Source organism: Zootoca vivipara, chromosome 1, assembly GCF_965207765.1.
Source record: "Zootoca vivipara chromosome 1, rZooViv2.hap1.1, whole genome shotgun sequence".
In the NCBI taxonomy this organism is placed as follows: Eukaryota; Metazoa; Chordata; class Lepidosauria; order Squamata; family Lacertidae; genus Zootoca; species Zootoca vivipara.
Genome location: NC_142582.1, coordinates 130,164,227 through 130,295,251, shown reverse-complemented (window position 1 = coordinate 130,295,251; position 131,025 = coordinate 130,164,227). Strand labels below are relative to the sequence as shown.

The window sequence follows — 131,025 nt, the reverse complement described above, 5'->3', positions numbered from 1 at the left end:
CACCAAGGCCTTAACTGGACCCTGCCTTGTGTTTTGGAAGTGAAATAAACTCGGAGCCGAGAGTGAATTTCATGCTCTTTATTCAGCTCTTAGTCATCAAGAGGAAGAAGAGAAGAATGCCCTTTCCCCAAAACCATCTGCTTATCTACATTATTTACACAATGGGCTTTGCGTGATTGGCTACTTCAGGGCTACACCTGTGGGCCAATCAGGTTGCGGATTCACTTCTGCCAGCCGCCTGATTGGCTGCTCCTGCAGGCCAATCAAGTTGCGGATTCACTTCGACCTGGAGTTGGATTGGGTGGCTTCTGCGGACCAATCAGACTGCTGGTTCTGGATCCTATTGTTCTATGATTCAGCTCAGTACATAACAGGAAGGTTGAATGGGAAGGCCTTGGAAGCAATGGCGTAGCTAGGCGCTCGGGTGAAGGCGGAGCAAGCCAGGGCAGGGCGCACTGTGCACAGCCTCTCCGTTGCCTCCCCCTCAGCTGTAGGGCGGCCGAGGAAGAGGCTGTGGGCAGATGCAAGTCCCACACTGCCGTTTCAGGCAATGCAGAGCCTGCAGGTGCCCAAGACACCGCGTCACTCCCAGGAGAGTTGCGTGGCTCGGGCACGCTGCAGGCCCCGCGGTAAATGCCACCCTCTGCGGTGTGCCACCCCTATGCCAGCCGCGTTTTGTTTTGTTTGTTGACTGAACTAAAAAGTTCTGTGAGGGCCCTGTCTCAGATATCAAACTTGATTATGGACTTATATGAATTCTTTCTCAAGACTAAAATTTTCAATATTGCTGTGTATTATTGAGTTTGTAACCTTTATTTGAGTTGTTATATCTGTCAGAATATATGCAATTGAATGGATTATTGTTTGCTATAATTTCCTACGGTATTGATTTACGAGTAGGGATTATCCCCACAATTGAAACGCTCATCGACCAGAGTTCTTGAGTTCTTTTCCTTTTGGGTTACTAATTACAAGAACTCCTAATTATTTTCAAAATAAAAATAAAAAATCCTTCCAGTAGCACCTTAGAGACCAACTAAGTTTGTCGTAGGTATGAGGTTCGTAAATGGGATAAATGGACATAAATCTGACATCAGGAATCACAAGACAGAGAAACCAGTAGGAGAACACTTCAATCTCCCAGGACATTCTATACAAGATCTCAAAGTAGCTGTTTTATTACAGAAAAAAATTCAGAAACAGACTGGAAAGAGAAGTTGCTGAATTGGAACTCATTACCAAGCTTAAAACCATGGAGACACCTGGTATGAACAGAGACATAGGATTCTTATCTCATTATACATGCTCAAGCTTTCTTTAACACCTCAGCCCTTGCTTTTTCCTGCAAGACCAATTGCAGTCATTAACAGTCGCTAACAGTCATCAACAGGTTTACCATTCCTATCAGCCCATCACCCATTCCCATCACCCCCACCCCCTCTGACTATACATAAGGGTCTGGTGACTTCTGTTTCAGTGCGTCAGACCAACAAGGCTACCTACCTGTTCCTAATTATTTAACACTAGCCCTCTGCAGTGTGGCACCCAGTGCCACCCGCATTTTGTTGTGTTTGTTGACTGAACCAAAAGGTTCCATGAGCCCCCCCCAAACATTTTAAACCCCCACATTTTTGTCATCCCCCTCAGTGATAACACCCAGGGGAGTCCGCACCCACTGCACCCCCCTTCCTACACCACTGCTTGGCAGAAGGGGTTGGTTCCATGCCCTGCAAAATTTCTGTGATGAAAATAATAATAATACCCCACCCATCGTAGCCGAGTAAGATGGTCTTCCATGAACACAGTCTCAACAGTGAGTCTGTAGGTGAATGTTGAGGCCAATTCTGGATCCACACGTCCTTCCACAGTGGGCACATTGGTTTCCAGGCGGGAGTTGATCACGGTGTGGATTTGCCAAGCATGCTTTCCTCTTAGCATGTTTCTCCCTTGCGTCCTGAGATCGAGTTTCTTCAAAGCCCATGACACCTTTGGGAAAGGCTGTTCTCCAACTGGAGCGCTCGCAGGCCAGTGTTTCCCAGTTGTCATTGTTTATACTACATTTTTAAAGATTTGCCTTGAGAGAGTCTTTAAACCTCTTTTGTTGACCACCAACATTACACTTTCCATGTTTAAGTTCGGAATAGAGTAGTTGCTTTGGAAGACAATCATCAGGCATCTGCACAACATGACCAGTCCAACGAAGTTGATGTTGAAGAATCTTTGCTTCAACACTGGTGATCTTTGCTTCTTCCAGTACACTGACATTAGTTCGCCTGTCTTCCCAAGTGATGTGTAATTTTTTTGGGAGACATCTCACTTTCAGACATGAAAGGTGACCGGACCGTAGAATCTGACTGGGCCTGAGATTTGAGATTTTTGGGGAAGACCTTTTGGACAGTCCCTAGTCCTGCCTTACTGTAGCGCCAGCCCTGAGCATGGTGGGCTTTGAGCCAAGGACTTTGGTGAGGGGACCGAGATACCCAATGCCCTGTGCTTCCGTTGCAGCTCGCCAGTGGAGAGAGCCGATCCCCGTTCGGCTTCAGCGCTGCCACTGTACACTGGCATTAGTTCGCCTCTCTTCCCAAGGGATGTGTAAAATTTTTCGGAGGCACCATGGATGGAATCTTTCAAGGAGTTGGAGATGGCGTTCATAAGAGTAAACAGTCATTCTCCCAGAGCTACAATTCCCAGCATGCTTAATAGATGGGGTCTTAATTCACCACTGTTGATGGGATGGGACAAGACAGGTGGAATCTACATACATATAAAAAAATTCTGTGAAAATGCTTTTAATTTTTTTTGTGAAAAATACGTTGAATTTCCCATAGCTCACTCTCGCCATCTAGTATCACATTTGTATATTGCACTTTAAAACACACTGTATAGCTGAGTCCAGAGTGTCCTCCACTGCACCTAGAGGCTGTAAGCTAATTTAGGGGGTGAAGGGGAGGTTGCAGGGAAAACACACAGCTCCCAGACCTCCCCGTTGCTGCCCATCTCCCCATCACCCACCGCCTGAGGCAGCTGACTTACTCTGTCCTGCAGTGGAGCCAGCCCAGGCGTGCAAAGAGGACATTTTTTTGCTCTGTCCTTTGAAACAAGAGCCAGTCGCTTGCAACCCAGGCACATATGCAATGCATCTTGCGCTCAGTAATTCAAACCATTTGGTTTCAGGCCAAGGCCAAGGAGGTTGAGCCAAAACACACACGGCTTCAAGACAACTACAGTTTTATGTTGCACAGAGAGAGTTGTGGATACTTTTCTCGGTTTGGCTGACACAGGCCGTTCCCATGGTTTGGGGGGGGGGTTAAATTATGGCAAGGAGGAGGAGGAACTTACGCAACAGCCTCTGGAACACAAAGCCTGGCCGTGCATGAAGCCTGGAGATGCAGGGGAAAGGCAGTGTGAAGTAATGGGTGGAGCGCTGGGCTTTGATTTGGGAGAACTGCAGCTCCTGGCGCAAGGAACCCGATGTGCAATTGAGCAAGTTGGCATCTTTGGCCTCAGCTTCCCCGTCTCCGAAATGGGAACATCTAAGCCCGTCTGCAAAACGTTTTTTTCATTTTTGCAAAATGGTCAGTTTATTACCGAGCTGCTGTGCACAGTGGTGAAAGGTTGTTTTCTGCTGCTCCAGAGAAGCGGACACGGAGCAATGGATTCAAACTACAAGAAAGAAGATTCCACCTAAACATTGGGAAGAACTTCCTGACAGTAAGAGCTGTTCGGCAGTGGAATTTGCTGCCAAGGAGTGTGGTGGAGTCTCCTTCTTTGGAGGTCTTTAAGCGGAGGCTTGGCAGGCATATGTCAAGAATGCTTTGATGGTGTTTCCTGCTTGGCAGGGGGTTGGACTGGATGGCCCTTGTGGTCTCTTCCAACTCTATGATTCTATGATTCTAAGCCCAGGTGGTACCTGGTGCGGAAAATTAATTGTCACCCCCCCTCCCACATTGAACCCCCCCCCGCAACAATGGTTTGACTTTATTTCACTTTTTTTGGGGGGGGGAGCCAAAGTTGTTGAGCTAAGGGAGAGCCGGTGGGTGGAGCATTTCGGCAGTGGGAAGCCTGTGCGCTCGCCAAAGCAACAGCATCTCTCACACCACATCCACTGCACCCACCTTGCGTCGCCTCTGGCTGTGCAGAGCCCAGATACCAGTGTGGTGTCCTTGTGGTTGAGTGTCATACTTAGTCCTGGGAGACCAGGGTTCAAAGTAAAAGACTTCTGGGAAAAGATTTATAACGAACTGAAAAAGGTGTTGGGAGACACATTTGTTAAAAAGCCAGAAGCCTTTCTGAAGATTTACCTACAGTAGACGACTGGCAGATGAAGCTGATAGAATCCATGGAACTGTCTGTGTTGACTGGGAGACTGGGGAGAAGAATCAGTGGAAGAAGATTGGAAGAAATTCAAAGTTTATTTAGAGAAGAGTTATAAGATTGGAAGTATTCAATAAAGGATTTGGGAGAAAAAGGAGGTTGCAGAAGTAAGATTGATTAATGTATTATGTGTGAAGATTTAGATCTATGATAGGAGGTTATTATGCTCTTAAGATTAAAATTATATTATGAGGTTTGGGAATTTTTGATTGAAAAGGAATTAAGAGTGATATTTAGATTGGATAATTATGAAATAGAATGTTATTAAGATTTAGAAAGTGCTAAGTAAGTGATATATAGAAACGTAGACGGGAGGGAAAGAAGGAAGTCGATAAAGATAGGGAAAATAAGATTGAGTGAATTGTGGTTTTTTTGTATTTTTATTTTTTACTTGGAATAGTAGGGGGAGAAATCCCCCCCCCAAAGATAGAACATTCTTTTTGTATGCCACAACAGCTGCTAGGGTACTGCTGGGCAGGAACTGGAAGACACAAGAGTTACCTACAATGAAGATGATGGAATATATGGAGCTTGCAGAACTGACGGCGAGACTACGTGACCAGGAAGAAGATGCGGTGGAGGAAGATTGGAAGAAGTTTAAAGTCTATTTGAAAAAAAATATTGTAATATATAGAAATGTGAAATTCTAAGAGGAGGAGAATAGGCTTTCAGCATAAATGTAGAAGGTAGTTTAGAAATTAGTTTTATTTTTTGTCTTTTATTTGGGTAAAGCATAAGAAAAATTGTATATTTTACATGAAGGATGAAGGAAATATGAGAAATCAAATTGCTGAAGATGAGTTAAAGTGAAACTCAGAAGGAAGGGACCGAGGGAAGTTGTGTAACATTGTGAAAGAAAGTTAGAAGAAAAATAAGAATATTTTTAATGCTTTTGTTTCTTTTGTGTTTTTATATATTTTTATGTGTGTATGTATGTATTTTTATCTGTCTAAAAAGGAATAAAAATCAATTAAAAAAAACAAACAAATTCCCACTCAGTAGTAGAATCATAGACTTGCAGAGTTGGAAGGGACCCTGAAGATCATCTAGCCCAACCCCGGCCCAATTGAGGACAGCACAGTACCATTACACTGGAGATGGACCTTCAACCACAGCAGAATCTTTTGCGGCTGAAGTCAGTCAGGGCCCCAGGACCTTCCTTGGCCAGGTGGAAGCAAGCCAGCAAAGCAGCGAGCAGGTCTTGCAAGACTCTCAGCAAAGATGATCTCCCCCAGCAGCCTTTGTAGCTAGAGCCAAGGTAAATGCGGCTCTCGGCTTCATCTTTTGCCGTTGCCTTTAAGAGAACCTGCTGGGCGCTGCTCATTATGTATCAAGTTTTGTTTCTGAGACATTTCCCCCAGTCCCGTTTTGTGCAATTTCCCCTTGAGCTGTTATATTTCCATCCCCAGTTCTGCGGCGTCATTAGCAAATATGACACAGTAATTGGCAAGAAGTGAACAAATTAGCTGTTGGGCGATTCCATTGTCCCAACTGAAGTTTGTTGCCGGAACGGCTGGGATCAGCTTTGGAGAAACTGGGAGGCCTCGTCACTTTTGCAATCACGGACACAACTTGTAGCATTGAACAGTGGAACCGCTTTAGTGAGGATACAAAGATGGATTTAAAAGAGAATTGGACAAATTCAGGGAGGGAACGGCTATTGATGGGTACTAGTCGTGATGGCTAAATTCTGCCTCCATGGTCAGAGGCAGCAATGCTTCTGAATGCCAGTTGCTGGAAGCCACAGGAAGGGGGAGGGCTCTTTTGGTCAAATCCTGCTTGTGGGTTTCCCACAGGCATCTGGCTGGCCCCTGTGAGAAAAGGATGCTGGACTCGATGGGTCACTGGCCCGATCCAGCAAGCTCATCTTACGCTGTGTTGATCTATTTGAGCAGTTCAATAAATATTTGGACAATTCAACCATTCCTCATAAGGCTTGATCTCCAGACCCTTGATCATCTTGGTCACCCTCCTCTGCACATGTTCTAGCTTTTCAAACTCCTTAATTGTGGCACCCAGAACTGGACACACTGTTCTAGGTGTGGTCTGACCAAGGTAGAATGTTGTTGTTGTTGTTGTTCAGTTGTTTAGTCGTGTCCGACTCTTCATGACCCCATGGACCATAGCACGCCAGGCACACCTGTCTTTCACTGCCTCCCGCAGTTTGGTCAAACTCATGTTCGTAGCTTCGAGAACACTGTCCAACCATCTCGTCCTCTGTCATCCCCTTCTCCTTGTGCCCTCCATCTTTCCCAGCATCAGGGTCTTTTCCAGGGAGTCTTCTCTTCTCATTAGGTGGCCAAAGTCTTGGAGCCTCTGCTTCAGGATCTGTCCTTCCAGTGAGCACTCAGGGCTGATTTCCTTCAGAATGGATAGGTTTGATCTTCTTGCAGTCCATGGGACTCTCAAGAGTCTCCTCACCATAATTCAAAAGCAGAGTGGGGCTACAACTTCCCTTGACCTGGACTCTGTACTTCTGTTGATGCTGCCTAGAATAGCATTTGCCTTTTTGGCTGCTGCATCACATTGTGGACACATGTCAAGTTGGTGGTCCACTAAGACCCCCTAGATCCTTTTCACATATACTACTGTCAAGCCCAGGGCCGGATTTAGGTTTGATGAGGCCCTAAGCTACTGAAGGTAATGGAGCCCTTTACTGTATATGTGATATTTTAGGGAGCAGGCTAGCAGGCGGGGCCCATGACTTACATCATAGGAGCCTACACAACACCAAACACTATTGCTGTATGTAAGTTTTATTTTATTTGTTTTTTATCTTCTATTTTGGAAATGTACATCCAGTTTTTTTCCTTTAATTTTTTGGGGGGGCCCAAGAGAGTGGGGCCCTAAGCTACAGCTTGTTTAGGTTATACATAAATCCGGCACTGGTCAAGCCAGGTGTCCCCTGTTTTGACACAACATCCCCCATCTTATATTTGTGCATCTGGTTCTTCCTGCCTAAGGGCAGAACCTTGCATTCGTCCCTATTGAAATACATTTTGTTACCTTGTGCCCAGTTCTCCAATCTGTTAAGGTCGTCTTGAATCACAATTCTCTCTTCCGCTGCATTAGCTACCCCTCCCAGTATGGTGTCATCCTCAAATTTGATGAGCATCCCCTCAATTCCTTCATCCAAGTCATTTATAAACAACAACGGGCCCAGGACAGAACCCCACGGCACTCCACTTGCCACTAGGGCTTGCCGATCAGAAGGTCGGCCGTTCGAATCCCCGTGACGTGGTGAGCACCCGTTGCTCGGTCCCTGCTCCTGCCCACCTGCTCCGGTGGGAAGGTAAATGGCATTTCCGTGCACTGCTCTGGTTTGCCAGAAGCGGCTTAGTCATGCTGGCCACATGACCCGGAAGCTGTACGCCGGCTCTCAATCAATAACCTTTATTAGGCATGACAAGTTCAGAAGCTTCAGAACAAAATTATGAATAAAACATTCGCATTATAAACTTCATGAAATAAAATGCATATTAATTGAATTAGTATTTTAGAACAATATATCAATTTTCAATTAGCATCCCCTGGTCCTCTCCACAGTGGCCCAATCTCTCTGCGTAAACCGAGCACAAAAACTCAGCCACCACTAAAGTAACTCCATCATTGTTATCTGACAATAACCCCTGAATAGTTGGCATTGCTGCGATCGATGCATCCACCTGCAAAGCATCCAGCAATCGTCTTCTCGCATTAATACCGTAATTACAGGAAAAGAAAATGTGGTCCAATGTATCTGGTTCATTCTTCCTGCATTTACATAAACGTTCGGCTTTTGGGAGAGCTAGATATCTTCCTTCTGTCTCCATAGAGGGGAACACGTTGAATCTAGCCAACATGAAGAGCCTGCACCCTTCCTGACTCTTCAGGTTTGCCATATATCCCCCTTTAAAGTCTCTACACATAGGGAGGTTCAGGTATAAAGGGGAGCAGGTGCTGCGCCCTGCCACCCCAAGTAAGTAGAGAGTGTTTTTCCCTATAAGAGTCTTTCTAATAATTTCCCCTCGGCCTATTGAGTGAGATGAGTGCCGCAACCCCAGAGTTGTCTGCGACTGGACCTAATGGTCAGGGGTACCTTTACCTTTAATGTGAAGTAGCTTTAGAATGCCCCAGATGTGGGGCAACCGTTTTCTAGTCTCCCCAGCCCAAACATCTCCTTGCTTGATCAGCACCTGATTGTGCTGTTTGCGTAGGATTTGTGTAGCTCTTCCAGACTCTGTATAATGAGCCTCTTTCAATCTGATCCACAAACCAGTTAAACCTGAGAGCTGGATGGAAGCCAACAACTATTAGGCTTTTAAGTAACAATCACACTGCAGACCCAGGTCAAGTTGGTGGCTTGGCCACTTACCGGTAATTTTATTTTGATTTTACTGTGATTTTGAGCTGTGTTTTAATCAGTTGTTTGATTTTGTGTTTTTAATGTATTATATATTTGGTGTTAGCTGCCCTGTGACCGGCCTTGTCTGGGGAGGGTGGGGTATAAATAATTTTTTTAAATTCTTATTATTATTGTTGTTGCTGTTTAGTCTTTTAGTCGTGTCCGACTCTTCGTGACCCCATGGACCAGAGCACGCCAGGCACTCCTGTCTTCCACTGCCTCCCGCAGTTTGGTCAAACTCATGTTCGTAGCTTCGAGAACACTGTCCAGCCATCGCGTCCTCTGTTGTCCCCTTCTCCTAGTGCCCTCAATCTTTCCCAACATCAGGGTCTTTTCCAAGGATTCTTCTCTTCTTATGAGGTGGCCAAAGTATTGGAGCCTCAGCTTCAGGATCTGTCCTTCCAGTGAGCACTCAGGGCTGATTTCCTTCAGAATGGATAGGTTTGATCTTCTTGCAGTCCATTGGACTCTCAAGAGTCTCCTCCAGCACCATAATTCAAAAGCACAAATTCTTTGGCGATCGGCCTTCTTTATGGTAGTACAAGAATACTTGGCTAGTTTAGATGTATTCAAGTCTCCAGGGCCAGATGAACTACATCCAAGAGTATTAAAAGAACTGGCAGAGGTGATTTCAGAACCACTGGCAATAATCTTTGAAAATTCCTGGAGAACAGGCGAAGTTCCAGCAGACTGGAGGAGGGCAAATGTTGTCCCTATTTTCAAAAAGGGGAAAAGAGAGGACCCAAACAATTACCGCCCAGTCAGCCTGACATCAATACCAGGAAAGATTCTAGAGCAGATCATTAAGCAAACAGTCTGTGAGCACCTAGAAAGAAACTCTGTGATCACTAAAAGTCAGCATGGGTTCCTGAAAAATAAGTCATGTCAGACTAATCTGATCTCATTTTTTGACAGAATTACAAGCCTGGTAGATGAAGGTAACGCTGTGGATGTAGCCTATCTTGATTTCAGCAAGGCCTTTGACAAGGTGCCCCATGATATTCTTGTAAAGAAGCTGGTAAAATGTGGGCTAGACAATGCTACCATTCAGTGGATTTGTAGCTGGATTACTGACCGAACCCAAAGGGTGCTCATCAATGGCTCCTCCTCATCCTGGAGAGTAGTGACTAGTGGGGTGCCACAGGGTTCTGTCTTGGGCCCAGTCTTGTTCAACATCTTTATCAATGACTTGGATGATGGGCTTGAGGGAATCCTGAGCAAGTTTGCAGATGACACCAAATTGGGAGGGGTGGCTAACACCCCAGAGGACAGGATCACACTTCAGAATGACCTTAACAGATTAGACAACTGGGCCAAAGCAAACAAGATGAATTTTAACAAGGAGAAATGTAAAGTACTACACTTGGGCAAAAAAAATGAAAGGCACAAATACAGGATGGGAGACACCTGGCTTGAGAGCAGTACATGTGAAAAGGATCTAGGAGTTTTGGTTGACCACAAACTTGACATGAGTCAGCAGTGTGATGCAGCAGCTAAAAAAGCCAATGCAATTCTGGGCTGCATCAATAGGAGTATAGCATCTAGATCAAGGGAAGTAATAGTACCACTGTATTCTGCTCTGGTCAGACCTCACCTGGAGTATTGTGTCCAGTTCTGGGCACCACAGTTCAAGAAGGATACTGATAAGCTGGAACGTGTCCAGAAGAGGGCAACCAAAATGGTCAAAGGCCTGGAAACGATGCCTTATGAGGAACGGCTTAGGGAGCTGGGTATGTTTAGCCTGGAGAAGAGAAGGTTAAGGGGTGATATGATAACCATGTTCAAATATATAAAAGGATGTCATATAAAGGAGGGAGAAAGGTTGTTTTCTGCTGCTCCAGAGAAGCGGACACGGAGCAACGGATTCAAACTACAAGAAAGAAAATTCCACCTAAACATTAGGAAGAACTTCCTGACAGTGAGAGCTGTTCGGCAGTGGAATTTGCTGCCAAGGAGTGTGGTGGAGTCTCCTTCTTTGGAGGTCTTTAAGCAGAGGCTTGACAGCCATCTGTCAGGAATGCTTTGATGGTGTTTCCTGCTTGGCAGGGGGTTGGACTGGATGGCCCTTGTGGTCTCTTCCAACTCTATGATTCTATGATTCTATGATTCTATGATTCTATGGTCCAGCTCTCACTTCCATACATCACTACTGGGAAAACCATAGCTTTAACTATATGGACCTTTGTCGGCAAGGTGATGTCTCTGCTTTTTAAGATGCTGTCTAGGTTTGTCATTGCTTTTCTCCCAAGAAGTAGGCGTCTTTTAATTTCGTGACTGCTGTCATCATCTGCAGTGATCAAGGAGCCCAAGAAAGTAAAATCTCTCACTGCCTCCACTTCTTCACTTCTTCACTCCACTTATTATTATTATTATTATTATTATTATTATTATTATTATTATTATTATTATTAACAATACCTGGGTTCCCCCCCCCTATGTTATTTATTGAGGCTGCTGCTGGTGGTAGACCACATCATGCTGCTTCTGAACACCCCTTACTTGCAAAATGATGCTTGCTTAGAAACGATGACTGGTACCTGCGGAGGCGTAGCAAGCCCAAGTGGTACCCGGTGCAGATTTTTTTTTGTCACCTCCTCGCACACCGCTTTGCTGGGGTGCTGGCAAAGCTGCGTCCTCTTGGGAGCCATGGCTCCCATCTGCCCCCCTCCCTGGCTCGCTGTAAAGCGGCAAAGCGGGAGCCGCTTACGGCGAGGCAGGGAGGGAGGCTGGGAGGGGCGGGATCCTCTGCTCGCGGCTGCAGCCGCAAATGGAAGATCCTTTACTGTACACGCGGCTGCAGCAGCACGATGGCTGCTCGTGTCGCTGTGGCAGGGTGTCACCTTGTCACCCCAGAGACGTGGCACCGGGAGCGCACCATCCCCACTGCTCCCTCCCCCCCATTGTGACGCCACTGGGTACCTGTGAGCAGCTGCAGAAAAGCACCACAAAATATCAAGGGGCTGGACCGACTCCTCTATGAGGAAATGTTGCAGCATTTGAAACTTTAGTTAAGAGAAAAGGTAAGTTAGAGGCAATAGAAGTTCATAACATTATGCACGGAGAGAGAAAAGTTTTCTCCATCTCTCTGAACACTTAGACTTCTTGGAAATCCCATGAAGCTGATGAAAAGCAAGAACAACCTCGTGCAGCTCACAGTTGAACTATGGAACTCCCTCCCACATGAGGCAAGGATGGCCACCAGCTTGGATTGCTGTAAAAGAGGACCAGATAAATTCATGGGAGCGAGTTCTATTGTTTTAACTATGCAGAGTGAAGAAGGACTTCCTTCTGTCTGTCCCGACTCTTCCAACATTCAGCTTTGGTCCGTCCCCCCCCCAAAAAAAAATTGTTTACTGTATTTGATTTTCCATACTGTATTAAAGTTTACATTCACACCACAATGTATTGTATAAAAACAAGATTCCCAAGAATCTCCTGGACTTCCCTCCTCCCCTTTTGTGAGTCTTATTGTTAAACCTTTCCTTCTGCATCTTTTGTCATAATCCAAATTTTTATATCACCGTTATAACCATAGTTCTTCGTTACATTACAAGTGTTATTGCAATCCCACGCACCAACCATTTTAACTATTTACAGTGGTTTTTAAGAGAAATTATCAATTCCCCCCATTCCTTATTAAAGGAACGAAACAACATTCAGCTGCGTTGGGTGGCCAAACTGAGTTCTAGTTATAGGGCGGTTTTGTGATGCAGTTTTCTTCGCTCCAAAACCCTGTACCAAAATGCATATAAAATATGCATATTTTTACAGCGGTAATATATTTAGAAAGCTGTACTTTGAGGCGGGGAAATACATTTCGAAATACAGTGGTACCTCGCAAGACGAATGCCTCGCGCAATGAAAAACTCTAGTCTAGCGATTCTTTGTTGCCTTGCAAGACGAAGCTTTCTATGGCCGCGTCTCGCAAGACGAATTTTTTTTGCCGCTTTTTTTTTAGTCGCCTGCCGTTTGTTTCCGCAAGACGAAAATTTCGCAAGACAGCACGACCCGCGGAACGAATTATTTTAGTCTTTGCGAGGTACCACTGTACATGGTGATAAAGCAGGTTCAAAATACATATTAAAATATGCATTTTCATTTGGATTTTTTTTAAAAAAAAATCATAGATCCATATGGAAATGGGACAGAATGGACTCATGAACTAAGATGTGGGGGAATGAAGTGGTGTTGCCCTGATGGGGGATTCCTTGCCACGTGTCTGCCTAAGTGTAAACATAGACACTTGAACCTTTTGGCTTTGACCACCTCCCAGAGATCATGCAGTCAGATGTCATTACCACATGAATAATAGAGAGCAGAAGGGAGGGAGGCTTCCATCTGGCTCTTCCATTATGAATGAGTCCCTTTCATTTTTAAAGTGGTCCGGCTACTCTCCGCGGTCCCTCCAGGGAAGCTTCCATTAAAGCAGGCTCTCCGGCCTGTCATTAGGCTCAGCGCTGAGCCACAAGAAGGCTCGGCAGCCAGATAAAGTTCCCCCCGGTACGGAGGAGAGAGGAAAAGGATGCGCAAAGGAGCATCCAAACTCAGGACAAGCAGAGAACTTTTTTTAAGAGTGTAAGAACATAAGACGAGCTATTCTGACTATAAAAAGGTAAAGGTACCCCTGACCATTAGGTCCAGTTGTGGACAAATCTGGGGTTGCGGTGCTCATCTCGCTTTACTGGCCGAGGGAGCCGGCGTACAGTTTCCAGGTCATGCAGCCAGCACGACTAAGCTGCTTCTGGCAAAACCAGAGCAGCGCATGGAAACACCATTTACCTCCCCACCGGAGCAGTACCTATTTATCTACTTGCACTTGACATGCTTTCGAACTGCTAGGTTGGGCAGGAGCTGGGACTGAGCAACGGGAACTCACCCCGTTGCGGGGATTCGAACCGCTGACCTTCTGATTGGGAAGCCCTAGGCTCAGTGCTTTAGACCACAGTGCCACCCGCGTCCATTCTGACTATAGTCCAACACAATTCCTATCATCCATGCTAGACAGGAGGGCCAGTGGTCAGGAATGACGGGGGTTGTAGTCCAACAACATCTGGGACCCCCAGGGTTGGGGGGGGAAATGGATCTCTGTGATGCCCTTTGAGGAGGCATAGGAAAACTCAGCCCGCCAGATGTTTTGGGACTACAACTCCCATGATCCCTAGCTAACAGGACCAGTGGTCAGGGATGATGGGAATTGTAGTCTCAAAACATCTGGAGGGCCGAGTTTGCCTATGCCTGCCTTTGAGCATTCGAAACATTGCACACACATTCCAAGGCTCATAATTGTGCGATAATTATGTGACAATTGGCAACATTACAGCACCCATGAATGCTAGGCTGGTATTCTTATAGTGTTGTGTGCGTGCGTCTACATGCATCAAACAAAACAGAGATATTAAAGTCTCGATGCAAAATGTCAGCTTCCAGCTTCTTCCGCTGCTCCACTGTGAACCAAAGTGCGCATTTTGCACTGAGACTTTAATATCTCTGCCTTGTTACTCCCTGCAATAAATACATGTCTTCGGAATTAACTGCTTCCTTCCTGGATGCAAGGTAAAACACCGGACACTTTGAAAAGCATCTTCAGAAGGTGGTCGTGTGTGCTATTTTACAAAGGCCAGCCCTCTATTTCAAGGGCTGCCCTCCAGGTAAGGCTGGGAAGCACTTTCTGCTTGAGACCCAGAGAGCTGCTGCCAGTCAGTGTAGACAATACTGAGCTAAATGGAACAATGGTTGGACTTGGTATAAGGCATCTTTCCTGTGTTCCTTGATTGTAAGATGCTTGGGGCATCTTTTTTGTTTGTTTCTTTTGCTCTGTAAGGCTGTATTTATTTTCTTGCATTTGTTCCCAAGGTGCCACCTGTGGTTCTCCTCCCCCCCCACGACAACCCTGCGAGGCAGGTTAGGCTGAGAGGCAGTGCCTGGCCTAAAGCCACACCCAGCGGGCTTCATGGCCAAGTGGGGATTCGGACCCTGGTCTCTTGGTTCCTTGTCCGACACTCTAACCACTAGACCATCCTGGCCGTTGGTGCCGCACAGACGAAGAAATAACTGGAGCTGTGCTGAATAACACTCTCCAAGTTCAAACTAGTTGCCTTTCCAGCATAGTAAAAGAAAAAGCATTTTGTAATGTGGAATTAATTATGGTAATTATGGATATATTAGCTGGCCCTGCACGCATTGCTGTGCGTTAGTCTGTCAAATGGAAGGTAATAGGCACCCTTCAGATCCCCCTGAGCCTCAAAGTCCCCCTGTTTTACAGGATCTCATGGTGGAGGCGGGGTTTGTGGGTGTGGCGGATTGTTGTGGCTAATCCCTGTGACTGCCCCCACGTGTCCCGATCCATGATGTATTCTGTTTGTTCCCCCCCTCTCTCTGTGACTGGCGTATCTCATGACGTTTTGAAGGATGGTCTTTATTGTTGTCTTGTGGTTATTTGGTGGGGGATTTTGGGGGGTAGTGGTGCTAAATTGTAAAGTAAAAACCCCTTGCCGTGCCCCCAAGTGCGTTGCTGTGGGTTATCCCCCCCGAACCTAGTGGGGGCCTGGCAGGGGCCAACATAAAACAAAGGCCGTGCTGCGACCTGCGATCTGGGCGCTCACCCTCTCCCCCGGGCCTAGTGGGGGCCTAGCAGCCTGGCAGGGGCCTAGGGGTCTGATAATGGCCACCTTGGTGGTTTCAGTTGCTTGGTTGATGATGTCATTATTTGGGTGTGGTGTAGATTTCACAGGGAGGGAGGGGGTGTACTGTGGGAGGAATTCCACTTGAGGGCGCTGTTTTACTTTGTGGAAAAGCAGGTTTCTACCTGCCCAGGTGTGAAATTTGAGGGGTTGTTGTTTCTAACAACACTTGGGGAGTGGCCAGGATCGTTGTGTCAAAATTTCAGGACGACTGGTCAAGCAGTTACGGAGAAAAGTGGAACACGCACTTTCACGATTTTTACATTTATATATATATATAGATAACAGATGGGTAATGGACCCAGGTGGCTCTGTGGGTTAAACCGCAGAGTCTAGGGCTTGCTGATCAGAAGGTCGGCGGTTCGAATCCCTGCAACGGGGTGAGCTCCCGTTGCTCGGTCCCAGCTCCTGCCAACCTAGCAGTTCGAAAGCATCTCAAAGTGCAAGTAGATAAATAGGGACCGCTCCGGCGGGAAGGTAAACGGCGTTTCCGTGCGCTGCTCTGGTTCGCCAGAAGCAGCTTTGTCATGCTGGCCACATGACCCGGAAGCTGTCTGCGCACAAAACGCCGGCTCCCTCGGCCTATAGAGCGAGATGAGCGCCGCAACCCCAGAGTCGGACACGACTGGACCTGATGGTCAGGGGCCCCTTTACCTTTTTAATGGTAAAAGATGTAGAAAACCTTATCTTAAATATAGAACCCATGGAGGAAGGGGAGGAGGTCCGAAGGGTCCAAAAAAAAAAAACACCTTGTATTTTAATGTTTGAAATGGTTAAAGTTAAAATGTATAAAATTATGTATAACCAATAAAAAACTATTTATTAAAAAATAGCATTTTGTGATCCATCCAAATTGCTTTATTGCCTCGTGGTCAAAAAGCAGTCATGGCTGGTGTCGCCGCTCACGTTCTGGGAATAGCAGGCACATGAAATAAATGGCACTTCCACGTTTAACCCAAAGTGCATTTGAGGCTCAGAACAGGCATTGGCTGCCCTGACGCACAGAGCTGGGGAAGAGGCTTCCTCGCGGCTCCCGGGAGACTTGGCTTGATGGCACAGGCTCCCAACGGGCTCCCCGGCGAGGCCAAGAGAGAGAGATGTCAGCTCACACACAAGCGCAGCCTGCAGTGTTGCTGTTATAAATAGAAAAGTGGTATTTCAAGGACCGGCAGCATCCGAGTCCAACCCTCTCCCTTTCTGCCTTTGTTTGGTTTTGGAAAAACAATGTATCTGACAGCTCAGGTAGGGCATAGACAGTGGATAGTAGCCGTCCATTAGCCCCATCCTTCATCATCTCCAAGTTCTCATTTTATCTCCCCCAAGGTCAGGGCCGGATACAGGTTTGATGAGGCCCTGAGCTACTGAAGGTAATGGGGCTCCAGCTGTTCTTTGTCAACAACAAATTGTCACTGTTTTTTGTGTTGAATATATGCTATGTGGTAATTTATGGACCTAAAATTATGGTAATTTATGGACCTAAAATTATGCTACCAGTCCATGCAGAATGTTGTTGTTGTTGTTTAGTCGTGTCCGACTCTTCGTGACCCCATGGACCAGAGCACGCCAGGCACTCCTGTCTTGCACTGCCTCCCGCGGTTTGGTCAAACTCATGTTCGTAGCTTCGAGAACACTGTCCAACCATCTCGTCCTCTGTCGTCCCCTTCTCCTTGTGCCCTCAATCTTTCCCAACATCAGGGTCTTTTCCAGGGAGTCTTCTCTTCTCATGAGGTGGCCAAAGTATTGGAGCCTCAGCTTCACGATCTGTCCTTCTAGTGAGCACTCAGGGCTGATTTCCTTCAGAATGGATAGGTTTGATCTTCTTGCAGTCCATGGGACTCTCAAGAGTCTCCTCCAGCACCATAATTCAAAAGCAGGAGGGAAGAGAGCCAGGGCCAGATTTAAGTTTGATGAGGCCCTCAGCTCCTGAAGGTAATGGGGCCCTTTCTATGTCCAGCTGTCAACAACAAATTGTCGCTGTTCTCTGTGTTGAATATATGCTATGTGGTAATTGATGGACCTAATAGGCATTTCAAGCCATTTGCACATGTTGCCCTGCAACCAGTCCATGCAGAATAATTCATCGTTTTGAATGAATTTGCTGTTGTTTGCTTTATTTATGCACCGTTGTGTTTGATAGTTGTAGCGATTGCACTGTCTGTTCTTTTTTTTAATGCTACTGCGATTGTTGTGAGCCACTTTGAGTTTGGCATTTGCCATTGGAAAAGTGGGATGCAAACATTCAATCAAATCAAATCTATTTCCACTGAATCCATTTCCATTGAACTGCCTCAATGGTCTGTCATGGATCACATACGTAGAACCTGGGCAGCGCCGGATTTACATAAAAGCTAAACAAGCTAGAGCTCAGGGCCCCACTCTCTTGGGGGCCCCCAAAAATTTAAAGGGTAAAAAACTGGATGTACATTTCCAAAATATAAGATAAAAAACAAATAAAATAAAACCTACATTCAGCAACAGTGTTTGGTGTTGTGTAGAATCCTATGATGTAAGTCATGGGCCCCTCCTGCTAGCCTGCTCCCTCAAATATCACTGGTTTATTCATCAGGATTCAATACAGTCATCAGAATTCAGAATATAAGGGGAAACGTCATAAAATATCAGAAGTCATTCATAAAAATGATCAATGTTTCAGTCAGCAGACCATGAGACTCTCTATCTCAAGGTTGTGGGTTCGAGTCCCACATTGGTCAAAAAACATCCCTACATCTCAGGGGGTTGGACTAGATGGCCCTTGTGGTCGCTTCCACTCGCGCAATTCTTCGATTCTATGAAATTCAACAAAGTCACAGCATAGAAATGTTATATTTTAAGAGAAAAACAATGACTGGGCACACCACCGAGTGCTCCTGCGGATTTTGGGGAAAGTTCAAAAGGTTAGGAAACTGTAAAGCGGTCTCTGTGTTTCTTATTAATGTTTAAACCTTCCATGCCGATAAGAAGCTTTCCACATTTGCAAACACAAATGGCTTTTGAAAAGGGGAATCGTCCAAGGGAGGAAAGTTTCCACATTGTGCTTCTCCTTTTTCCACACTTAAACCAGATCTGTAAATTCTTTATAAAAGCATGTTGCATTTCATTTCCCCTTCGTGCAACTTGTCCCTTCTTGTTTGCAAATGTTTCTCAACGTGACCAGAGCAAAAAAACAAAACAAAACAAAAAAAACCAAAAAGAGGGAAAAAAGGAAAGGAAAGGGGAAAAAGCTCTGTTGGAGATAAAAACAAACACCTACCCCACTGTCAAGCAGCATGTGGATAACACTATCAACATAGTTTAGCCACTAGGGGGCTCTGGATTTAATTTTAGTCAGCTCCAACTTTGCAAATACAGTATGGGGCTTCCTGTGAAGGTTGACCCACACATCCTGGTGCCCTAATGGTATGAACTTTCCCATAGTGTAAGCAGGTGGGCTGTACTTTTTGATGTCTTGTTTATTGTTTTGACATGGGTAGGCAAACTAAGGCCCGGGGGCCAGATCCGGCCCAATCGCCTTCTAAATCCGGCCCGCAGACGGTCTGTAGAAAGTGTCCTTTTATTTAAAATGCATCTCTGGGTTATTTGTGGGGCATAGGATTCATTCTTTTTTTTCTTTCTTCCAAAATATAGTCCGTCCCCCACAAGGTCTGAGGGACAATGGACCGGCCCCTTGCTGAAAAAGATTTGCTGACCCCTGGTTTATGACTGCTTTTTCTGGGATGTAACCCATTGGAGCAGTCAAATTCGACATTCCTTGTTTCCCTAGAGTGGACACAGGCAGGGGAATGTTACTCCAGCCAGTATAACTTCCTTTTCCACTGACCTGAGGCGTCCTCCCCCTGCAGGGGACCAGGCAGATGCGCGTGACCCTGGATGACTCCATAATAGAGCCATCATTCTCTTGATGCCATTTTCTTTTCTTGATGCTATTCTCTTAATGTATTTTGCTGTCTGCTGGCTCTCAGCCAGCAGCACATGAGCTCTATCCCCATATGAATACTTTGTTCTCACACTTTGTTCTGTAACTACTAGCTAAAGCCTGCCTTCAGGGATCAAACTTTGAACTGAATGTGAGTAAACTTCTTGTTACTTTTAAGGAAAGAGTCTTGTAACAACAACAACAGCCACAACAGCAGCAGCAGCAAAAGCAGCAGCAACAACAACTATTTTATTATTTATACCCCGCCCATCTGGCTTTATTCTTTTAAGATGGATCAAAGGGGACTTACTGGGAATAATCCAATTTGGGCAAGCCAGACTGGATCGCTTAACTAAAGAGATTCAAACGAATCTGCAAACTATCATCTACAGTGGTACCTCGACTTACGAACAACTCGACAACCGATTTTTTTTACTTATGAGTGGGGCAAATGGCCGCACGCTTACGAATTTCTCGTCATCAGAACGGAAACCGCGGAACGGAAATTCGACTTACGAATTTTTAGATGGGGTTGCTTCAACTCACGAATTTTTCCATTACCAATGCATTCCTATGGGAAATCGCGTTTCCAATGGCGCTTTTAGACTTACGAATTTTTCGACCTACGAAGGTGCCTTCGGAACGAGGCACCACTGTAGCTGTATTGAGGGGAATCTGCTGTGCTACAGTGCTACAGTGAATGAAGTGCTGTGCGTGTGTGAAGGAAGGATAATATTTAATCAATATATCCTCTCCTACTATCATTAACATTCCCCACTTTTGTCAGGTTTGTAGTTCTGCATTTTTTAAATATATTGTAAGTTGCCTTGAGCATAGTTTTAACTTTGGAAAGGTAACACACAAATAAAATCTTCTTCTTTGGTGATCACTCGTAGCCGAGTAAGATTGTCTTCCTTAAACACAGTTTTATCAATGAGTCCGTAAGTGACTGTGGAGGCCAATTCTGGATCCACATGTCCTTCCACAGTGGGGACATTGGTTCCTGGGCGGTGTGGATTTGCCAAGCGTGCCTTCCTCTAAGCACGTTTATTCCTTGTGTCCTGAGTTTGAGTGTCTTCAAAGCCCATGACACCTTGGGGAAAGGCTGTTCTCCAACTGGAGCTCTCGCAAGGTCAAATTAAAGAGCTTTCCATCTGTTCGATATATGATTTCTACTCCAGTGGGGCGTTTCCCTTTGACAAAGTTTAGGATCATGGCAATGAAAATAATGAATAGAGTTGGGGCAATAACACAACCCTGTTTAATATCTGATCCCACTGTGGATGGTTCACTTTGAGAGCCATTGTTATCTGCGATTGTTGCTGTCATATTATCATGGAGGAGCCAAATGATGTTTACAAATTTATCTGGGCAGCCAATTTTCAGAAGGACAGTCCAAAATGCTTCTTTACAAAGCCTTACCTTCCAAGTTCTGGACTGCAGAATCCGGGACCGGCAGCCATTTTACACGGAAGTTGCGTCGATGTAACTTCCGGTGTCGCTTTGCCCTTCTATGGGCACCCAAAATGGCCGCCGCCGCCTTCGAAAGTCACTTGTACGCATGTCAGGAAGTGCGCCGACGCAACTTCCGGTGTCGCTCCGCCCATCTATGGGCACCAAAAATGGCCGCCGCCAACACCGGAAGTCACGTCTATGCACTTCTGGACATGCGTAGATGCGACTTTTGAAGCTGGCCCATAGAAGGGCAAATCGGAAAGGAAAAAAAATGGCCGTCGGCAGGAGAAAATAACAGAGAAAAATGGGAGCCGAAGTGATACTGTGGACCACCGGTAAAAGGTAAGTAAAAAAGGGGTTTTCCCGGGGGAGACGGGAGACTTGGCAGCTATGACAAAGCTATTGTACTACCAACCTTACTGTATGCTTGTGAAACGGGGACCGCTTATAAACACAAATAAAATGATTGATTGATGTTCCATGGAGACGAATCCCTGGATCAGTTTCAGTTTGCCAGGTCGCCCCTTGCCACCTTCAAAGCACCGGCAGTCTCCCCGCCCCCTCCTTTAGAAAAGATGTGAGCGAAGTGAACCGTCCCAAGAATTTGCTCTCGAGTTGTTTTTGGCACACCTGCAGGAAGCAAGGAGCTTTCTGCCAATCAGCCCCCAGGCTCCTCTTCTGAGGGTGCTTTGTCCCGGCTTGCTCCAAGAGGTTTCTTCCCCCCCGGGTTAAGAGAAAGTGTGCTTCATGGAGAAAAATGGATCCACCGTTCCCCCAGTAAGAATGGACATGGGGAGGTGGTGGTCCAAGACATTTTGCTGCGTCAGGCAGCCAAGATGGCAATGTCAAGTATAGAAGTGTATAAGACAGCAACCTTTTAATGAGGGTGAAAGAGGAGAGCGCAAAATATGGTCTGAAGCTCAACATCAAAAAAACCAAGATCATGGCCACTGGTCCCATCACCTCCTGGCAAATAGAAGGGTCAGAAATGGAGGCAGTGAGAGATTTTACTTTCTTGGGCTCCTTGATCACTGCAGATGGTGACAGCAGTCACGAAATTAAAAGACGCCTGCTTCTTGGGAGAAAAGCAATGACAAACCTAGACAGCATCTTAAAAAGCAGAGACATCACCTTGCCGACAAAGGTCCGTATAGTTAAAGCTATGGTTTTCCCAGTAGTGATGTATGGAAGTGAGAGCTGGACCATAAAGAAGGCTGATCGCCGAAGAATTGATGCTTTTGAATTATGGTGCTGGAGGAGACTCTTGAGAGTCCCATGGACTGCTAGAAGATCAAACCTATCCATTCTTAAGGAAATCAGCCCTGAGTGCTCCCTGGAAGGACAGATCATGAAGCTGAGGCTCCAATACTTTGGCCACCTCATGAGAAGAGAAGAATCCTTGGAAAAGACCCTGATGTTGGGAAAGATTGAGGGCACTAGGAGAAAGGGACGACAGAGGACAAGATGGTTGGACAGTGTTCTCGAAGCTACGAACATGAGTTTGACAAAACTGCGGGAGGCAGTGCAAGACAGGAGTGCCTGGCGTGCTCTGGTCCATGGGGTCACGAAGAGTCGGACACGACTAAACGACTAAACAACAACAAGACAGCACTGTTCCCATTCCACTGCAATCCATCTTCCATTTTTTTTAAAAAAAACAACTTTATTCATCTAGATGTCTGCTGTAGTGAAACTACATAGCACCCCTAATTAACACAAAGTTCATAATCACATTGTTGTTATGTTGCCACAGTCATGTCTTCTTTGAATGTCCAGGAATCCCAGTGTCTAGTTCAAGGACACATTCCAGACTGGGAACACAATGCAAGGAGGGAATCTGGTGAGGGGAATCTGGTGAGATCTCTGGCTGATAGATCTGACCAGGCTGGCCTCCCCCTTGCCTTGATATTCATTCTGGAAGGCAGAGGGGCTTTCAGCCTCAGGGCAACCTCTGTCCTCCACCTGGTGGATAGCAGGAGTCCCAGAGGGGGCTTCTATCCTGCTCTGCAGTCCCAAAGCAGCTGCAGACAGGATCATTTGAGTTGGGAAGCATCTGCCTGATAAGAACTTGCATGCCCGACTGCTGCTAAGTCCAGACACAGCAGGCAAGTGTGAATAACCTTTTAGTATGTGTGATGCAGAACCTGAATCATCACTCTGGGTGATAAGCTCTGGAGCACTGATATTTTGACCTCCAAAGGGTGCCCAGATACATTAAGCTAGTTTGGCTATTTCAGGAGAGCAGTTCTGAAGTGCCCTCTTCTTCGTCGGAAGAGAGTTGACAGAACATTTCCTCTCCGATAAAACACCTGCATCTCACAGGCACCTTCTTCTGGAAGTGATCCCCGGCTGGGAGCCCCATTTCTATGGTGTTGTCTTGTATTTGTGGCTGTGGAGCCTCTGACACCAATAGCAGGAGTGTCAATTACAGAACACTCACAAACGTCGAGCAGCTTGTTCAACATTCCCCTGCTGAACAACTCACCCTGTCGGATATTTGAAGATGGCTCTCATCTCACCTCTCAGCCTTCTCTACTCCAGGTTAAACATACCCAGCTCCTTCAACCATTCCTCATAAGGTTTGGTTTCCAGAACACTGATCACCTTGGTCGCCCTCCTCTGCAGATGTTCCAGCTTGTCAATATCCTTCCTAAATTGAGGCGCGCAGAGCCAGGCACAGGACTCCAGGTGAGTTCTGGCCAAGGCAGAATAGACCACTGTGAGAACAGGATCCTGGACTAGATGGGCCATTGGCCTCATCCAGCAGGCAGTGATGAACGGTGCCGCTTGGCTGCCCAGGGTGGCACCCCCTGGGAACGGGGCATGTGTCCTGATGCATGCATTGTGACATCACGACGCGCGCGCCAGGATGAGCCAGAACGGACTGCGCATGTCCACACATGCATTGTCCATCCGGGTTGGCGCTGCTGCTCTGTTATGGAGCAGGTTGCCGGGCTGCGGTGGCACCGGCAAACCGCGAGCAAGCCGCAGAGAAGCTTGCTCGCAGTTTGCCAGCGCCGCCGCTGCCCGGCAACCCACTCTGTAGCGTGCTCTGCTTCTTCCTGCTTGGCGGAAGAGGTGAGGGGCGGGCCAGGGGCCGGATGTGCTGCCCCCGCGCGCTGCCCCCGCCAGAGTGGAGCTAGGGGCGGCCCGCCCCCTTTGCCCCTCCCTTGCTACGCGCCTGCCAGCAGGCGTTTCTTATATGTTCTTCCCTGGGAATGTCTGCCTGTGAAAGAATCATAGAATCATAGAGCTGGAAGAGACCACAAGGGTCATCCAGTCCAACCCCCTGCCAAGCAGGAAACACCATCAAAGCATTCCGGACAGATGGCTGTCAAGCCTCTGCTTAAAGACCTCTAAAGAAGGAGACTTCACCACACCCCTTGGTAGCAAATTCCACTGCCGAACAGCTCTTACTGTCGGGAAGTTCTTTCTAATGTTTAGGTGGAATCTTCTTCTTGTACTGTAGTTTGAATCCATTGCTCCGTGTCCGCTTCTCTGGGGCAGCAGAAAACAATCTTTCTCCCTCCTCCATATGACATCCTTTCATATATTTGAACATGGCTATCATATCACCCATGGATGGATAGAGCAACTTTCGTACTGTTCCCCAAGAACCTCTACACTGGGTATTTGGGTAGTTTGTATGGTTTGAGGGTTGGTGGATGTTATATATTTGTCATTACGTACCAGAAATCCAATCCTTTTAAAAGAAAGAAAGAAATGGTTTGGAGTGGAAAGGTAGTGAAGACATGCCCAGAAAGAGAACTGAGATGGTTTGTCAAAGACCTTTTCAAAGGGGGAGAAGAAGCCTTCATTCCCTACCCCCATTGAAGAGCTCGTGTCCTAAAGTAAACACCCAGCAGGGCATCCTTATCACAACATTGAGGGTGGGGTGGGTGCGACCCACAATGGCATCATTGTGGTGAAATCGGTAAGCACAGCTGGTTTGTTGACAGCCGAAAACTCTCTACCAGAGCATAATTTTGAGAAATACAACCATTCATTCAGAGCCCAATGATAGATATGTGGTATGACTAGCAGTTCCTTGCGAGATTACATGGTTTGTCTGGAAATTGATGCAAGGCCCGAAAGCTTTTCTGTTTACTTGTGGATGTTGCAAGGCCAGATTCTTTTTTGCCGTGGCTGTTTATCTTGAAGAGGAGCAATGAGTGAGGAGGTGATTTGAGAACTTAAGAAACCCTGGCTGCTGCTGAATCAGGCCAGGGGCCTGCCTAGTTCAGCATCCCAATTTCACAGTGGCCAACCAGATGGGAATCCTGGAAGCAGGACATGAGCACAAGAACAGTCCCTTCACTTGCAATTCTTGGCAGCTGGGGTTTGGAAGCATACAGCCTCGAATATAAAGGTAAAGGGTAAAGGGTAAAGGGACCCCTGACCATTAGGTCCAGTCGTGACCGACTCTGGGGTTGCGCGCTCATCTCGCATTATTGGCCGAGGGAGCCGGCGTAGAGCTTCCAGGTCATGTGGCCAGCATGACAAAGCTGCTTCTGGCAAACCAGAGCAGCACATGGAAACGCCGTTTACCTTCCCGCTGTAGCGGTTCCTATTTATCTACTTGCATTTTGACGTGCTTTCGAACTGCTAGGTTGGCAGGAGCTGGGACCAAGCAACGGGAGCTCACCCCATCACAGGGATTCGAACCGCTGACCTTCTGATCAGCAAGCCCTAGGCTCAGTGGTTTAACCCACAGTGCCACCTGGGTCCCTTTTACAGCCTCGAATATAGTCATTGTAGTTACAAGGGGAGCCTAAGAACATAAGACAAGCCTGCTGGATCAGTATCCTGTTCTCACAGTGGCCAGCTGGATACCTCCGGGAAGCATGCGTGCAGAATTTGAGCACATGAACCCTCTCCCCTCCTGCGGTTTCCGGCAACTGGTATTCGGAAGCATTGCTTCCTCCAACTGTGGAGGCACAGCGGGGGTGCCAACTTGAATAAAACATTGGGGGGGCAGGTAATCCCCACCCCACACAATCAATCACAAGATGCAGCACACACACACCCCCCCCCATTTGAATGGCAATGGTCGTCAACCTTGCGGGCCCCCAGCCCCCCAACCTCGGCCCCTAGGAGTTGGCACAGCATAGACATCATGGTAAATAGCCATTGAGAGCCTTAATGGCCACCAATTTGTCTAATTCTCCTTCAAGTTGATAGTCATCACACAATCCAATATGGCTTGGAGCTCTGCAAAGATCCTTGCGTGGCTTGGTGTCCGGCTTCTGGGATATCAGATCCCTCCCTCGGTGGCAGTAAATAAGCAGATCAAACAAAAGGAGCCTTCTTCGCAGTGAGAAACAAAGGAATGCATCTCTCTCTAAAAATGGCATTGCTCCTAGTAAAGGTTTACCCCCTTCGTCCCCATCAATCTATATCACTCCTAATTAGGGTAATCTAAACTTGTTGCCGTTGCACTTTCTGTTCTATCACTTTCCAAGCCTGTCTAGTCGTAGGCAAAAGGGGGGGGGGTTAAGGAATGCTGTCCAAGGACACTGAATCTGCCAGCTGTCTCTCTACTGCCGCTTCCTCTTGTAGCTTTCCCTCACCCAGTATTTTCCAGCTTTCCCCCTCTGGACTATGCCCTTCTGCAAACCACTGTTCTAAATCAATACCCTTGGGAAGGTTCAGAAAAGGGGGCAGAGCTCCCACCATTCCTCCTCAGTCCAGTCCAGTCCAGTCCCTGACACTTGGTCCTACTTGCAGGCTTCCCAGGGGCACCTGCTTGGCCACTGTGAGAACAGGATGCTGGGCTAGATGTCATCTTGATGAAAGCCATGTGTATGGCTGTCACCGGAGGCATCTGCTGATAGCAACTAGGACTTGACTGCATGGGTTGGGTTCCATTGCAAGAGAGCCAAGCCAGTTTACTACCAAGGACAATAAAACCACCCTGCATGTTGTCAGTTTTGTCTGCTAGAGAGCAGGTTCTGTCTTGCCTTAGTGATCCTAAAAAAGAAGCTTTCATTCACCCGGTTAGAAGATGACACAAGATGACTCAGGCACTCTTGCGAAGTCCAAACCTGTCTGTCTTGACCCAGTCACCTGGCAAACCCAAAGGATGAGCTCTGGAGGTGGTTACCCAAGACATTCCCTGCCATCTGCCAACAAAGCAAATGAGCAGGAGTATAGCATCTAGATCAAGGGAAGTAATAGTACCACTGTATTCTGCTCTGGTCAGACCTCACCTGGAGTACCTGGAGTATTGTGTCCAGTTCTGGGCACCACAGTTCAAAAAGGATACTGACGAACTGGAACGTGTCTAGAAGAGGGCAACCAAAATGGTCAAAGGCCTGGAAACAATGCCTTATGACAGGGGTGTCAAACTCAAATTCATCGGGGGCCGCATCAGCAGTTTGGTCACCCTCAAAGGGCCGGTTGTATCTGTAGGACTATGTGTCCACTCTTTATTATCATAAATTATTGTCTCCATTAATCACAAACATGTATTCACTTTCCCATCTCTCCTGAAATTGCCTTCCCTCTGCATCAACTTTTCTTTTCTTGGGCATTTTTGAGTTATTTGATTGTAGTTTATGGTCCTTATACCACTGTAAAGTGACACGGATATATCCAAAGTCTACCGCTCAGACTTTTAAGCAGAATAATAAGCAGACCCCCCCCCTATCATAGAATCATAGAGTTGGAAGAGACCACAAGGGCCATCCAGTCCAACTCCCTGCCAAGCAGGAAACACCATCAAAGCATTCTTGACATATGCCTGTCAAGCCTCTGCTTAAAGACCTCCAAAGAAGGAGACTCCACCACACTCCTTGGTAGTAAATTCCACTGCCAAACAGCTCTTACTGTCAGGAGTTTGATGAAATAGCAATTTGCTGAGTTTTGTTTTAATTTTAGTAGAGCACTGGTTTCCAAGGGATAAACAAAATGATGAGTTTGGTCACGTCTAAGGTTTGAACTCATAATTCAATAAAAGGAGACCGATAAATTATCACATGCGAAGCTACAACAGAAACCGTAAGCACAGATAATTCTGTGTCAGCACATAGTCAAACATACGTTGGGTTTTTTTCACTGCCAAAGCAAAGAGACACACCAGCTTTGCATGCCTATGTTAAATTCCATCCCTGCTGCTGCAAAAAAACTCAATTCCAAGACCCCATGGCCCTGCCTGGATGTGTATCCTACTTTACAGTAAATAGTTCTCTGTTGGAAGGAGTCCTCTATTTGAAATGCTGTCCTGCCCATACCTAGTTTAAACATAAAGAACCATAAGAAGGGAGAGCAGAGATTCTGAAGATTAACAATCAGCACTTGACCAGGCAGACTGAGCATATATACCTGGTCACAGCTTTGCCCGCTATGGTGACATTTATTGTTTTTCTATTTAAATTAGTAATTGTTTCTGAATTAACATTTATACATACGTAAATTTAAGGCAAATCTGTGTTCTCTTTTTGTGAGTGTACCAATGGTCTCTGTGTGTATCAATGGTCTTTTTTCTCCCCTCATGGTTCCTCATTCACCTGGAACTTTAGGATCAGGTGCATATTCTGACCACCTTCCATACATTTAGGTGACCTTGCTCTTGAGGGGGAGGTGGTATTCCTTCCGAAAGAACAGTGGCTTTCAAAGTGTATTCTGAGGGATGCTGGGGCTTCTTTGAAATTTACCAGAGGTTTGTAGTGATGGACAAGATTCCCTGAAAGACAAGGGGGGGAAGAAGGGGGGAATATTTGGATGCAGCCTTATAATCTGTTACACTACTTGCGTGACCTCATCGATTTTGTCATTCACATGTGTTGCTTAGGGGAGTTTGGATTTTAAATCGCATGATGGAGTCACAAGCAAAAATCATCCTTGTGACCTTATTCAAAATGACATTTGAGCATGGAATTAAGTTGCTATAAAGTTGGCAAAGAGATTGGTGCTGTTTCAGAATAAATTGCATGTACTTAGTTGGCGTCTAGGGTTATTAGCAGAATGGCTGCATGCCCTGAATTTGGCTGAGGAATTTGCCATCATTACAACCCTTTTTCAAGACATGTTTATTTTGCTGTAATTAGGAGACTGGCTGCACAGATGCACCTGCTTTTTAACAGCACATTTATATAGGATTCTTCCTTATGCCTGATGGGACCTCAACAGCACAAGTACAGGCTAAGAAATATGCACAGGGAGCATATTGCTTTGCATTTAGCACTGCGAAGGGGGTGGATTCTGCCTGCAGTGCAGAAGAATGGGAACCTGTCAGGTGAACACGCTTAAACTATAGGGATTTTTGAAAGTAAATTTCATATTTACAGCAGCTAAAACAAACAAAAATCCCGGCCTCCGGCCCGCCCGCTACTCTGAGGCACTTGGGAGAAGTGTGAATTCTGAAATACAATTAATTTTTGGTTTGTGTATTGCTTCCAGAAGCACAAATTAGGTAGGTTCACATTGCAATGTAAACTGAACAGTATTTCTCCTCCACCTCTACCGGGTATTTCCACTACTTTCCCTCTTACTCCCTATCCTAGGGTGACCTTGGGCTAGTTCTCAGCCTAACCTACCTCACAGGGTTGTTGTGGGAATAAAATGGGGAGGAAGAATACAACACCTTCAGCAACTTGGAGAGAAAGTGGGATATAAAGGCAATAAAGAAAATTGAAGGGGGCATGTCTAGAGACTGCTCCCCTGAATGACCTGCCCCTGCAAGGAAGAAATACACACACAGGACTCCTTCACTTCACAAGATACTGTACACTTCAGACTGATGCCAACTGTGCCAAGGGGTGTGGACAATGCACAAGATAAGAATGCAAACAAAAAGGAGCCCCAGCCAATTGCAACTGACTGCACAATGCATGTTCTTGTTACACTCCTCCTTCGAGTGCACCCAAGATGTATAAAACATGGACCTCCAGCACACGGCTGTTTTCAAACAAACAAAGAAACACACACACACACATCCCGACATGCTTCGCTGGCAACTGGGGCGCCTGTCCAAAAAACACACACCCTGAGGCTCCGCTGCCCACGTAGGCAGAAACACGAGCAGCCAACGTCAACGTGCATTTCCTTCTCTCTCTCTCTCTCTCTCTCTCTCTCTCTCTCTCTCTCTCTCTCTCTCTCTCTCTCTCTCTCTCTCACACACACACACACACACACACAACCCATTCACATGATACGTGTCGCGCACGGGCGGTCGCCGAACCTCGCTCTGCCTGGGTGGGCGGTGGCGGGGGAGGAGGCGGAGTCTCCCCTTCCGAGGGGGTCCGAACCGGCTGCGAGGAGAAGCTGCCGAGGCAGCTGCGGCAAAACGGGCGGCCAGGGCCCTGAGGCGGGCAGCGCCGCGGCCCGCAGGCGCACCGGGGCCCTCCGCCCTCCGCCGCCTCTTTCTCCTCAGGCCCGCCCTGGCGCCGCCTCCTCCGGCCCCGTCGCAGGAGCGGAGGCGGCGGCGGAGACCCCGCGGCCCGGACGCCGAGCGCCGCCGCCGATGCTGTTGCTGCCGCCGCCGCCACCATTTTCTCACGGCGTGAGGGGAGGAAAACGAGCCCCCGCGTCGGCCACGCCCACCTCCTCCATATTCATGAGCCCATCCACCGCCAGCCTCCTCCTCCTCCGCTGCTGCTGCTGCTTGTTGTGACGGTCCATTAATGCGCGCGCCGCGGACGACAGTTAGGAAAAGGCCCGCGCCGCCGCTGGAGCCCCGCCCACTTCCCCCCCACATCCAATAGCCAAGCGAGGGTGGGTCGGCCACACCCAGTCAGAGGAGCGGGCCGTGAAGGAGGCTCCTGCTGTTGCTGCTGCTGCTGCTGTATATAAGTGACGCCGCAGCCGCTGCCCTTTCCCCCCACCCCCACCCCAGCCTTCACAAGCGACGTTCACTTTTTGCGCTGGGTTTTCCCGTTTCCCTCATGTTACACGGCTGCTGCTGTTGGGGGCACAGGCGCGCCTAAGTGAACGCGCCGGGCCTGGGCGAGCGGCCGGTGGGCAGGCGGGCGGGCCACATCGCGAGGTCTGGCGGCGGGCGGGCGGCGGGCCACATCACAAGGTCTGGCGGGCCGGATTTGGCCCGCGGGCCTTGTGTCTGACACCCGTGCCTTATGAGGAACGGCTTAGGGAGCTGGGTATGTTTAGCCTGGAGAAGAGAAGGTTAAGGGGTGATATGATAGCCATGTTCAAATATATGAAAGGATGTCATATGGAGGAGGGAGAAAGGTTGTTTTCTGCTGCTCCAGAGAAGCGGACACGGAGCAATGGATTCAAGCTACAAGAAAGAAGATTCCACCTAAACATTAGGAAGAACTTCCTGACAGTAAGAGCTGTTTGGCAGTGGAATTTGCTACCAAGGAGTGTGGTGGAGTCTCCTTCTTTGGAGGTCTTTAAGCAGAGGCTTGACAGGCATATGTCAAGAATGCTTTGATGGTGTTTCCTGCTTGGCAGGGGGTTGGACTGGATGGCCCTTGTGGTCTCTTCCAACTCTTTGATTCTATGATTCTAGGAGCATCACCCGTTCTTGATGCAGATGAGCATCCAGGGCTGGATTAAGCCACACAAAGCATTCTATAGAGGTAGCCCCTTGATATAGTAGCTTTACTTGACTATATCCCAACATATGAATGCATGCAGAGGAAGGCGGCCAAGATAGTAAATGGTCTGGAGACCAAGCCTTATGAGGAACGGTTGATGGAGTCGGGGATGAGCCTGGAGAAGACTGAGAGATGCTATGACGGTCATCTTCAAATATCCAAAGGACTGTCTCATGGATGGTGGGTGCAGGCGTGTTTTCAGCTGCTCTGGACGGTCAGATCCCATGGACTCAAATGACAAGAAAGGAGAGTCCAGCTAAATGTTAGGAAGAACTTTCTGATGGTAAAAGCTGTTTGATAGTGGAATGGGCCTCCTTGGAAGGTGGTGGACTCTCCTTCAGTGGAGGTTTTTAAAACAAAGATTCATTAGATTGCAAAGGGTTGGAGTAAATAACACTTCCAGCTCTACAATTCGATGATTCTATGAAGAACCCCTAGAAGTAATAAAAAATAACTCTGGGCGGCTTCCAACAGAAAAATAAAACACAATAATCTATTAAATATTAAAAGCCTCCCTAAACAGGGCTGCCTTCAGATGTCTTCTAAAAGTCTGGTAGTTGTTTTCCTCTTTGACATCTGTTGGGAGGGTGTTCCACAGGGCGGGCGCCACCACCGAGAAGGCCCTCTGCCTGGTTCCCTGTAGCTTTGCTTCTCGCAATGAGGGAACCCCCAGAAGGCCCTCGATACTGGACCTCAGAATGATGGGCAGAATGATGGAGGTGGAGACGCTCCTTCAGGTATACTGGACCGAGGCCATTTAGGGCTTTAAAGGTCAGCACCAACACTTTGAATTGTGCTCGGAAACATACTAGGAACCAATGTAGATCTTTCAAGACCGGTGTTATGTGGTCTTGGCGGCCGCTCCCAGTCACCAGTCTAGCTGCCGCATTCTGGATTAGTTGTAGTTTCCGAGTCACCTTCAAGGGTAGCCCCACGTGGAGCGCATTGCAGTAATCCAAGCGGGAGATAACTAGAGCATGCACCACTCTTGCTAGACAGTCTGCAGGCAGGTAGGGTCTCAGCCTGAGTACCAGATGGAGCTGATAGACAGCTGCCATGGACACAGAATTGACCTGCCCTCCATGGACAGCTGTGAGTCCAAAATGACTCCCAGGCTGCGCAGGGGCACAGTTACCCCATTCAGAACCAGGGAATCCTCCACACCTGCCCGCCTCCTGTCCCCCACGAACAGTACTTCTGCCTTGTCAGGATTCAACCTCAAGTGTGTGGTGTAATTCAAAATGCTAAATGTTCCATATTCTGATCTGAAGATTACTTGGTCCTTCAGTTAAGAGGTCCGCTTCTGCACTGTGTTCCTAAAAGATCTGTGGCATCCTTGACTGCAGACAGTTTATTTCCCTTCCAGTTTCTGCATGGTGCAGGACGTGCGAAGCCTCCCAGTCTCTCACCATTGCACACCTGACCTTGGCCACGTCCTCTGAGGATGCGCAAGTCATAAAGGGAGACAGGAATGGGAAAGTGCAGCGTTTTCTGCTACACCGAGCAAATTACCATGCCAATTCATCAAGGCAAACATATGGGGACCTGCTCTCTTCCTGCCTTTGCAACAAAGGCGTTCTTGACTGCAGGGGATGAACTGCAAACCTCTCCAGAAGTTGAAACCACTGTTTCCGATGGGAGCGGCTCCTCTCACCCCTTTGGATACAACACCGGAGAACCTAAGAGCTCGCTGAAGCAGGCCAGTGGCCCACATAGTCCAGCATGTGTATATGCTTTTTATTGTTTTTCTATATTTTCAAGAACAGAAAGAAGAAAAAGAGATCCATCGTGTAAACAAATATTTTCCCATATACAGTGGAACCTTGGTTTATGAACACCTCGGTTTATGAATTTTCGGTTTATGAACGCCGCGGACCCATCTGGAACGGATTAATTCACTTTCCATTACTTTTAATGGGAAAGTTCGCTTCAGTTTATGAACGCTTCAGTTTATGAACAGACTTCCGGAACCAATTACACCCATGTTTCAGTTTATGAACGCTTCAGTTTAAGTACTCCGCGGACCCGTCTGGAACGGATTAATCCACTTTCCATTACTTTCAATGGGAAAGTTCGCTTCAGTTTATGAACGGTTACTCCGCGGACCGTCTGGAACGGATTAATCCACTTTCCATTACTTTCAATGGGAAAGTTCGCTTCAGTTTATGAACGCTTCAGTTTATGAACAGACTTCCGGAACCAATTGTGTTCATAAACCGAGGTACCACTGTATCAGATTGATACATACAGTTCTCAAATACAGTAAGAATATTTTGCAATTATCAACCTGTTTTTGTGTCTTATTTACTTCTCTTCTCTTTCCCATTTAGTATTCCTTTCTTACACTTGTTCTTTCGAACTCGACTTCCTCCTCCCTCTCTCTTAGTTTTATTCTTCCAACTTTCCAGTTCCGGTGCCTTGTTCTTTCTTACCTGTCCAGTTTCACATTACATTTCATAGATAACTTTATAACCATGGTTAAATAAATTCTTGTTGGATTTTATAATATAAGCCTACTGGTGTTTTTTAAATCTTACAATATTCTTTCAGGTATTCTGCGAATTTTCCCCACTCTTTTTGAAACCTTTGATCTTTTTGGTCTCTTATTCTTCCCATTAGCCTTGCCAACTCTGAGTATTCTAGCATTTTCTCTCTCCAATCCTCTACAGTTGGGATTTCTGCTGTTCTCCACCATTGGGCCAGAATAACTCTTGCGGCAGTGGTGGCATACATGAAAAGTTTATGATCCTCCTTTTTTATATCTCTGCTCAATATTCCCAATAGCATTTCTTCGGGTTTTTTTGGGAAGGTATACCGTAATAACCTTTTCAATTCGTTATATATTAATTCCCAGTAAACCTTTACCTTGTCACACAGCCACCACATGTTGTAGAAATAGTCCAGCATGCTGTTGTCACAGTTGCCAACTAGATGCCTGTTGGAAGCCTGCAAGGAGCACTTGAGCCCAAGAGCCCTGTCTCCTTCTGTGGTTTCCAGAAACTGGCATTCAGAAGTGCCACTGCTTCTAACTGTGGAAGAGCAGAACCATTCTGGCTAGTAAAGCTAAAGGTAAAGGGACCTCTGACCCAGGGCCGTCTCAAGCGTGTCGCGTGCCCAGGCGCCGTGGTGCCGAGATCGCTCCGGCGCCCCCGCTCCACCCCGTTTCTTGGCGCGGCTGGTGGGCGGGCGCAGGGCGCAGCACGACGCCCCCCTGCCGGGCCGGCGCCCTGCGCCACCCAACCTACACCTAGAGCTGGCCCTGCTCTGACCATTAGGTCCAGTCGCGGACAACTCTGGGGTTGCGGTGCTCATCTCGCTTTATAGGCCGAGAGAGCCAGTGTTTGTCCGTAGACAGTTTTTTCCGGGCCATGTGGCCAGCAGGACTAAGACGCTTCTGGCGAAACCAGAGCAGCGCATAGAAACTCCGTTTACCTTCCCGCTAGAGCAGTACCTATTTATCTACTTGCACTTTTTTGGTGTGCTTTCAAACTCCTAGGTTGGCAGGAGCAGGGACTGAGCAATGGGAGCTCACCCCGTCGCGGGGATTCGAACCACCGACCTTCTGATCGGGAAGCCCTAGGCTCAGTGGTTTAGACCACAGCGCCACCCACGTCTTTCCAGTAGCCACAGATAGCCCTGCTTGAATGTAATAAAACCTTAAAGCAGTCATATCATAAAAATACAGCAAAAGTGATAAGCATAGTGAGGTCTGCCTGTTTTTGCTATTTCTTTTGCGTTTTTGTTTTTGCGGCTTTTTTGTTTTGTTCTTGTGACTGTGTGGAACCCAGTTCAGCTACTGATTAATTGTGTGACGGCAGTACATTGTTTATTGCTTTCGTTTATGGATCAGTGGTCTCGTTAGATAGTAAAATCCATGTTAAATTGCCGTTTTTTAAAGTCTGGAACGGATTAATCAATTTTGCATGACTTTCTATGGGAAAGTGTGCCTTTGGTTTTGGAATGCTTTGGTTTTGGAACGGACTTCCGGAACTGATTAAGTTTGAGAACCAAGACACTCTCTATTTAAAAATACTCGGAGAGCAACAGGTTGTGGAGAGCTGCTTTAAGCTGTTGCTCCTCGGATGGCGGCCCTTCATGCTACGTGGCAAATCAGTTTTGAAGCTAAGAGGTTCTCCCCAAGCACAGCTCCACCATAGAGCAATCATTTTGCATGCAGGAGGTCTGGAGTTCAATCCCCGTCATCTTCAGTTAAGAGGATGGAGCAAGAAACCCCACTGGGTTTACCCAAATAGCCCCCTGGATCTCTGCCCAGCTCTGCTAATGGCAATTGTAGCTGTACTTTGGCGCCTGCTGACCATTGCAGGCGCCATTGCAGATTCTCATTGTTTCCTCAAGGAGATAAAGAGCTTCGATTCAGACAGATGGAGGGGGTGGAGGTGTGAAAAGTGCACCGGCAAAGAAATGACAGGGCAGTTGATCAAGTTCAGATAGAATTAATAGAATTAAAGCAAAGGGCGGACTATTGTGACCGGGAGCAAAAACACAATCACAATGTTGAAGATGTTGAGATGAGGCTATAAAGTGAGCATGGACTGATGAGACCAGTCACTTCTGTTTTGGTTTTTTGATAACATTTTATTAATTTCCCAAAAATAACAAAAATAAAAGCAACAAAAATACAAAATCAAAACAAAACAAATTGACTTTCCCCCTAGTTCCTTCCTTGATTTCATTATTTATCAACATACCACATGTCCATTGTGAAGTTTGAAAACCATTTAAACTGAATGTCCATTCATAACACAATTACAAGTAGTCCTAAAATCCTGCTAATGTATTAACCTAAATAAGAAAATTCCTTCAGTAGCACCTTAAAGACCAACTAAGTTTATATTTTGGTATGAGCTTTCGTGTGCATGCACACTTCTTCAGATACACTAGAAACAGAAGTGTCAGACCCTATATATATACAGAGGGTGGTGGGTGGGAATGGGAGATGGGCTGATGGGAGTGGTAAACCTGTAGATGGGTGTTAATGGCTGCTGATGGCTGCAATTAGTCCTGGGCTGAGGTGCTAAAGAAAGCTTGATCATGCATAATGAGATAAGAATCCGATATCTCTATTCATCCCAGGTGCTTCCATGGTTTTAAGCTTGGTAATGATTTCCAATTCAGCAACTTCCCTTTCCAGTCTGTTCCTGAAATTTCTCTGTAATAAAAGCAGCTGTTTTATTACAGAGAAATTTCAGGAACAGACTGGAAAGGGAAGTTGCTGAATTGGAAATCATTACCAAGCTTAAAACCATGGAAGCACCTGGGATGAATAGAGATATCGGATTCTTATCTCATTATGCATGATCAAGCTTTCTTTAGCACCTCAGCCCAGGACTAATTGCAGCCATCAGCAGCCATTAACACCCATCTACAGGTTTACCACTCCCATCAGCCCATCTCCCATTCCCACCCACCACCCTCTGTATATATATAGGGTCTGACACTTCTGTTTCTAGTGTATCTGAAGAAGTGTGCATGCACACGAAAGCTCATACCAAAATATAAACTTAGTTGGTCTTTAAGGTGCTACTGAAGGAATTTTCTTATTTTGCTTCGACTCAGACCAACACGGCTACCTACCTGTAATGTATTAACCTGTGTACGATGTTTCTGTATATACACAGCAAACATCTTCCATTCTTCCTTAAATTCGTTGTCGCCTCTTCCTCTTAGTGTCAATTTTGCCATTTCAGCATATTCCATTAATTTAACTTGCCAATTTTCTTTAGCTGGGACACCTTCTTCTTTCCAAAGTTGTGCTAAAAGTGTCCATGCGGCTGTAGTTGCAGACATAAATAAGTTCTTTTTTGATCTTGGTAAGTCCGCTCTTGTAATACCTAGTAGGAAAGCTTCTGGGTTTTTTTTTGACAAAGGTTATTTTAAACATCTTCTTCATTTCATTATAGATCATTTCCCAATATTTCTTTATAATTTTACAATCCCACCATATGTGAAAAAATGTCAGATGGGACCATTCACTTCTGGCCAGAGTTACAGAAGGTGGCCTGGCATTAAGTTGTGTTCTGAAATGAGGTTTTAGAAAATAATTCCTAGGAATGCATGGAATGGTTTTTTGTTTTTCTTAAAAATAAATAAATTTTATTTATCATTTTCAATTTTACAACATTCACACACATCAAAGAAAGCAAACCCTACGCTTAACATGGTTCTTTTCAGTTTTCCTTTACTGCTGCATATTCTAATTATTCCTTATTCTTTCTTTTCCAGATTTTTTCTCAGTTTATAATTCTACTGCTAAATTTATTCTAATCCTGCTAACGTTTTGAGCTGCAGCTAACAAAATCATCTTGTTGACGTGAGAACTTCTACATGTGCAACGAAACTTTCCCTCTCCTTCCACTTTCACTTATTGGTCACAGTTTAGGCGAAATCCACCATCGCTTGAGCTCTGCGAGTGCGGCTTTCTCCTGATTGAAGCGCAGAGTGTTTGAGGACCGGGACATTCGCAGGGAAACCAAAATGCTTGTTTACAAAGCTATTGTACTACCAACCTTACTATATGCTTGTGAAACATGGATCACTTATGAATGCCATCTCCAACTCCTCCAAAGATTCCATCAACGGTGTCTCCGAAAATTTTTACACATCACTTGGGAAGACAGGCAAACTAATGCCATTGTACTGGAAGAAGCAAAGATTACCGGTGTTGAAGCAATGATTCTTCAACATCAACTTCATTGGACTGGTCGTGTTATGTGGATGCTTATATTGTCTTCCAAAGCAACTACTCTGTTCCGAACTTAAAAATGGAAAGCGTAGTGCTGGTGGGCAACAAAAGAGGGTTAAAGACTGTCTCAAGGCAAATCTTAAAAAATGTAGTATAAACACCATCAACTGGGAAACACTGGCCTGCAAGCGCTCCAGTTGGAGAACAGCCTTCACCAAAGGTGTCATGGGCTTTGAAGACACTCAATCTCAGGACGCAAGGGAGAAATGTGCTAAGAGGAAGGCACACTTGGCAAATCCACACCGTGATCAACTCCCACCAGGAAACCAATGTCCCCACTGTGGAAGGACGTGTGGGTCTAGAATTGGCCTCCACAGTCACTTACGGATTCATTGTTAAAATCGTATTTATGGAAGACAATCTTACTCGGGAGGTGGGGTGGGGATTCCCGGAGGTTTCTGACATTGCACAATTTGCACGCGGACCCCCAGAACTGAACTCTCATGTAAAATGGAAGCCCACTGTACAGACAAATGTGTGGTTTGAGCAGAGCTTTCAGCTTTTGGCACTGAAAATCCAAATTTATGCACTTGTATAATATACACGAATTGGAGAAATTTCCACCCCTCCCTCCAAACAATCCCCAAAGTTTCCTCTCCTTTTTGCAAATCTGTATTTCATTTGTCTGTTTTGAAGCTTGCGGCAGACACTGCCAGCTGGATCGAAAATACATCGCCTCTCCGTTAACCGAGTCATCGACAGCCGTGTTCGACAAGACTTATTACAAGGCCATTTACATATAGGGATGATGCAATATTTTGAACAATGTCAGCCCGGAGGAGCAGCTTAGTTTCTGAGCAAAAAGAGCTGTTGTCTTCCATGGCTTGCATGTGACCCTCCCTGAAACATTTGGCTGACCACTCCGTGGGAAGGACTCTGGACAAGACGGACCCTGGGCCTGATCCAGCAGGGCTCCCCTCCAGCTACTTTTTTTAAAAAAAAAAATTTCTCCAATGCAATTTAAAATAAAACAGCAATTTAATTTTTAAAAAGGTGGGTCCCAAAAATATCCACCTCAAGTGTCAAAAGCCAGGGAAAGAGGGGCATCTTCAACATTCTCCAAAAGCTGCACAATGAGGGTGGCAGACACAAAGTTCCACAACTTTGGGGCCACCACGGAGAAGACCCTCGCCCAGGCCACCACCTCTTATGTTAAAGTTTTTAATGGGAGGTTTTTAACGTTTGATGTTTTATCGTGGTTTTAATATACTGTTGGGAGTTTCCCAGAGTGGCTGGGGAAACCCAGCCAGATGGGCGGGGTATAAATAATAAATTACTTCGGGACCGGAGTGAAGAAGCGGTGGAAGAGGATTGGAGGAAATTCGAAGTTTATTTAAAGAATAAGCATATAATAGGATAGAACCAATTGAGTGAAGGAGGTACAGAGAGGTTGTAGATATTAATATGTAGAGGGATTAAAAGTTAGAATAAAAAGAGGTGGAATATGTGTTAAGTTTTAAGATAAGGATATAAAAGGTATAGAATCAAGTTAGTTTTAATGGAAAATAAGATAAAGGATAAGAAGTAGAAATTACTAAAGAAGATTTACAATGTATTGCAGTGGGAGGAGGAATGAGGAAGTCAACAGTATTGGATTTGGATTAAGAATTATATGGTTAATTTTTTTTCTCTCCCCCCCCTTTCTTCTTTGTTGTTTATCTTTTCTTGATTGTATTTTTTGCAGTTTTGTATGTTTATATGTTATATGTAGTGATTTGTTTTTTCTGTTTGTTGTTATAAAATTTAATAAATATATTTGATAAAAATAAAAATAAATTATTATTATTATTATTATTATTATTATTATTATTAGTGGGTCTGTCTCAAGACCTTGTATCACTGGGTTGTCTTGTTCACTGGTTGGTTGGTTCACTGGTTGAACAAAATGCACATGCCTCTAAGTGATTTACAATGGCCAATAAAAACAGTTAAGAACGTCCAAGTATTAGAAATCACCCGAGAATTGGCCCTACTAAACATCTTCCAAGACCACAATGCCCACTCACATGACAAAGAACTCATAACCCACCTACTGTGAGCAGCCAGAAAAATCATAGCCAGACTCTGGAGAGAGCTGCCAGGAGTAAGTATGGACCAATGGTACCAAATAGTATGGGAGACAGCCTTACCAGAAAAATTAACCAATAAACTGAAACTGACATGGGGACAAATGGAAGAAGACGCCTTCACTCTGGTATGGCTCCCCTTTTTCACATACAGTGGTACCTCTACTTACGAATTTAATGCGTTCCAAACGCACATTTGCAAGTAGAAAAAATTTGTAAGTCGAATCCCATAGGAATGCATTGCGAAAAAAAATTCATAAGTAGAAAAAATCCTATCTAAACCGCATCCAAGATGGCGGACGGAGCTCCATTCGTAAGTAGAAACATTCGTAAGTAGAGTTATTCGTAAGTAGAGGTACCACTGTACACAGCCCAACAAGACAATGACAAGAATCCCCCAGCAGCATACGAATCAATATGGCTAACCTGATTCAAACACACACACACACACACACACACACACACACACACAAACACCCCACGCACACATGAAAACAAAGACCATCATAGCCAATCACAAATGGACAACCACACTCATGGCCAACCCCAACCTCTCTCACCACCAAAGGAGCACAAGCGAATGGCAAAGAGAACTTGCACAAGCGACGCTGACACAAAACCCCACACATACATTAAGTAAGATAGAAATATTGGCCCCTGACTCCACCCCCACTCACCATGCCCCCCTCCACCTCTTCCCCCCTTTTCTTCCTAATGTAACACTAACGTCTCAGCAAATGAAGCTGATCTGTAGAAAATGCAACTTGGAAAAAGAGACATTGCACGTACTTTTGTAAACCAAGAAATCTTTAACCCAAGTTGAAACAATTAAAACTAAAGAGAGATTAAAACACACCAACGTCTGCATGCCTGGATAGCCTTGCCTAAACAAAAATGTTTTAAGCAGGTGCTGAAAAGAATACAGCAAAGGCTCCTCCCTGATGTCAATTGGCAGGGAGTTCCGAGGGTAGGCACTGCCTCAGTAAAGGATCCATTTTGTACGAGTGCGGAACAATACTGTGTGGCTGGCTGGCACCCTGTCACCCTTCCAGGACACTCTCCCCTGGTTTTTTGTTCCCCACCCAACTGTCAATCAGCACAAACACTGGCGTTTCACCAGCCTGCCTGACAGGTGGTGTCTTGGTTTCATAAGCGATGATACACTCTGCCTGAAAAATGGATTCAGAGACAGAAAAGTGGGACCTGCACCCAAATGAATACCGCATGGAGGGCTCTGTTGCCAGCCAGCCACTCAGCTATGCCCATTTCCCGGCGACTCCATTCCGTTCCCTCTCCTCCGTGGTTTTCCGACTATCTTTCCAGCATCCGCTGGCCACTGAGCATGCTCATTCCTGGTTGGGGCGTTGGGGGTTTGCCTGCTCTTTGGTGAATTTCCCTGGCCCCCAAATATTTTGTGTGCTACTGTGAATGGCTGGGTTTCTCTGAGTTTTCTATCATTCTCACTTGCGGGTTAATGGCGCAGCTTTGACCACGCAAGCGGTAGCCCCTGGAGAAGGGAGTTGACTAGTGGCCTATTTAGGATAATGGATTTCCTGCACTCGTAGACTTACCTGGAGGCAAAGGTCTAACGGTGCAATGCTGCACAGTCTACTCAAAGGTAAGACCTTTGGAGTTTAATGGTGCTTAGCCTGGTGCTTAGACCACATTCCACTCACTACCCTGTTCCCCCTATTTTAAGATGTAGTCATAAAATAAGCCGTAGCAGGATTTTTAAGCATTCAAGGAATATAAGCCATACCCCGAAAATAAGACATAGTTGTAAGGGGGAGAGATTATAGAGAACCTCCCCCTCTCATCAGGAGCAGTTCGTCCCCAAGTGCGGGGAAAGTGTGGGGTCTGAAGGGGCTAGTCAGGAAGCAGAGAGAGAGAGCCAGGTCTCCGGCAGCATGAGAGAGCCCCTGCTCCACAGGCGGGAAGAGAGAGAGGCGGAAAGGGGGGACAGGGGAAAAACGGATCGTAGAGGAGGAGAAAGGGGAGGAGATTCACTGTGCCGAGGCTTTTATGTTGGTCAAAGTCGCGTAAAGGGGCAGTGCCGGATTCTGAAACGGAATGAGAAGACATGAAACTGACAGCTCACTACACTGTAAATAACATGCACCAATAAAGACTTTTAAAAGACAAGTATGTGGAAGGTCATTACTCAGGAGTAGCCCTAACAACCCCTGACAATAGTGATAGGTGCAGCAGCAATGCCGGCCGCGGCAGGAGGAGGAGGAGGGGGAAAAATAAGACATCCCCTTAAAATAAGCCACAGTAATTTTTTTTGAGGAAAAATAAATATAAGATGGTGTAATTGCAAGAAATTTCAAATGGCAGCTCTGTGAGAACTTCTTGGTGCAGATAGGCCCCTTTCAAGGGAACAGAAGGCAAGCAAGGGATTCGTTCCAGGATAGTAAGTGCACTGCTGCCATCTCCTGGCTCTTGTGACAACCGCATGCCACAAGAGACAATGGAGTTCACCTCTGAGGGTGAAGTCAAACTGCTGGGTTAGCAGCACTGAAGTGACCTCCTCGGGGCACACGCCTGGGCAGCGTGTCTGGGCTGCCCAGATGTCAAGATCCCCCTCTCGGCCTCGCTGATGGGGTCCAAAGGAAAGCAGGGCAAGCTCGCTCCATCGCAGGGATTCAAACATCCAACCTTCTGATCGGCAAACCCAAGAGGCTCAATGGCTTAGACCACACCGCCCCCCGTGTCCCTACAGTGGCTGGGGAAACCCAGTCAGATGGGTGGGGTATAAATAAATCATCATCATCATCATCAACAACAACAACAACAACAACTTAATGGTATCTGAAGGATGATTCTAGACGATTTTTAATACAACCAAACCAATCTTGAAACAACAACAACCATTGCATTCCCCCTTCCTCTCTCCCCTGCCTTCTTGCTTCCAAAGAGGGATGCTCAAGGAATTTGATCTCTGCAAATTCTGAATGCCAGTGCAAACTTCCCAGTTGCCTCCCGGGTTCATGCGTGGATTGAAAGGTGGTTCTCCAAACGCTGCAAGAGGTACTTACGGCACCAACCTCACTCGAAGAGTTCTTCGACAGAAGGGACTTCCGTGATGGTGCTCGGTTGCACCCAGATGGGGGCAGACCTTTGGGTGATGCTGCTCCTGCTTCGGCCGGCAACCCTCCTCTTCGGCAGATCCCCGCCCCACTTCTTGAGCAGGAAGGCAGTCACTTCAGAAGCTGCCACTTGAACGCCATGGCTGGGTGCCTCCTCAAGCTTATCGAGCGCTGAAACAGGATGGGGGAAGATGCGTCAGGGGACCAACTCTTCAAGTAACAAGAGCAGATACGCCAATAGAACCTGACTACTACTACTATATAAAGATCTCGGGTGGCGCTGTGGGTTAAACCAGTGAGCCTAGGGCTTGCCGATCAGAAGGTCGGCAGTTCGAATCCCCTCGATGGGGTGAGCTCCCGTTGTTCGGTCCCAGCTCCTGCCAACCTAGCAGTTCGAAAGCACGTCAAAGTGCAAGTAGATAAATAGGGACCGCTCTGGTGGGAAGGTAAACGGCGTTTCCGTGTGCTGCTCTGGTTCGCCAGAAGCGGCTTAGTCATGCTGGCCACATGACCCGGAAGCTGTCTGCGGACAAATGCCGGCTCCCTCGGCCTATAGAGCGAGATGAGTGCTGCAACCCCAGAGTCATCCGTGACTGGACCTAATGGTCAGGGGTCCCTTTACCTTTACTACTACTATATACTGCTGCTGCTGCCCATCACTGACCTGCTGGGAGCCTGAAGGGCCCTGCCCTGCTTCTCGCCACCTGGCTTGGGGCAGGCCTGGCTGGCTCCATGAAGGGCTGCTCCTGCTGGGCAGAGAGGGCTCCGTTTTTGTTTTTGAATTTGCTTTTATTTTTTATCTATGTCATTTTAAATTGTGATTGATATTAATGCTGCATTCTTCGTTTTAGGTTTTATGATTCATGTGGAAATTGTTTTCCATTTGGTTGTGTACTTTTTGATGTGTTTCATTTATTGCTTATGACTTTTGTTATAAGCACAGCGTGGTGTAGTGGTTAAGAGCGGTGGACTTGTTATCTGGTGAACCGGGTTCGATTCCCTGCTCCTCCACATGCAGCTGCTGGGTGACCTTGGGCTAGTCACACTTCTCTGAAGTCTCTCAGCCCCACCCACCTCACAGAGTGTTTGTTGTGGGAGAGGAAGGGAAAGGAGAATGTTAGCCGCTTTGAGACTCCTTAGGGTAGTGAAGGCTGATCGCCGAAGAATTGATGCTTTTGAATTATGGTGCTGGAGGAGACTCTTGAGAGTCCCATGGACTGCAAGAAGATCAAACCTATCCATTCTGAAGGAAATCGGCCCTGAGTGCTCACTGGAAGGACAGGTTGTGAAGCTGAGGCTCCAATACTTTGGCCACCTCATGAGAAGAGAAGACTCCCTGGTAAGACCCTGATGTTGGGAAAGATGGAGGGCACTAGGAGAAGGGGACGACAGAGGACGAGATGGTTGGACAGTGTTCTCGAAGCTACGGACATGAGTTTGACCAAACTGCGGGAGGCAGTGGAAGACAGGTGTGCCTGGTGTGCTATGGTCCATGGGGTCACGAAGAGTCGGACACGACTAAACGACTAAACAACAACAAGGGTAGTGATAATGCAAGATATCAAATCCAAACTCCTCCTCCTCCTCCTCCTCCTCCTCCTCCTCTTCTTCTTTTTCTTCTTCTTCATAATTATGTAAACCTTGTCATGCTGTAAGCCGCCTTGAGCATTGTTTTAACTATAGAAAGGCGGCATACAAATAAAATGATGATGATGATGATGATTCCCCACTCTTCACCAGCAGATCTCAGGGTAGGTTGCAACCATTTCATACCCTGCAAGCCACCCGGGAAAACCAGGACATCCCGTTGCTGTTTTTTTTTTTCATGAGAGCACAGCGGCCATTTCAGTTGGGTCAAAACAGGCCACAACTTTATTGAATACAGATGAAAGAGGTTTGGGTTGGGCATGGGGCAATCTAAATACTTCCAGCCCACCCGCCGGAAGTGACACGTGGTCAATCCAGGCGGGGCTCCTAAGACTTACATGAAATAGGGTGACCCCCGCAGGGATAGCCGTCGGGGGGGTGGGGTGCCTTTTGGCCCTGGCCCCTCCTGGGCACACGGACATGGCAACTGTATTCTTTATTCTTCTTAGAGGGATCAAAGGGGACACCAGGAAGAATTCAGTCTGATCAAGCCAGACTGGAATGCTTAACTAAAGAGGTTCAAACGAATCTGCAAACTAGCTTCCTGCTGTATCGAGGGGAATGTTTTTTTTTAAAGGATGTGGAATGATGAATAAGAGTAAAATAATGGAACCAGGAGGGGGAGTGGAGGGAAGTCAATTAAGATTTATGGTTTAAATTTCTGAATGTGGATATTATTATTGTTTTTTTAATTTTTGTTATTTTTGGAAAATTAATAAACTGTTATCCAAAAAGGAGGGGGGGGGAGAGGGGAATGTGCTCTCCTACATGACTCACTAGGGACCCAGGTGGTGCTGTGGTTAAACCACTGAGCCTAGGGCTTGCTGATCAGAAGGTCAGCAGTTCAAATCCCTGTGACGGGGTGAGCTCCCGTTGCTTGGTCCCAGCTCCTGCCAACCTAGCAGTTCGAAAGCACGTCAAAATGCAAGTAGATAAATAGGAACGAAAATCGCCGAAAATCGCTTGTGCGCATGCGTATGGGCCTCCCCCGACCTGGAAGTGCATCGGAAATGACCTCTTCTGGGTCAGGAGAGGCCCATACGCATGCGCACAAAGGATTTTCGGCGATTTTTTGCCGATTTTGAAGATCGTCGCCGCGCCGCGCGCCGTAAGAGCGGGCAGCGGCAGCGGGCGGCGGGGGTCGTCGCGGGCCGGATTGGGAGGCCAAATGGGCCGCATCTGGCCCGGGGGCCGTAGTTTGGGGGCCCCCTGTTCTAAGATGTACATTTTTCGTTTCTTCAGCTTGTAAACCGCCTTGAGTATTGTAAGATATTATTGTAAGAAAGACGGTATACAAATAAAAAGATGGTGAAGGAAGGATAATATTTAATCAATAGATCCTCTCCTACCATCCTCAACATTCCCACATATTTTCTGCGCCATTCGCCACTTGCATTGTTAGAAAACCCCTACAATGGAAGGGAGAAACAGGAGAAGCACCCTTGAGTGGGTCTCGCAAACACAGCTGCCTCTGTCCTCCTTGGAAACCTTGCAGAAGTGACTTTTGGGTGACTTACAGGCCAGCAGAAGCAGCCGCAAAGTCTCGTCTAGCTCTGTGAGCACCATGCAGTCCAGAATGACTCCTGGAGGAAAGAAGTCAAACAAGGATTTTTAGTTACAGGTAGGTAGCCGTGTTGGTCTGAGTCGAAGCAAAATAAAAGAAAATCCTTCAGTAGCACCTTAAAGACCAACTAAGTTTGTATTTTGGTATGAGCTTTCGTGTGCATGCACACTTCGTCAGATACACTGAAACAGAACCCACCAAACCCTTATGTATATTCAGAGGGTGGGGGTGATGGGAATGGGTGATGGGCTGATGGGAGTGGTAAACCTGTAGATGGCTGTTAACGACTGATGATGACTGCAATTGGTCCTGGGGGGGGAAAGCAAGGGCTGAGGCGCTAAAGAAAGCTTGATCATGCATAATGAGATAAGAATCCGATGTCTTTATTCATCCCAGGTGGCTCCATGGTTTTAAGGTTGGTAATGAGTTCCAATTCAGCAACTTCTCTTTCCAGTCTGTTCCTGAATTTTTTCTGTAATAAAACAGCTGCTTTGAGATCTTGTATAGAATGTCCTGGGAGATTGAAGTGTTCTCCTACTGGTTTCTCTGTCTTGTGGTTCCTGATGTCAGATTTATGTCCATTTATCCTTTGGCGTAGGGTTTGGCCTGTTTGTCCAATATAGAGAGCTGAAGGGCACTGTTGGCATTTTTAGCCATCTCACCCCTTACTTTTTCCTGTAAGACCAATTGCAGTCGTTAACAGTCATCAACGGGTTTCCACACCTATCAGCCAATCACCCATTCCCACCACCCTTCTGAGTAATGCCCCTCCCCACCCTCTCACTATATACAAGGGTCTGGTGACTTCTGTTTCAGTGTATCTGAAGAAGTGTGCATGCACACGAAAGCTCATACCAATGACAAACTTAGTTGGTCTCTAAGGTGCTACTGGAAGGATTTTTTTTATTTTGTTTTGACTACGGCAGACCAACATGGCTACCTACCTGTAACAAGGACAGGTCAGGTATCTGATGACATCTTAGCGATAAAATCCCCAGAGCGGTTTAATAATAATAATAATAATAATAATAATAATAATAATAATAATAATTTATTTGTACCCCGCCCTCCCCGGCCAGAGCCAGGCTCAGGGCGGCTAACATCATAAAACTAACACAGTATGCAAAGAACATAAAAATAGGCAATCAATTAATTAAAACACATCTTAAAATTAGTTCAGAGCAAATTAAAATCTGGACAGATGGCAGTCCACAGGGAAAATTGAGAGTGGTTTAACAGTCAATAGCCCTTTCCATGGAACTCTGGGAATTGTAGTTCCGGAAGGGGAGCAGGGATCATCCAACAACTTGCGGCGCCTGTCCCAAACTACACTTCCCAGAATTCTTTGGGGTCGGGGGGCCCAAAGTGGTATAATACTGAAACTTACCAGAAAAGTAAGAAATCAAGATATCACTTTTTAAATAAAAGAATGGAAATGGTTGACTGAATATTTACAAACTAACTGTAGACAGATAAGAACATTGGCAGGATAATTGTAATAACCTGCAGTTTTATAAGAGTATGTATTTAAAGCAGATGAATATATGAGCAAATTAATTTAATTTGAATATGCAGAAAATATTAAAAATAAATTTAAGGAACTGCAGAAAGAGGGGGGGGAAGGAAATCAAGTTTTGAACTGTTAAAATGATTGCAAAGTGATTGAAATGTATAAAACTGAAAATCATAAATAAAATATCCTTTAAATAAGCAAAGTGGTATAATAGTGTAACATCAACGGGAGATTCCCGGACTTGTCATAAATCTGACGAGGAGCCTCCTGTAAGCTCTGTCTAAGGGGGAAGGTGCAAATGAAGTAATTTAAATATTTAACAATAACCACGAATTTTCATGAAGATTTCATGTCTGCCGAAGAAGTCAGAAACGTATTTCCTCTCTCTCTCCCATGTGTGTCTCTGTGCATGCATACATCAATATGACTAGTGCCTTGCAGGTGTTTTAATCAATCAACCAACCAACCAACCAACCAACCAATCAATTATTAGACTTATTAGTAGCTGGCTATTTGAAAGGTCTCCAAGTGATTTGCATTTAAAAACTTAAACATAATTGCATTACACCATGGACCAGGCATCCCCAAACTTTGCCCCTCCAGATGTTTTGGACTACAATTCCCATCTTTCCCGACCACTGATCCTGTTAGCTAGGGATCATGGGAGTTGTAGGCCAAAACATCTGGAGGGCCGCAGTTTGGGGATGCCTGCCATGGACCATTCACATGGAACACCGACGTTCTCCTGCAAAGACCTACAACTCATGTTCACAGGCGGACAGAGAAAAATGCGTCTCCCATCAGTCCCAGGCGGCCTCCCCTCTCACCTGACAATTCCAGGGCTCTGATTTGGATCTCTTCCCACCTGCTTTGGAAATAGGCTTTCGTCCTTTTCAAGAACTCCCTCCTCATCTCTGGGTGGCTGTTTACCTGACATTGACCAAACACAACATTCTCATTAGCTTCCTTGACTGCCAAAAAAAAAAAGATAAATAAAATAAAAAAGAGGCAATAGTGATACGACAAAATGGCTCTCTTTTAATTTAATTTTTATTTTTAAAAGCCATAAGCAGATAGATCACACTGTAGTAGGGTTGCCAGACTCAATAGAATTCATAGAATCATAGAGTTGGAAGAGACCACAAGGGCCATCCAGTCCAACCCCCTGCCGAGCAGGAAACACCATCAAAGCATTCTTGACATATGCCCGTCAAGCCTCTGCTTCAAGACCTCTAAAGAAGGAGTCTCCACCACACTCCTTGGTAGCAAATTCCACTGCCAAACAGCTCTTACTGTCAGGAAGTTCTTTCTAATGTTTAGGTGGAATCTTCTTTCTTGTAGTTTGAATCCATTGCTTCGTGTCCGCTTCTCTGGAGCAGCAGAAAACAACCTTTCTCCCTCCTCTATATGACATCCTTTTATATATTTGAACATGGCTATCATATCACCCCTTAACCTTCTCTTCTCCAGGCTAAACATACCCAGCTCCCTAAGCCGTTCCTCATAAGGCATCGTTTCCAGGCCTTTGACCATTTTGGTTGCCCTCTTCTGGACACGTTCCAGCTTGTCAGTATCCTTCTTGAACTGTGGTGCCCAGAACTGGACCCAGTACTCCAGGTGAGGTCTGACCAGAGCAGAATACAGTGGTACTATTACTTCCCTAGATCTAGATGCTATACTCCTATTGATGCAGCCCAGAATTGCATTGGCTTTTTTAGCTGCTGCATCACACTGCTGACTCATGTCAAGTTTGTGGTCTACCAAGACTCCTAGATCCTTTTCACATGTACTGCTCTCAAGCCAGGTGTCACCCATCCTGTATTTGTGCCTTTCATTTTTTTTTGCCCAAGTGTAGTACTTTACATTACATTACAATAGAGGACAGGACTTCTGTGCCTTTAATTGCCCTGCTCTCTTTTGAGTCTGGAAACCATAAAGAGAAACCAGCAGGCCCTTTGCTTGGAAATTAAACAAAGGGTCTGCTGGTTTCTCTTTAAGGTTTCCAGACTCAAAAGAGAGCAGGGCAATTTAAGGCACAGAAGCCCTGTCCTCTATTGAGTCTGGCAACCCTACACTGTAGTGCCTTTTGTGACAAATTTTCATTTTGTGAGACCGAACACCTTGCTGTGCATTTTATAGAACTGAAATACACAAACAAAATCAACAGGCATTTCCCATCTCTTCCCTGTTCCCCCCTTCTGTAATATTGGGTGTGGAGTGGCCAGTTTCTGAATTCTTGAGGCCTCCTCTATTCTTAGGAACCGGAGAAGCATGTCCCCTCGTGGGTGGCTTTGTTGCAGAATAAAGCTGTGAAAACTCAGCGCTAAGGCTTTTAACCATAAGGTTGGGGGTTCGAGCCCATCCAGGGACAGGTTTGGGCAGGATTCATGCCTTGCGGGGCGGGTTGAGCTAGATGACCCCAAGGGGTCCCTTCCAACTCTGCAACTCTTCTATGATTTCTCCTTCACTGACGCCTTCCTGCCACCCTGCCACAAGGGCACTGCACTTATAGCAGGCATAGGCAAACTTGGCCCCTCAGATGTTTGGGGACTACAACTCCCATCATCCCTGGCCACTGGTCCTGTTCGCTAGGGATGATGGGAGCTGTAGTCCCGAAACATCTGGAGGGCCGAGTTTGCCTATGCCCGACTTATAGCCTCCTCATTCAGGGATCTCGTTGTCTCTCACCAGCTGCTTGCATATGTGCATGCGTAAATTCGGGAGCCCCAAACTGCTGGCAGTGTACAGCTCTTCCATATGGACTCTCAACTTCCCTTTTGCCAAAAATGGCACCGAGTGTAGAAATGCAGCTCTGCATGCCTGGAAGAAAGAAGAAGGTGCGGGGGGGGGGAGCAGAACTGCACCGTTTCAGAATTATTGGTAGGCTCCTTCAAAGAAGTGAATGCACTGCAGGAAAATAATAATAATTTACAGAAACTAAACTGTTGTAAGAAAAATACTGCTCCCTTTCCCTTATGGGGTATCTAAGAGCCCATATAGAGTCCTTAAGTAGGTTCTCTATCAGTCTATCGGAAGGAGAAAATAACAGAGGCAAACCAGAGAATATTGAGAAGCAAAGCAGCTAGTAAGCCTGATCTTTATTGAACTGTTTCAACAGGGTGCTCCCCACACAGGCAGGAGAAAGGAGGAGGACCCAGAACAATGGCGTGGCTGCCCTTATAGACATTTAAAACTGCCCACCCTGGAGTCCAAGACCACCCCCAGAAGCATCATACATACATCACAGAAGGGGTGTACAGTACGCTTACAGAAAATCTAGTATCCTGGCCCTAACCACAAGGAATTTAACCGTGTTTACTCAGTGCTGAAGCTAAGGCACTTTGAGAAGTCTCAAAGGCACTATTCTCTTATTCTTCCTCCAAGTTCACAACATTGTGTACTTATATTTGCAAGATTAGCTCAGAGAGAAAGGTACTTGCCGCTTGCCTACTCATACCTGTGTGAACTGTTATAAGGGGAAAAAACTGCTCCTTTTCCCTTATGGGGTATCAAAGAGCCCTTATAGAGTCCTTATGTAGGTTCCCTTTCGGTAGGGGAAAATAACAGAAGCCAACCAGAGAATATTGAGAAGCAAAGCAGCCAGTAAGCCTGATCTTTATTAAACTGTTGCAACAGGGTCCCCCGCTCACCCCATGCAGGGAGGGAGGAGAGGAGCCCAGAACAATGGTGCGCAAGCTTTTATACAGACATTTGAAAATTGCCTCCCCTTGTAGCTCAAGACCACCCCCCAAAAAATCATACATGCATCACGTACAGCAGATAACATGTCTGCCAGGATGCCTGATAATGGTCACTGATTGCTTTTACCCGGGCATCCTGGCCATTCTTTTGTGATGGTAAATACTCAGTTCCTGAATCCAGGTCACAGGCTCACCCTATTCATACACAGACAGGGCCGTCTTAAGCATATCCGGCGCCGTGGTGCAAAGCTCCTCCGCGCGCCGCCCCCCCAATTTCCCAGAGTTGTCAATCTTTCTTTAGGGAGGACGGCATTGCCGGCGGGGCTGGAGGAGGCGGGTAGCGGCTGGAGGACGGCTCCTCTGGCGGGGAAGAGGCGGTGGCTCCGGGCGCGGCGCGGGTGGCATGGCGGAGGTGGGCGAGAGTGGCGAGCTGATGCCGGGAGGCGCCGCTTCCACCCTCCTCCTCCTCCTCTTCCCTGGTGCCCTCCAGAACTTGGCGCCCTGGTACCCTGCGCCACTAGCCTCTATGGGTAAGACGCCCCTGTACACAGATGCGCCCTTAAAACAGGATTTGTGAGCAAAGAGACAACGGGGAGGCTTCCCCATTTCCTTCCTCCTTGTAGAGAAACATTTGAGGTCAATTTGGGAGAGTCAAAATAGCTTCAGGATTGCTCTCCTGTACTATTTCAGACATGTAGTTTATATACTTATGTATGTGTTTCCCTTGTAAATTTATGAACATATGATTTCTATATATATGAGACCTTAGAATTCCAATAACATAAACATTGAGCATGACAGACTTACTTCTGAGTAGACACATTTAGGATTGCACTCATCTGGGAGGTGCAGGAACCTGTAGTTTGGGCCTCACCCTGTGCCATCATAATGTGACTTTGCCAGGAGGCAATGACTAAGGAACTACAGCGGTACCTCGGTTTATGAACACAATTGGTTCTGGAAGTCTGTTCATAAACTGAAGTGAACTTTCCCATTGAAAGTAATGGAAAGTGGATTAATCCGTTCCAGACGGGTCCACGGAGTACTCAACCTGAAGCGTACTTAACCCGAAGCATGGGGGTAATTGGTTCCGGAAGTCTGTTCATAAACTGAAGCGAACTTTCCCATTGAAAGTAATGGAAAGTGGATTAATCCGTTCCAGACAGGCCCGCGGAGTACTCAACCTGAAGCGTACTTAACCCGAAGCATGGGTGTAATTGGTTCTGGAAGTCTGTTCATAAACTGAAGCAAACTTTCCCATTGAAAGTAATGGAAAGTGAATCAATCCATTCCAGATGGGTCTGCGGCATTCGTAAACCGAAAATTCGTAAACCGAGGTGTTCGTAAACCGAGGCTCCACTGTACCGGTATCACTTTCCTTTGGTACTCAGTGACCCAGATGGGATGGATGGGGCTCTGGGTCTTACCTCAGACACCTTGGGGTTGGGGTCCCACTGATGAATTAGAAGCGGCACCAAACTCTTCCTCGCTTGCTCGGCGAAAAAAGTTCTGTATCTGAATTTCGGCAAGTCAGCCAGGGTGCCAAAGAGATGGAATGAGGCCTCCCGAATCTCTGCATCAACCTGTAGGCGGGGGGGGGGGAGAGACCCCACCACCACCGATTATCATTCTTTATTTATTATTTCATAGAATGTATACACTGTATAAATTGTATACAATGTACGGAAATGATTGGGTAGGCTTGTCTAAATAATAATGTTTTTTAGCAGCCGGGCACCAAAAAGTGTACATATAAGAATATAGGGGGAGGGGGAGCATGCAGAGTCGAACGCCTTGCTAGTCGAACGTTTTGGCTCCCAAACGCCGTAAACCCAGAAGTGAGTGCTCTGGTTTGCAAACGTTGTTTTGGAACCCAAACGCCCGGTGAGGCTTCTGCAGCTTCCAATTGGCTGCAGGAGCTTCCTGCAGCCAATCAGAAGCCAGGCCTTGGCTTCTGAATGTTTTGGAAGTCGAACGGACTTCCGAAACAGATTCCTTTCGACTTCCGAGGTACCACTGTACTGGGGGGGAAATATATGCAAAAATGTGCATATTGGAGAAATGTTCACTAAACCACTGGTGAATTTTCATGCTTGTGAACAAAAATTGCAAACTGTACTGAAGATGCCTACTTTATATCATGAGGCAGGGAGTTCCAAAGTGCGGGTAGTAAACTATCGAGTTCTTGCAAATGTGGAATAGGTATTCCATGGGACCTGTAAAGGTAAAGGGGCCCCTGACCATCAGGTCCAGTCGTGTCTGACTCTGGGGTTGCGGCGCTCATCTCGCTCTATAGGCCGAGGGAGCTGGTGTTTGTCCGTAAACAACTTCCAGGTCATGTGGCCAGCAGGACTAAACCGCTTCTGGTTGGAAAATTTAATAAAAAATGTTTTATTTTTAAAAATGGAAAAATTAATAAAAAATGTTTGTTTGTTTGTTTTAAAAAACCAAACCGCTTCTGGTGCAGCGGAACACTGTGATGGAAACCAGAGCAGCACACGGAAACACCGTTTACCTTCCCGCCACAGCGGTTCCTATTTATCTACTTGCACTGGCATGCTTTCGAACTGCTAGGTTGCCAGGAGCTGGGGCAGAGCAATGGGAGCTCACCCCGTCACGGGGATTTGAGCTGCCGACCTTCTGATCGGCAAGCCCAAGAGGCTCAGTGGTTTAGACCACAGCACCACCTGCGTCCCTTAACTACCACCCAAGACCACAGCTTCCATTGCACAACATCACTGCAGAGCATCCCTTCCCTGTACTGTAGCAGAGATGAGCTGGCAGCAAGCAATGGCAGGGCTGTAGCTCATCGGCAGAGCATCTGCTTCGCACGCAAAAGGTCCCAGGTTCAATCCCCACCGGCGTCTCCAGGCAGGGTTAGGAGAGACTTTTGGCTTGAAAGCCCTGGGGAGTCGCTGCCAGTCAGTGCAGAAGACATTGAGCTAGATGGGACCATAGTCTGACTCATTCATTGCAAGGCAGTTTCCTATGTTCACCATGGGAAGATAACTTGAAACACAAAGCCGGATCTCGGGAAATCGAAATTTGAAGGGTGGGGGGTGGGGGGGTTGTTCTATCACTGGCTTACATCACTCAGGTAGGTGGTGGTCTTCGTAGAGATGTCTTTGAACATGAAGCCCACATCCTGCCTGTTTAGGTGAGGAAAGACCAGGGCAAGGGCTCGGAGACCCTCCAGCACCACATTCGAGTCATACAACGTTCCCAGGAAAATAGCCACAATGGTCTTCTTCTGCTGTTTCACCTGGAAGGGAGGACATTAGATGAGCGCCCATGATATGGGAGACGGGCAAGAGTCCTTTTTCAAAATACTCATTTTACCTTCATGATGGATGCAATGATATAAAGAACAAAAAAAGGGGGGGGGACTATGAAATCCATAATCCATTATGTGAAATAATTTACGAGGCCAAATTAAATATATCGACCAGCAAGCACACAGATGCACTTTAGCATTTATTCTTAGTAAATACGCCTGGAAAAAGAAGAAGTCTAATTAAGTCTAAGTCAATACATATGTGGCTTCTCAAATAACCTCAACTGCCTCTTGGCTGAGTTCATAGTGGCTGTGATTTTGCCTGCAGTATTGAATAAAATTCTCCCACTTCTCTAATGAATCCTTTGGTCCTTCCATAAAGAGTTTGAAATATAGGGCAGGGTTCCCCCATGTCAGCTGAAGCCCTCAGCAAGGACTTCCATTTCATAGCTGTCAAGTTCTCCCCTTTTTTAAGGGAAATTCCCTTATGCTGAATAGGCTTCCTCGCGAGAAAAGGGAAAACTGGACAGCTATGCCACAGTGCTTGGGGGTTGGGGGAGAAAGGGGATTGTTCTGTCTGGCAAGCTGAAATCTTAGAATCATAGAATTGTAGAGCTGCAAGGGACCCTGAGGGTCGTCTAGTATAACCCCTCGCAATGCAGAAATATGTTCCATTTGAGGATCGAACCTGCGACCTTGGTGAAATCAGCACCACAATCTAACCAGCTGAGCTATCCAGCTTGCACAGATAGAACGATCAGAAGACCAGGATGTTGAATTCCACAAAATACATAGCAAAACAAAAACAAACCAATACCCCCCACACAAGCACATTTAAAAAGCCATAGGATGTTAATCAGCCAAACGCCTAGCTAAAGAGGAACATTTTCACCTGGCGTCATTGTTGCCTATCTTTAGACGCCAGGTGAGCCTTCCTGGGGAAAGCATTCCATGAGCAGGGAGCCACTGCAGAAAAGGCCCTGTCTCGTGTTGCCACCCTCGGCTGGTGCCTTTGACGCATGGGCGTTCTGCAATGACGCCACCTTTAAAGAGCAAAGCCTCACCTTGTCTGCAGCCACGAGGAGAACATTTGCCAGGCCCTTGATTGCCATCTGGCGGGTGGCCAGGTGGTGGTCCCCTGCCCTCTTCATCAGGAGGGGAAGAATGGATTTCAAACGCACCCTTTCTCCTAGCATGGGGTCCCGGATCGCCTGCATAAAACCAGACCATTTTATTTAGATACTTATTTTATTGCATTTATATACCACTTCTTAATTCCAAGGGGCTCGAGGTGGTGCACATGGTTTGCATCCTCCCCATTTTATCCTCACAACAACCCTGTGAGGTAGGTTACGCTGAGAGATGATGACTGCCCCAAGGTCACCCAGGGAGCTTCATGGCTGATCAGGGATTCAAACCCTGGTCTCCCAGGACGCAGTCCAACACTCTAACCAATTACATTGCACAATTCACTTTTGTACATTTGAGACTGAGGACTCAGCTATACGGCTGCAAATATAGCGTTTTAAAGTGTGCTTTAAGTGCATTATACAAATGTGACACTAGATGGCGTTGATGCACTAATGGCAAATCTATCTATCTATCTATCTATCTATCTATCTATCTATCATCTATAAATATAAATGTAAAATGTTCATGTTTGTGTGTCTCCATTGTTCTCCGAAACCGCTTGACCGATTGCATTGAAATTTGGACACAATGTCACATGCAAATATGCGAGTGTTTCCATATACTTAGATTATACAGATGTCACACCTGTCACATGTAAAAACATGTTTTTTGGGAAGAAAAAACAGGAACAGGAGAGGTTGCAAAACATCGCCCTCTAGCGACGACTCCACTGGTACTGCAGCTACCAATGCTTCCCTCTCCATAGCAGCTCAGCTCAGGTTTGCAGGGAACGCCTGCTGGACAAGAGTGAAACTGCAGATTGAGCTGAGTGGAGGTAGGGGCTCGCCTGGGTGGGGGGAGGACGGGGTCGGGACGGGTCATGGGTCAGGACGGGGTGGGGTGGGATGAGTCACAGGGATGAGCCACAGCAACGCGTGGCTGGGTACAGCTAGTTCTATATATATTTTAATATGCTGTTTGAAAAAAGCATTTTCACAGCGATTTTTTTATTTAAAAAGATATATGTGTAGATTCAGCCTGTGCCATCTTAACAGCAAAGGACTGAAGTGGCAGTAACAGAATATGGGGAGATAGTGTTGCTTGGCTGGGAGAACACAAGGCGAGCCTGCTGGATCAGGCCTGTGGCCCATCTAGTCCAGCATCCTGTTCTCACAATGGCCAGCTAAGATGCCTGTGGGAAACTTGCAACTGAGCTCACAAGGGCACTTTCTCCTGGCCAGTGGTTTCCAGCAACTGGCATTCAGAAGCATTGATGCCTCCAAGTGTGGCTGCAGAGCACAGCCATCCTGGCTAGTAGCCACCGATAGCCCTCTTCTCCTCCATGAATTTGCCTTAATCCTCTTTCTAAAGCCATCCTAGTTGGTGGCCATCTCTGCCTCCTGGGGGAGGGAGTTCCACAGTTTAACTGGGCACTGTGTGAAGAAGGACTTCCTTTTAAGTGGCTCCAGGAAGAGAGATATACTTTCGATTATGGACGTCCTTTCGATTCCTCTTGCCGAACCAGAAATGTTCATTGCTGTTGTTTTCTCTCTGCTACTGCCCTACGATTCCTGGAAACAGTGGGCGACATCCAGTGCTAGTCCCACTCAGAGTGAAACCCCTGAAATTCACGGGAATTGCTAACTTAAGTTCATTAATTTCAATGGGTCTACCCTGATTAGGACTAGCACTGGAAACAAGGCACAGCCCTCAGTTCTTATGCTCAAATACCGCGGCACCTTTTGAAAGCAACACCTGAGGTGCCCAGGCCTTACCTCTGAAAAGAAGGCAGTTCCTGTCAGCCGAAGCTTTTCAGACTCTGAAGTCATCCAGGGGAGGGCATTCTCAATGATCTTGTGGTCCAAAAGTCTATTCTGAAACAGATGTCTATAAGAGAAAAGGAACATTACAAGATGCTCACCTCCACAGCTGTGTGGGCTAGTGAGGGTGTCTGAATTGGGAAGAAGAAGAAGGAGAAGGAGAAGGAGAAGGAGAAGGAGAAGGAGAAGGAGAAGGAGAAGGAGAAGGAGAAGAAGAAGAAGAAGAAGAAGAAGAAGAAGAAGAAGAAGAAGAAGAAGAAGAAGAAGAAGAGGAGGAGGAGGAGTAGTAGTAGTTTGGATTTGATATCTTGCTTTATCACTACCCTAAGGAGTCCCAAAGCAGCTAACATTCTCCTTTCCCTTCCTCTCCCACAACAAACACTCCGTGAGGTGAGTGAGGCTGAGAGACTTCAGAGAAGTGTGACTAGCCCTAGCTGCATGTGGAGGGGCAGAGACGTGAACCCAGTTCACCAGATTATGGCTGTCCAGTGTGAAATATGAGCTCCTCTAGTTCAGAGCAGCTTCATCCCAACACAAGGCAACCTCTCCTGCCAAACCAACCCCTCTCCGCCCCTTGCTTTCTCTCAAACATGTCTAGCTGTTGAGCCACTGGCAGAGGAAGAGAAGCGTGGGGGGAACGCACCGCCCCCGACAGCGTGATCCCGGTGGGGTGCCATCACGGCTGTACCCCAACCCGCGCTGGGTGCCACGCCCCGCAGGCGGCGCCCCACGCCCCCAGGACACATGCCACGCCCCTGTGGGTGGTGCACCATGCTCCCAGGATGTGTGCCAGCCTTGCCACCACCTGCTCTCCGCCCCCCCCCCCCCGGTGCCAGAGCTTGAAGCTCCGCCACTGTGTTGGGCAATCACAGGACTCGGGAACCCTGGGGAATGGCTTGTTTGGGTTTAGAATGGTACCTTGGTTCTCAAATGCCTTGGTACTCAAACAACTTGGAACCCAAACACTGCAAACCCGGAAGTCAGTGTTCTGGTTTGCGAACTTTTTTCAGAAGCCGAACATGCTCCATTTTGAGTGTTACGCTTCCAATTTGAGTGCCACACTTCTGTTTTGAGTGTTACACTGAGGCCTGACTGGTTTTGCTATTTATTTTGCATTTTGTTTCTGCGGCTCTTTTTTATGTTACTGTGTGGAACCCAGTTCAGCTATTGATTGATCGATTGATTGATTGTGTGACTGGAGTACATTGTTTATTGCTTTCATTTTATGGATCAATGGTCTCGTTAGATAGTAAAATTCATGTTAAATTGCTGTTTTAGGGGTTGTTTTTAAAAGTCTGCATTACTTTCTATGGTAAAACGTGCCTTGGTTTTGGAACGCTTTGGTTTTGGAACGGACTTCCAGAACGGATTAAGTTTGAGAGCCAAGGTACCACTGTATTACTAATAAATTATTGTTGTTATTATTGTTACCATAATCATCCCCATAACCGGCATTGCCTGGGAATTCTGAGAACCCAAATAACCTGTGCAGTTTGAAATCAGTGCAGTTTGAATAATAATAATAATAATAATAATAATAATAATAATAATAATAATAATAATAATCCTATATAATAAAGTCCAAGTTGTCCCTGCGTCCAAGTTGTCCCATGTGTCCCTGGGGTACTGTGCATGTACCCCAGAGACACAGGGATTGGACGGAGAGACAGGACGCACACACGCACGCGCTCCCCCCACCTACCGTTTCCCTGCGGCTGCCAACCGCCGCTCCTGGCTGGACTGAGCGTTGGCGGCAGGGGGGGGGAGAGCGCGCACGTGTGTGCGTCCAGCAAGGACAGGTCCCGGGGTTCGGAGAAGCGCACAAGCGCTTCTCTGAACCCCGGGATGCCTCCCTCCTGTCCGCGGCTTGGGGAGAGGAACGGAGGAGGAGAAAGCAGCGCTTTCTTCTCCTCCGTTCCTGTCCCCCTGCCGCCGACAGCAAGGACAGGTCCCAGGGTTCGGATAAGCGCTGCGCAAGTGCTTCTCTGAACCCCGGGATGCCTCCTTCCTGTCCGCGGCTTGGGGAGAGGAACGGAGGAGGAGAAAGCAGCGCTTTCTTCTCCTCCGTTCCTGTCCCCCTGCCGCCGACAGCAAGGAGAGGTCCCAGGGTTCGGAGAAGCGCTGCGCAAGCGCTTCTCCGAACCCCAGGATGTTCTAGCACCCGTTATTGAACGGGCTGAAATACACTAGTAATAATAATAATATTTATACCCCGCCCAGCCACTATGGGCGACTTCCAGCAGAAAAATGAAATAAAATAATCTATTAAACATTAAAAGCCTCCCTAAACAGGGCTGCCTTCAGATGTCTTCTAAAAATCCGGCAGCTGTTTTTCTCTTTGACATCTGATGGGAGGGTTTTCTACAGTTCTTGAACTTGGGAACAATTGTGCAACATTTAGTTAAAATTAGTGTGGTTTCGAAAAGTTAAGTCCACCATCTTGATTCTAAATGGCGGGCCATTGTCCCCAAATCTGCTCCTTGATCTCAAGAACCATCCTGCATCAAGGGCGTACCCACCATGCGGCAAGTTAGGGCAGCTGCCCTACTCTAGAAGCAGGGCTGGTGGGCAGAGGCGGAGCACAGCCCGGCAGAGCGCGAGTTCGCCATTCCCGCCGCACCGCGCCGCACCCTCCCTCCAGCTCCCCGGCGCGCCCTCAGGCAAGGCCAAGCGTGGCGGGGAACCAGGGAGCGCGGCGCGGTGGGCGGGAACGCCGAACTCGCGCTCCGCTGGGCTGGGCTCCGCCTCCGCCCACCAGCCCTGCTGCTAGGGAGGGGCACAGCCCGGCGGAGCGCGAGTTCGCCGTTCCCGCCCGCCGCGCTGCGCCCTCCCTCCAGCTCCCCGTCGCGCCCTCTGGCAAGGCCAAGCGCGGCGGGGAACCAGAGAGCGCGGCGCGGCGGGCAGGAACGCTGAACTCGCGCTCCGCTGGGCTGGGCTCCGCCTCCGCCCACCAGCCCTGCTGCTAGGGAGGGGCACAGCCCGGCGGAGCGCGAGTTCGCTGTTCCCGCCCACTTTGTGGCCCCTCCCCTTCCGTGCCTTGGCCCCTCCCCTTGCCCCCCCTAGTTTTGATCCTGGGTACGCCCATGTCCTGCATAATTTGATTGCAATGTCTTAGAAGGTGACCAAACACATCGCCAACAGGCAAATGATTTCCCCAAATATATAGCAGATAGCCTGAAATGTTTCATTGATTCTGTATGTGAGGGACAGAAGCTACAGACAACCCCCTCCCATCTTAAGCACAAGCTCTTCTCCCAGCGCCAGTGGGAGCGGGGAGGGGGATGACTCCAGCGGGGAATCAGGAAGTAGAGGGCAGGGCTCAGGCAGGGTAGCAGAGCCACTGCTCCGCTTAGGAAAGGAAGGGGGAAGCAGGGGAAGCGCGGCAAGAAGACCGCTCCCGCCGGCCCCGGAATTGCGCAAGAAGCGACGGGGGCGGAGATTCAGTATTCCCAGGCTACTTTGTTGGAAAAAGACGCGGGAGTCTCCATTCGGAGGTTCTGACCCAGACTGACAACATGTACATAGCACTGACTCTTCACTGTAAATAGTTTGCACATAATAAAAGCATGAAAATGCAACGTCGTGAGGAGTCGTTACTCTAGAGTAGCCGCTACCGTGCCTGTGACACTGTAGCTCCATAGTCCACTGCTCCTGAATATAAGGGGAACGGTGGCAAACATCAAATGAAGGACTTGGTTCACTAATAAACCCCATGTCCCTCACCTGGCCAGCAGAGAAGCACCCTCCTGGTGGGTTCTAGGATCACCAAGTGAAGTCCAGATGTTCACCTCTCCAAACTCTGCCAGTGATGGATCAGAGATAAGCTTCAACACAAGAGCCTTCAGACTTGCCACAGAAAGTCTGTGGGGCAAAAGGGCACAGAAAGGACATCTGAATCAGAAGAAGATAAGATAAGATATCTTTATTGTCATTGTCCCCTTGCGGGAACAACGAAATTACTCGGTTGCTACATCCACTTCCGATAAAGCATTCCGCATAATCCAAAATTACAAAACCTAATTAAAAACAGTAAATATAATACAAAATAACAAGTAAAATAAGATGACTTCAAAGTCCAGGCTTTCCATTTAAGGCCAAAATCGCTCTAGAGAAGAAACTGTTCCTGAGACGGCTCGTTCTTGCCTGCATTGTTCTATATCTCCGCCCCAATGGAAGGAGCTGAAAGAAATGGTGACCAGGGTGCGTGGATCTCTTGATATGTCTAGTGCTTTTCTATGGCACCTGGTGGTATAGATTTGTTCTGAGGTGGAGAGTGGGAAGCCAATAATGCTCTCTGCTGTTTTAATAATTCTACACAGCCCTGCTCTGAAGTACAGCTTCCGTACCACGCACATAAACCGTACGTGAGCACGCTCTGTATGGCACAGTGATAGGTCAAAGTCGGATACTTGAAGCAGAACAGGCCAATATTTTAGAACACACTGAAAACGGTCTGCCACCTCTGGTCACCTCTGGTCCTACTGGGCATATTTCAAGGGGTTAGGATTAACGTACAAAGCCATAAATGACTTGAGATCCAACTACCCAATCCTGCCTTTCCCAATATCAACCATTTCAGGCGGAGGAGGCCCTTTTGATTGTGCCACCCTAGATGCTGCTCTGCAACAGCGTCTTCTTGGTGGTGGCTCCCCATTTGTGGAACCCTCTTCCTGGTGAGATGTGTCTGCCTCTCTCATTATTAACATTCAGGAGCAATTTAAAAAAACAACAACGCACAATTATGTTCATTTGGGAGGTTTGATGGCCGAAAGCAATGGCTCTGGGCAACCTGGAAATTAATAGCTGTGAGGGCTATGTGACCGTCTTTAAATGTTTGTTGATGTACTTAATGTTTTCATTGTTTCTTGGTGTACTAAATGCCTTTATTTTATTTTATAGCGTTTTGCTTTCTTAGCTTTTGGCTATCTTGGGCTCCCATTGGGAAGAAGGGCAGGATAGAAATTGCACAGATTAAAAATAAAAATAAAAAAGACTGTTTTGCATGGAAAGAAGTCATAAAGAGGGAACTCTGCATGTGCAGCTGTCTAAGAGGAAGCCCAAGATTTGCAGGAAACCATAGAGCTGTAGAGCTGGAATGGACCCCAAGGGTCATCTAGTCCAACCCCCTGCAATGCTGGGGTCTCAGCTAAAAAAATTCCTGACAAATAGCCACCCAATCTCTGCTTACAAACCTCCAAGGATGGAGAGTCCACAACCTCCCGATGGAGTCCATTCCTCTGTTAAACAGCTCTTGCTGTCACAAAGTTTATTCCTAATGTTTAGTCGGAATCTTCTTGCTTGTAGCTTGAATCCATTGGTTCGGGTCCTACCTTCCACAGCAAGAGAAAGCAATCTTGCTCCACCTTCCATGTGACACAGCCGTTCCGTTATTTGAAGACAGGTATCATATCAGCTCTCAGTCTCCTCTTCTCCGGGCTTAACATACCCAATTGCCTCAACTGTTTCCTCATAAGACCCAAGATCTATATGTTTCCAGAGGAGGCCCATGCAAAAAGAGGTGGACAAAGTGGGAGACTGACCTGCAAGGGTTGCCTTCAGACAAATGCTGCTCTCTCAGAAACAGCCTCCGGCGACCCTCGTAGAAGGGCATCCTCTTCTCCAGGGTTTGGCTGACCTGCTGCAGGAGAGTGCAGAAAAGCTCTGGGAACATCTCCTGGATGCCCTCCTCGGTGTGCAGCACGGACAGGACTTCGTAGATGGCGCAAGTGGCCTGAACAGAGAAACAGCAAGAGAATGAAATCACACCTCGCTGTGTGAGAGGACGTCTTCCAGTAAAATGGCTGGCCATCATAGAATTGTAGAGTCAGAAGGGATCCCAGAGGTCATTCAGTGTCAGGCGGCAGAGGAAACAACCCCCTCGGCAGGTTGCTGGGAATGGATGAGACAAGGAGAAGTCCTTACCATCTGCTTTTTATTCAATACTAGCTGGCCCGGCCACGCGTTGCTGGGATGCTATGGAGAGGGAAGCTTTCCTAGCTGCAGTACCAGTGTAGCCATTGCTAGAGGGCACTGTTTTGCAACCTCTCCTGTGCTCCCAGCATCCCCAGCTGTCTGAGTTTTGTGTTCAGGAACAGTGGGTTTTACCTGCTTTACCTGCCATAGGTGTGACATCTATCTACGCAAACTGTATATGGTCACTCGCATATTCACTTGGGATGTTGTGTCCAAATTTGAATGCAATCAGTCAAGCGGTTTCGGAGAAAAGTGGAGACACACCCACATGGCCAGTTTACATTTATATATATATAGATTTACAGAGAGAGGCTTGGAACGCAGCCTCTTGGAGTAATGATGTTGTCCACCCCCCCCCTTCTCTCACTTCATCATCTCCTCTACAGGTGGTGCTGAGGGCCCTTTGCTTCTGAGCTCTTTGCTCTCCTACTTTCAAGGCTCGCCAGGTTCTGGGAGATGGAGGGTCTGGAATGCTTTCTAAGGATACCGTGTCCGCCAGCTGTTGCCCTCCTGGTGGTTCCTCTTCCTCATCCTCCTCTCCCATTATTTCCCAGCTTTCCCCCACATCTGCCTCTGAGCTGTGACCTCTCTCAAACCCCTGTTGTAATTCTGAACTGTCTCCTTCTTCTCTGGAAGGGTCAGGCTGGGGAGGCAGTCTTCACCATTCCTCCTCCGCCCAGTCCCTGACATCTAGTCCAAATTCTTCCAATGCGGGGATCACAGCTAAAGAATCGCTGACAGAATCCAGTCTCTGCTGAAAAACCTTTGATGAAGGAGAGTCCACCTTCCAAGACTGCCTGATTTTCTGACTGCCGTATGTAAAAGCACATGAATGTGACCTTTGAAGAGTTTGTAAGTAAAGCATTTTTAACTTACCAAATGTGTGGTCTCTTTCTATGCTAAGAGAGGGACTTTGGAAACAACTTAGGAGGGAAAATTTTGTGCTGGGGTTCTCTCACCAAAGAGTACTTGCTCCAAACCTGGATCTTAGGCATCTTGGAATTCTCTTTTTCATGTATACCTATATTTTCCTCTTCAACCAAGAACAAAAAACCCCCCATCAGATTGCTGGTGCGTGTGAGGCTACCCCAGTAGCCAGGCTCTCCCTAATGCTCTTATGTTGTTTCAGTCTACATTAAGCAAGCTAAAATCTCTCCGCTCTAAGAATCCCTCCCAGTTTCTCAACTGCTCCTCACTTACCATAGAATCATAGAGTTGGAAGAGACCACAAGGGCCATCCAGTCCAACCCCCTGCCGAGCAGGAAACTTCTTCTCACTCACCTTGAGAGATCCTTCATCTGCAAATTCCATGCTCTCATTGCTGCCTGAGGAGAAAGGGGCTTCCAGACTTGACGGCTCGGCCACCCTAGCTGCTAGCTTACATAAAATCAGTAAGGCCTGGGAAGGGTCTTTGCCTAGAGACCTCCAGAGTTCACCCGTTTCACTGCAATGCAACAACACAGAAGTTGAAGAGACTTTGTGTGCCCCCCCCAAGCACCGCTCACTTAAACCCAGTGGGTCCAATTTGTGGGCTGAAACGCAGATGCAGAATCTCCCCAAATGTACAAAAGCCTCGGCTTCATGCTGACATGCACCTGTCCATCGGGAGGCGGCGGCGGAATAGGCTCTCGATCACGGTGTCCAGGTGAAAATGGGAGACAGCAGACACGGCTTCCACAAGGACCTGCCGCAGATCTTCCTGCTTGATGGTGGGCAAGCGGCTGTAGAAAATGTCCAGGATCTCTGAAACCTGACGAGGGCAATGCATTGCTATCAGCAGTCCCACTCGCTTGAGTCAATTGCATTCTAGAAATTCCAAATACCTTCTTAGAAATTTAACGCTACTCTGCTTTCTCTGAACAAAGGAGCGTAAGAACCTGCTTTGTAATAATATTAATAATAATAATAATAATAATAATAATAATAATTTATTATTTATACCCCGCCCATCTGGCCGGGTTCCCCCAGCCACTCTGGGCGGCTTCCAACAAAATATTAAAATACAGAAATCCATCAAACATTAAAAGCTTCCCTAAACAGGGCTGCCTTGAGATGCCTTCTAAGGGTCTGGTAGTTGTTGTTCTCTTTGACCTCTGGTGGGAGGGCATTCCACAGGGTGGGTGCCACTACCGAGAAGGCCCTCTGCCTGGTTCCCTGTAACTTGGATTCTATCAGCGAGGGAACCGCCAGAAGGCCCTTGGTACTGGACCTCAGTTTCCGTGCAGAACGATGGGGGAGGAGACGCTCCTTTAGGTATACTGGGCCGAGGCCGTTTAGGGCTTTAAAGGTCAGCACCAACACTTTGAATTGTGCTCGGAAACGTACTGGGAGCCAATGTAGGTCTTTCAGGACCAGTGTTATGTGGTCTCGGGGCCACTTCCAGTCACCAGTCTAGCTGCCGCATTCTGGGTTAGTAGTAGTTTCTGGGTCACCTTCAAAGGTAGCCCCACGTAGAGCGCGTTGCAGTAGTCCAAGCGAGAGATAACTAGAGCATACACCACTCTGGCGAGACAGTCTTCGGGCAGGTAGGGTCTCAGCCTGCGTACCAGATGGAGCTGATAAACAGCTGCCCTGGACACAGAATTGACCTGCACCTCCATGGACAACTGTGAGTCCAAAATGACTCCCAGGCTGCACACCTGGTCTTTCAGGGGCATAGTTACCCCATTCAGGACCAGGGAATCCTCCACACCTGCCCGCCTCCTGTCCCCCACAAACAGTACTTCTGTCTTGTCAGGATTCAATCTCAATCTGTTAGCCGCCATCCATCCTCCAACCGCCTCCAAGCACTCACACAAGACCTTCACCGCCTTCACTGGTTCTGATTTGAAAGAGAGGTAGAGCTGGGTATCATCCGCATACTGATGAACACCCAGCCCAAACCTCCTGATGAGCGGCTGCATGTAGATGTTAAAAAGCATGGGGGAGAGGACAGAACCGTGAGGCACCCCACAAGTGAGCGCCCAGGGGTCTGAACACTCATCCCCCACCACCACTTTCTGAACACGGCCCAGGAGGAAGGAGCGGAACCACTGTATGACAGTGCCCCCAGCCCCCAACCCCTCTAGACGGTCTAGAAGGATGTTATGGTCGATGGTGTCAAAAGTCGCTGAGAGATCCAGCAGAACTAGGAAACAGCTCTCACCTTTGTCCCTAGCCCACCGAAGATCATCAACCAGTGCGACCAAGGCAGTTTCAGTCCCATGATGAGGCCTGAATCCTGACTGGAAGGGATCCAAATGGTCCTGCCATACTCACAATGGCTCTCCAGGGTTTCAGAGAGAGGCATTTTCCCAGCCCTATATTTCTAAATTGTCTTCTACAGCCCAAGGGAGTGGGTTGGTCCAAGGAATGTGCACACCATGAACATATTACATATTGCAAACTTATTTGGGGGAAAGGCTGTAGCTCAGTGGAAGGGTATCTGCTTTGTTTTTGCAGAAGTAAAACCAAGTTCAGTCGTAACTTGGTTGCCGAACGCCTTGGAACTCGCACGTTTCGGCTCCCAAACGATCAAACACCGGAAGTGAGTGTTTTTGAATGATTGTTGGAAGATGAACATCCGGCGTGGCTTCCACAGTTTCCAACTGGCTGCAGGGGCCACGCTTTGGTTTCTGAATGTTTTGGAAGTCGAACGGACTTCCGGAACTGATTCCGTTTGAAAACCAAGGTACGAAACTACAAGAAAGAAGATTCCACCTAAACATTAGGAAGAACTTCCGGACAGTAAGAGCTGTTCGGCAGTGGAATTTGCTACCAAGGGGTGTGGTGGAGTCTCCTTCTTTGGAGGTCTTTAAGCAGAGGCTTGACAGGCATATGTCAAGAATGCTTTGATGGTGTTTCCTGCTCAGCAGGGGGTTGGACTGGATGGCCCTTGTGGTCTCTTCCAACTCTATGATTCTATGACTGTACTTCATTCAGGACCCAGTGGGGCTCTGCTGTGCTAAGCTGGTTAGGTCAAAACTTAATTTCGGTTTACGTTCGTTGGTTGCTTGAAAACAAGGGTGAGGAACTTCAGCCATGGGGGCCACATGCACCCCAAGCCTCTCTACCTGGCCCCCAGGGCTCTCTTTAGCCACACCCCCTTCTACAAGGCCACACCCCTCCCTGGCCCTGCTCTGTGTCCTCTGCAAGAGCTTTTACATGGCTGGCTCTTTTGGAGTGATGGGTACGTGTAGGAAGAGCGTCCTTTTTGCACGGGCAGAATGTGCGAAGGTGAGCGTTGCATCCATCACTCAGCCAACTTGCCCACCCAGCCCCACCCATAACTGGCATGTGCCCCCCACCCAAGAAGGACTATGAAACACAATCCCTGCCTCTGCTCTAAAGCTAAAGCCAAGCTTCCACACCAGCCAAAGCCTGCAACAACAACCAATTGTAGATGGATGCCTTTGGAGACCTGTCTGACACATGTCAAACAAAGCTTATAAAAGCCACACACACACACACCCGTGGTGGCAAGTGGTCACCTGGGCTCCCATAGCATCTCCGGAGTCCCAAAGGATGGTTAGCAGCCAGCGGCCAGCAGAAATGGCGCACATTTCATTTCCGGACACCAGGTCTTCCAGGATGACCTCGATGAAATCCAGGGCTTGATCTGGTGGGAAATGCATGCTGACCACCTGTGAAAATGCCAGAAGGAAAGGATTGCGAATCTATGACCACAATAGCAATTGCACTGAAATGCAACTGCGGGAAAAACAAACAAATGGAAGTGGCATCTACTCCCTCAAAGGTGGTGGATTTTCCTTTGCTGGGGATTTTAAAACCGAGCTTGGGTGGACACCTGTTGCAGATTCTTCTTCTCCGATTCCTGCATTCCTGGGGGTTGGACTAGATGACCCTTGGGGTCCCTTCCAACTCTCTAGTTCTGTGATTTAATGAAATCTGGTCCTTAGATGTTACCCAAATGACTGGGAAATTCACCTTGGCCATTCTGCACGAAGCTTCAAATAGAGCGCTGGGGACATCACCCTTCAGGTCATGACAGGCAGCCAGCATTTCTTCTTTCTCCTCTGCTGTGACTTTTGACTGAGCTGGCAAGAAGGGAGGGGAGAGAGAATAGCGATCGATCTATTTCCTGACCATTTCACTTCTGGCTGGATAGATTTTGCTGAAAGGAGGCATTGCTATGATTCTATTATCATAGGTAAAGGTAAAGGGACCCCTGACCATTAGGTCCAGTCGTGACCGACTCTGGGGTTGCGCGCTCATCTCGCATTATTGGCCGAGGGAGGCGGCGTACAGCTTCCAGGTCATGTGGCCAGCATGACAAAGCCGCTTCTGGCGAACCAGAGCAGCGCACGGAAACGCCGTTTACCTTCCCGCTGTAGCGGTTCCTATTTATCTACTTGCACTTTGACGTGCTTTCGAACTGCTAGGTTGGCAGGAGCTGGGACCAAGCAACGGGAGCTCACCCCGTCGCAGGGATTCGAACCGCCGACCTTATGATCGGCAAGCCCTAAACTCTGTGGATTATTATTATTATTATTATTATTATTATTATTATCATTATTATTAAATTTTCTGTTTTACAATTTAAAGTACTCATTTTTACATCCTTAATATATCAATGACTTCCCTACTTCTCTTTCCATGGTTCATTTTACATATCCTAAATCCCTGCATATTTTACAGAAACTATACCATTCAGTATTCCATTATTGCATCTATCAAAACCTATATACACTGTTGAATTTATCTTAATGCTGCCAACAGTTATTTCCCATATATTCAATAAACGCTTTCTTCTCTAAACATATGTTCTTCTTGTTCTCCTAGTTTACATGTTAAGCCTGCAAGCTGCACATATTCTATCAACTTAAGTTGCCATTCTTCTTTGGTTGGGACCTCGCTCATTTTCCATTTGGGGGCTAACAAAACACGGGGTGCAGTAGTGGAATACATAGATAACCTTTTTGACATCTGGGCATTTCAGTCTGAATTATCCCCAACAGAAAGGACTCTGGTTTTTGGCAAAAAGCACTTTTAAACATTTTTTCCCCAGTTCATTATGGATCATTTCCCAATACTCCTTAACCCTTTTGCAAGTCCACCACATATGAAAGACTGTTTGTTCCCTCCGCCTCTTTGCATCTCCAGCACTCATCTGATTCAGTCTTATCTTAGCAAGCCTACTCGGAGTTAAATACCATTCGTAAATCATTTTCAATTAGTTCTCCTTCAAAGAATAACATGTTGTTGTTGTTAACCCAGAAGCGGGTCCCCTCCTCTGCTTTCCAGCAACAGGTCTACAGAACCATTGCTGACTCCAGCTGTCCAAAAAGAACACAGCTGCCGTGGCTAGCATCCTGTTATGTACTGAGCTGAATCATAGAACAATAGGATCCAGAACCAGCAGTCTGATTGGTCCGCAGGAGCCACCCAATCCAACTCCAGGTGGAAGTGAATCCGCAACCTGATTGGCCTGCAGGAGCAGCCAATCAGGCTGCTGGCAGAAGTGAATCCGCAACCTGATTGGCCTGCAGGAGCAGCCAATCAGGCTGCTGGCAGAAGTCAATCCACAAACTGATTGGCCCACAGGTGTAGCCCTGAAGTAGCCAATCACGCAAAGCCCATTGTGTAAATAATGTATATAAGCAGATGGTTTGGGGAAAAGGGCATTCTTCTTCTCCTTGATGACTACGAACTGAATAAATAGCATGAAATTCACTCTCGACTCCGAGTATATTTCACAGCCAGTGTTTTTTTTTCTTAAAAAAAATGTTTAGGGGTACTGTCAGGGGGACTCCCTACAGGGAGCCTCCCCCCCCGTCATCCTGACCAGCACTTCGCCCAGCGACAGCACAAGCAGCGAGTCGGGAGGAGGGAATGAGGAATGGAGCAGATTGGAGAGAGGGCTCAGTGAGGTGTCAGGGCCCTGGCACCGCTCTGGTAGAGGGTCAGCGGATGAGGGACTCAGCGAGATGTCAGAGCCCAGGAGCCGCCCCAGCCAGCAAGAGGGGAAACCTCTCCTTCCGGTGCCCAAATTGAGGCGCGCACCCACATGTAGGGCAAAGGGGCGGCGTTTTGGGGTGCCCAGGCTTTTATGCTGGCCGAAAAGCAGGAGGCAGCCGTTGCCGGGTTCTGAATCGGACTAGGCGGGCATGTTTTCTGTTATCTCTGCACTGCAAATAAAATAATAAAACTCTTAAATGCACAATAAAACTCTTAAAGACAGTGCAGACTGGAGCGTCTTTACTCGAGAGGAGCCGCAACAATCCCCTGACAGGTACCCTCATTTCGAGTCAAGAAAACCACCATTTTATAGTTCAAATCGGGGAAAATAAATACAGTAAATGGAGAAAAGTGCAAAGATTCACAAAATGTTTCGGGGTATGCATCGACAGCCCTTTCCTCCATAAAACTAAATTGATCACCCGACCAGTCATCCGATCAATCAATCAATCAATCAATCAGAAAGAGGAGTGAAGGGTGGGGTGTTCACACTGCCCCCATTCAAAACATCCTCACCTTGTATGTGCAAAAGGCAACTAATGCACTGGGCAGCCCACTGACGGCATCTGATGGAGCTATCACAGGTATAGGGGGCAAGGAATGCAACCAACGAACCAAATTGCTGGAAATTTTCTCCATCCTACAGAAAAAGAAAGATTTAAAAAATCTGTTCATTTGAGCCTGCCTGATCTTTATGACCTTCAACAGAGGTGGGGTTGGGGTTGTTTTTTTGGGGGGGGAGTCCCCCCCCACACCAGTTGTGAGATGGATGGTGACCAGGGCTGGGAAGAAATCTGATTCTGATTGACTTTCAATGAGAAGCTACCTGATTTGCCCCTCTCAAACCAATACACGAACTTTCAAAAGTCACCCTTTCTCTGAATTTTGCACTGAAATTCTCTGACCAGATAATGTGTACAAGCGTGGAAGTGTGTGCAAGCATAGACATATCAGTGAAAATAACAGGGGAAATGTATTATATTGCGGGGGAGGAGTAGAAATCCTTGCAAAAATGTGCACATTCAGGGCCGTTCGCAGTTCATTTCTGCGAGCGTAAGCTGTTTTAAGTCATTTTTAATATTGCATTTTAATGGTGTTGCTTACAGATAGTGGGCAGAGGTGTGCGGACTGAGCAGCTGGCAAGCAGGGGAAGAGAAGAAAACTCACGGGGAGCTGAAAGTTCTCCTGGAATGCAGTGAGGGTCTGGGAGCTTGCCTGCAGTGCCCTCTCCCTGCTACAGTCTGATACGGTGAACCAGGGGTCTATGAGCTGTTGGAGGAGCAGGAAGGGAAATGCAACTGATGTTAGAAAATCTATTTTTGTTAAATTCCTATACTGCCCTTCATCTGACAATCACAGGGGAGTTTGCAATATAAAAACACAGTGCCAATTTTGTCCACCACATTAGCTATGGTTGTTCTCACACAGGCATACCTGCCAAGTTCCAGCCTGAGAAATAAGGGACCGGACCAGAAGTAGTGCTGCCGCCATTTTGGAACTGGGCGGAGCATGCTCAGAAGTGACTTGTGATGCTGCTGTGCCCAGTTCCAAAATGGCCGCCGCATCAGGAGTCGCACTGCAGCCATTTTGGAACTGGGCACAGCAGCATCAAAAGTCGCTTCTGAGCATGCTCCGCCCAGTTCCAAAATGGCCGCTGCACCAGAATAAACCGGGGGGAAACAAAAAAATCTGTTTTTTCCGGCTGGGAACAGCTGGAAAAACGGGGGTTTCCCGGGGAATACGGGAGACTTGGCAGCTATGCACACAGGGTCTTGCCACCGTGATTTTGTCATTGGAATTCTACTCAGTATTGATCCAGAGCAGATTCCAATGTATAGTTAGCAGAGTAAAAGCTTAAACACATTGCAAGGTTCCCCAAAAATAGACCAGAGGCAATTGTATTCCATCCAGCAGAGTTTGATACTGCTACTGAAGGCAAATGAGCATAATGGCCACAAATCCAATACATTCAGGGTTGGCGCTGTCCATAAGTAATCCAGTTGCAGCAGACGTAACTTAAATTTACAATAACTTATAATACAGTCGTACCTCGTGTTGTGTCCACTTCATGTTGCGTCTTTTTCGCGTGGCAACCTGGAAGTACGTCTGGGTTTTGCCGCTTGCACATGTGCAGAAGCGCCAAATCATGTTGCGTGCCTGCGCAGATGCAGCACTTCAAGTTGCGGGCATTTCACGTTACGGACGGGCCTCTGGAACAGATCTCACCCGTAACATGAGGTACTGCTGTACAGTGGTACCTCGGTTTATGAACACAATTGGTACCGGAAGTCTGTTCATAAACTGAAGCGTTCATAAACTGAAGCGAACATTTCCATTGAAAGTAATGGAAAGTGGATTAATCCGTTCCAGATGGGTCTGTGGAGTACTTCAACCTGAAGCGTACTTAACCCGAAGCATGGGTGTAATTGGTTCCGGAAGTCTGTTCATAAACTGAAGCGTTCATAAACTGAAGTGAACTTTCCCATTGAAAGTAATGGAAAGTAATTCCAGATGGGTCCGCAGCGTTCGTAAACCGAAAATTCGTAAACCGAGGTGTTCATAAACCGAGGTTCCACTGTAAGTCTAAAACCTTAACGCTAAACATACTAAGTACAGGACACCACACCAGAAGGAAAAGCAATAGAAAGTGAAACTGAGGCTCCTTCTGGCCTTACAGACCTTGCATGACCTTGACAGAAAGAGATAAGAGAACCAGTTTAAACCAGCTGTATACTCAGCTTCTCTGAAGGAATAACCCAAACATCACGAAGTTTCGTTCACACAGAGAAGCTTCCAGAAGCTTCCAGAACCCTCTTGAATTAAGCAGAATAGGAAAGATCTCTACACATCCGATGAAGAGTTTCTGCACTAAGAAATGAAAACGGACCGATGTATGCCTTAGTAACCTCCCAGGAAGACTACTGCAGTGTTTTCGATGTGAGTCTGGAAGCTCAAATAAAAAAGGCAATTCATTCCTGAGTGGATTTAGCAGAGCAGGGGTATCTGTGAAGGCAGGGGTGCCGGTTGTGGGGGAGGCCTTTTAAGCACCTCCACCTGCCTGAAAAGGTCTCTAAATTGGCTGCCTACTCCAAATTAAAGAACGCCAATAGAGAGAGTTTCTCCTGCTGCTCACCTGGAACATCTCGACCATCAGCTCAGGTGTTGGGTGGTCCTCTATGATGCTCGTCACGAGTTTCCCGAGGGCGTCCATGGAGCAAGAGTACAGGGACTGAAAGCACAACGCAAGCAGGGAGATCGGAGGGCCAAGCTAGATGGGATGTCTGGAGATCCATGACTGGATCGGCAGCGGTTTTTTAAAAAAATGCTCTAATAAGCAGCTGCAGAGGTCCAGTCGGGACATAGGAAGCTGCCCTGTACCGAGTCAGACACTGGGTCCATTTATCTCAGTATCGTTCAACTGATAGCAGCTCCCCAAGGTTTCAGACACGAGCCATTCTTTCCCCCGTAATATTTTTTTGTTTTCACTTATCTCTGCAAGAAGAAACAATCAATCTTCAACAATCCCTCTCCCACTCTAGCAGAAGCATCAAATGGCTATACAGTCGTACCTCGGTTTACGAACCGCTCGGGTTGCGAACAGTTCGGGTTACGAACTCCGCAAACCCGGAAGTGTTTTCGGCGCGCGCGCGTTCCGCACATGCGCAGAAGCGGGGTGATGCACAAGGCGCGAAAAACGCGAAAAACGCGCTTTGCGCATGCGCAGAAATGGCGCTCGGTTTGCGACCTTTTCGGGTTACGAACTGCGACCCGGAACGGATCGTGTTCGTAACCCGAGGTGCTACTGTACAGTGGTACCTCTGGATGTGAACGGGATCTGTTCCGGAGCCCCGTTCGCAATTCGAAGCGCCGAATCAGCGCATGCTCGCTGCACGATTCGCCGCTTCTGCGCATGCACGTGACGTCATTCGGCGCATCTGCGCATGCGCGAATCACCGAACCCAGAAGTAACCCATTCCAGTACTTCCGGGTTCAGCACATTCGTATCCTGTGGTGTACGCAACTCACAGCGAATGGAACCAGAGGTATGACTGTATAATTCCGTTTAATGTTTAAGTCATTTCAGTTTTTTAAGTGAATTATCATTCCATAAGTCCTTGGAGGCCTCTAACCAGTGTTTCGGGTTGTTGTTTTTTAAGGGAAAAATGGTGCTGGTACTCACCATGAAGTTGGTACAGTAAGTGGCACACTTTTATTTATTATTTATTATTTAAAAGAGCTATCAAAGATAAAACGATTGCATACAGTCAAAGAATCATCACCGAATACTCCGCAGTGCTTTATCAAAGTGGACATGCCAATATCATCATAAACTCAACAAACACAAAAATTAGACATAACAATCTCCATTGCTTGAACAGTTGTCCACAGCTCAAAAGATATATTGTATCCGCAGCAGTGCTGGTCTGCAAGGTTTATACAAAAGCAGAAGGGGGGCAGAAAATAGTAATATTTAAAATACAGTGGTACCTCTACTTACGAATTTAATGCGTTCCGAACACACATTTGTAAGTTGAATGCCATTGGGAGAAAAAAATTCGTAAGTCGAAGCAACCCTATCTAAAAATTCATAAGTAGAAAAAATCCTATCTAAACCGCATCCAAGATGGCGGACGGAGCTCTGTTCGTAAGTAGAAACATTCATAAGTAGAGTTATTCGTAAGTAGGGGTACTACTGTATGTGCTTCATGTGCTCCAAATTGTGCTGTGGGCCAGGAAAAGAGCACTGCCTATAACCGTGTTCTAGCAATGTCACATACTGTATGTAATATAACTATGCCATGTGGACTGAAAAGCAGTGATTTTCTTGTCTGTTCGGCTGTTGTTGACAAGGGTTGTCAGTTGCCCATCAACATCATGTCCCAGAGTTGTGAGATCTCAAGTAGGGGTACGTTTACACTACCAGTAGGGCAGTGATCCATTGTCAATGGGAAATTGCATTGAGAGCTATTATTATGTGTGTGTTTTTACAATCATTGTAGATCCAGCCTGGGCCTGCATTCCTACTTGGAGGTGCTAGAGACTGAACTTGGAAAGAGTCTGGCTGCTGGATCAGGCCAAAGAGAGCTGATTTAGTCCAACATTCTGTTCTCATAGTGGTTAGCTAGATGCCTCTTGGAAGTCTGCAAGCAGGACATGAGCAGAAGAGGACTTTCTCCTCCCGTGGCTTCCAGCAATTAATGCATTTCCCCACATTCAGTATACACAATATGCGAATTTTTGTGTGAATTCTCAGTTGAATAACAGCACCATGAAATTTGGAGAGGTGAGAATGTCTCTCTCTCTCTCTCTCTCTCTCTCTCTCTCTCTCTCTCTCTCTCTATATATATATATATATAGATAGATAGAGAGAGAGAGAGAGAGAGAGAGAGAGAGAGAGAGAGAGAGAGAGAGGGTGGAAGCTTTTTTTAAATGTAAGCTGAATTAAACTCCCACCCAGTGCCAGATATACGTATGAGCTAAACAAGCTAGAGCTTAGGGCCCCACTCTCTTGGGCCCCCCCAAAAGAATTAAAGGGGGGGGGAAACCCCTGGGTGTACATTTCCAAAATATAAGATAAAAAATAAATAAAATAAAACCTACATACAGCAACAGTGTTTGGTGTTGTGTAGGCTCCTGCTAGCCTGCTCCCTAAAATATCCCTGGTTTGCTCCTTTCTATATATAGGTGCCTACATTCTGCATGGATTGGTTGCATGGTTGCATGTGCAAATGGCTTGAGATACCTATTAGGTCCATAAATTACCATCTAGCATATATTCAACACAAAAAGCAGCGGCAATTTGCTGTTGGCAAAGGACAGCTGGACATAGAAAGGGTCCCATTACCTTCAGTAGCTGAGGGCCTCATCAAACCAAAATCCGGCCCTGGTCCCGCCCTCCGGGCAGTGGCCAATCAGATGCATCCAGGAAACCCCCATGTGGATGAGAAAAGAGGACCTGGAAATAAACTTTTGCCACCTACCTCAGTCTTTAGAGCATCCCCCGCCGTCTCTTTCAGCTGCTCCAGGGAAGGAAGAGGAAACAAACTTTTGATGCTCTGATCGAGGAGACTGCGAATTTCCTCCACGGCCAAACATGGCTTCAGTTTGCTGGCAGGAGGAAGGTGGACTGATAAGTCACATAGGAGAGACTTGTGGATATCTGAAGAATAGTAGGCTGGTCCTCAGTTTGGTTGTGGAACATTCGCTCCCCACAAGAGGTAGCGATGGCTCCTACCAAAGTCTCTTAAACAACCCAGAGAGAATCCAAAGAGGAATAGCTCAACTGATAGAGCGTGAGACTCTTTAATTTCAGGGTCATTGGTTCGAGTCCCACATTGAGCAAAAGATTCATGCATTGCAAGGGTTGGACTAGGGGGCCCTTGTGGCCCCTTCATACTCTGATTCTGTGAAAAGAAATTATGCGGAAAAAAGAAACACACTTACCTCAAGAATGCCAGGGCAGTGATGGCTTGGGGACGAAGTGCAGTATTCAGAGAGTCCAGTGGCTCATCCTTGATAAAATCCTGTGAACACAAGACGGGCAAAGGGCAAAAGGAATTGAGGGTAGGGGGCGGAAACCCTTGAGGGGCAGAGAGATTTCCTCCACCGACATGCCATGGCCTCTATGATTTCCAAAGGATACCAAGAAGGGATCAAGCACTCTTTGCTAAGTCAGTCATAAACTTACCTGAAAGGCTAAGGGCAATCAAGCCATGAGGGAAGGAGATAGAGGTGATATTTTAGCAGCACAAAGGTGGATCTTGAACGACTGCTGCTGCATTTAGCCACAAAAACACATTTGCACTACAGGGCTGACCTCTGGGAAAATAAACACCGTTCTGCAAATTTGGAGCAGGAGCTGGCTGGGCACAGTGCCGATTGGCTGGGAGCCCATGATGTCATCAGGAAGCCTACGTCCTTATCATCCCAGGAGAGGTTCTGCACCTTTGTTAAAAAGTTTCATGCAAAGGCCTCTCTGAGTGATCGGGGCTGCCATAGCCCCAGGCAGAATTTCAGGTTCCTCACCAACAAGATGTCAAGGAGCTCCTTTTTGCAAGATAAGGTGAAGTTCTGGAAGTCCCGGGTCTCGCAGATAGCTTGGCAGATATTTGTTGTGCTCTCCACAAAGGCCAGCTTGAGATTGGAGTCCTGTGTTGCCAAAAGAAACCATGCAAAAAAAAAACCCAACTATTGTATTAGGAAACATTGCTCTGCAGAAACGGATATAGTATGCAAAAATGTTTATATATGGACGAATTTTCAATAAAATTCGGATGAATTTGCACAGAGGGGAGAGAACTCATGGGCTGCTTAATAATAATAATAATAATAATAATAATAATAATAATAATAATAACAACAACAATATATTTGTTATTTATACCATGCCCATCTGGCTGGGTTTCCCCAGCCACTCTGGGCGGTTCCCAACAGAATATTAAAAATGCGATAAAACATCAAACATTAAAAACTTCCCTAAACAGGGCTGCCTTCAGATGTCTTCTAAAAGACAGATAGTTGTTTCTTTCCTCGACATCTGATGGGAGGGTGTTCCACAGGGTGGGTGCCACCACCGAGAAGGCCCACTGCCTGGTTCCCTGTAACCTTGCTTCTTGCAGTGAGGGAACCGCCAGAAGGCCCTCGGTGCTGGATCTCAGTGTCCGGGCTGAATTTTGGAGGTGGAGACGCTCCTTCAGGTATACTGGCCTGAGGCCGTTTAGGGCCAGATGTGGTATTGTTCAAGACTCCAAGTCAGATCATTCTCAGCTCACCTTGTTTTCGATGCTGACGCCCAACACCTGGACAAATGAAATACAAAACCAGGGCAGTATTTATCATATAAATTTCCAAATAACAAACACAGCACAACAGTCAGCCCATTATGTTCTTCTTCTGTTATTACAATTACTATTGCTATTATTAAAATTTGTATACCGTCCTTCATCTGAGGTTCACAGGACAGTTCACAACATAAAAATACAAATCGAGAAGCCAAAATACATAATGAAAACAATATACTGTACACAAATAAACCAATAACCCCTTCTCACAAGCACACTTGTGGGTGCGCTTTCCATCCTGCCCTCCACAAAGACCTACAACGTCCTCCTGCTGAGGAAGGGGCCTTGACTAAGGCCCAATGAACCTTGCCACCCTCTGGAACCAGCTCTGCGGCAAAGACCACCCACTCCTTTAAAGCACTTGCCTGGCAGCTCTTCCGGTAATAGCAGAAGACATTCTTCATTATGTCGGCCTCCACCCTGGGCAGGAGGAGCTCCTTAGGGGCTTGGAGAGCCACCTTGCCATAGGTGAGCATCAGCGTTTGGTGAACGTGACCCCGCCTGCCTTGCTGGTAGTCCTGAGCAACAGAAAACAGTTATTGGGCATGGGTGCTCCTTCCATTTTGGCTGCCTCCACACGAGCTGTTTAACTTTAAATCTGAAATCATCACTTTTTTCAGACAATCTAGACCACACGGTTGCCAGATTCTTGCTACCCAGTGTTTTCAGCCCTGTCCTCCTTTATTTTTTTTGCCAACCTGATTTGTGGCTATTGTTTTTCCAGCCAACAAAAAACCGAAGCACCAGCTTGCTCGATGAAAACTGGCAAATGCTTTTTATGTTTTCCAGAGCTATTGTACCTTTAATTAGTAGCTTCCTCTTTCCAGATCCTATTGCTTCCTATACGGCATGGCAGAAGCAATACTGTCAAAGAGCAACTTTACCACCCTTTAATTGCTTATTCCCTCTCCCTCTCTCTCTCACACACAGAATAACTGATCTCCTCTCAAAAACCCATGGATTTATTTTAAGGATTATTTCCACAAGCTCACTCATCTGAATTTGGGAGGGGTAAAGGACCTCGTGAATCTCTGCAAAACTTGCAACGGCCTTCACTAAAAGGAGTTTGTAAACACATCACAGCAACTTTATCCTCTCCTTCAGCAAGTCGCAAATGACATCCCAAAGGAGATCTTTAAAGAGCAAGTGTGAGGAGGAAACAGCGATGGTGTCATGCTCCTGTAAGTCCGTGCAGGATGCTCCACTGGCAGCAAACCAGGTCTGGGCCAGAGGGAGGTCATGTCTCTCCTGGGGCTGGGCAGAGATAAAGCAGAAATGCTGATGGGGAGGCCATGGGCTTGAGGAGGAATTAAAAAGAGGAAAGCTGAAAAAAGCAGCAGGGGAGAGAGGAATTCTTGGGAGACATTCCACTCTCCTTGCAGAGTAAGCAGTTTAGGGGAACAGAGATAGTAAGGGACAGGGCCGTCTTAAGCCCCCTGGCGCCGTGGTGCGGCGGATCTCTCCGTCGCCCTCCCGCCCCGTTTCCCAGCGCGGTGGGCGGGTGGGCGCAGCGCGTAGCACGGCTGCCACAGGCGCTGCTGCGCGGCGGGCGGGCGGGCAGGCACAGCGCGATCTCTCCGGCGCCCTCCCGCCCCGATTCCCAGCGCGGTGGGCGGGTGGGTGCAGCTGCACGGCAGACCGGTGGACCGGCCGGCCAGCGGGCGGGCACAGCTCATGGCGCCCTCCTGGCAGGCCGGCGCCGTGGTGCCCTGCGCCACCCAGCCTGGCCGTAGGGCCGGCCCTGGTAAGGGAAGCCCGGAAAGAAATGACAGATGAGAAAGCGATTTGGAGAGTGAAACCTAGAACAATAGTAAAGGAACAAGAAGTAGAGAAATTGTAGTCAGAATCATAGAAGGGACCACCAAGGGTCGTCTAGTCCAGGCATAGGTGTTTTGGGACTACAACTCCCCCCCTGGGGGGGGGGCAACTTCCATCTTTCGCTGGGGCTCAATTAGTGCCAGCGCCTTCTGTCAAGAGCTTGGGTGTAACCTTGGATGCCTCCCTTTCCATGGAGGCGTAGGTTGCAACCACAGCCAAGGTGGCATTTTCCCATCTCCACCGCATTAAGCAGTTGGTCCCTTAGCTTTCTCAGCCTGACCTGGCCACAGTGATCCATGCGATGGTGACCTCTAGGCTTGATTATTGTAACTCGCTCTACGCGGGGCTGCCCTTGAAACTGACCCAGAAACTCCAGCCGGTGCAGAATGCCGCGGCAAGGCTCCTTACGGGGTCCCAGCCGCGGGATCACATTTATCCAATGCTTTACCAGCTGCACTGGCTCCCGGTGGAGTACAGGGTCAGGTTTAAGGTGCTGGTTTTGACCTTTAAGGCCTTATGCAGCTTAGGACCCTCGTACCTACGGGACCGCCTCTCCCGGTATACCCCACAGAGGACATTAAGGTCCACAAATAATAACATACTGGAGATCCCGAGTCACAAGGTGGTTAGGCTGGCCTCGACCAGGACCAGCGCCTTCTCAGTACTGGCCCCGACCTGGTGGAACGCTCTCTCTCAGGAGACTAGGGCCCAGCAGGAGTTGGCATCTTTTCGTAGGGCCTGCAAGACGGAGCTGTTCCGCTTGGCCTTTGGACTGACTCAGTCTGACCCCTGTGTTACCCTCCCCTAAGGCTTTATCCTACAGATATTTAAATGAAGTTGCACTTGTAGATTCCTAATTTTAAAATTGAATTTTAACATGGTATTTAATCTGCATTTTAATTGAATTTTTTTTTAATGCTTGCTTTGATATTCTTGTTGTTAGCAGCCCTGAGCCCAGTCTTGACTGGGAAGGGCGGGGTATAATAATAATAATAATAATAATAATAATAATAATAATAATCCCTAGCTAACAGGACCAGTGGTCAGTGGTGATGGGAGTTGTAGTCCCAAAACATCTGGAGGGCCGAGTTTGCCTATGCCTGATCTAGTCAAACCCCCTGCCGTGCAGGAATCTCAGCTAAAGCATCCCTGACAGGTGGCCATCCAACCTCTGCTTAAAAACCTCCAAGGAAGGAGAGGCCACCACCTCCCGAGGGAGACCGTTCCACTGTTGAACCGCAATTGCTGTCAGAAAGTTCTTCCTGATGTTGAACCGGAAGCTCCTTTCTTGTAAGGCAGTTCTTAAACCCACGACGTTTAACACAGAAGAGGAGTCTCTCTTCTGTTACCTTGTAGCGGCTGATGATAGAGGACATCTTAATTTTCAGACCCATCCCAGCTCCAAATTCCTGCAACGTGGCTAAGGTCAGATCTAAATGTCCCACGGCCGAGAAAGAAAGGACCTGGATGATCTTCTGTAAAGTGGGGCAGAAACAGAACAGGATCAGCTGGCCAGACTTGTCGGGTCTCCGTGCTTTCTGTTTTTTATGTTTGCTTATGTTTTAAGTGATTTTTATACACTGTAATTTTTATTTTATTTTTTTGCAATTTGTATGTATACTGCTGAGGAGCTTGGGTGAGAAAGAGAATATAGAAACAGCTGAAATAAAAAAAAAAATGAAATACAAACTAATCCCAGAGACAAAAACGGATGCCATGAGGCCGAGCTCAAACATTTTGGTGATGTCTTCTTTATGGTTTTTCCAGATCACTTCCAGGTTTGGCGCTGTCGGTTTGCGCCAAAAACGAAAGTTGCCCGTGTCATGAAATTCTACTCAAGATTGATCCAGAGCAGAACTCCAACGTATAGTTAGCAGAGTAAAAACTTAAACATGTTGCAGGATTCCCCAAAAATAGACCAGAGGCAACCGTATTTCATCCAGCAGAGCTTTACTGCTACTGAAGGCAAATGAGCATAATGGCCACAAATCCAATATATTCAGGATTGGCGCTGTGCATAAGAAATCCAGTTGCAGCAGACTTAACTTAAACTTACAATAACTTATAATAACCTTAACAGTATATACGGAACACCACACCAGAAAGGAGAGACAGAAAGTGAAACCGAGGCTCCTTTTGGCCTTGCTTATATAGTCAGCATGACCTTGAAAGAAAGAGATAAGAGAACCAGTTTAAGCCAAGTGTACTCAGCTTCTCTGAAGGAATAACCCAAACATCACGAAGTTTCGTTCACACAGAAGTTTCCAGAACCCTCTTGAATTACAAGCAGAATAGGAAAGATCTCTACACATCAGATCAAGACTTTCTGCACTAAGAAATAATAATAATAATAATAATAATAATAATAATAATAATAATAATCCTATATAATAAAGTCCAAGTGTCTCTGCGTCCAGTCCCTGTGTCCCTGGGTTTGCGCTACTGCACATATGCCCCACGGACAGCCATTGGGACTTGGAATGCAGAGACACTTGGACGCCACAGCGGCGGCTGCCGCGGCCGACACAGCCACAACGCCCCCCACAGCCGCTGCACCGCCCGATGACAAGGAGGAGGAGCTCGGTCTGGCTCCCGCAACCGCGGCGGCGGCCCCGGAGCCCGATGCTGCCATCTTGGTCCGCCTCTGCCTCCTCTGCCTCCTCCTCACAACCCTCCCTGGACCGTGAGAGGAGCGGCGGGGCCGTGGCCTTCCCTCCCTCTCTGCGCTCGGCCGCGGGGCACGACAAGAGAGCGAGTTTGTTTACTTGTGTTCCCAGCATGCCCCACAGCCGAGCGCAGAGAGGGAGGGAAGGCCGCGGCCCCGCCGCTCCTCTCACATATGTTCTAGCACCCGTTTATTTAACGGGCTCAATGACACTAGTAATAATATAATTTGTTATTTATACCCCACCCATCTGGCTGGGTTTCCCCAGCCACTCTGGGCAGCTTCCAGCAAAATATTAAAATACAATAGTCCTTCAGATATTAAAAGCTTCCCTAAACAGGGCTGCCTTCAGATGTCTTCTAAAAGTCTGGTAGTTGTTTTTCTCTTTGACATCTGGTGGGAGGGCGTACCACAGGGTGGGTGCCAACTGACACCCTGGACCTTCTATTGTACCATCCGCTGCATTTTTTATGGGAGGGGGCGTTGGAAGAAACTGCCACTAGTAATATTGTACTTTTGTGTGGATGTTAATCGCAGACTGTTTGAGGATCCCGTTCTGGTCTGAGAAGCAGGGTATGTAAGCAAAGAGACGAAGCAAAGAAATCACATTTGAAGGGTTCAGAAGTGGGGACGGTCCCACCAGCATCGCACCTCTCTCTCCAGCTGTTCCATATAGTTTGTGTTTTCTATCAAGTGCTTCATCCGACTCTGAACAAAGGCTGGGTCTTCGCAACAGGTCAGGGCAATTCCCAGAGATTTATAGAGGAACCTCTGAAAGGGAAAATGAGGAAAAAAGCAGAGACTTAAAAAGCAGAAACATCACCTTGCCGACAAAGGTCCGTATAGTTAAAGCTATGGTTTTCCCAGTAGTGATATATGGAAGTGAGAGCTGGATCATAAAGAAGGCTGATCGCCGAAGAATTGATGCTTTTGAATTATGGTGCTGGAGGAGACTCTTGAGAGTCCCATGGACTGCAAGAAGATCAAACCTATCCATTCTGAAGGAAATCAGCCCTGAGTGCTCACTGGAAGGACAGATCCTGAAGCTGAGGCTCCAATACTTTGGCCACCTCATGAGAAGAGAAGACTCCCTGGAAAAGACCCTGATGTTGGGAAAGATGGAGGGCACCAGGAGAAGAGGACGGCAGAGGATGAGATGGTTGGACAGTATTCTTGATGCTACCAACATGAGTCTGACCAAACTGCGGGAGGCAGTGCAAGACAGGAGTGCCTGGCGTGCTCTGGTCCATGCGGTCACGAAGAGACGGACATGACTAAACGACTAAACAACAACAACAAGGAAAGGACAGGCTAGATGTTGATGTCACCGATCATAGTAGGTGTGTCATGGGAGAAGAACAAAGGCAGCTGGCTTAGGCTGGGTCTAGCTTAGTTTTGTCTACATTGCAAGAGTGCCAACTTGGCCCTGTGACCGTGGGTACCCAGGGCCGTGGGTGCCATACAGTGTGCATGGCCCTGGCCCTGAAATTTGTGAGTGCCTGGCCCCTTCATTGGGAATTTTTGGGGTGCTCAGGCACCTAGGGCCCTGGGGAGTTGGCACCTATGCTACACTGACTGGCAGAGGCTCTCCAAGGTGTCAGAGTGGGTGCTCTCTCAGTCCTAATGCTGAGAATTGAACATGGGACCTTCTACATGCAAAGCAGATGCTCTACTAAGGGAGCTAGAGAGAGGACCATCTGAGAAGGCTCCTCTTCCCCACTAGGGATGACCACCAGGGATGGAGAAATTCAGATTCTCTCTGTTTTGCATTTTTTCAATCTTAATTTCTCCAAATATACATTTCTGTACGTAGCTTTGGCTAAAATACATATTGATGCAAATCAGTTTTTCTCCAGCGCAATGCATTTCTCTATGTTATTTTCACTGATAGATTGATAGCTAGGCACACTTGACCTTAGCACATGCATCTTTCTACATCTTACCTGGGCGGAGCACTGCGATTCAAACTTTGAAGAAGTGTGTATTTTGAAGAATGGCTGCCAATCAGGTTTTGTGAATTAGGTTGATTCCCCTTTAGATGCAAAAGGAACCCAATTTCTCCCATATCCCCAATGACTACCAATGCACCACCAGGTAAATGGGGAAATGTACCACCATAACACAGAGGACACAGATTACACAAAATTCACACGTGCTAATTTACATGCATGGGTGGAAATTGAGAAATACAACACATCTCACCCTAAAGGAGGAGGAGGAGGAGGAGGAGGGCTGGATTTGATACCCCGCTTTATCACTATCCTAAGGCAGGGACAAACGAAAGTGTTGTGACACCCGAGGCGGGGTGCATGTGCGGCGTTGCTGCATACGACACATGCGCCATACATAGTGATGCCACACATGCACTGTACAGCTCCAGCACCGTACAGACGGTGCCAGCATCCTCTACTTGTGGCTGCAGCTGCGAACGGAGGATCCTCCGTTTGCGGCTGTAGCGGCCACGGAGGGATCCCACCGCCACCATGTACAGTGCATGTTCACCTTTGCTATGTACGGTGCATGTGTGCGATGCCACACATGCGCTGTACATAGCGGTTTGCCGTTGGCGCCGGGATCCTCTGCTTGCGGCTGCAGCTACGAATGGAGGATCCTCCACATGTGTTTGCGGCGGCGCAATGGCTGCTTGTGCCACCGCGAGCCCCATGGGGTGCCTTCTTGTCACCCCCCCCAGACATGATGCCCGGGGGCGCACCGCCCCCCCACCCCATTGTGACGCCACTGCCCTAAGGAGTCTCAAAGCAGCTAACATTCTCCTTTCCCTTCCTCCCCCACAACAAACACTCTGTGAGGTGAGTGGGGCTGAGAGAAGTGCGACTAGCCCAAGGTCACCCAGCAGCTGCATGTGGAGGAGTGGGGAAGCAAACCTGGTTCACCAGATTACGAGTCTACCGCTCTTAACCACTACACCACACTGGCTAGGGAGGCAGACTGTGGTCAGGTGTCCTTTGTGCTTTCTTGGTCACCTGTGCAGGTGTCAAATGTTGATTGGCAACGTCAAGGCTCCCATTCATAAATTGGGAGAGGGCTGTTGCATTCAGGTTTGCTTGCATGATTCCTACATTGCAGGGGGTTGGACTAGAGGACCTTTTGGTGTACCTTCCAGCTCTACAGTTCTATGATTCTATGATTAGGTTAGCCATTGTGAGAACAAGAGGGTGCTGGACTAGATGGGCTTTTGGCCTGGCTAAGGAGGACTCTCCTAGGGTTAAATAAAAAAATTCCTTCAGTAGCACCTTAAAGACCAACTAAGTTTATATTTTGGTATGAGCTTTCGTGTGCATGCACACTTCTTCAGATACACATGCACACGAAAGCTCATACCAAAATATAAACTTAGTTGGTCTTTAAGGTGCTACTGAAGGAATTTTTTTATTTTGCTTCGACTCAGACCAACACGGCTACCTACCTGTAACTAACTCTCCTAGGGTTGGGTGATATATCGATCTGTCTTCCAAAACCGATTTGAAGTCCATATTGTGATATCGGTTTCCTAATTTTTTAACCTGGTAATATATCACGAATCATGATGTGAAGCCAGTGAAACCAGTCAATGCTTCTCTCGATTCCAACAGCCCCTGCTAATTCTGCTGGCTCGCCAATCCCCCAGCAAATCACAAGAGCCTGGAGCCAGCAAAAGTCACAATGCGGGGGAAACCACAAAGCCTTTCAGTGCCTCTAAACAACTCCATCCACATTTCAGACATCATGATATATCGCAATGTTTAGTTGGTGATATATCATGATGCTGAAAACCGGATATTGCCCAGCCCTAATCCAGACTTCATGCCTTTTGTTAATTAATTTGCAAAGGAACGAGGACAAATGCCGTTGGAGAGACACACACCCTTTCGGGGGACTGCTGGGCGTAGCTCGTCATCTGACTTTCCAGTTCTCTGCTCAGATTCTGGGTCCAAGTGTTGTCATCAATGGTTTCCAGAGTTCTTCTCAGGAACTATGGACAAAAAGCAAAAGCAGGAACAAAATATGTTGTCTACTATCACTTCCCAAATGTCCAGGAAAATCTGAACGTATGGCAACCAATGTAGGCAGTGCTGTTTTTGCCCATTTTACTCAAAAATAGCTCCAAAAGATCCAATTTCTTTTTGAAAAAAGCTTAATAATAATAATAATAATAATAATAATAATAATAATAATATTGCTCAAACTGCTGGGAACTGGGAGCCCAGCATCAAACTGAACTGGTTGGACCAATGGTTTGACTCAAGAGCTTAAACCAGTGATGGCCAAACTTGGCCCTCCAGCTGTTTTGGGACTACTAATCCCATCACCCCTAGCTAACAGGACCCGTGGTCAGGGTGATGGGAATTGTAGTCCAAAAACAGCTGGAGGGCCAGGTTTGGCCATCACTGGCTTAAATGAAGGTATAACCAGCCAGTATTCCGGCCTGTTAAATATTCAAACCTGCCCTACCACATCCCCATCTGTTGCAGGTGAAATCTCAGCCCTTCCTTACCTGCAACAACTGTTTCTCCCATTCCTGGCTCCTGATCTCAGTACTTTCTATGAGAAAAAAAGGGGGGGTTGTGCCACTTGAGCTGAAACATGAAGCCACTGAATTAATAGCGAATTAACATCATAATAAGAACATGGCAATCTGCTTGTTTTCTAAAACGTCCTTCGGGGTGTCAACATTCCAGGCCATTTCGGGCTTTAAAGGTTAATACCAGCATTTGTTGCAAGTGCCACATAATTCCCATTCCGCTGTTACTTGATCTTACAAGTCACTGGGTGACCTTGGGCTGGTCACTGCCTCTCAGCCAAACCTACCTCACAGGGCTGTTGAGAGGGTAAAATGGGGAGCAGAGAACCATGTACAACACCTGGAGTAGAAGGTGGTATATAAACACATTCGACAAGACAAATAGGGCCACCTGACAGCCAGAAATTCAACTTTACTCCCAGGTAAAAAAGAAAAGGGTGGTTGTGGTTCTGTCTATCTGGCCAGGGCGAAAGTGTTTCTCGGTGGCCATGCACAAAGGAGGTTTACCTGCTTGCGTCATCGCCTTGCTTAGGAAGAATTCCCAGAGGAATGGGATTTGCTTCGCCCACAGCTTGGTGATGGCTGTGTGGATGTTGCAGTGCAGGGCGTGTAAGAGTTGCAGCGCCCAGCTTCCTCTTTGGTTCGGATTGGACGCCAAGACCTGTCAGCAGGAGAGTGTGAGGAATTGAAGATGTTTCTTTTTTCCACAATGCTGCAACTGCTAGACAACCCCAGGCAGCCCAGACTGGCTTACACTCCTGGTTAGAACAAGCTTGCGGTTAGAGTGCTCGTAAATAAGGCAGCTTTCAGCTGGAATATGGTTTATTTCAGGGCCGGCAAGGTTTATCTTAAGAGCCACTTCTTACCCGTCAACTTTCCCCCTTTTTAAAGGGAAATTCCCTTATTCCGAATAGGATTCCTCGCGAGAAAAGGGAAAAGTTGACAGCTATGCTTCTTACATCTTACAGAGAGGAAGCACAAAGGAAGGGCTCTGGAAACAGGATACGAGCACTCGCCCCTCCATCTATGACTCACAGTAAACAGTTCATAGAATCACAGACTCCCAGAACAGTAGAGTTTGATGGGACCCCAAGAGTCATCTAGTCCAGCCCCCCCCCCCGGCAGTGCAGGAAGCACAGCTAAGGTTGCAAAATTCATGGAAGTTTCAATTTAGGAGTTTGGGGCTCCAGAGTCACTATCTGGTACTAGACCTAACAAGTTTGTGCAGTACACAGTGCCGGATTTACATATAAGCTAAACAAGCTATAGCTTGGGGCCCCACTTTCTTGGTTCCCCCCCCAATATATATATATATATATATATATATATATATATATATATATATATATATATATATGTATATGTATATATATACTGGTACTTCTTTTTAATTGTATTTCACTATTAATATACTTCTTCTTAATTGTATTTCAGTTCAACAATTACTTTGATAAAATACATATTTTGTTATGTGCGAATAGCTTTAGATACCGATTAGGTCCATAAATTACCATATAGTATATATTCAACACAAAAAATGGCGACAATTCGTTGTTGACAAAGGACAGCTGGACATATAAAGGGCCCCATTACCTTCAGTAACTTAGGGCCTCATCAAACCTAAATCCGGCCCTGGCAGTACACTTAAATTGAAGTTCCTATATGGATGATCAATAAATACCCAGGGGAAGAGGATCTGATATAGTGAAATGCATCACATGTGGTTATTTTATTTTTCAAGGAAAAAAAACCCTGCTTTTTTTTTTACTCATTCCTCACCAGAAGCCTTGCTACCAATCCGTGGGCGCTTGGGAGGCCTACTAAAAAGAAAAACAAGAAGAAAATTCATTGCGTGCTGAGGTACCAAGACTTCCCACCAATAATTTCACACATCACACGGAAATTAAGTTTTTTGTTTTGGGCATTAATTTTGGCCACAACTTTATTTAAATACAACTGAATGTGAGTGGTTGCTTAGGCATTGGTTCCCATGCCATCTGTCCCCCGCCTGGGACAGATCTGACTCCCCTAGCGTACTGGGGATGTCAGGATAGGTAAGCACCCTCTGAGAGAGGCTGGGGCAGGGCACCACGCCCTATGACCTCTCCCCCAGGTGCTCCCCGAGGCTCATGCGTGGTCCTAGCCCCTTGCGGGGGTACGGACAAACATGTGGAGCCCCAGGATTCCTTTAACGGAATACCCCTAAAGGCAGCAGCAATTTGAGGGGCAGGCCCAGCCAAATCCTTACCCCTCCACCATCCAATTCGAACCAATGCCTAACCGCCAACCATACAAGCTGTGACAGTTTGCTATGCAGTAGGCAAAAACCACCTGGCACCAGCCAATCAGCCAGATTGCAAAATTCATACTAGGCTCCCGAATACGGACGACCCCGTGAGAGGCACAGCAACGTCAAGAGCAGCAAAAAAACCCTAAATATAGGGAGGGAGGGAGGGAGGGAGATCCGTTTGCAAGCACCCAAAAGCGAAAGCGCAACCTGCTTGCACCCTTTTAAAGGCTGTGGCTGTCCATCAAAATTAGCAGCATAACATTCTCCCCAGCAACAATCCCTCAGTGGCCATCCAAACTGACCCGCCCCTACTGACCAGGGAAGGTCTTGTTAACCCTTCCGCAACCCATGCTCTCCTTAAGGGGAGAACCTGCTTTACGCCAGGCATGGAAGGGCGGTGTGGTTTTCTGCCATTGGCTTCATATATAACTCCCACACTGGCCCACTGGTGGGAAGAGAGTGGAGGGTGCCTCTCAGCGCATTGCCCTCCTTCAAGCACGGGGACCGGCCTTTGACAACCTCCTTCCACAAACCTCCTTTGCAAGAGCCAAGGAAAAGCGTTGTGTCGTCCTCTCGGCCGAGGGCCATTTCTTTCAGGCATCTGCAGAGCGGGGTCAGAGTCGGGGTGTATGGAGCTGGTACAACGAAGAAGAGGAGCCTTGGCCACAGAGCCTGCAAAGAGGGATTTGGAATTTGTTTTTTGTTCCTATCAGCACTGGGCTCTGTTTTACTGGAACCACTGTGGTGATGGGCTCAGCTAGGGCTGAGATCAATATTCAGCAGCTGGGGTCAACGCCAGATTTAGGGTGGTTCCCCTGCACAGGGTGCCAAGCAGAGGAGGCAAATAATAAATAATAATAATATTAAATACACTGGAACCTTGGTTTTCGAACGTAATCCATTCTGGAAGACTGTTCGACTTCCAAAATAAAAAAATTCCTTCAGTAGCACCTTAAAAACCAACTAAGTTTTTATTTTGGTATGAGCTTTCGTGTGCATGCACACTTCATCAGATACACTGAAACAGAAGTAACGAAAGCTCATACCAAAATAAAAACTTAGTTGGTCTTTAAGGTGCTACTGAAGGAATTTTTTAATTTTGTTTCGACTCAGACCAACACGGCTACCTACCTGTAACTACGACTTCCAAAATGTTCAAAAACCGAGGATCAATGGTCTGGCTGCCAAGTCTTTTGGGGGGAGGGGAACGCGCCTTGGAAGCTGTTCAACTTCCGTGGCGTGTTCGAAAACGGAAGCAATTACTTCTAGGTTTTCGGCGTTTGGGTTCTGAATCATTCAGCTTCTGAGATGCTCGAAAACTGAGGTTCCACTGGACCTGTATTTATGTGAGTACCTACTCAAAATTAGGCCCGGTGAGAAGATCCATAAGTAAAGCAACGGTACCAAAATGAATTATTGTGAAAATAAGAAATATTTTTTGGTGGGCGAGGGCAAATTTTATTATATTACCAAAGTCTGCCTCTGTCGGGGTGGAAAAGCTCAGGCCTTGGGGTTCAAATCATACCTCTTCCTAGAAGCCACACCCTCCTGGAGTGATTTTTGCCTCTTGCTTGCCCCGAAAGAGGATGGAGAGATGTGTTGGGGGTTCGTAGACGCCTCTGTGCAATGCTACACCTACTTATGCCTTGGGCCCCGCCTACCACTGACGTGCGACCCCCAGTAGGATCCTCATAAGGGAATGTAGCCCTCAGACTGGGTCTGTCAATTTCCACTTTTCTCCATTTCTCATTGTTCCTTTCTTTTTTTCAATAGATTTTATTAAAGTTTGAAAGAAAATATGCAAAGGTTGGTTTTAAGTACCCAATACCTTTTTTTCAATCAAAGATAAAAGTAACTTATCTTTGATTGAAAGTGTTCTCGAAGCTACGAACATGAGTTCGACCAAACTGCGGGAGGCAGTGCAAGACAGGAGTGCCTGGCGTGCTATGGTCCATGGGGTCACGAAGAGTCGGACACGACTAAACAACAACAAATGCAAAGGTTGGTTTTAAGTACCCAATACCTTTTTTTCAATCAAAGATAAAAGTAACTAATCTAAATAGAAACACAGGAGGCGTTCATCATTTTCCCCCAGTCTTGAATTCAGTTCTCCACATTTTGCAATTTCTTTTGAAGACCTCGTGAAAATTCGTCAGCGTTTGGGTGTGAATTTCTCCTAATGAACACATTTCGTATGCAGTTTTGACAAATGTGCACATCTTTACAAGCAATTTCCCTGAATACAATGCACTTTTAAATGTTGTTTTCACTAACACCTAACTGTCATTTGGCAAACTTCCTCCTATCATGAGCATTTTCAAAGGATATGTGAGTTTCAGTTTGCACATTGCATCAGAAAGAGCAAATTTGTTTGGTTAGCCTTTATAGGCTAAGCCTTTACATGAACTGAATCCCTCCATGAAAAATCCGTACGAATCACTCACTTTGCTCATCCCTTCCGCAGAGGTGTTCAAATTCTCCAAGACATCAATGCAGAGTTCCTGAATCCGTTCTTCTTTCTCCTTCTGCTCGACTGCAGGGTCTTTCCCGAGCTTTGGCAAGAGAGGCAAATACAGTGGTACCTTGGTTTAAGAACAGCTTAGTTTATGAACAACTTGTATTAAGAACACTGCAAACCCGGAAGTAGGTGTTTTGGTTTGTGAACTTTGCCTTGGAATCAGAACATGCAATCCGCCTCCGGTTGAGTGTGTTTCATTTGTAAATTGAGTCCCCTGCTGCTATGGGAAAGCACACCTTGGTTTAAGAACGCTTTGGTTTAAGTTTGTAAACCAAGGTACCACCAAGTGGCTCAACTTTGGAGAAGGGGAAGCGGAACTTGTGGTCCTCCCAATGTTGTTGGCAGGGACAAGATGTCCCGTTTCTCCACCTGAGGTGAAGCAGGAAGCGCCACCTTGCCCTGCCCTGTTGCTGCCGCCGCCGCTAGAGACTGACTGGGCACTGAGGAGTGGGCACCGGCAGAAATGGGGCTGGAGACCGACTTGGAAGAAGGAATCAGTGATCTGGGGGAGCCTGTAGCAACCAGGAGATGAGAGGCAGAGGCAGAAGAAGGTGTAGGATTGGAGAGTGAAGAACGGGTGCAAGATGTGGTCTGGTGGTCAGGCTGGGGGAGAGTCCAGGACTTCCACACCTCCTCCTCCTCCTGCCCCATATCTCCCAGGATCAGGAGAAAATTGAAGAGGGAGGAACAGAAGCAGATGTAATCTTCACCTGCTTGCGCACAGCTCGGGTGGGGAGGATACATAAACTGCAGTTAATAATAATAATAATAATAATAATAATAATAATAATAATAATAATAATATTTATACCCCACCCATCTGGCTGGGTTTCCCCAGGCACTCTGGGCGGCTTACAACACATAAAAAATTGTACAACATTAGGCATTAAAAACTTCCCTAAACAGGGCTGCCTTCAGATGTCTTCTGAACGTCAAATAGTTGTTTATTTCCTTGACATCTGGTGGGAGGGCGTTCCACAGGGTGGGTGCCACTACCGAGAAGGCCCTCTTCCTGGTTCCCTGTAACTTTGCTTCTCGCAGCGAGGGAACCGCCAGAAGGCCCTCAGAGTTGGAACTCAGTGTCCGGGCTGAACGATGGGGGTGGAGACGCTCCTTTCGGTATACTGGGCCGAGGCCATTCAGGGCTTTAAAGGTCAGCACTAACACTTTGAATTGTGCTTGGAAACGTACTGGGAGCCCATGTGGGTCTTTCAGGACTGGTGTCATATGGTCTCGGTGGGGGGACGGGACCCTCTGTGTTGCAGCAACTGCCTCACTGGGTGCACACCTAGGAGTAGCTGAGAGATGTAGAACTGAGGGACATGCCCTTCCCTAACTTGTAACTGTACCTTTGACAATAAAGAGTTAATCCTGGGCATTCCTTGCTTGGAAGTGCCATGGCAGCCGCCATACTTGCTGCCGCCTCTGCTGCTGGCCAAGAAGCGGCACAGCCATTGGTGCCGATATCAAGTGAGATATCTTGCGCGATTTTGGGTGCGATTTTGGCCGATAGCAGCACCGCTTCTGCACCGGCAGCAGAGGCACACAGGGCTGCCACCTTGGGGGGCCTCTGCTGTGTGAGGCAGCTGCCTCTGTCTGCCTAATGGAAGAGCCGGCTCTAGTTGTTGTTTCCCGGTATCCCATAGGCATCTGGTTGGTCCCTGTGAGAACAGGATACTGGACTAGGTGGGCTATTGCAGTGTTTCTCAACCAGTGTGCCTCCAGATGTTTTGGGACTACCACTCCCATCATCCCTAGCTAGCAAGACCAGTGGTCAGGAATGATGGGAGTTGTAGTCCCAAAACATCTGGAGGCACACTGGTTGAGAAACACTGGGCTATTGGCCTGATGCAAAAGGCTGTTCTCCCATCAGCCCCAACCAGCATGGCTCATGGCGAAGGATGGTGGGAGTTGTAGTCCAGGCATATCGGGAGGCCCAAAGGTTCCCTGCCCCTGACTTGTAGTCTCCTCTACTGTCAGAGCATGTTAGCGGCATGTTTCCCGACTTACTGGATGGCTGATGTGCACAGTGAACTGGCTGAAGATGTAGACAACCATCTCCCACACGGGACAGCCCTCGACGTTTTGAGAGCAAAGAAGCTCTTTAATGAAACGCAGGAGTGCTTTTCTCACCTGTGGCAGTGGGGAAAGCAAAGTCATGTCACCTTTCGAAGGGCGATACCACAACGCCATTCTACAAATCTAGGGCGCGGCGGCATTTGGAATCCTGTGTGTGCAGTTCTGGTCGCCTGACCTCCAAAAGGAGTTGGGAAAGGTTCAGAAAAGGGGATGGAGGTTGACGCCCCTACGATGAAAGTTTGCAGTGTTTGGCATGTTTTAGGGGAAAGTCATGTGAAAGGAGACATGAGGGAAGTTTGTAAGATTATGCACGGAGAATGGGGATAGAGGAAAGTTTTTCTTCCTCTCATAACACTAGAACTTGTGGACATGCAATGAAACGGAATGCTGGAAGATTCGGGAAAGATAAAAGAAAGAGCTTCATGCAGCAGAGTGTTAACTTATGGAACTCACTTCCTCAGGAGGCATTGACGGCCTTGTTGGTCACCTAGATCAATGTTTCCCAACCTTTGGTCTCTAGCTGTTTTCGGACTACATTTCCCACCATCCCTGACCACTGGTGTTGCTAGCTAGGGATGATGGGAGTTGTAGTCCAAAAACAGCTGGAGACCCAAGGTTGGGAAACACTGATCTAGATGACTCATTAGTTGGTTGGTTGGTTGACTGGTTCAGTGTGTTAGTTTGCATTTCTTAGTACAGAAAAAATCCCCACTGTGGAAGGACGTGTGGATCCAGAATTGGCCTCCACAGTCACTTATGGACTCATTGTTAAAACCATGATTATGGAAGACAATCTTACTCGGCTACGAGGGATCGCCAAAGAAGTACAGAAAGTATTGATCTGATGCGTAGAGATTTTTCCTATTCTACTTAGTTCAGGAGCATTCTAGACAGTTTTCTTTCTACGTGAAAGAAACAGGCAGGAGCTTCTTGTTTGGGTGAGTCCTTCTGGGAAGCTGAGTACAGCTGGTCTAAACTGGTTCTGTTATCTCTTCTTTCAAGGTTGTGCTGACTATAATAGCAAGACCAGGAGGAGCCTGGCTCTCTCTTTCTATCTCCTTTGTTCTGGTGTGGTGTTCTGTATGCTTAGTGTTAAGTTTAAGTCTTATTTTAAGTATTGCAAGTTTTATTGTCAGTGCCGCAACTGGATTTTATGGACTGTGCCAATCCTGAGTGTGTTGGGTTTGTGACCATTATGCCCCTTTGCCTTCAGTAGCAGTAAAGCTCTGCTGGGTGAAGTACAATGGCTTCTGGTTTATTTTTTGGGAACTCTGCATCGTGTTTAAGTTTTTCCTCCCCCAAAGGGGTGCAACAGAGTGATCCATTTAGTTTTATGGAGGGGAGTGCTATTGATGGCTACTAGCCATTATGGCTAGGCTTTGCTTCCACAGTTGGAGGCAGCAATGCTCTTGAACACCAGTTGCTGGAAACCACAGCACCTGGTATTCAGAGAAATTAAAGCTGTAGCATTTATCTGTCCCAAATATTCCAGCATTTCAACAACTCAAAAAGAGCCCCCTGCCCTGGTCTTACCCCTTCACGGTGGTCGTCCAGAAGACATTTCACGGCTTCCACAATTGGCTGTTTCTTATTTCTGCTCTCACATGCTAGAAGAGGCAGGAGATGCAGAGCGGATTTCAGTGGGGCTCCAACATGGACATTGTCAGGTCCATCTCATATAAGCATCCATGAAAATGATGGGCCCTTCCTTGCAAAAAAGAAGATTCCACCTAAACATTAGGAAGAACTTCCTGACAGTAAGAGCTGTTCGGCAGTGGAATTTGCTGCCAAGGAGTGTGGTGGAGTCTCCCTCTTTGGAGGTCTTTAAGCAGAGGCTTGACAGGCATATGTCAAGAATGCTTTGATGGTGTTTCCTACTTGGCAGGAGGTTGGACTGGATGGCCCTTGTGGTCTCTTCCAACTCTATGATTCTATGGATCATGGATGCTGCTACTTACGGCCATCATTGCCAACAATCATTTTTAGATGCATTAAGAACCCCACACGGATATATTCGGAATCCTCCTTCATCTGAGCCTGCAAGAAGTCCAGAGCATCGACGGGACAGCAACCGACTGCAAGGAAAGGGATGGCAAATTTGGGCGAGTCAAATCTCCCATCATCCCTCTTACAGACCACCATTATCATTATTTTGCAAGTGTGTGTGTTTGATTCAGCTCACGTTTAAAAGCTCGCTGACCTAATTCACCCTTTCCAAAACAAGATGAGGACACCAACACGCAGCGATCTTTTGGCCTTCACCCTTCTTCTCTGAATTTTGCGGTGCAGTTCTCCGGCCAAGCAGTGTGTACAACAATGCATCTGCCGCAGGGACGTGTGCTTCAAAATGCACATATTGATGAAAATTAGGTTCACAAATGTATTTGGGGACATAGCTTTGCCAAGGTGTGTTATTAGGCCAAATTGTGAACGCAAAAATGTGTCCATTGGGAGAAATTTGAACTAAAATGGTGAAATTTCGTGAGCACTAGAACAGACAAGATTAGCTACATAGATAGATAGGTCTAATGTGGAAATGTGTAGAAATGAAGAGTGGAAAATGAGGAACTGACAGAAACTATAATTGACAGATTCATTCAAGACCCAAGACCTGACATTTCTGAGGAAAACCAAGAAAGAAATGATATTTTCAGGTCTCTGGTCTCGGGGTGTAGCAAGCGGAGCCCTCTCTCGTTTTAGGACTCTAATTCCCATCGGCCCAACATGGCCTAGTGAATATCTGGGTTTGCTGTTGCCTTTTTGTATCTTTTATTTTAGACCTTGTGTGCTTCATGTGGAAATTGCTGTTTGGTTGTGTATTTCTTAATGTTTTATTGATTGTTTTGTTGCAATGTAATTTTTTTCCCCTTCATGCTGCAAGCTTCCTTGAGCATGGCTTCAACTGTGGAACGATGGCATAACAAATGAAAGGATGGATGGATGGATATTTAGGGGTGATGGGAGCTTGGGTCAGGCAACACCTGGCAGGTGCTTTTGGGGGGGGCACAGGTTCTCTATTCCTGCTCCAGTTCTTACCCAAGTGTGCAAAGGCTTCCATAAGGACATTCCGGTGATCCACGGAGAGCTCCCGGTGTTCAGAAGAGGACTGTAAGAAGAAAGAGGGGGGAAAGGAGCCATCTTTTGAGATCAGGAAAGGGCCAGTCATGGCAGAAGCCCCTCCAGCTTGGTTTTTAATACCCATAATATTAGACAACCAGGCTGCCCACAGGTTGGATCAAGTTTTCTGCTCTTCCCAAGAGCCATTGTACCTGGGCCCTTGACAGATTTTGTTCACGGTGTAGAAATAATACTACAGTGGTGCCTCGCTTAACGAATGCCCTGCTTAACGAAATTTCAGCTTAACGAAAGGAATGCATTGAAATTCAATTAATGCGTTCCTATGGGCAAAAAAAATTCAAAAAAATTCAATGCATTCCTATGGGATTCGCTAGACGAATTTTTCGTTATAAGAATAGACCCGTGGAACGAATTAAATAAACAGGAACAAAATAGGGCCAAAATTCAATGGCAGAGCATCAGCTGTGCAGACCAAGAAAGGACCTTGCTTCAATCCTCAGCACCTCCAGGTAGAATTGGGGAAAAGTAAAGAAAGTAAAGAAGAATTGGGGAAGCGCTGCCTGAAACCCCAGAGACCTGCCATCATCTAATACTGAGCTAGATGGACCCGTTTGCTGATTCAGGATAAGGCAGATTCCTCTGTAAGCTACCAGATGACACAGGAACGATTCTCCTTCTTGGACCTGTCTTTCCACTGTTAACTGTCGGTGCTTGAACCTTTCCATTATCTTCTGTTGCCCTGAAGTACTGCGTGGGACAACCTGGAAGAGATCAAGAAACACTGGTTGCTTTGAAACCACCCCCAGATTGCATCCCCAGCACAGACTCTGGTGCTAATTTTACCATGTTGGCTGAGAGGTTCCCAGCAGAGGGAGCTCTTGGGCTGTCAACCAATGGAATCGGAGGCCAGGTCGACTCTCCTGAGGTCTTTCTGGTAGGGATAAAATTGGCCCAAACCAACCAGGAGCCGCCCTTTCCACAAACGACAAGTGCACGGAGCACCCAGGTCATTTCCAAAGGGGACATGATTGGTGATGTCCAGTGGCGGAGCTTCATGCTCCGGCACCGGGGGCGGAGGGCAGGCAGGGGTGGGGCTGGCGCAGGGGTGTGGCACGCCACCTGCATGGGCGTGGCATGTGTCCCGGGGCATGGTGTGTGTCCTGGGGGCATGGCGTGCCGCCTCTGTGGGCGTGGCACCCAGCGCGTGCGGGGAGGACAGCCACAATGACACCCCACCAGGATCGCGCTGCCGGGGGCGGTGTGCTCCCCCCGCACTCCTCTCCCTCCGCCAGTGGCGACATCTCGCTTGACCTGGGCCTGCGGTGCTCAAGTTGACAAAGGTCACTTGGGTCAGAAAAACCGCCAGCTCCCTGATGTGTCTTACCTGCTTGAATACAAAGTCACAAACTGCCTGGGATATCTTCTTTGGGATTGGGGGTTTGTACTCCTCGCAGATATCCAAAAAAATATTAAGCCTCTAAGAAGAAAAAAGAAAAAGAGTCGGTTCGTGCTCTTATAAACATCTATGGCATGGCCACATTTGGAATTGTGGGATGTTATCCATTGGAGCAGTCAAGTTCGACATTTATTGTTTCCCTAGAGTGGACACAGTGTGTGTGTTACTCCAGCCAGTATAACTTCCTGTTACACCTGGTCTAGAGAGTCCTCCTCCCTGCATGTGACCAGGGAGATGGGCTTGACTCTGGCTGACTCCATAAAAGAGCCGAGTCACGCAACCATCTTGATGCCATGCTCTTCTCCTGCAGCCATTTTGTTCGTTGATGGTGTTCTCTTAATGTATTTTGCTGTCTGCTGGCTCTCAGCCAGCAGCACATGGGCTCTAACCCCATATGGGATAAACTCACACTTTGTTCTATAACTACGAGCTAAAGCCTGCCTTCAGGGATCATACTGTGGACTGAATGTGAGTAAACTTCTTGTTCCTTATAAGGAAAGACTCTTGTGTCTCTATTCTTTTAAGAGGGATCAAAGGGGACACCAGGAAGAATCCAATCTGATCAAGCCAGACTGGATTGCTTAACTAAGGAGATTCAAACGAATCTGCAAACTATCTTCCTGCTGTATCGAGGGGGATCTGCTCTGCTACATGACTCACTAGTGTGAGTGACGGAAGGATAATATTGAATCGATCTATCCTCTCCTATTATCCTTAACATTCCCACAGGAATAGAATGTCCAGTTAGGGTGACCGCAACCCAAGGAGGTTGCAGAGCTGGAAAAGGTTCAGAGAAGGGCAGCTGAAACGATCAAAGGGCTGGAGCAATTCTGCTCCAACAGCTCACTGGTAGAACATCCGCTTGGCATGCAGGATGTTGGGGACTAGCTGGATGAGGAAGAGTGGTGGAAGCCATCCGCCCAAGAGCCTCCCAGGGAAGGCACAGGAGAAGATGACTCAGATCCCAAGATCCTGGTAGTGGAATACCAGCCACATCTCAGAAAATGGGGACAAGCTGGGTCCCCACCCTGACAGCCAGAGCCATCTTTAGCAGATGTGGCACCGTGGTGCAAATATCCACCCAGCGCCCCCAAATTACCATGGATAGTGTTGGGGTGGCTGTAGCTGCGCACTGCCAGCCATCCGGGTGGGTGGGTGGGTGCAACTCTCCCCCATGCTGCCGCAGGAGAGCCATCCCCGTAGAGGCTTGGGAGTGAAGTTGTGCCCCTCCCAAGCCTCCTCGCGAGGAGAGCGATCCTCGCAGAGCTTAGGGAGTGAAGTTGCACTCCTCCCAAGCCTCCGCGGGAGGAGAGCGATCCCCGCAGAGCCTTGGGAGGGAAGCTGTGTGATTTAGTGTTTCTGCACATGCGCGAGCGCCAAAACCTGGAAGTAACCCGTTCTGGGACTTCCAGGTTCGGCACGGTGCGCAACCCAAAAACACACAACCTGAAGCGGCCGTAACCCGAGGTATGACTGTACCAATCAGAGACGAGTGGCAGACCAAGCTGAATATGTGGAAATAGCGAGACTGAAGGGAAAGTTCAGAAACCAGGAAGACCAAGTATTTTTTAAAAGACTGGTATAACTTTTTAACATATTTGAGAGACCACTGTTGAAACCATTGTCAGGAATACAAGGACACTTGTAATGCAACATGAATTTTGGATACTGTACTATGATTATATAATAGATAGATTACAGTATAAAATGCAGGGTTTTTTTATTTGTTTTTTTTTAGAAATGGAACCCATAGAGGGAAGGAAGGAGGTCTGAAGGTTCGAAGGAACCTTTTTTATTTTTGGGATTGTTATGTTTGTTGTGTACAACCTCTATGTACAACCAATAAAAATTTATATATATAAAAAAATACAAGCTGAAGAAACAGAAAAGATCACACACCTTATAACAATCTGATCCAATACAAGCATGTCATAATAAAAACATAACTTTAAAATAAATGACTTATATCAAATAAAGTAATATTCAGTAATCCATTCGGGCACCATAAAATTAAACATCAGCAAATAATTCAGAAATTCACTCTTTAGGATTACAATAAATAATTGATAAAATGTAATTGATAAAAATAACAGCAAGTCCCAGTGCAGAAAATAACACAAATTGAAAAGCAAAGACACACAACTTATAAAATTGTTTTTTTTAAAAAAAATCGCTTTACTTTGGCAATGAGGAAAGAATCCAAAATCTTGCTGTCTCGGAGGACTTGCGGGATCTTCCTGATGATCTCATCTTGCTTCGCGCTGCAGCGGACCAGAGTTCCTAGCATGGGCCAGTGCGCTTTCATCAAGGCTTCCTTCACCTGCAAAGGGCACACATGGAAATATTTTCCGTGGAGCTGAGTGCTGCTTTCAAACCAGTGCAAAGGTTCTCTGGTGGGTGGTCACAGACCAGACTGAGGCGCCCTTGGAGGAAAGTGATTTTCTAGATCCATATCATATGGGGTCTGGGCCCGATTTTTGGCACAGAAAGTGCTGTGGTCACTGTGTATGACAACCTTTTTCAGGAGAGACACAGGGGCAATGTGTCCCTGTTAATTCTCCTCGATCTCTCAGCTGCTTTCGATAACCTACGGCCACGGGGTCTGTCTGGAGAAGCTGTCTTGTATTGCTATGTTGCAAACCGCCCTGAGATTTATGCATGAAGGGTGATAAACAAATTTAATAAATGACAAATAAACAAAACAAGCAGTCATTCCGACGACCTGGCTCATCAGCGGCCTGAGACCGGAGAGGTCACTGATTTGTGGGGATTTTTTCATGGAAAGCCCTTCCTCTTACCTTTAAAGTGAATGAAAACCAAAAGGTTCATTTAGAGACAAGAAAATAATGTTCGGTGGCCGGATGCATGGTATCGAACCGATGGAGTCAAGTTACAAGAAAGGAGATTCTGACTAAACATCAGGGATGGCTTTCAGACAGTAAGAGCTGTTCGACAGTGGGAAAGTCTCCCTTGGGAAGTGGGAAGTGTTTTAAACAGAGGTTGAGTGGCCACCTGTCAAGGATGCTTTAGCTGAGATTCCTGCACTGCAGGGGGTTGAACTAGATGACCCCCGGGCCCCTTCCAACTCTACAAGTCTATGATTCTATGAAAGACTTCTCCTTCCCTACAGACCCTCTCTGGTGCTAAGGTGAGCAGAGGGTAGTATTTCTGCCCTCAGAGGCTCAGTGGGTGGCAGCCGGGGAGACGGTCTTCTCTGTGGTGGCCCATAAGTGGGCCTGGTGAACATTTAATATTCCAGTGACTCATAGGTTCCCACTTAATTATTATTATTATTTTAAATGTGATTTTGAACTGTATTTTAACCAATTGTTTGTTTTTGTGTTTTTAACGTATTATATATTTGGTGTTAGCCGCTCTGAGCCCGGTCTTGGCTGGGGAGGGTGGGGTATAAATATATTATTATTATTATTAGTTCAATCTATGAGTCTAACTCATCCCCTGCGCGCAGGGGGGGCCACATTCCGGATGCTTAGTGACACCTCTATTCAAAATCCAATGGCGACTATTTAGTTTAATTAATTCAACAGAACGGATGAACTTGATTCAGAGGTACCAGCTTTTCAAAGTTTGACCATTCATTTTTATACATCCAGCCCCCCCCCCCGCTGCCCCCTGGCCACTTAGTGCCCCCCTCCAAGCTAATCCCATCAGCCCAGAAGGGGACCTACCGCCCGCTTTGGGAGCTGCTGTGATTAAGATGAAACTTTTCCGGTTCTCACCTTCGGTTCATCGTCACTCAGCCAATCGCCAACCAAACGTTGATAGATGGGAACGACAGGGCTACAAAGCTGAGCTTCTGTCTCTCTTGGGAATGAACACGCTTTCCAGTTTTTGTAGTAATAGTTTATTGCCGCACAGAAATGTTCCATAACTGAACGAGTGAAAAAGAGAGAGAAAGCGTCCGAGAGCTGATTGCTTGGCATTGAAGCAATCGAAGGTCGGGGATTGTGGGTCCACACTTGGCCGCAATGGAAGACTGACCCTTAGCTCTGTCCCAATTCCTAGGAGGGCGCTAGTTGGATGAAAAATGGTGAAGTGTTGGGCTGGCCAAAGGTAGCTGGGGAGAGGGCAAATAACTAAGATGACATATATGTTGCCTTCGGGTCATGCATTGCTGAATAAAGTCTGGCCGATTGGGGATTCGGGGCGAGCCTCCGTACTTGAACGAAGGGGAATTTTCCCCACAGTCTGGCACTGGAAGGAGGGCCACAATGGTGCCAGGCGAACCGCCCTGGAAAGAGCATTCTACAATCAGGGGGCCACCACCAAATAGGCCCCGTTGTCTCGTTGCCTTCCAAACTTTTATTGGAAGGGGCGCACAGAGAATGGCTTAGATGATGGTCTTTAAGGAACAGTTAGCAGTTGTAGGGGCTGTCAGGAGTGCGTGCAGGAGCCGGGCCCTGTGACTGGTAGGGCCTCGCAGGACTGGGGCCTTCCTGAGTTTGGCCTGGAAGGGCAAGGCGCGGCTGCACAGGTGAGGCCTGGCAGAAGACTTGTAGCACCTGGTGGCAAGGGCCGGGTGGGGTATATAAGACCAGCATTTCACCTTGGCCCTTTGCCACGGGAAATCCCCGTTTTTCCAGCTGTTCCTAGCTGAAAAAACAGATTTTTTTTGTTTTTCCCCTGTTTATTCTGGCGCGGCGGCCATTTTGGAACTGGGCGGAGCACGCTCAGAAGCGACTTTTGATGCTTCTCTGCTCAGTTCCAAAATGGCTGCAGTGCGACTTCTGGCGTGGCGGCCATTTTGGAACTGGGCAAAGCAGCATCAAAAGTCACTTCTGAGCATGCTTCGCCCAGTTCCAAAATGGTGGCAGCGCTACTTCCGGTCTGCTTTTTCCGGCCCGGTCCCTTATTTCTCTGACAGCAACTTAGCAGGTATGACTCCGACTGCCTGTAACCTGGACTGTGATAGGGGCTATACTGGAATGGAAGCCCAAAAAATAAAAAGAATCACTCACCATAACATATTGCTTCTTTCATATGGCTAGTCATGGGCCACTTAACCATCACCCTTAAATACACACAGGTCAGAGACAAAAACGGGATACACCTGAGTGCTGAGTGAAGAGACACAAGGAACCTTTCGTTAGAGGATGATCATGATTTATTACAATTTAGGATAATGAACTCTAGGCAGCCCTTCTGTTGTAGATGCTTCTATATGGGACTGAACTTCAGCTGCTTTTGGTATGCAAACACACAATCTTCTGTTGCGGTGTGGCCCTTCCTGAGGTTAGATCCCCTAGCGTGCCCTGGGTGACATTAAACAGAACCAGCTTTGTCAAGTCACTAGTTCTCAGTAAAAAATAAATAAATCTCTTTTTGAAAATTTAGAAAAGATTTAAAGTGACTTTTCCCAAGAGGCCAAAATCCTTTGTGCTGGGGATACTAGACAGTGAATTCCCAAAGGAAGCCTCAACGGTCTTTACATACCTGACTACAGAGGCAAGGGTTAGAAAAAGTTATTTCCCATATGCGAAGACCACAGCAGGGCTTAAAGTGTAAGAAAACAGCAGAAGAAAATTAAGACAGACCCCTAAAATGCAATTGTATGTATTTTAAGTTATAAACAGCCTCGGTCCAGTATACCTGAAGGAGCGTCACCACCCCCATCGTTCTGCCCGGACACTGAGGTCCAGTGCCGAGGGCCTTCTGGCAGTTCCCTTGCTGCGAGAAGCCAAGTTACAGGGAACCAGGCAGAGGGCCTTCTCGGTGGTGGCGCCTGCCCTGTGGAACGCCCTCCCAACAGATGTCAAAGAGGAAAACAACTACCAGACTTTTAGAGGACATCTGAAGGCAGCCCTGTTTAGGGAAGCTTTTAATCTTTCAGAAATTAGTGTATTCTAATATTTCTGTTGGAAGCCACCCAGAGTGGCTGGGGAAACCCAGCCAGATGGGCGGGGTATAAATAAATTATCATCATCATCATCATCATCATCATCATCATCATCATCATCATTTATTATAAACATAGATGATGGGTGAGCATGAAGTCACTATTTTTGTTGAATTGGAATATAATTGTTGAGTAACAAATGCAATTTTCTATATGGAAAGAAGAATAACACATTATTACAAAAAAAAATCGCTAGTCCTCAGTGTCCCCCCCCAATATGTAAATTGCATCCTATCTGAGATGGGAATCAAACCCTTTTTTCCTTCAATGGGAGAACATGCAACAGTGAAGGAGGGAGCCCTACCGTAGCGAGATGCTAGGTTTCCTAGGGTCCGGAAGACCATGTGGTGAGGGAGGATCCCAGTCTTGACATTCTTTTGAAGTCTGTACATCACGTCATTGAAAAGACAGCTTGCCATAGATAGGAGGACATCATTGGCTTGCTGGACAATTCTCTCAGGCGCATCTTTCTAAGGAAGCAGAAAGTCTTGTGGGTTTGTGGCGGTCAGTCTGGATTATGCTGCCCACTTCTTGGCCTTCTGTGCCCAGTGAGGGTTGGGATCTAATGGGGGAGGTTGCTGAACTTCTCAGACTAGCTTCTATGTAAGACAATGACCTGAACTGGCCACTTAATTTTTTTCTTCAGCATCCCCCAAAAATGGTCTAGGTTGGAAGAACTACAACTAAGTCATGGCTGGCTTTTCCTCCCCTGCCTTAGTCACCTTTCCTCGAAAGATTCCATCAATGGTGTCTCTGAAAATTTTTACACATCACTTGGGAAGACAAACGAACTAAAAGCAGTGTACTGGAAGAAGCAAAGATCACCAGTGCGGAAGCAATGGTTCTTCAGCATCAACTTCATTGGAGTAGTCATGTTTGTGGATGCCTGTTGATCGTCTTCCAGAGCAACTACTCTATTCCGAACTTAAAAATGGAAAGCGTAATCTTGGTGGTCAACAAAAGAGGTTTAAAGACTGTCTCAAGGCAAATCTTTAAAAATGTAGTATAAACATCGACAACTGGGAAACACTGGCCTGCGAGTGCTCCAGTTGGAGAACAGCCTTTACCAAAGGTGTCATGGGCTTTGAAGACACTCAAACTCAGGATGCAAGGGAGAAACATGCTAAGAGGAAGACACGCTTGGCAAATCCACACCGTGATCAACTCCTGCCCAGAAACCAATGTCCCCACTGTGGAAGGATGTGTGGATCCAGAATTGGCCTCCACAGTCACTTACGTACTCATTGTTAAAACTGTGTTCATGGAAGACAATCTTTCTCGGCTACAAGGTATCACCAAAAAAACAGAAAGTAAAAAGTCTCGAATGTAGCACTAACAAGACGGGATAGAGAGCCAGACAGAAGGCTGCCATTTTCAGGCGTGACGGTCTTCTTTGAGATGTGCAGTCCTACTCTAAGAAACAGGATTTTGTACAACATGTCACTCTTAACTAACCAGAAAGGTCCCTGGAAATTCTTGTGGGGATATTCAGATTAAAGGCTTGAAGTCAATATTCATCCTACCCCAAATGTTCCCATTGACATTAATGGAATTGACTGCCTTAGTTGAGCATGTCATTTAAGGTGGTGAAACATAATTTTTGCAAATTTCTTAAGTGATGGGTCTTAAAAATAATTTTGTGTGCGTGAGGAATTCAAATCTGCTATTATTTTTGTGACTGGACAATATTTAGCTTGGTGAGTCTACGTTTGATGAAGAAACAAAACTGCTTTCGGAAAACCAAAGCATTTTAATTTTGCCTACTGGAAGGTTATGCTAAATAATAATATGCTAAATAATAATGTCAGGTTATGCTAAATAATATTATCAATAATAACTGCAAATACTTGGAAATCATTTTAAATGATGCTATGCGATTTTACACGTTTTATTTACCAAGCAAAACTAAAGTATATTAATTTAACCAAAATATATTTTGATTTCCCATGTCGCGTTATAAAGCACCACTCATTTTTGGAATTGGAAAGTTTAAAAATTCGACACGCCTGGCTATCTTTGGCCCATCCGCTCTAAGTAGGGCTTTGATAGAACCCAAAGCGCTTGAACCCACATGATGTCAATTCTGTTCCTACCTCCTTCAGCATCTCCACCAACACATAGATGGCCGCATCAATGTTCGGTGGTCCGACCCATTGGATGAGACTTTGGGCAGCCAGGTCGCCATTTTGCTCAGCACTGGAGCAGATGTAGTTGTAAATGTCTGAAAGGCAACACCGGTCATTGTACTGGTTGACACTGGTGTGTGTACATATCTGATCTGCTGGTTTTGAAGAACCACGAATGCAACAAGCACCTCTTCCTCAAGTTGCCACAGGCCTCCCCCTTTGCAGGGGCGGAGCAAGGCGGGTGCAGTCTGCCCCAGGTGTCACCTCCGAGGGGGGTGACAAAATGCTGTGCGGCACTCAATGTCTTAGAATCATAGAATCATAGAGTTGGAAGAGACCACAAGGGCCATCCAGTCCAACCCCCTGCCAAGCAGGAAACACCACCAAAGCATTCCTGACAGATGGCTGTCAAGCCTCTGCTTAAAGACCTCCAAAGAAGGAGACTCCACCACACTCCTTGGCAGCAAATTCCACTGCCGAACGGCTCTTACTGTCAGGAAGTTCTTTCTAATGTTTAGGTGGAATTTTCTTTCTTGTAGTTTGAATCCGTTGCTCCGTGTCCGCTTCTCTGGAGCAGCAGAAAACAACCTTTCTCCCTCCTCTATATGACATCCTTTTATATATTTGAACATGGTTATCATATCACCCCTTAACCTTCTCTTCTCCAGGCTAAACATACCCAGCTCCCTAAGCCGTTCCTCATAAGGCATCGTTTCCAGGCCTTTGACCATTTTGGTTGCCCTCTTCTGGACACGTTCCAGCTTATCAGTATCCTTCTTGAACTGTGGTGCCCAGAACTGGACACAGTACTCCAGGTGAGGTCTGACCAGAGCAGAATACAGTGGTACTATTACTTCCCTTGATCTAGATGCTATACTCCTATTGATGCAGCCCAGAATTGCATTGGCTTTTTTAGCTGCTGCATCACACTGCTGACTCATGTCAAGTTTGTGGTCTACCAAGACTCCTAGATCCTTTTCACATGTACTGCTCTCAAGCCAGGTGTCTCCCATCCTGTATTTGTGCCTTTCATTTTTTTTGCCCAAGTGTAGTACTTTACATTTCTCCTTGTTAAAATTCATCTTGTTTGCTTTGGCCCAGTTGTCTAATCTGTTAAGGTCATTCTGAAGTGTGATCCTGTCCTCTGGGGTGTTAGCCACCCCTCCCAATTTGGTGTCATCTGCAAACTTGCTCAGGATGCCCTCAAGCCCATCATCCAAGTCATTGATAAAGATGTTGAACAAGACTGGGCCCAAGACAGACCCCTGTGGCACCCCACTAGTCACTACTCTGCAGGATGAGGAGGAGCCATTGATGAGCACCCTTTGGGTTCGGTCAGTAAGCCAGTTACAAATCCACTGAATGGTAGCATTGTCTAGCCCACATTTTACCAGCTTCTTTACAAGAATATCATGGGGCACCTTGTCAAAGGCCTTGCTGAAATCAAGATAGGCTACATCCACAGCGTTCCCTTCATCTACCAGGCTTGTAATTCTGTCAAAAAATGAGATCAGGCTTCCCACTGCCAAAACGCTCCACCTGCCAGCTCCACCTCTGCTGTAGGGCAGCAGGCAGACTCCGCAAAATAAGCTCAAAAAACCTCTGGCCTCCCCCCCCCCAAATGTGAAATCAAGTCAAACCATTTTTCAGGCGAACAAACAAACGAATGAATGAATGAATGAATGGGGGGGACACAAGAAATATTTCGCAGTGGGTACCACCTGACCTTGCTACGCCACTGCCCCTTTTTATCCTAATTAACTTAATTTGCTCATTTATTCATCTTCTTTAAATATATGCTCTTGTGAAACTGCAGGTTATTACAATAATCCTGCCAATGTTTTTATCTGTTTACAATTTATCTGTAAATATTCAATAAACCATTTCCATTCTTTTATATATAAAAAAGTTTGTTATCTTGATTTCTTATTCTTCCGGTAAGTTTAGCCATTTCTGCATATTCCATAAGTTTTTGTATCCATTCTTCCTTTGCTGGGACTTCTGCTTCTTTCCATTTTGGGGGCAAGTAACATTCTTGCCGCTGTAGTCGCATACATGAATAGGTTTCTATACAATTTAGGTAGTTCTGTCCCCATAATTCTCAAGAGAAAAGCTTCTGTGGTTTTTTTTGTTTTGTTTTTTACAAATGTTATTTTAAACATCCTTTTCATTTCATTCTATATCATTTCCCAGTAAGCCTTAACCTTACTACAAGACCACCACATGTCCAATCCTCTTTTAAAGCCATCTAAGTTGGCGACCATCACTGCCACCAGTGGGAGGCAGGGGCGTAGCAAGGGTGGTGATGGGGGCGGTCCATCCCAGGTGCCACCCTGGAGGGCGGTGACACTCAGCGTGCCCTCCGTGTCCTGCCCCTCGCCTCCGTGTGCGCTGAGCAGGTGAGTGAGCAAGCTGCGGAGTGAGGCTTTTTACTGGGTGGCAGGGCAACGGTGCCTCCCAAGTTGCCCGGTAAAAAACCTTGCTCTGCGGCTTGCTCATGGTTTGTCAGCGCCGCCACTCCAGCAGAGGATCATGATGCTGGAGCGCCGCCGCCACCAACCCGCTACGCAGCACACATGCGCAGCTTCGCTACATAGCATGCTGCATAGCTGCCAAGTTCTGGCCTGAGAAATAAGGGACTGGACCGGAAGCAGCAGACCGGAGGTAGCGCTGCCGCCATTTTGGAACTGGGCGGAGCATGCTCAGAAGCTACTTTTGATGCTGCTCTGCCCTGTTCCAAAATGGCCGCCGCACTGCGACCATTTTGGAACTGGGCAAAGCAGCATCAAAAGTCGCTTCTGAGCATGCTCCACCCAGTTCCAAAATGGCCGCCGCGCCAGAATAAACTGGGGGGAAACAAAAAAAATCTGTTTTTTTCGGCTGGGAACAGCCGGAAAAACAGGGGTTTCCCGGGGAATACGGGAGACTTGGCAGCTATGGCATGCTGTGCAGCGTCGCTATGTAGCGCACTTCACAGCATCGCCACGTAGCACGCATGCGCAGCATCGCTACGTAGTGACGCATGCATCATACGTAGCGATGCTGTGCATACACGCTGCGTGCGACAACACACATGTGTGCTGCGTAGCGGGTTGCCGCTCCGGGTGCCGTAGCGGCTTCCTACTCCACTGGTGAGAGGGAATTCCACAGTTTATCTACTTCATGAAGAAGTCCTTTCATTTTTCCGTCCTGAATCTTCCAGCATTCAGCTTCATTGGATGTCCATGAATGTCAGCTTTATGAGAGTGAAAAACTTTTCTCTGTCCATTTCGAAAACAATAATATTCCCCCCTAGCTGTAACAAGATGTGGCTGTTTGCAAGTGTAACATTTAGTTTGACATCCCCCTGCACACCCAGTCTTCAGTCCTCTCCTGGGTGTGGGGAAAATGTTCTATTTATTTTGCATTTAAAGACGGACGTACCTAATTTTCACTTGTTAAAAACTATATGTGAACCAGTGCACAACCATTTTGCAGAATTTGCACTTCTCCGAAATCATCAGTGGAGTTCTCCAAACAAGAAACATGTATGATAATATTATTCTAAGGAAAAGTGTCTCTATAGAAGCATTACTTAAAATAACAAAAATTGCATTAGGGGAAATTGCTTTGCAAAGATCTGGCATCAGGCAAAATTGCACGCAACATGCGGATGTTAGGAGAAATTTGCAACAACAACAAAACCCAATGAGCTTTCATAGAATCATAGAACTGTAGGATTAGACGGCACCCTCTGGATCATATCATCCAACCACCTGCAATGCAGGAATAGGCAGCTTTCAAACCTGCAACCTTGTCATCATCACTCTAACCAACTGAGCTATTCAGTTTCACAAGGACTTTATAAATTGCAAACTGATACGGCAATGCAGAGAATTGAAGACAGGGAAAATGAGGAACGGAGTGAAATTGAAACGGACAGTTCCACTCATTCCTCCTCATGTCTTCTTCCTTCTCAGATACTTGTAGCTTTAAAAGTTCTTGTCGGGGAATGTTTGTATAATGGTGAGTAGGTAACAATCTGGACCGTTTTCCAGGCGAAAGCTCTTTGTTGATAAAGAGTTCTTGCTTATTTTGTTCTTGCAAGAATTAAGTAAAGTGTGTGTGTGTGTGTGTGTGTGTTTTTAAAAAAGAAAATATTTCCCAATTGTCAAAATGGACATTGCTATTTTGGAATTAGCACCAAAATTATGGTGCTGGAGGAGACTCTTGAGAGTCCCATGGACTGCAAGAAGAGCAAATCTCTCCATTCTGAAGGAAATCAGCCCTGAGTGCTCACTGGAAGGACAGATCCTGAAGCTGAGGCTCCAAGACTTTGGCCACCTCATGAGAAGAGAAGACTCCCTGGAAAAGTCCCTGATGTTGGGAAAGATGGAGGGCACAAGGAGAAGGGGACGACAGAGGGCGAGATGGTTGGACAGTGTTCTCGAAGCAACGAACATGAGTTTGACCAAACTGCGGGAGGCAGTGGAAGATAGGAGTGCCTGGCATGCTATGGTCCATGGGGTCACGAAGAGTCGGACACGACTAAGCGACTAAACAACAACAACAACAACATTTTGGAATTCTGTACTAACAGCCTACATTTGTAACAGATGAACAGCTGACACAAACACCTCTGGAACTGGGGAGCAGATTCCTCAAGGACCAAGATGTAGGAATGATGGGAATTGTGGGCCAAAATAGCTCGGGGGAGGCTAATTTAGAGTGACTGCCTCACCTACCTCTCATTGTCTTTAAGTCACCAGATACATCCATGACGGACGCCGTCAGTCAACTATCACACCAGTTCACAGGCCAAAGTGCTGCCTCACAGCTTTGCCAGGAACACGGATCCTGTGCATGTTTACTGGGAAGTAAGTCCCACTGAGTGGAAGGGGGCTTACTCCCAAGTAAGCGAGCACAGGACTGCACCCCGAGTGGAAAGCAACTAGAGCCACGACTTCCATTGTGATATGGGTGGTGATGGTGTCATACTTTACTAAAGCAACCCAAACTGACCAATGGCGGCCCTGGAATCGAGAGGGATTGTTGACACCATTCAGACCTGGAGATTATTGCCTCAGACCTGCACATCAGCCCTGTGTACTAGGATATACACACCAGTGCCTCTAGCAGGGAAGTTTTGGCGAAGTTTTGACCCGCCATGTTGTTTTCTAGATTATAAATGTTTTATTGATGATTTGTTTATCATTCCTTATGCTGCAACTGTGATGTAACCCGAGGTATGAGTGTAATTGGTTCCGGAAGTCCGTACTTAACCTGAAGCGTACTTAACCTGAAGCGAACTTTTCCATTGAAAGTAATGGAAAGTGGATTAATCCGTTCCAGGCGGGTCCGCAGAGTTCTTAAACTGAACATTCTCAAACCGAGGTGTACTTAAACCAAGGTATGACTGTAATAGAAGAAGTTTTCAGGTGGGTGGTTTTTTCTGCAGGTATCTTCTGCAACATTTCACTGAGTGCAATGATAGTGAGCTGGTGATAGATTTCTACTGGAGAGTCCACACACATCGTTCTGCTGCATGGTGATGTTGCGGATGCTGTTCTTCCCGAACACCACCATGTTACTGCCACCTGGAGGGGAACTCTAGCGCTACAGTGCAACAAAAGCTGTGCAACAAAAACAGAACCAGGAACATTTGGGAATATGAAAAGTTACAGTGTTTTCAGCAGCACTCCCTTGCCCCTTGAGTCTCTTCCCAGTTCAATTGGGGTACGTGGAGGGGTTCGTGGTGTGCTTGAGGCAAATTTGCCCCACGTTGACAGCGGGAACATCATTCCCAGATTTCACGATACATCCTCCAACCAAAACATGTGTGCAAAAACCAGCATAAAGTAATTTTGCAGCATGAACCAGTGACATAGCGTGGGTTGCCAGCACCCAGGGCTGCACAGAGGGGAGGATGGGAGGGACAGAAACAAACAGAGTACACATGCACATTCAACTGCCTAATGGCATCCACAACACCCAGGAGATCTCAGCCGCAGAGCTAAGAAAATAAGAGCTGTTCCGTTTTGTGCCTGGAACAACCGCCCCTGTACCCACCCCCATGCTATGCCACTAGCATGAACATAACATGAAAAATGCATTAGGTCAGGGAACATGTTTGCAAAAAATATGTATATTAAAAGAAAGACACACCCGAATGAGCTTGATCTGAGCTTGGTCTGATCCCTTTCGTTGCAAAGCTTGCTGGGAAACAAGGTCCCTTAATTGTTTGTGAGCTTTGCAGCTAAGCAGGGTTCCACCCTAACGTTTCTCAGGTACTTAAGCTTTTCACCATCAACTCCACCTTCCAGGAAGTGCCCTTCCCAGATGTCCAAACATTGGCAAGCCGTAAAACAGTGCTGCTAATTAACACTCGGATCTTGGAATCCACTCTGAGGTCAAACGTCCACCAGCATTTGCTGGCAGAAAAGATCCCAGATGTTTCTCTGTTTGCTTAGGCAGGCGCCCAAATTTATTGTACTTCATTAAAGGAAAGAAAGAAAGAAAAATAGCGGAGATCTGGCAATGTAAAAACACTGGTGCGTGTAGAACCCCCCTACTTGAGACGTGAGGGTCCTGTAATATTGCCCTCCGACAGGGGGTGGGTGGGTGTGGAGCTGAATGATTTAAGGTACCCCCCCACCACCGCCCTTTCCACAAGGTTCCTTGCCTTTGCCTCTCAGTATCAATGAAGGAATTAAATCATGACATTAAAACACTGAGAGGCTGTTTTCATTGGCCTGGGCCAACATGATCTAATTCAAATGTCACGGAACTTCAGCCATCGCTGGTCCCCTCCTCGACGGATGGATGAATAATAAAGACCTCTTCGCAGCCAAGGACAGTAAATTTAATAATGTCTGTGACCTGATACTGTTTGAAGCCTTAGAAAATAAATAAATAATGTCTGAAACCTCCCCCTACCAAATCATGCGCTCCACAGCCACTCCCCTGCCCCAGATTCCTGACACACTACTACTGTCAAGACATTTATGTGCCAAACTTGCCAAAAGATATTGATTATGCCTTATCGGTCACATATGCCCCAAGTTTCCGACGTTTGGAGTCCTCCTTGCAGCGAGCCACTTGCTCACAGGTGGTCTGAATTTGGGCAAAGCCCGAACGGAAATTTAATATTTCATAAGTGCCTGCTCCATCTCAGGGCTCTGTTATTGACACCACATGGGACGCCAGGAAATTAGGCCTTTCTGGGAACGGTTTGCAGAAATATGCGGCCCGACAGGCCCTTTCTCAGGGGTGCATTAAGGAGAGAGGCTCACGGTTTCAAGCAAGCGAACCTTCTCCAGATGTCCGCCACAGCACCACTCCAAATTTCTCTCATGATGGACACGGCGGGCTTGACAGGGAGGATTGCGAGAGATAGGCGGGAGTGGGGTACAGTATCACAAACTCGCCGAGAAGAACAACATTGGCGGAAACTCCTGAGGGACTCAGGCCAAGGGGTCCGAAATGCGTTGTGGAAAAAGCAACATGGGGTTCATCTTGTGCTTGTGCACCAAGCAACCCCCTTTCCTCTCCCCCCCCCAAGATGAAATAAGCATGCGGTGAAATTCCTCTCTCTCTCCTGTCCTCCGCCAGCCCTCGCAGCTACACTCCGGGACAGCCTGCTTTAATTCTTCCTCTTTGCGATACTGTTTATGTTACACACATTGAAGTTAGGACATGTCTTTAATAAGATGGAAATTGGAAGCGAGACGCAAAAAAGTGGAGGGGGGTGCGCTGGCCGGATGCCAAGGTTCAAGAGCGCGGTTGGGGGTCGTTGCACGTGTGCTCACACACAAAGAGAGAGAAAGCAGATGGGAGAGACGCAAGCAAGATGCAGAGGCCAGCATCTTCAGGGGAGGGAGTTCTCTGAAGCGCCAGGAGGGAGGCGGAATTAACGGGATGATTCCTGCGAGCATTTCTGACGGGGCCTAAAAACACCTTGCTCTTCCAGGAGGCAGTGCATAGCCGTCAAGTGTCCCTATTTCCCCTGGACATTTGTGGAATTACAGAAGCTTCCCCCGGCTTCCGATTTCATCCGGGAATGTCCCGTTCTCCCCCTCCAGCGCCGCCACCGCCACCAGACTTGGGGAGGGGGAGGATGAGCCAGCGCTTGCACTTAGCAGGGGGACATTTGCAAAGCAGAACTCTTGTGCGCAGGGAAGGCATTTCCCCGCCGGAGCAGGGGCAGCGGATACGCGTAACGCTCTTGCCGGCCCCTCTCTGCCGCCACCAAAGCCGCCGCCACTGTCATGGCGGCATGAGTTGTGTTGTAGGCTAAGGAAGGGCGTGAGGAGGGAAGAGAGCCAGGGCCAGATTTAGGTTTGATGAGGCCCTAAGCTCCTGAAGGTAATGGGGCCCTTTCTATGTCCAGCTGTCCTTTGTCGCGTTTTTTGTGTTGAATATATGCTTTATGGTAATTGATGGACCTAATAGGTATCTCAAGCCATTCGCACATGTTGCCGTGCGACCAGTCCATGCAGAATGGAGGCACCCTTTATATAGAAATGAGCAAACCAGTGATATTTTGTGGAGCAGGCTAGCAGGTGGGGCCAATGGCTTACACCATGGGTAGGCAAACTAAGGCCTGGGGGCTGGATGCGGCCCAATTGCCTTCTAAATCCGGACTGTCCAGGAATCGGCGTGTTTTTACCATAGCTGCCAAGTCTCCCGTATTCCCTGGGAAACCCCCAGTTTTCCAGCTGTTCCCAGCCAGAAAAACAGATTTTTTTTTGTTCCCCCCCCCAGTTTATTCTGGTGTGGCGGCCATTTTGGAACTGGGCGGAGCATGCTCAGAAGTGACTTTTGATGCTGCTTTGCCCAGTTCCAAAATGGCTGCAGCGTGACTTCTGGTGCGGTGGCCATTTTGGAACAGGGCAGAGCAGCATCAAAAGTAGCTTCTGAGCATGCTCTGCCCAGTTCCAAAATGGCGGCAGCCCTACTTCCGGTCTGCTACTTCAGGCCGGAACTTGGCAGCTATGGTTTTTACATGAGTAGAATGTGTGCTTTTATTTAAAATGCATATCTGGGTTATTTGTGGGGCATAGGAATTCGTTCATTTCCCCCCCCCCAAAAAAAATTATAGTCTGGCCCCTCACAATGTCTGAGGGACAGTGAACCGGCCCCCTACTGGAAAAGTTTGCTGACCCCTGACTTACACCATAGGAGCCTACACAACACAAAACACAGTTGCTGTATGTAGGTTTTATTTTATTTGCGTTTTATCTTATATTTTGGAAATGTACATCCAAGTTTTTTCCCCTTTACTTTTTTTTGGGGGGGGGGGCAAGAGAGTGGGTCCCTAAGCTATAGCTTGTTTAGCTTCTATGTAAATCCGGCACTGGAAGAGAGTGGGCAGCTGCCAGGGGAGGCTGACACACATCCCAATTTTCTACTGAGAAATGTTGGGGGACATGGCAGTGACGGCCACCAGCATGGAGGTTTTTAAAGGAGGATTAGAAAAAGTCATGGAGGAGTGGGCTATCGATGGCTACTGGCCACAATTGCTATCCTCTGCCTCCACGGTTGGAGCCAGCAATGCTTCTGAGCCCCAGTTGCTGGAAACCACAGGAGAGGAGAGATGCTCTTGCGTTCGAAACCTGCATACTGTTTTCCCGCAGGCATCTGCTTCACCACGGTGAGAACAGGATGCTGGACTAGATGGGCCAGTGGCCTGATCCAGGAAAACTCTGCTTAGGTACCTTTTTGCACAATTCTTTTTAGCATTCCTCCAGGAAAGTTCTATTCTCTTCTTTTAACATGCCCTAGGTTGCCTTTGACGGCAGCATCCTCAGTCAAGGCTGGATCTTCTAGACACATCAAAAAAGCGTTTCAGGGAAATGCGTTATAAACCTCAGTGGGAAATCACGTTGGCGAAAGATGGGACACTCCACATCAGCCTCCGGTGTCACACTGTTATAACGCATATAAAACGCCTTTTCTTTACTAACGTAGCTGAGTCCAGTATCTGATCACTTGTCTTCACTCGTACGCTCCTATTCTCTGACCTCCTGTGACATCAGCATGTCAATTGTGGCATTGTGACACCATACCAGTCGCCATGTGATTCCTGATTGAACGGGACCACCCACCAGATGTCAAAGAGATAAACAACTACCTGACATTTAGAAAACATCTGAAGGCAGCCTGTTTAGGGAAGTTTTTAATGATGTTTTATTGCATTTTTAATATTTTGTAGGAAGCCGCCCAGAGTGGCTGGGGAGGCCCAGCCAGATGGGCGGGGTATAAATGAATTGTTGTTGTTGTTGTTGTTGTTGTTGTTGTTGTTGTTGTTGTTGTTGTTGTTGTTGTTGTTATGCTCTAACACTGAGCTTCGGTCCTTCCCTGTATACTTTTGCTTTTGATTTGCTTTTATTTGCTTTAGTTAACAGATTTATAACAAACTTTTATTGGGGTGGGGGAGTGGAGGAATTCTATTGTCTTTTGCAAAGGCAGCTGAAACAGAAGACAGCTCCTTAGGGTTTATGCCAACATGTGGATTTCAAAAACAAGCAGGAGGTTTGAACTTATTGGAAGGCACCCTTTTCTGCAGCCCAAATTCAAGTGTTTATCGTTGAGGAGCAACCAGACAACCATTTTGCTCTGAAGCCACACATTTTGTCACAGTGCCCTCCACGGAAAATGCCAGTGTCAGACATCAGTCATTGCTATTTGTCAATGTATATTTTGCGGGTATATTTAGAGCGCAAAATATGGTCTGAAGCGCAACATCAAAAAAAACCCCAAGATCATGGCCACTGGTCCCATCACCTCCTGGCAAATAGAAGGGGAAGAAATGGAGACAGTGAGAGATTTTACTTTCTTGGGCTCCTTGATCACTGCAGATGGTGACAGCAGTCACGAAATTAAAAGACGCCTGCTTCTTGGGAGAAAAGCAATGACAAACCTAGACAGCACCTTAAAAAGCAGAGACATCACCTTGCCGACAAAGATCCGTATAGTTAAAGCTATGGTTTTCCCAGTAGTGATGTATGGAAGTGAGAGCTGGACCATAAAGAAGGCTGATCGCCGAAGACTTGCTGCTTTTGAATTCTGGTGCTGGAGGAGACTCTTGAGAGTCCCATGGACTGCAAGAAGATCAAACCTATCCATTCTGAAGGAAATCAGCCCTGAGTGCTCACTGGAAGGGCAGATCGTGAAGCTGAGGCTCCAATACTTTGGCCACCTCATGAGAAGGGAAGACTCTTTGGAAAAGACCCTGATGTTGGGAAAGATTGAGGGCACTAGGAGAAGGGGACGACAGAGGACGAGATAAGGTTGGACAGTGTTCTCGAAGCTACAAACATGAGTTTGACCAAACTGCGGGAGGCAGTGGAAGACAGGAGTGCCTGGCGTGCTCTGGTCCACGGGGTCACGAAGAGTCGGACACGACTAAACGACTAAACAACAACATTTAGTGGGTTGTACTCAGAGCACTACGTTTGTCCTTAAAATAAATCCACTGAAATTAATGGACCTTAGTTAGTCATGGCCATCAATTTGAATGGGTCTACTTTGAGTATGACCAATATTAGCCCCCTCAGTGGAAGCCCTACACAAAGGACTTCCGCTTGTGCAATGGGGATTCCCTTCTCTTGCTCCCGTGCTCCCCAAAATTGGCTCCGCGTGGATTGGGAGAGACAATCTGGGAGGACTGTTCCATTTGGCTAGCTCCCCTAGGTTGCATAATAAGACAGCTCCCTTATTGATGGAGCCTAGCAACCCTGCAGCTGACTTCGCCAACATTTACCAGAGACAATGGGGAGGAGGAAGAATGGATGCATCACATCAGAACTGTATGGGTTTTCCTGTCTTAAATCAGGGTTTCCCAAACTTGGGTCTCCAGCTGGTTTCGGACTACAATTCCCATCATCCCTGACCACAGGACCTGCTAGCTAGGGATGGTGGGAGTTTGTTATGTACTGAGCTGAATCATAGAACAATAGGATCCAGAATCAGCAGTCTGATTGGTCCGCAGGAGCCACCCAATCCAACTCCAGGTGGAAGTGAATCCGCAACCTGATTGGCCTGCAGGACAAGCCAATCAGGCTGCTGGCAGAAGTCAATCCACAAACTGATTGGCCCACAGGTGTAGCCCAGAAGTAGCCAATCACGCAAAGCCCATTGTGTAAATAATGTATATAAGCAGATGGTTTTGGGAAAAGGGCATTCTTCCCTTCTTCTCCTTGATGACTACGAGCTGAATAAAGAGCATGAAATTCACTCTCGACTCCGAGTATATTTCAGAGTTGTAGTCCAAAAACAGCTGGAGGCCCAAGTTTGAGAAACACTGTGTTAAATTGATCCCAGGATTTGATGCAGCATGGCCCCACTTGGATTGTAACTTCCCAAACTGATACATCACCGGCCTCACACGCACTGGCCGGGACAAACCCCTCACTTTGCATTTGCCTCTGTGTGTTAATTCTGCGTTAATGCTCTCCCGAGGCCTCCTTGTCAGCCTCGCAGATGGAGGGAGGCTGCGGTATCGTCTCTCTAAATCACGCGCCTCACGGCGCAGGAGCTGGAAGGCCAGAGGGTCCTCCGGGATGCATTTGCACGTTATCCAAGGTCCTTTGATGAGATCTTCTGCAGCGGACAGCTCGCCTGCCTTCCAGATGTTACCGTTTAACGATCCATGTTTAGACATGGGGATTTCCTTGGTCTTCGGAGATGAGCGGCCAGCCGATGCGTCTCGCATCACCCGCATAGTGCGCTTTCCTCTTCCTGTAAGCTAGAAGATGAAGGATGTTGGAGGAAGCGGGTTCATCGGCAAATATTGCAATCCTGTAAAGAAATGCTCTTTGCGGGGTGATCTGCTCAGCCCCTGTGGAATGCAAACACACTCTTAAGAAACTGGGACCACTGGTCTAAATTTGCTGGGTGACTGCAAGACGGACCATTAAAAAATCTGTGCGGAGGAGGAATACTAAACTCTCATAGAATCGTAGATGAATTGCGATTCCTCTTCATTTCATTTCATTTTAATTTGTATGCTGCCTTTCTATATTACCATACACAGGGTGTTTTACAAGCTGAAGAAACAGCAAAGATTGTACACCTTATAACCACCTGATCCAATGCGAGCATGTCATCATAAAAACATAACTTGAAAATAAACAACTTATCACAAATGGAGTAATATCCAATAATACTGAAAGCAGCCAGCAGGAGGAGCTGTTGGCTTTCAATACTCATCCTAAATGTGCTTTCCGGATAACAGAAGGAGGCAGAATTTTGGGTCCATGTCACAGTCAGAAAACACTCTGTGTCCCCTACATGCATGTATGACATGGCCAGGCTGTGCCAGGGCTGTGGGTGGCTGTACCCTCTGAATGTTGCACCCTCTGAATGTTCATTAGGGCAGTGTTTCCCAACCAGTGTGCCTCCAGATGTTTTGGGACTACAACTCCCATCATTCCTGACCACTGGTCTTGCTAGCTAGGGATGATGGGAGTTGTAGTCTCAAAACATCTGGAGGCACACTGGTTGGGAAACACTGCATTAGGGCACCCCTGGGAGTCTCGGCCAGAATTATGTCAGCGGAAGGAGGCAATTCGCTTCCCATTAGCACCAAGCCTGGCAGATCCAGGTTGCAGCCCCTTTGCCCTAGTGGGCACCCGAGGCCTGTGAAGACAGCACCCCAAACCCTCCAGTATTTCTCTAATGAAAAGGGGTGATCCCGTTCTGCATCACGAAGCTTCTCCCTTCTTGGATCTCGCCACACACATCAACATGATATACACTCCGGCACCTGTCATCTTGAGCCAATGGCAACCTTTCCACTGATCCTGCCTCACAGAATGGCTGTAAAGGGGGGGGAATGTGCAAGGGAACGCATCGTGTACAGCACCTTCCACAGATAAATTAAAATTTGGCTGCAAGCTGCCTTGAGTCCCTGTCGCATGGCTGGGATAACCCAGCCAGATGATGGGTGGGGTAGTAGTAGTAGTAGTAGTAGTAATAATAATAATAATAATAATAATACCCCACCCATTTGACTGGGTTGTCTCAGCCACTCTGTTCAGATAGATAGATAGATAGATAGATAGATAGATAGATAGATAGAGACAGACAGACAGACAGACAGACAGACAGACAGAGCAGAATACAGCGGCCAGATTGCTCGTCGGAGCAAGACTGAGCATATTACACTGATCCTGGTCTGACAGTACTGGCTACCAATTAGTTTCCAGGTCCAATTCAAAGTGCTGGTTTTGACCTATAAAGCCTTAAACAGCTCAGGACCTCCCTTTTCCATATGAAGCTACCAGGAAATTGAGATCATCTTCTGAGGCCCTCCTTTGTGTGCCCCCTTCTCTAGAGGTCCATTTTACACCTTTAGGCGCCAGGCAAAAATGTTCCTTTTTAACCACCCCTTTGATTGATTTGATTGACATCCTATGCCCTTTTAAAATGTTTTTTTTTGGGGGGGAGGGGGCTATTGGGTTATTGTTTTTATTTTTATTTTATATATTGTGATCTTTCGGTGAACCGCCCTGAGACCTCCAGGTATAGGGTAGGGCGGTATATTAAATCAATAAATCAATAAATGATAGATAGATATAGATAGATAGATAGATAGATAGATAGATAGATAGATAGATGATAGATAGATTAGATAGATAGATAGATAGATAGATAGATAGATAGATGATAGATAGATAGATAGATAGATAGATAGATAGATAGATAGATAGATAGGGACCCAGGTGGTGCTGTGGGTTAAACCACTAAGCCTAGGGCTTGCTGATCAGAAGGTCAGCGGTTCGAATCCCTGTGACGGGGTGAGCTCCCGTTGCTTGGTCCCAGCTCCTGCCAACCTAGCAGTTCAAAAGCACATCAAAATGTAAGTAGATAAATAGGAACCGCTACAGCGGGAAGGTAAACGGCGTTTCCGTGCGCTGCTCTGGTTTGCCAGAAGCGGCTTTGTCATGCTGGCCACATGACCTGGAAGCTATACGCCGGCTCCCTCGGTCAATAATGCGAGATGAGTGTGCAACCCCAGAGTCGGTCACGACTGGACCTAATGGTCAGGGGTCCCTTTACCTTTACCATAGATAGATAGATAGATAGATAGATAGATAGATAGATAGATAGATAGATGATATAGATAGATAGATAGATAGATAGATAGATAGATAGATAGATAGATAGATAGATAGATAGATAATCTATTTTGGAGGAGCAGAGTGGGCTACAGGGCCTCAACCAGCTGCATGAGTGCTAAGCAATTGTGGCAAGTGTGGGATATAACCGACTGGGAGCAGTCAAGTACAACATTCCCTGTTTTGCTAGAGTGGACATGCAGGGGATGTTGGTCCAGCCAGTTGAACTTCCTGTTACACCTGGCTGGAGCATCCTTCCTTTGCATGTGACTAGTAGGTGGGCGTGACCTTTCTGGACCTGGTAAAAGGCCAAGCCATGTAGCCACCTTCGCTTTCTTCAGCTTCCTGCTTCCCCTGGACTGCACAGCTGGCTCTCTCAGCCAGCAGTCCCTGGGTTATCTCCCATATGGTTGTAAAGGACAGCTGGACATATTAAGTGCCCCATGACCTTCAGTAGCTGAGGGCCTCATCCAACCTAAATCCGGCCCTGGCTACAAAAGATCTGAGAGGCAAAGGGATCTCGGGAGCCCCTGTGCCAGAAAGAGAGAGACAGACAGACAGAGAAACAGACAGGCAGACAGACAGAGAGACTCGTGCATTTCCACAGCCCTAATGCATTTAGCAGGCCCTGGACCGAAGGGCCTGCAGGCACATCTGGGATGCCTCGAAGCAGCCCCTGCCTCTGGGAGGCCGTGTGGAGCCTGTGCTGTGCTAAGCCGAAAACACATCCTCTCGGGGTGTCAGGTTCGCCCCGCTCTCCTCGCGTGCCAGCAGCAACGGCAGCACCTGCGAGCGGCAGATGATGAGTCTCCTCTTGGCAGCTGACGCTTCCAGATGCCACAGCCTCCTGCTTTTCTCTCCCCCCCCCCAGAATGAACATCTGGCCCCCGAGAGCTTCCTGCTGGCACCTGAGGCCACATGGCTGTCTCTTGCGGTGGTCTTGGAGCCGGCTGCTGCTGGCACGGAGAGCCCCTCGCCTGCCAAAAGGACAGAAACCCGGTTTCCCAGACCAGCACCCCCTTCACCCGAGAGCCGGCGGCAACCAACGTCCAGGAGGTTCACGCAGAGAGGGAGCATTTTTGCGGGACACACAGAATGTTCTCTTCCTGCCTGGCCCATGACCCTTTCAGAGCAAGTCACCATTTCTGAAAAGAAACATTTGCCTGGGTTTCTTTTCATTTTAAATAAGTAATACTTTTTTTAAATGGTTCCCATTTCCTGTTTGTTTTTTTTGCAAACAAAACATTGCCTGTTTTTTTTTTTATAAAAAAAATAATGCATCAAATCCTAGTGCCTTACAACATATACAGATGTCTTGTGGGGGGAGATCATTTGCTGTACCTGCTAAGAATGAAAGTATAAAAGAGTCCATAATAATAATAATAATAATACTGATAATAATAATACTGATAATAATAATAATAATAATAATAATAATAATAATAATAATTTGTTATTTATACCCCGCCCATCTGGCTGGGTTTCCCTAGCCACTCTGGGCGGAGCCCAATATAATAATAATAATAATAATAATAATAATAATAATAATAATAATAATAATATGTGACAAAACATTAAGCATTAAAAACTTCCCTAAACAGGGCTGCCTTCAGATGTCTTCTAAAAGTTATGCAGTTCTTTATCTCCTTGACATTGGATGGGAGGGTGTTCCACAGGGCAGGCGCCACCACCGAAAAGGCCCTCTGCCTGGTTCCCTGTGACCTCACTTCTCGTAGGGAGGGAACCTCCAGAAGGCCCTCAGAGCTGGACCTCAATGTCCAGGCTGAACGATGGGGCTGCACACGCTCCTTCAGGTATACTGGGACCATACCTAAGTAGATGGAATGGCTTATCCTTCCCCAGTCATTTGATTCGTACATTGCAAGGGGTTGGACTAGATGGTGCTTTGTGTCCCTTCCAGCTCTACAATCCTGTGGTTCTATGTGCAAAGCAGGGTCCTTGTCTCTCATTCTCCAGCCAAAGGGAGTAGTAGGCAGGAGGCGCCGAAGAACCACAATGAAGATTTACGTATAAGCTAAACAAGCTATAGCTCGGGGCCCCGCTCTTTTTGGGGCCCCCAAGAAAATCAAAGGGGGAAAAACCTGGATGTGCATTTCCAAAATATAAGATAAAAGACAAATAAAATAAAACCTACATCCAGCAACAGTGTTTTGTTTTGTGTTGTGTAGGCTCCTATGATGTAAGTCATGGGCCCCGCCTGCTAGCCTGCTCCCTAAAATATCCCTGGTTTGCTCCTTTCTATATATAGGTGCCTACATTCTGCATGGATTGGTTGCATGGTTGCATGTGCAAATGGCTTGAGATACCTATTAGGTCCATAAATTACCATAAAGCAGCGTTTCTCAACCGCTGTTCCGCGGCACACTAGTGTGCCGCGAGACGCTGGCTGGTGTGCCGCGACGTGCCACGACGAGAAGGGCGATTTTGCAGCTGCAAACTCCACCTCCCTGGGCGTCCTTTTTCTTCGCCCCTTCTAGTTTCCACAGACCAATCAGCTTTCATTATTTCCATTTTCCCCATGCCTCACGTGACAGGATCATCCCAGAATCCTTTAGCCAAGATGGCAGCCCCCAGCAGCTAATAGTGCCGCACGTGTGTCTCTTTTTTGGAAAATCGAGCGGACTTCAATTAGCTACTTTTAAAATATTCAATCTCCATCATTCAAAAGGTAGTTTGTTGCTAATTCACGGAGGCATGAAGACCAAATCGTCCTCTCACAAGTCCGAGAACACGCACAGGGTAAGATACGGGACGGCGGGGTCGGGTGGGGTGGATCAGAAACCCGGATCTTTAAAGAACTCGGCAGCGCTGACCCGCTGGAAAGCAATAATTGGCAAGTGTTTCTTACAGTCATAATTATAATATAGGGCGGCACAGAGTTAATTTTTTAAACTTTTTTAATGGTGGTGTGCCTCGTGATTTTTTTCACGGAACAAGTGTGCCATGGCCCAAAAAAGGTTGAGAAACACTGCCATAGAGCATATATTCAACACAAAAAACAGTGGCAATTTGTTGTTGACAAGGACAGCTGGCCATATAAAGGGCCCCATGACCTTCAGTAGCTTAGGGCCTCATCCAACCTAAATCTGGCCAGGGTCATAGGACTAACCCATAGTGAGGCACAGCCCAAATTACGCCTCGCCTGCTCCCCATTTTTGAACCTTCGGGGGTCACGAGACACAGGTTCAGGGTGCCTGTCTTTTCTGCCCACCATCCCCCTTGCCCACCTCCCCGTCTCCGAAGCGCCGTCCCGATAAACGCATTCTGCTGGCGATTAGGAGGAAGTGATCTCATGGGCTCGCCCCTTCGCCCGCAAAAAGGTTTTCGGCTGCAACGTGACATTCCACCCCGCTTGCTCTGCTTTACACCAAAATCCAGCCCCGTGGCCTGCAGATCCTCAGCGTTAAGAGCAGGGGAGAGGCTGACCTTGACAACCTCATTTCTCATTCCTTTCTTGTTATAGGTAATATGGCCGAGAAATGTGGTTTTAATTAGGGCACTAATGAAAACTGAAAATCCAGACAGACACTTGACAAACTCTGGTTCGCTTTATATTACATTTGTGCTAACTACAAAGTATCCAGCTGGGGGTAACTTTATCTCCCCTTCCCTTGAGCATCCGCCTGACTTAAGCTGGATAATTAATGTGTACTTTGGCTGGAGGTCAGCTTACAGTTGGTTGAGTGGTGTTTTTTTGGCATATATATATATATATATATATATATATATATATATATATAATTTTAAAAAGACGTTGTAATGAAACAAATATGTTTATTACCTCTTCGCTTGCATCCAGCGGGAACTCTCAGACGTGCGGAGTAAGATGCACTGACCAGAGGAATAATAGAAAATCTACTAACAAAGGCAAGATTGCATGCTTCGTTTCATTGAGGCTGCACCACCTTTAATGGCAAGCAGAGATGGCGGCGGCAACAACTGGTGGCACCGTTTGGGGCCGCCCTGGCCCAAACAGCGCATGAGAGGGGGCGCTGGTGGGGTCGGCGGCGACGATTTATTATTCCGATCACAGTCCAGTTCCAGCTCACATACAATATCAGGGAAGTCATAACACACAACAGAGAGACATTTAAATTTGCGATTGGGTATAACAGGGGCTGTGGTTAAACCACTGAGCCTAGGGCTTGCTGATCAGAAGGTCGGCGGTTCGAATCCCTGTGATGGGGTGAGATCCCGTTGCTCAGTCCCAGCTCCTGCCAACCTAGCAGTTCGAAAGCACATCAAAGTGCAAGTAGATAAATAGGGACCGCTACAGCGGGAAGGTAAACGGCGTTTCCATGTGCTGCTCTGGTTTGCCAGAAGCAGCTTTGTCATGCTGGCCACATGATCTGGAAGCTGTACGCCGGCTCCCTCGGCCAATAATGCGAGATGAGCGCGTAACCCCAGAGTCGGTCACAACTGGACCTAATGGTCAGGGGTCCCTTTACCTTTACCTATAACAGGGGCAATTCAGATATAACAGCAGTTAAAAATATTTATGTTAAATCTTAATCACTAATATATCAACCGAAAAGTGTTGTTTAAGGCCTTAGTCATTACGGTAGCACGGCGTAGGGTTGCCAGACTCAATAGAGGACAGGACTTCTGTGCCTTTAATTGCCCTGCTCTCTTTTTGAGTCTGGAAACCTTAAAGAGAAACCAGCAGACTCTTTGTTTAATTTCCAAGCAAAGGGTCTGCTGGTTTCTCTTTAAGGTTTCCAGACTCAAAAGAGAGCACGGCAATTAAAGGCACAGAAGTCCTGTCCTCTATTGAGTCTGGCAACTCTAGCACGGCTTGTTCCTTAAGTTTTATGGCAGCCGCACAGAATTTGGCCTGGTGGGGTCATATTTTTGTGTACTTAAATTTGTACCCCACTTCCCCACCGAATGGTATAGCAAGAAAGCACATATCAGTTGCCAGTCCATTTCCAGGCCCAATTAAAAGGTGCTCAGGTTAGTTTGGAAAGCCCTAAATGACCCAAGGCCCCAAATCTCTGAAAGACAGCCTCGTTCCCCACAGACACCCCCCCCCCAGGTCTGCAGAGAGGTCTCTCTTCGTAGCTCCAGGGATGGTGGCCCAGGGCAGGGTCTCCTTGGTAGCAGCTCCTAAGTTGTGGGCTTCACTCCTCACAGATGCCCGTCTGGCTTCTTCACTATATAACTTTTGCAGAAAACACACCTTTTTGCCCTGGCCTTTGACACCTGAGATGTCCCTACGTGTCCAGAGGAGGGCAACCAAAATGGTCAAAGGCCTGGAAACGATGCCTTATGAGGAACGGCTTAGGGAGCTGGGTATGTTTAGCCTGGAGAAGAGAAGGTTAAGGGGTGATATGATAGCCATGTTCAAATATATTAAAGGATGCCATATAGAGGAGGGAGAAAGGTTGTTTTCTGCTGCTCCAGAGAAGTGGACACGGAGCAATGGATTCAAACTACAAGAAAGAAGCTTCCACCTAAACATTAGGAAGAACTTTCTGACAGTAAGAGCTGTTCGACAGTGGAATTTGCTGCCAAGGAGTGTGGTGGAGTCTCCTTCTTTGGAGGTCTTTAAGCAGAGGCTTGACAACCATCTGTCAAGAATGCTTTGATGGTGTTTCCTGCTTGGCAGGGGGTTGGACTGGATGGCCCTTGTGGTCTCTTCCAACTCTATGATTCTATGATTCTGTGTAACTGTAATCAAGTTTAAACTCATTTTAATATGCTGGGACCTGTCCTGGGGCCTGCTGGTGAAGAGCAGGTAATAATAATAGAATCATAGAGTTAGAAAAGACCCTGACGGTCATATCTTCCAACCCCCTGCAAATTTTTGCAATGCGGGAATCTCAACACGCGGTCGCCCATCCAATTGTAAACCATACCGGACCCAGCTTAGCTTTGCAAATGTGCTAGCAGTTTTATTGCTGAATAACAATTATAATTATAATTATAATGCAGGTAAAACACCCTATAAGCTCAGAAATGGCTCACCAGGTGAGGTGGAGCTGCAACAGTAACTGCTTGGGAGGTAGGAGGAGGTCGGTGTTGTGCAAACACGACAGCAGAAGCACCAGGTGCTGATGCGTTTGAACCATGCCAACCTGCCCACTTGCCTTGCTCTGTAAGCAACAGCGAACCACCTGCCAGGAAGCTCTGCCCCAGCGGTGAGTTGCTTCTGTATGAACTCAATACAAATAGCCAGCTAAAACCACATCTACATATTTACAAGTCAATTTGTGGACCAAAGCCCTGGCTAAATCAAAGCAAGCATCCTCCTGCCAGAGAAGGGTCCTTAGAGACAAGACGAGGAGCCACCACAGAGAAGTTCCTGCCGGTTGTGCTTCAAATGCTGACGGGACAGGGGGAGGACCTTCTGGCATAGCTGCCAAGTTTTCTCTTTTCTCGCGAGGAAGCCTATTCAGCATAAGGGAAAATCCCTGTAAAAAAGGGATAACTTGGCAGCTATGCCTTCTGGATCAGGCCACGGGCCAATCTGGTCCAGCATCCTGTCCTCACAGTAGCCGACCAGATGCTTGTGGGAAGCCAGCAAGCAGGATCCGAGCACAAGATCATCTCTCCCCTCCTGAGGTTTCCAGCAAGTGGGATTCAGAAGCATTGCTGCCTCGGACTGTGGATAGCCCTCTCCTCCATTTGCCTAATCTTCTTTTGAAACCCTCCAAGACGGTGAACACCACAGTCTCCTGCAGGAGCGAGTCCCCTAGTTTACGTAAGCTGTGGCAATATCTAACTCTTCCTCACCGAGTTCCTCCTTCCATTAGGCCGGGGTGAGGCTGCACCCAGTCAGCCGTCCATAAGAGCTGGCATGGGGAAGCTCTGGCCCTTCCGAAGGTGGACTCCCAACTCCCATTAACCCTTACCTTCCAAGTCCCGGACTGCAGAATCCGGGACCGGCAGCCATGTGACACCGGAAGTTGCGTCGATGTAACTTCCGGTGTCGCTTTGCCCTTTTATGGGCACCAAAAATGGCCACCGCCGGATTCGAAAGTCGCTTGTACGCATGTCAGGAAGTGCGTCGACGCAACTTCCGGTGTCGCTCCGTCCATCTATGGGCACCAAAAATGGCCGACACCGAAAGTCGCGTCTATGCACTTCCGGACATGCGTAGATGCGACTTTTGAAGCCGGCGGCGGCCATTTTTGGTGCCCATAGAAGGGCAAATCAGACAGGAAAAAAAATGGCCGAGGGCAGGAGAAAATAACGGAGAAAAACAGGAGACGAAGTGATACCACCGGGAAAAGGTAAGTAAAAACGGGGGTTTCCCGGGAAAAACGGGGTACTTGGCAGCTATGCATCAACCTTGGCCATCATGGATAATGGTTAGGGATGATGGGATTTGCGAAAGCCATGGGTTCACCATCCCCTTATGGGAATGAACCATTATTTTGCTCAGGGCACTAAGCCTGCTGGCATCTTTTGCAAACTGTGAGTGCACCCCACCCCACGGATAATCCTTCGCAACATGCCATGTTGACGCAATTGGGGGGGGGGACCTGAGGTGGGGGTGAAGGGGGAGTTTGTAAAGTTTTATCTGGTACGCTTTAGAACTCTGTGCATTATCGGTGGCGATTAAAAATGCAAAGACAACGAAAAGTGACAGGGATTAATTTCTCCACACAGAGACTTACTCGAAATTCTGTCTGGATTAAAGCAGGAAACACATTCTTTGCCCTCCTATTAAAATACCGGAGGAAAGATTAGATTTTGCTCCAGTAGGTCTCAAACGTTTCTTTGTGAGGAGATGAGATTGTACATGGCTATTTGCTGTACCGATATTCTCCAGGAGGTGTCACAAAGTCTCCTCAAATCTCCAGTGTTGTGAATCTGATTTATAAGGTTGATTTTTCATGCCCCCCCTTTTTTTTAAAAAAAAAGTCCTTAAATGTTTTGAGATGTTGGCTGCCGTCGTCTGTGGAATACCTGATTTCAGTTCAATCAAGCATGTAGCCCAGCACATGCAGAAGGGCAGGCGAGGTGGGAGTCTGCCCATAAAAAAGCCAAAAAACTCCCTGTGAACCGCATTCCTGATCCGTATCAAAACAGCCTATATTTATTTCCCAGATTTATATCCCTTCCTATGCTGTAAAAACAATTCCAGCGTGGGTCGCGGCACACGGAATGGATAAAAAACAAGGAGAAACAATTGCAACAGCCGTACAGAATCACAACATACACAATTTCACAAAAGGAAAAGCATGTATCGGCCCCGCTTCTGTGGATGTGGCAATAATCCTGACTCAAAATGCCTGGCAGAAGAGGAGTGTTTCCGCAGGAATGGACAGCCAGCCTAAATCAGGAGCTTGCCTGATCCAGAGAATCATAGAATTGGAAGGGACCCTGAGGATCATCTAGTCCAACCCCCTGCAATGCAGGAATATACAGTGGTCCATTATGGGGATTGAACCTGTAACCTCGGCATTATCAGCACCATGCTCCAGCTCAGGGGTAGGCAACCTAAGGCCTGGGGGCTGGATGCGGCCCAATCGCCTTCTCAATCGGGCCTGTGGACGGTCTGGGAATCAATGTGTTTTTACATGAGTAGAATGTGTGCTTTTATTTAAAATGTATCTCTGGGTTATTCGTGGGGCATAGGAATTCATTCGGTTTTTTCCTCCAAAAGGTCTGCAGGACAGTGGACCGACCCCCTGCTGAAAAAGTTTGCTGACCCCTGCCTAGCCAGTTGAACTAATTATTAATAAAATCCATGTACCACCTTTCATCCAGCGATCACAGAGC

At 47.0% G+C, this 131,025-nt stretch overlaps 2 protein-coding genes across 2 annotated transcripts; both read right to left on the bottom strand.

Moving 5' to 3' along the window:
* Positions 1-27,141: 27,141 nt before the first annotated feature.
* On the bottom strand, positions 27,142-30,343 carry LOC148687762 (uncharacterized). Its single transcript, XM_088674694.1, has 2 exons — positions 29,988-30,343; positions 27,142-28,490 (listed from the first exon to the last, which is right to left on the bottom strand). The coding sequence occupies exons 1-2, from the start codon at positions 30,295-30,297 to the stop codon at positions 28,297-28,299; spliced, it is 504 nt and encodes a 167-aa protein (XP_088530820.1). The 5' UTR covers positions 30,298-30,343; the 3' UTR covers positions 27,142-28,296.
* A 12,899-nt stretch (positions 30,344-43,242) lies between these two features.
* Positions 43,243-112,738, bottom strand: LOC118097780 (maestro heat-like repeat-containing protein family member 2B). The gene is made up of 41 exons (XM_088661449.1): positions 112,669-112,738; positions 107,141-107,268; positions 105,352-105,517; positions 104,110-104,208; positions 102,871-103,022; positions 101,310-101,450; positions 99,059-99,151; positions 97,633-97,702; positions 96,555-96,671; positions 96,130-96,203; positions 94,528-94,650; positions 92,444-92,551; positions 90,533-90,671; positions 89,489-89,529; positions 88,217-88,370; positions 87,683-87,729; positions 87,053-87,160; positions 83,839-83,958; positions 81,872-81,997; positions 79,070-79,222; positions 78,636-78,662; positions 77,890-78,012; positions 77,308-77,387; positions 76,845-76,971; positions 73,997-74,092; positions 72,031-72,132; positions 71,380-71,503; positions 68,833-68,942; positions 68,376-68,528; positions 65,502-65,656; positions 65,188-65,350; positions 63,474-63,664; positions 61,657-61,794; positions 57,889-58,000; positions 56,047-56,193; positions 54,797-54,970; positions 53,136-53,291; positions 50,696-50,827; positions 48,835-48,937; positions 46,400-46,513; positions 43,243-43,454 (listed from the first exon to the last, which is right to left on the bottom strand). The coding sequence occupies exons 1-41, from the start codon at positions 112,736-112,738 to the stop codon at positions 43,243-43,245; spliced, it is 4,968 nt and encodes a 1,655-aa protein (XP_088517575.1).
* Positions 112,739-131,025: the final 18,287 nt, after the last annotated feature.

What these genes read in the sequence shown, in the direction of transcription:
- LOC148687762 (XM_088674694.1), bottom strand. Translation starts at nt 30,297, where the DNA reads ATGGTGGCGGCGGCGGCAGCAACAGCATCGGCGGCGGCGCTCGGCGTC. An exon ending in GCCCACCCAGGCAGAGCGAG is followed by an intron (nt 28,491 to 29,987) that starts GTTCGGCGACCG and finishes CTTGTCTTTCAG; the next exon opens with GGAATCTTGTCCATCACTAC.
- LOC118097780 (XM_088661449.1), bottom strand. Translation starts at nt 112,738, where the DNA reads ATGGTGGTGTTCGGGAAGAACAGCATCCGCAACATCACCATGCAGCAG. An exon ending in CAGATGAAGGATCTCTCAAG is followed by an intron (nt 63,665 to 65,187) that starts GTGAGTGAGAAG and finishes TTCTCTGTTCAG; the next exon opens with GCCACTTGCGCCATCTACGA. An exon ending in GGTTTCCAAGGAGGACAGAG is followed by an intron (nt 43,455 to 46,399) that starts GCAGCTGTGTTT and finishes ATCCTGTTTCAG; the next exon opens with CGCTCGATAAGCTTGAGGAG.